This window comes from Saimiri boliviensis, chromosome 14 (assembly GCF_048565385.1).
Source record: "Saimiri boliviensis isolate mSaiBol1 chromosome 14, mSaiBol1.pri, whole genome shotgun sequence".
In the NCBI taxonomy this organism is placed as follows: domain Eukaryota; kingdom Metazoa; phylum Chordata; class Mammalia; order Primates; family Cebidae; genus Saimiri; species Saimiri boliviensis.
In genome coordinates this window covers 76955786-77092489 of record NC_133462.1, presented here as the reverse complement: position 1 = coordinate 77092489, position 136704 = coordinate 76955786, and the positions used below count along the sequence as shown (strand labels likewise).

Genomic DNA, 136704 nt, shown 5'->3' with positions numbered 1-136704 from the left:
TGGTAGTGTTATCAACAACACGTGTATAAATTAGGAAACATGCTCAGAAAGATGGAATGATTTGACCAAGGTTGCATGGCTAGTGAATGCCAGAGCCGGGATCAGAACCCAGGTGTAGGGTATGGCCTGACAGTGGTCCTGGGGCTCCACAGAGCACACAGGAGGCCTGACCCAGGAGAGGGACAAGAGGGTCACTCAAGAGAGGCTTTGCAGAGGACGTGGCACCAAGGTCAATTTAGAGGCTGAGTGAGAATTAGCCAGGAGGTTGGGGGTTGGAACAGAACACGAAAGTCACGGAGACACCTCCAGAGCATGCTTTGTCTGGAGTCACTCCAGGCAGTGGGAGCAGAGGACCCTTGTGGAGCTGGTGAAGTGGTCAGTGTTGGATCACCGTCCTGGGGAGCCAGAGTGAGGTGTGTGGACTTTCCTGCAGTGACAAGCAGGTGTCCTTGGGGCTGTCAAGCTGGAGCATGATGAGATCACATTTGGCATGTGATGGGGTCACTCTGGCTGCCTGTGGCTTAAAAGAAAGGAAGACAACACGGGGAGATTCATTAGGAGGAGGTCAGGTGAAGCAGAGGAGAGACGATGGGTCCTGAAGTGAGGTCAAGGCCATGAGCAGGACAGATGCCGATGAGGTCACTTGGATGCCCTTCCACTGTGGCTGTGACGGGGCAGCCCTGGGTGCCCGAGAATGACTGACTGGTACACTGGAAGCATGCGGATGGCCCTCCCTGAGCCGTGAGCATGGGAGGAGAGACGGGATTGGGGGGCAGCAGAGTGGGGAGTAATTTAGTTACAGATGAATGTGGGGTTCAGGAGCTCGGCCCGGGCAGGAGTGGAGACAGGCAGAGGCTTGCTGCGACGCAGGAGGCAGGCAAACGCTCCTGCTCCCACGCCCAGTGTGAAACGCAGAGCTCAGAAGTGGATGTGCCAGTGAGGCCCAGAGTTTTAGAATTAAAAGAAAAACATCAGATTAATAACAGAGATTTGTTTGAGTGATGGGACCATGAGTATTTTTCTTCTTTTTTTCTTTTCTTTTCTTTTTTTTTTTTTTTTTTTTTGGAGACAGAGTTTTGCTCTTGTTGCTCATGCTGGAGTGCAGTGGCACAAACTTGGCTCAATGCAACCTCCACCTTGTAGGTTTGAGCGATTATCCTTCCTCAGCCTCCCAAATAGCTGGGATTAAGGCCCCCACCACCACTCCCAGCTAATTTTTTCTATTTTTATTAGAGACGGAGTTTCATCATGTTGGTCAGGCTGGTCTTGAACTCCTGATCTCCCATGATCCACCTGCCTCAGCCTCCCAAAGGCTTTTTTTTTCTACAGTGCAGTTTTTTTCCTTACTCAGAAATTTCCCAAGAAGCATAACTGGCTTTCATAATCAGAAGTATGTACATGTGGAAGGATTTTGTTCTAGTTACTGCTCTGTGACTAAATCACCCGGAATCCTCCTGACAGAGGTGAGTTCCCCTTCCGTGGGCCCGAACCCTTCTCTTTCAGCCCTTATTCCACACTGTGAGTTGTCACCATGCTGGCATCCCCAGCAGCAGCCTGGGGCCTGTCACATAGCAGCAGCTTGAAAAATGTTCGTCGAATGAATGAAGAAATAGAACTTGGAGGGCCTACCGCAGTCCATGTACGGCAGTGAGCAGGTGAGACCCTCGGACCGCCCCATGCCCCTCCACCCAGGATCTGTGACAGTGCCCTTGTCAGGATAAGAATAGCATCTGGGCTTGGGCAGGGGCAGTGACTTGCTGTTTATAGAGCTCACAAATTCTTAGTAAAATCTGTTTATAAAAACATAAATCTAACTATTTGTAAATGCCTAAACTCATGAAATAAGGAGCAATAATGAATAACATAGCAAAACATACATCACTGAGCTTGTTAAAAAGCTATGCTACTTTTGTAAGAAACAATTTGGCAATAAGCATTCAATTTTTTTTTTTTTTTTTTTGAGACAGAGTTTTGCTCTTGTTACCCAGGCTGGAGTGCAGTGGCGCGATCTCGGCTCACTGAAACCTCCGCCTCTTGGGTTCAAGTGAGTCTCCTGCCTCAGCCTTCCGAGTAGCTGGGACTACAGGCACCCGCCACCACACCTGGCTAATTTTTTTTGTATTTTTAGTAGAGACGGGTTTCACCCTGTTGGTCAGGCTGGTCTCAAACCCCCGACTTCAGGTGGTCCGCCCACCTCAACCTCCCAAAGTGCTGGGATCACAGGCATGAGCCACTGCTCCCAGCCAGCCTCCCAGATTTATTAAGCACATACTCACTGGCCTAGCAAAACTATCTAGGTTTTTATTTACAGATACTCTGGCCCACATGTCAAATGACATTGGTACAAGAATGTTTCTTTCTGGGACAGTAAAAGATTGAAGATGACCTCCGTGTCATTGTGGGGGCTGGTGAAACAAACCCACGCTGTGCAGCTCTCTCACATGAATGAAGCAGCTGTCAGTGTTGAGAAGGAGCACACCCCAGGTTGTACCGTTAACTGGAAAAAGCTAGGCTGGTAACGTTTGTGATGGCATGGAATTCTTAGCAAAGACCCTGGCTTCTGGAAAGGAGACCCGTCGGTGGACTGGGGAGGAAGGAGGTGTAGCTCTTCCCACCACAGAGGGCCCTTCGGTTACTTTCAGTTTTGTACCAAACCTCTAGGTACTGACTGCATGAAAAAATTAATAGAGTAAGATAAATATTAGCGAGCCACAATTTATCACAGGTGATAGCCAAAGAAGGATACCAACGGTATGTTTTCCCCTTTCAAACCCAGTTCTGCTCAGAAGGAGTAACCTTTGGGAGGCCAAAGCAGACCAAGGTGGGAAGATAATTTGAAATCAGTAGTTCAAGACCAGCCAGGACAAATAGTGAGATCCCTATCTCTAAAGAAATTAAAAATATCTGAGCTCCGTGATGAGCCTGTAGTCCTGGCTACCTGGGAGGCTGAGGTGAGGGGATTGCTTGAACTGGGAGGTCGAGGCTGCAGTGAGCCATGATTGTGCCACTGCACCCCGGACGAGGCAACAGACTCTGTCTCAAAAAAAAAAAAAAAAAAAAAAAACAAGTAACCTCTCTCGTTCTCTGGCAGCAGCACAACTGTCTGTTGTTTTTGTTTGTTTGTTTGTTTCTGTCCAGGCTGGAGTGTACTGGTGTAATCACGGCTCACTGCAGCCTCAACCTCCCAGGCCCAGACTGTTCTCCAACCTCAGCCTCACAATAGCTGGTACTATAGGTGTGAGCCACCATGCCCGGCTATTTTTTAAAAATTATTTTCTGTTGCGATGGGGTGTCACTGTGTTGCCCAGGCTGGTGTCCAAGTCTGGGCTTCAAGTGATCCTCTCCCCTTAGCCTCTCAAAATGTTGGGATTACAGGTGTCCATTTTAGCTGAATTGTTAAATTTGTGAGCATGAAGTTGTGTCTAACATATATTTATCATCCTTTTTAGGGTTGCACTATTATTCTTTTTTATTATTATTATTATTATTTCTTTTTGTTTAAGTGACGGGGTCTCACTATGTTGCCCAGGCTGGAGTGCAGTGGCTATTCAGAGGCATGATCCCAGCACGGGAGTTTTGACGTGCTCCGTTTCCAACCTGGGCCGGTTCACCCCTCCTTAGGCAACCTGGTGGTCCCTCGCTCCCGGGAGGTCACCATATTGATGCCGAACTTAGTGTGGACACCCAATCGGCATAGCGCACTACAGCCCAGAACTCCTGGGCTCAAGCGATCCTCCCACCTCAGCCTCCCAAGTAGCTGGGACTACAGGCACGCACCGTGCCTGGCTGCACTGTTAGTCTTCTTGATAGTCACCATAATCAATTTTAGAACATTTCACTACCCTAAAAAGAAACCCCATGCCAATTAGCAGTTACTCCTCATTTCCTCACAATGCACCAGGCCTCGGCAACCACTAATCTGCTTTCTGCCTCTACAGATTTGCTTATTCTGGACATTTACTACAAATGGAATCATACAGCATGTGGTCTGTTGTGTCTGGCTTCTTCCTCTAGCAAAATGTGTTCTAAGTCATCCATATTGTAGGATGTATCAACATTTCATTTCTTGTAATTCCCAGGCAATATTCAATTGTATGCATATACCAGTTTCATCTATCCATTCATTAATTGTCAGATATTTGGGTTGTTTTTACTTTTTGGCTATTATGAATAATGCTGCTAGGAACATTTGTATACAAGTTTTTCTGTGAACACATATTTTTATTTCTCTTGGGTATTTATCTAATAGCAGACTTGCTGGATCACATGGTAATTCTGTGTTTAACCTATGGAGGAAATGCAAGACTGTTTTCCAAAGTGCCTGCCCCACTTCACATTCCCACCAGCAGTGTGTATAGTTCCAAGTTTTCCACATCCTGACCAACACATTGAATTATCTTGGTATCCTTGTCAAAAATCAATTGAACATAAATGTGAGGAATTATTTCTGGATCCTCAAATCTATCCCATAAGGATATACATTGGTCTATGTGTATATTCTTATGCTAGTACCAGTTGATTACTGTAGCTTTGCAGTAAGTTTTGAACGCAGGAAATGTAAGCCCTCCAATTTTGTTCTCCTTTCAAGATCATCTTGGCCATTCTGGGTCTTTTTGTTTCCATGTGAATTTTAGAAACAGTTTGTCAGTTTCTACAGTGAAGCCATCTGGGATTTTGATAGAGATTATATCAGATTTGTAAGTCAATTTGACATATATTGCCATTTTCTAGCAATAGTATGTCTTCCAATCCATGAACATGGGCTATCTTTTCATTATTTAGGTCTTCTTTACTTTCTTTCAATAATGTTGTATAGTTTTCAAAGGTAAGTTTTGCATGCCTTTTGTTATATTAGTCCTAACAGCTTCATTTAACGAATAATTGGGCCGGGCACGGTGGCTCAAGCCTGTAATCCCAGCACTTTGGGAGGCCAAGGTGGGTGGATCACGAGGTCAAGAGATCGAGACCACCCTGGTCAACATGGTGAAACCCCGTCTCTAATAAAAATACAAAAAATTAGCTGGGCATGGTGGCGCGTGCCTGTAATCCCAGCTACTCAGGAGGCTGAGGCAGGAGAATTGCCCGAACCCAGGAGGAGGAGGTTGCAGTGAGCCAAGATCACGCCATTGCACTCCAGCCTGGGTAACAAGAGAAACTCCGTCAAAAAAAAAAAATAATAATAATAATAATAATAATTAACACAATTTTATCATAAATTCTTCCTACAAATACAAAAGGAGGAAATATTTGCCTCCTGCAAGAAGGAACTGACCTCTGCAGCCCTTGGGCCCATAATGGTCTACTCTAGTCAGAGGGTCCACCCAGCACCCTCTGTGGAGTGACCCCTCATCCACACCATAGAACCCATGGCTCACTCTCACCTTTGCTCCTGTTCTTTCCTTCTGGAGTTTTCTCATAGCCCTGAGCAGGCTGGCGACTCCTCAGCCCCAGGTGGACCTGGGGCTACCCCATGCCCCCACTGCCCTGCCTGCCCTATTTCTTTATCCCAGCCACACAGCAGACATCAGTGGGGCCACTGGTGACTGGCACTCCAGTTGGCAGCAGTCAGGATGGCCCTGTTGTCTTTGGGTTCCCCCACCCTCAGATCAGGGGTTTGATTATTGTCTCTCTCCCAACCCCTTCTTGGCAGGCAACATCCAAGCTCTCCCCAACCTCCTCAACCCCAGTACTGGGATGTTTATCTCATGGGGGAGGGGAGAGGGGAAGAGATTTGGATGCAAAGAAAGCACAGAAAGGTCATTCAGGATCATTGACAAGGCTCCCAGGAGGCACAGGGACCTTCCCCAGCAAGGAGTGAAGTCACTCAGCGACACAGACATCTGTGACAGTGTGCCGTGGTTTCACCCGTCCTCTGAGCCTCTGAGTACCTATCTGATCCCCTCCTCCCCTACCCAGGCTGCCGCAGGCCTGAGCCCCAGCCCCGACTGAGGCGCAGGCCTTGGAAACTAACACCTAAGCAGACCCCACACTCTCAAATTACAAATGCTGTTCTCAGTGACGCCAGGGTTTGGTGGCACAAGTCCGAGTGAGCTGGGCCTGGGAACCGCGAGGCCCCACACCAGCAGCCGGGGAGCTGCAGCCCCCAGGCCCAGCAGGTGCAGGAAGCCTGAGGGGGAAGGGCGGGTGGCGGGGGCGGTGTTCCACGTGGAGGAGCGTCCCTCGCCCTGTTTAGGGGCTCCAAAAGAATTCCCGTAGAGCGGCTGGGCCCTCTCTCGCCTTCCAGGGCCAGCACTCAGCCCGCAGCCGCAGAACCCCTCACCCCTCCCTGCCCTCCGCACTCCTCTGTTTTCAGTCCCGCTCGCCTCTGATCAGTTCCCGGATACTGGCGTCTCGCTTCCCGGGGACCCAGTTCCTGTGCGTTCCCTTAGCTCGCCCCTGGGCCACGGCCTGGCTGCTCCAGGTGGTTCCTGGGGTGATCCAGGCTGAGAAGTGAGACCCAGAGGCCGGGGCTGCGGGACTCCAGGGCTGCCGACCCAGAGAGGGGGCTCCTTCCTTCAGGGTGCTCAGGAAGGATGGGCTCTGAGATCGGCAGTCTCCCCAAGAACCCTGTGGGGCTCATGAGGGAGGGACTGGCTCCTGGATTATGGGGTGGAGGGCAGAGACCAGCCTTCTCTCAGGCCGGTGGACGTGGTTCTCGGGCTGGGCCTGGAAGCCGGGAAGTTTTGGGTGGGGAAGTGTGAAGGGCTGTGTCCCACGTTGGGACAGCAGGTGCAGACTGTGGGGACATCGTCACACTTGAGGGCCAGGTGCACAAAGCAACAACACGGATTTCTTTGCAATACGTTCCATACGTCACCACCTCAGCTTTTTCAAAGGATTCTGGATGTGTCTGCAGATTTCCCAGAGCCCCACAGCAGAGGTGGATCCCCTGTGCCCTGACTGCCGGGGCTGCCCTCCTGGTTTGGAGCCTCAGAAGATGGGGAAGCTTCTGAGAGTTTGAAAAGTGCTTATTTCCTCTACTAATGGCATTCTTAGTTTGAGAAATTTCTTTGCTTTCTAGAGTTTTTTTTGTTTGTTTGTTTTAGCACAGCTATTTTTGATGAAAATATAAATACCCATCCCTCTGACTGCGAGACAGCTGTAGGCTCCTGCTCTTCGCACAGGCAGGCCTCCCCTCCCCCTCTGAGAACTCTCCCAGACCGAGTCCCTTTTGGGGGCCCTGAACTCTAGGTCCAGCAGGCACAGGAGGCACGAACCCAAGGGGCTATTCACAAGCCAGTCGCGTCCCAGTGAGGACGAGGCCTCCCCGGCCACTTGGGTCTCTGGGTTATCCCACAGACACTGGCAGGGGTGAAGTCCCAGGAGCAGCTGCCCAGCCATGCCTCGGAGAAACCGGGAAGCAGATGGGCACCAGAAGTACCGAGGCAGCCCTGGGCACAGGAGATGCTGTTGCCCCTAGCCATGAAAGCGCCACCACATTCAGGTGACCTGCCATGCTGTGTATTATCTTGCTTTGGGGATCCCCTCTCCTCCTGCTGCCTGCCGAGTGACCATCTCAGTAATCCCCGCTTCACATCATTGCGTGCGAGAGCCAGGGCTGCTGCATCACAGAATCACAGGCTGGGTGGCTTAAACAATAGCAGTTTATCCTGTCACAGCTCTGGAGGCCAAAGTCCGAGATCAAGCTGTAGGCAGAGTTGGTTCCTCTGAAGCCTCTCTCCTTGGCTTGTAGATGGCTGCTTCTCTCTCTGACTCCACATGGTTTTGTGTTTTTGTTTGTTTATTTTAAAGACAGAGTCTCACTCTGTCTGACACCCAGACTGGAGTGTAGTGGTGTGATCATGGCTCACTGCAGCCTCGAACTCCTGGGCTCAAGAGATCCTCCCACCTCAGCCTCCCAAGTAGCTGGGAACTTACAGGTGTGTGCCATCACGCCTGGCTAATTTTAAAAAAAAAATTTTAGAGATGGCGTCTTGCTATGTTGCCCAGGCTGGTCTCAAACTCCTGGCCTCAAGGGATCTTCCTGCCTCAGTCTTCCAACGTGCTAGAATTATAGGCGTGAGCCACTGCCCCTGGCCTGATCTTTTATCTGTGCACGGTGTATGTCTGTGTCCCAATATCCTTTTCTTTCTTTTTTTTCAGAGACAGCATCTTGTTATGTTGACCAGCCTGGACTCAAACTCCTGGACTCAAGTGATTCTCCTGCTTCAACCTCTTAAGTATCGTCTCCTCTTCCTGTAAGGACCAGTCATGCTGGATTAGGGCCATATCCTAATGAACTTATTTTATCTTAATTATCTCTTTAAAGAGCCAGTCTACGAATACAGCCACATTCTGAGGTCCTGGGAATTAAGACTTCAACATATGAATTTGGGGAGGGGGCAGAATTCAGCCCCCAGCAGCCACTGTGTAAGAAGATCGGTGTGGCCCAGCTGACGGCCACCCTCCCCTGGGCAGCGTTCCATCCCAGCACCTCAGGGGTTGCCTGCTGGCTGGGGGCTTTGGGTTGGGTCCTGGGGCCTGGGGAAGGGAGCCCCAGGCAGGAAACACACTCACCCTGCCTAACGAACAGCCCAGCCTGCTGCTTCCTGGGCGAAAGCTCACCCCTGCTTTTGGTTGACAGGCACTGTGGTGTCTGGATTGACACTTTCAGCTCCGTGTTTCTCTAGCAGGCAGTGAGGAAGTAAGAGGGCTGGGCTGGGGTGGCGCTTCTGTCCTAGGTCCCCAGCTATGCCTGCGTGGAGAGAATCCAGCTCCTCTTGCCCCTTCTCTGGTCCTTGATCATGGGCCTGAGGGAACAGCCAGGCATGGCTCAGCGAATGTGGGTGGTTTCCACTCTGGCCATCACCCTCTTACCCCGGCAGGTGCGTCTACTGCCCAGAGCAGGTAGTTAGGGCAGCAGGGGATGCTCCAGGTGAAAGGGACGCCTAATCCTATCCTCGAGTGGGGTCAACAAACCTCAACTACCAATTCTGGAAGCATCTTTGGTCAGGGATTCAAGGTGTCTTTCAAGAAGGGAGGGGAGGAAGAGTCCCTGTCCGAGGCCCCATGGGACGTAAGACACTGGCTGCCAAGGCTCAGGCGTGGCTTTGGAGTTGCAGCTCCACCACTACCCAGCTGCGAGTCTTTGGACAAGTTGCTTAACTTCTCTTAGCTTGTGTCTTCAGATATTAATGAAATAAATCTCAACCATCTTACCTATTCGTGAAGATAAAATAGCACAGGTGAACATTCCTGGCATATGATAGACAATAAAGGCAGGCTCAGTTGGAATCTCTTCTTGAAGGAGGAAAGTTTTGTAAACATATGCCACGACACAAATGGCAATGGGCATGATTATTATTGAGACAGCCATGTAGGAGGGTCTCTGCAGAAACTCCCATCAGCCTGCACAGTGACGTGGGGCCTCGGGAAGTTCAGGACGTTTGCATCAGGGAGGAGCCTGTCCCCCACCTTCCTGGGTGGAAGCTGAGATTCCAGCTGCGGTGGGAAGCACTCTAGCAGGGACTGTGGCCCAGCGAGACTTCCTGTTTCCCCTTTTCTTCCTTTTCACCCAATAAAACCCTCTCTCACTCACCATTCAAATTGTCTGTGAGCCTGAATTTTCCTAGCCATGGGACAAAGAACCTCATCGTTAGCTGAACTAAGCAAAAGTCCTGCAAAATTTTTGGCGCCCAAGAAATGGTAAGTGAAATGGGGTCTCAAAACCTCTCACTGTTGCTCCTGAGTATTTTAATCCTCAAACTTTTGAGGGTAGGCAAAACACGTCCCCAAACCTGGGGGATCCCTGGGGTAGACAGAAAGGTCCTTTTCTTCCTTTTTGGGGAAGGACACGCCAGCAGGGGCTCCTTGCTCCCCATCTCCCTCCACGCGGGAGCTGGGATGCATGGCCAAGGCTCCCGCGCAGCCAGCTGGCTTGTCCCCAGCCACGCACCCCCACAGCTGCCTGCCCCTTCCCCAGCCAAGGGGTTCAGCTTCAGCCCACAGTGAACTTTTCTCCCTGGTGGAGGATCCACTTGCATAAGAATAAGAATAAGGGCTTCTTCCCCGGGGATTTTTAACCGTGTTTTTCTTTCCTCTTCTTCCCCCCGTCAGCAGTTATGTTTAAGCAATTTTTTTTTCTTTCTTTCTTTCTAGAATACATTTTCCCATGCTAGGAATGATAAGAATCCCTGTTTATAGTCTCTGTAAAGCTTTAATTGTGAAAAAGGATCTGTAGGGCTAGTCTTGGGCTGTGGCCAAGCTGGTAGCTTTGCGCGACTGCGTGGCTCCAGCTGCAAGCCTCCATCCTGTTTTACATCTTGGGAGCGTGGCCAGTAACCCTTGGCCAGGCTTTATTTAGCAATGCTGCCTTAGGGGACCAGCCCTCTCAGGTTGGATACCTGCATGTTTTCCTAGCCCTGCCTCTTAAAGGACCCCATCCAGGAACTGAGTTTTCTTTTGCCTCTTTTTATATGTACCAGGTGTGATGTCAGTAAAAAGAGCTCTAATTAATTTGGCCTAAAGAAAGACAAGTGCTTGGATCAAATATTTTTTAAAGGGAATATAAAATCCGTGGTACCTTTCAGTTCATGTGACTTCAATCTTTGAGAAATAAGAACAGCCTTAAAGATTATAGGTAAAATGCAGGTCAGATGCAGAGTTTGCTAAGTGTTTTCAGGTTACAAATTGCTTTCGGGTTTTGAGAACTATTTGACTTGCCGGCTTCCCTACTGGGAAGGCTTGGGGACATCAAGAACTAAACAGGCCCACAACTCAGAAGGCAGACCTGGGCTGCAGTGAGCGCACTATGAAAGCAACTTACCAAGTTTTACCTTAAAGTTACAAACTGCTGGGAGTTATGATTATAACTTGTAATTGAAACTACAGAAAATAGATTTACATGCAAGGGGTGTAAGAGTAAAATGTGTTTTTATGTAAAAGGTTAGAAGAAGGCATGGAACTGTAAACTTTTGCCTAGGGTTGAAGGATGCTTTTGAGTTAGATACTGGAGGCTGAAGCTTCAAACAAGTGGTGGAAAAGTTGTGGAAATTAATCTTGCAGAAGAGGTTCTCTGTGAACATATTAACTAAATTTGAAAAGGTTATAAAAGGTTTTTACTTCTTCAAAATTTATGAGTCATCATTTTGAGAAAATAAAGTTTGTGGTAACCTGGAACGCTATTTCATAGCATCAGGTGCTTGAAACATATTTTAAAAATCAAAATTCGCAAAATCAAACTTAAGTTTCCAAATTGTCTTTCTTGACACCTGGCTTTTCAGATGTTTTAGAGGGCCCCTGAAACATCCAGAAAAAAGAGGTAAACGGGATTATTTGACATGTTTAGGTACACAGAATTGCCAAAATGATCTGCAGTCTTCTTTACGTTGTCCTTTTGTGAATACTAAAATAAGTTCCAAAATTGTATGGAATTTCTAAAATTCCAGTGTCTGAGTATATGCTATCAATCATAATCAAGTTTGGTATGTTAAGTTGTTGTAAACCATGGAGATTGTTAAAACGCAGCTTTGAAAGAAGAGACCCCTCCACCCCAGCAGGCTTTGTGTGAGCAACATGGCTATTTATTTACCTTGGTGCATGTGGGAAAAGGATGTTAGTGAAGGGCGGGGGGTTAAGAGTTGGTTTTATAGGTTTGGGGTGGACAATGGAAAGTTACAAAGTAAGATCAGTTACAGTGGTGGGGGTAGGGGCAAGGAGTATACGTTACCATAAGTTTAGTTACAATGGCATGTGGGATAAGAGTAGTTAAGATGGGGCTGGGCAGGGGGGCGCGGTGGCTCATGCTTGTAATCGCAGCACTTTGGGAGGCTGAGGCGGGTGGATCATGAGGTCAAGAGATGGAGACCAGCCTGGCCAACATGGTGAAACCTCGTCTCTACTAAAAATACAAAAATTAGCCGGGCATGTGGTGCGCGCCTGTAGTCCCAGCTACTCTGGAGGCTGAGGCAGGAGAATTGCTTGAATCCGGGAAGCAGAGGTTGCAGTGAGCCGAGATCGTGCCACTGCACTCCAGCCTGGCACCTGGCGACTGAGCGAGACTCTGTCTCAAAAAAAAAAAAAAAAAAAAAAAAAAAAAAAAAGAGTGGTTAAGATGGAAGGGTATGATGAGAAGTATTCACATTATTATAATAACAGTTAAGGGTAAGGTGAGCCATCTTAACCGGGGAAAGCTCAGGGATAATGGTGAACTGGGGTCAGGATGTGGGGACATGGTTGTGGGGTGATCAGTTGAGGTAGGCAGGACTCAGACTTTCTGGGTCTGGGCTTGCACATGGAGGCCTGACAGATAAACAAATTTTTTTTGTCACTTGTGTTTCTAACCTGGACATTTTTTATTCACAGACAATTGTTGTCTTGTTTTGATCCTTTTCAGGGGATAGTTTATAATAAACTACAGAACTTTAACAGATGCTCTCAAATACAAACTTCTGACAACTTTGAAGATTGTAGCATTAGAATAAAGGAAAACGTACAGGACTCATGAAGAACTGAAATGTTCACAAATATCAAACAGAAGAATTAACTAAATGGACTGAGCTCAGAGAGCTGAAGCAACATTTTAGACTTTTGGTCAGAATATTGCTGTTCCTTGTTTTGTTTTTCATAGTTAGGGACATGTATTTTGAATGATTTACAGCCTTTAATAATTGAGTAAGATTTACTCCCATGAACAAAAACTTGGAGCATGTTTGTTTCTCTCTGCCTGGTTCCTCTAGAAGTTGGAAACTATCTGCGAGTATTCTTATGGTAATACAGTTGTTTTCATCAGTGCATTAAGAATCATTTTTCTTTTCCAACAGAACACAATTGGACAAAGTAGTTGTTTAACCAAGGTTTTGACTGGAAGGGTATGCTTCCCTTTAAGGAGTCAATCTTGACTTGCAGAGCCAATAACAGCCCTGTGGGAGAAACCAGTCTCATACCCTTGCCTATGCAGTCCCTGTACAGGGTTCTTCACAGTGTACAGGTAATGAATGTCACCTTCTAACAGGTCCAGGAGCTCCAAGTTTATCTCGGGACCTTAAGATAAACTCACGGGCATTTGAGGATACAAACCCATGGTTGGGCTCAGGTTTAAAAGGACTTATCTGAAATTCCTTATGGAACAAACTTCCATCAAAGCCAATCCAAAAGGCTTACGTAGAAATAACTATTCTTGCTGCACTTTATGCAATTAATCAGGCCAAGTGTAAGACTAAAGTCTATTTGCAAACCATTCAGTCCTATGACGATTTTTTTTTTCTTCAACAAAAATGAGGACTGGAGAGAGAAATCATGTTTCAGCACTTACACATTTGTCATTAAATTCTAAACTCATTCGTTGTTTTTAAGTTTTCACCTGCATTTTAGACTAACCCTGCTTGCTCCTTGTGAACCTACCAGCAACCTCCAGCTGCAGTTCAGAAAGAACTAAAGGAATGGGTAATGTAGAAATCTGGATCAATATTCTGATTCTGAGTAATTATCCTGCACTTCCTGCCAGGTGATGCCCATCTATTGGAGGTTTCCTTTTTGGGAATGTAAGACCAAGAAAGCTCACCAAAACCAAGCACTGTGTACCCCAACCCTTGCAAGCATAACTGTGGCCACCAGTTATCTGGTTGTGTCACAAGGTATCCTTTTCTCTGCCTTGTTGGAGGAGGACTCAATTCCACAGCTTTGCCTCAGCATTCTTTAGAGGGGGCAATGAGACAGCTAGGTGGGAGGGGGCTCCCGCAGAAACTCCAACTGGCCTGCACAGTGAGGTGGAGCCTCGGGAAGATCAGGACATTTGCAGCAGGGAGGAGCCTGGCCCTCCCCTTCCTGGGCGGAAGCTGAGATTCCAGCTGCTGGAGGGGGACTCTGGCCAGCGAGACTTCCTGTTTCCCCCTGTTCTTCCTTTTCACCCAATAAAACCCTGTCTCACTCACCATTTAAATTGTCCGCGAGCCTGACTTTTCTTAGCCATGGGACAAAGAACCCCAACTTTAGCAGAAGTAACGCAAAGTCCTGCAGCATTATCACCCCAAGCTGTTCCTGAGGCGTTTCTTGGAAATGAAGACCCATCTTCTAGGTTCAGTGGCCCAACATGCAGCCGGCACCGATCTGCCCCCGGGTCCCCCACCTGGGACTTTCACTGCACCAGGTTTGGGCTCCACTCCTCCTCTGAGTAAAGCATTGGCAACCCCGTCCTAAAACCCAGGCACTGCCTTCCCACCTCCTCGAGCCCTTCGTCTCTGAACAGCTTCATGCGTCCCTTCCTCTGACTGGTCACCGGCAAGCACGAGCCTCTCCCAGGGCCTAGGGACTGGGGTGTAGGGAGTTGTGCGGAGCAGATGCCTTCATGCTAGTTGCAGCCCCTTCCTTCTGGGTTTGAGGAGAACTGTCTCAGTAGCGGACACTTATTCACCCTGCAGCAGAGAGGCAATGGCTAGCTGGCTCAACTCACATCACCCTTCTTGAGGTTAAGAGACTTGGTGCTGGGAGAAGAGAGGGGATGTTAGTACATTCGAGGGGTTTCTTCCCTTCACCTGCAAGGAGAGCTAACTTTATCTCCCATTGTGCCTTCCGATGAGCCCCTCTGAAGCTGAATGACTGCGGAAGAATCCTCCAGCCAGGAGCCTTGGGCTTAATCTGAGCACATTGAGTATTTGGACAATGCAGATGATCACAAAATGCTCCCTAGAGCATCTGGGGGACCCTGAGCGCCTTCACTGTACTGCCTTGGGCTTTAGGCACCGGACTTGGCAACGACTGAAGTCAACCTTAGGCACAGATGCCATTTCTGGGGCTTTGGAGGGGCCGTTGCAGTAGAGCTCGAAGTCTCACCAAAGGTTGTGCCTTGAAGCTGATTCACTCATTTAGACAACAGCAGCATTGAGGCCATCGAGACTGCAGCCTCTCCCCAGGTAAGTGGACCCCTAGGGTGCTGGGCTGGCCTGAAGAAATGGCAAGAGGCGGGGCCTTTCCCTGGGTGTGAGTGACAGGAATGATGCCTGGACATTCATCAGAGGACTTGCCCCCACCCACCATGGCACCCAGCACTGGATGCGACACTACAGATGCGGTTTCATTCCAGATCCCAGCCTGCGGCTGCCCAGGCATCTGACACCAGACAGCCTGTGTTGTCGGCCCCAGCATGCTGCGATGAATACTGAGCTGCCTGTTGAGTATCTCCCCAGGGATGAAGGAAAGCACGGAGCTTTCTTAATGCCCAGCACAACTCTTTCATTGAACGCTATTAGATTTCATCCTGTTAGATTGTCAGGAGCTTTTGGGATTCTGATTTATTCATCTAATACACTTATTTCTCCTTATTCACAAATTTGGTAAGTTCTCTAGGTCTTCATCCCATCATGAGGGAAGGTGTTGGCTGCATTGCAGATGCAATTCTCTCCAAGGTGCATCCCGTCCTTAGTTATAGCTGAACAGGTATAAACATTCCCCTACCCACTCTTACCCAGACTCTCATTTATTCAGAAGTCTTTGTCAAATATGTATGTTGCTCGCATTTCCCTCATCAGCTAGTCTAACAATTAAGAGAGGGAAATGAGCTGCATCTGTACACTTATTCTTGGTAAACCCAATCTGGGGCCTGATGCTTGATTTAGCAAGCGAATTCCTGGTTGCAAAGGGACCAGATTATCAAAGATGAGGCTGTGCCTTTCAGAAGAAGGGGAATTCAGAAAAAAGGTCTGAAAGAGGGCAAGACCTGCCTTGGAGGAGGGCAGCCTTGCAACAGAGAGCAAACCAATAGCAAAGGCTGCAGAGCTGGGGAGGAAGGTGTGTGGTCCCGGTCAGAGATCTGTCCGATTAGGAACACGGGAGGACACAGGGATTTGAGAAACTACCAGAAAGGCCACATGAATGTTTATTACAACATAGAAAAGAGGGAAAGGAAGAAAAAGGTTTCCAAAGCCATATTTCCAAGGATTAAAAAAAACACAAACTTGGAATGCCAAAGAGATGCCATGCTTTATATATTTATAATAGGAAGGTGTGTGTGTGTATAAATATGTACATGGAGATATGTACACGGGGTTTGGATTGTCATATATGGAGTTTTTTATTTCACGTACAGTAATGCTGCTTGAATGAAGGGTTTTTAAGCTGGCGGAAGGCTGGAGAAACTGGAACCCTGCTAGGCCACTAGAGGGCGCAGTGGAGACCCCTGAGCAGCTCCCAGGGAAGGTCCTCGGGGCTGGGTCCTGAGGCTGTCGGGGAAGGCTAAGCTGTGGATGGGCCTGGGCCTAGGCTGCAGGATTCTGGCCAGGGCAAGTCTGCAAGCGTCCCTAGGTCCCCGACATTAGATATTTTGTCCCTAGGTCCCCGACATTAGATATTTTGTCCCTAGGTCCTCGACATTAGACATTTTCTTCCAAGAAGGGTTCCAGTCATTGGAATAGCCTGGAAATACCCTCTTGGCTGGACTGCGGTGGGGTGGGCTCCCAGCAGGTCTGGGTAGAAGCGAGACAAGAAATACCCAGGAGCTAAGAGTCTTCTCTAAGAGCAGTGAGGCCGGGTGTGGTGGTTCTCGCCTGTAATCCCAGCACTTTGGAAGGCTGAGGGGGTGAGGTCGGGAGTTTGAGACCAGCCTGACCAATATGGAAAACCCTGTCTCTACTAAAAACACAAAATTAGCTGGGCGTGGTGGTGCATGCCTGCAATCCCAGCTACTCGAGGGGCTGAGGCGAGAGAATCGCTTGAACCCGGGAGGTGGAGATTGCAGTGAGCTGAGACCGCATCATTTCACTCCAGCCTAGGTGACAGAGTGAAACGCCATCTCAAAAACAAAAAAGAGCAGTGGAAACGCACAGCAATTAATTTAACAGAAAGAAGAGCGACCCAAACAAGCCAATCGCAGTGTCAAAACACTGCAAATCACAACACAATACTCGTTCGTATGTCAATTCAGTCGATACAGAACCAGTTGTTTTGTTTTTATATATGTATATACGTTGTTTTTCATAAAACTGGCACCACACCGAACAGCAGGGAACTTATCCAATGAAAAGGGCTGGCCACAGGTTCTCATGGGTGCTCAGGCCTTCCAGGGTGACAGTGCCCACGAGGAGCCTGCTACAGCCACCATCACCTTGTCCCTGCTTGAAACATCCAATCAAGTGCTAACCCAGAAAACGGTGAATGGGGACCTCCCTCCCCATTCTTTCCTCCCTGGTTCCTGTGCTGGCGCAGATGGGTGGGCACACTGCCCCCTCTCCTCTGGGCAGGCCCACCTTCCCCTTCCCACAGGACGCCAAGCTGGGGCCGTGGACAATGGGCACAGCTGGGTTTGGTGCCGAGCCCACGCACCCTGGGAGTGCATGGAAGAGATCCACAGGGCAGGGGCCCTGGAGACAGAGGAAACAAGTGCCTGTGGGCAGCGGTGGGGTGTGGTGAGGGCAAAAGGTGCTTGCAGCCAGCCAGCGCCCATCCCGGAAGAAGGGGTGTGGGCTCCTTTGGAGAGAAGTCCCAATCCTGAGGCTCCAGGCAGACCCAGGCCCGCTTCCCCAGCAGCCGAAGGGGCTGTGGGCTGTGAGTATGTGTCTCTGTCCACGTGGGGGGATGGACTGTGGCAGCCACACCTGCCTGGATGGTTGGTATTTTGGCAAATTCAGGCAGGGAGGGAGAGGGGTTAGGGGCCAAGGCTCCCCAGCTAAATGCAAATCCAGATGACTTGCACTGGAAACCCAGGACACACAAGGGCGGGCTACAGGGTACCTTTCTGCCCTCGGCAAGAGCATCAGGAAGGGAGAGGGGAATTGGGACCAGTGTTTCTGTTCTGCTAGAAAGAATCTTGGCTCCAGGATTGCCAGCCACAGCAAGGAGGTGAGGCCTGGGCAGGAGAGGGCAGCCCTTGCCCAGATGGTGCTGGCCCTGCAAGCCCTGGGCAGACGTGGGGAAGCGATGGCTGCCTAAGCCCGCCTTTGCTCCCAACCTAGAGATGCTTAAACTGAGGCGGAGGCAGTCAGAGAGATGCCGGCGATCATCACAGCACATGGGCCAGAACTCACTCCCAGGCCACAGGGGGACATTTGGGGTCCCTCTGGTTGGGATTCTTCCTATCTCTGCATGGCCTGTAATTTAGGGTGGGTGTACGACTGAGCCTGACCACTTCCGTGCCCCTGTGATCCTGTGAACATCCAGCTCTAAGAATCTCGCGGGAAGAAAACTGATGAAAAACACAGGCCCCTGAGCCTTGCACCCCCTGCTCAGGCTGAGCTTTTTTGTGATTATTTTAAAGATCCAAGCCGGTCAGAAGGACCACAGTCACCTCCCCTGACCAGGCTAGCACCTCATCCCCAAACCCAGTGTACTGAGCTCTATGGAGGGAGAAGGGCCAGCCTCATCCTTGAAGAGTGCACCCCACACCTGCCTCTGCTCACCCTGCAGCTTCACCTGCGGAGGCTGGGACGGCAGGAGTTTGGAGGTGAGAGCATCCGTTTCCAAGCACAGGACCGCTGGGCCCACTTTAGCTCTCCCTGCGTGCTGACTGTGTGAATGAATGCAAAACAGGGAGCTGTCCCCTGGTGAGGACTGCCCGAGGCCACTACCTAGCTGCTCAGTGAGCCCTCCAGAGAGGAAGCGCTGTCTTCTCAGCCTGGGGCCCAGCTTCTGTCCTGGGGGAGTTGGCCTTGAAGGCTTCAGGCTAGTCCCCAAGCTTGAGGGTGCCAGCCGCCTGCAAGGTCACGGTCTCCGAGGAGCTTAGGCGCAGCTGGGGCTCAGGGTGGAGTGGGGGACGGGTGCGCTCTAAAAGTGCTCTCCCACTTCCAGTCCCCCTGATAAAAGCCCTCCAACAAATCCAGAAGGAGGGAGGAATAACGGTTCTCTGCCTTCAGCCACTAACCGGAGAACTTCCATTTAAATGACACGCTCCCAAGCATGTATGCAATGCTCCAGGCTTTCTTTGCCTATATCACTTTCACCATAGGAAACAGCCAATGCAATTAAAGCCTAAAGTGGGCCTGAGAGCCTGGATGGGACCCTGAGGGGTCCAGCTCTCCACCCTCTGAGAGTGGCTGGGTCCTGGCAAAACTGAAAGGAATTCTCAGGCGTCTGGGCAGGGAAGGGGTTAGCTAAAGAACATGCTTCAGGGTGTTTGCCTTTGGGGTGTTTTGTGTTTTAATGAGCCACCTGATGCAGAAGGACCAGGGGCCTCTCAGCTTTCCGTGCCCCTCGAGAGCCTTGGGCCTTCGGAAGGCCTTTGCCCCGGCCCTGGGGCTCAGCCCTGCTTTGCGCTGCCTTACGCTTGGTGTTGGGGTCTGTGCCTGGCTTTTCTTTTTGAGAGTCGGGACCCTTTGCCCTCCAGAAGAAAAGTTAATCATGTGGTTTTTTTCCTTGCTGCAGTTCCTTTCTGCAGCGTCCTCCTTACTGCTCTCAGCATGGCTGGAGCCCTGGGCTGGGAGAGCAGGTGACTTGGTCCTGCGCATCAGGATGGGGAAGCGCCAATCCCAGCTCTCTCCTCATCCCAGCTCTCTCTCTTCTAATCCCAGCTCTCTCCTCATCCCAGCTCTCTCTCTTCTAATCCCAGCTCTCTCCTCATCCTAGCTCTCTCTCTGCCACCATCCCCTGACACCCTCAAGAAGGAGTACTCTTCTGGGCCTGCCTAAAGGAGGGAGCATGGGTGTAAGGGCCGCCCAGGCCGGTGGGAGCCCAGAGCCTTGTGGGGCAGGGTGGAGGCGTCCAGGGCCTTCCCAGGCGGCTTTCCCAGACACCCCCTGAGTGATAACAGGTCTCAGAAGGGGGCCGCCCCGACACATGGGAGGGAGAAACTTATTTTCCAGGCTTGGGCTGAGGGTGACTGCTGAGGGGTTGGAGAAGAGATGGCAATTGGTGTCATATGTTTAGTGACACAATCCAGACACAGGTGGGATTGTGTCACTAAACATGTGACATAATCACCCTCTTACTCCTGAGGGGTGAGGACCCCTCCCCAGGGCGTGCTCCAGGATGCCTGCAATTCCCCTTCTTCTGAAGGTGCTGTACTGAGTGTGTCGATGGCATAGGCTGTGGGGGTGAGCCAACCTGGCCACTTGCCCGTCCTGCCACTTAGGAGCAGAATGTTTAAGGGCACATGGCTTACTCTCTCTCTGACCTTCAGGTCTGACATCTGAAACTCACAAAGGTACCTCCCCTCCCAGGAGCTAAAAAGCCCTGGGGCTGGATGTGTGGGTCGGGGGCAGCTGAGGGTGGGGACCATGCTACCTGCCTCCTTCTTACCTTGGGAAGGCCATCGGCGCGGCAGATTGGGGAGCGCCCCAGCAGCAGAGCTTCTGCCCTGCAGCCCCGGTACTAGGCAGGCAGGCAGGCGGGGGCCACAGCCAGGAGCCATCAGACTCCTGCTGCTCCCATGGGGCCCTAGCCCTCCCCTCCTGAGGTCCTCAGTTCTAAAACTGACTCGGAGCTCAACATCCAAATCGACAGTCTCCACTGTCCACAGGACACGCCCCGGCCACCCACGGCTCACTCTGGCCCAAGGGAATGGCCACCCTGATCCCAGTGTCATAGTTGGGTCCTGAGAGCATCTCGTTGCCTCTGACTTTCTCCGCACACCTGGGATTCCTGCCCAAAATACACACAGCCAGGGCGCATCCTACTGAATTCCAACGGCGAACCTGCCCTGCAACCTCTGAGACAAGAGCCTTGTCTATACTACTGAGGCAAAGCCCAGCTTCGTCACCAAAGGGTTGGGTGTCAGCCAAGCACTTGCCAGCACGAGAACCCCGATTTTCAGCCAGCTGCTGTTTGAGAGGCTAACTCTGGCCCTGGTCTGAGGAGCCAGCTGGAATTACTTGGAGTAAATCAACCACCGTCCCTTATCCTACTGAAGAAGATCGTGCTGAGACCGAGGTCTAATTTAGAGGGGCGGGGGGGATATTTTGAACTGGTCCCACCCACATGGCAACCCTCACAGCCTCATTCAGGAGACAGGCAGGGGCCTCTTGCCTTCTCCCACACATCAGTTACCCGGAAAAGGGCCTCCTCCTGAGGCTGATGTGTTCCCAGGTTTCGAGACGCAGCCCTGGGGGGAGAGGAGGATCTGGGGGTGCAGTGGCCCTCCATGCAAACAAACACACAAACCCCTCTATTAAGCCATCCCACACAGGACTCAGGGTGACACCTGCCACTCAAGAAAGTCCCACCTGCGTCTGGATTGTGTCACTAAACATGCAGTATAAATTGCTATCTCTGCTCCACCCCCTCAGCAGCCACCCCCAGCCCAAGCCGGGAAACTAAAGCTTCTCCCTCCTATGTGTGGGGGCGGCCCCCCCGGGACCTGTCATCACTCAGGGGGAGTCGGGCAAACTGTGGGGGCTGCGTGGGGTCAAGGGCTGTGGGCTGGCGGGCATGGGAGGGGGCGGCTTCCTGCAGCTGAAGCTATTTTATCTGAGTAGAGGGGTGGCTCCGCTCTCATGCAGCTTCCTCGAGAGCAGCGAGCAGCCAGCCTGGAGGATGCCCGCTGCACACGGCAGAAGGTTCTAGCTTTTTAGAGAAAACCAAATCTGATCCCACACCTTGAAGACACAGACTTCCGGACAGGAAAGAGGAAGGCAAAAGGCCCGGATTGGGGTTGATAAGAAGAAAGGACAGGACGCGACAGACACTGTCAGGTGTTCAAACACGGCAACCCAGCCCCAGGCAGCGATGGAGGAGGGAGAGTCGCTAAGGGATCCATGCTAAGGGGGGGGCCGCAAGGCAGGACAGGCCGGGAGTCAAGTCGGGGCGGGGTGGGTGAGTAGCTGCAGGGGGTTCTGTTTCTCTAGGGATCTCGGGAGCTGTCCAGTCTGCAGGGTGCTCCAGCCCTGCTGCTCAGGCAGGACTGTGATTAGAAAGCCAGTGGATGGCGTAGGTGGGCTGGGACTCCCAGCACAGTGGCCACTACTTCCCCGCACTTTCATTCAGCAAAATCCCTTCTCCTGCCTCATGGCGTTCTGACAGAGTCTCTGATAGACAAACAAGCCCTTCAAAGATGGACATGCCCAGTGGCCCTACGTCAAGTGGAGTCAGAAGCTGGACTTCGGGCCAGCTCCACTTGTTCGTGTTTCCTGTGTTAGAATGAATATGGAATGAAACAGATGTGTAAATGTCCAACCTCTTAGTATAATTTTGGGTTCTCCTTTCTCTTAACTTCAAATTGATACTTGATCCACAGTAGCCTGAACTTCTGCTCGATTCTCCCCATCCCCCGGCCCCCATTAGGCATCTAGCCCGGTTTCAATCACTTCCAGAGGGAGGGGCTTCTTAAAGAGGCCCAGAGTCCCTCGGCAACTGAAGGAGTCCCTGTGTAATGCCGACAATGTCACCGTCTAATGCATTTGTCAGCAAGTAGGATTTTCAGATCCAGGTCCACAACCCCATGCCATTGTTTTTGCGATTCTGAAACCCCAAAAGCTCTCAAATGGTAAGTTTTCCCTAAGTTACTTAGCAGCAAAATTAGACTGAACTGAGCTGAGGCCATTTACAGTTTGTATAGATCCCAATTGATGGGACTAGTCACGTGTTTCTCTGCAGAAATCGTCACGTGCCTGAGGGTAGGCGGATGATCCACACTCTGCTGGAAGGTTAGGAAGTGTTACGGTAAATGGATCACATTGCCTTTCTCAAATCTAAAAGTTCTCAACGCGGAGACACATCTGGCCCCAATGACTTCAGAAAAAGGAGCGTGGGCCAGAAATGCGGTTAAGTATGGAGCTACTAGTCTGCCCACTCCCACTTCAGTCTAATAATTTTGTGTATACACGTCTGGCCATTCTGGCAGTTCCACTCCAGGGAAGGATCCACTCCTCTCCTTCCCAGGAAAACACGGGTCACAACACACCTAGCCCTTCGATTTCAGTGGCAAGGAGGGGGGGGGTGCGGTCAGGGAGGCAGGCCCAGGAGACGCCTGTGAGACTGGTCTTCTCCCTGAGGCCTTAGGCCAGCTGTGGGCATAGTGGGCCTTTCCACACTAGGGTGGAGCCTGGCCATCCTCACCCCCACCCTGGTACTGCCCTCAGGAGACCACGCAGTAAATACTTGAGGCGCTAGATTTTGAGGTGGGTGGGGTCCCAGAGGACAGGCCTACCACAGTCCTGAGCCCTTTGTGAGACAGGGCCCGGTGTGGCCCGGCCCAGCAGCTGTGACATGCCCTTGCAGTGGACAGTGGGCACGGCAAGGCGGGTTGGAGCCTGCTGGAGCATCCAGCTTCCCTGTGGGCGTTCTCATCTCCACCCCACTCTCTGGTGCTCTGGTGCCTGCGCCCACAGTGCTTTCTGGAGCAGGAAGGACTGGCAGCCCTCACAACCTGCTGAGAAAAGCAGATGCGTTTTCAAAATAAATAATATTTTTAAAAATACCCCCTTTCCACCCCCAGTCCAGAAAATGGCAGAAGAGAACATGTAATGGTCCGTGTGCCCAAAGCTGCTTGGCGCAGCCCTCACTGGGCCCCCTGGATCTCCCCAGCGGTTCCCGTGGGCTCACAGCTGCTGTGGAATGCCCTGCTCCTTGTAGCCTGCGGAGAAGAAGCAAAGAAGAGATGGTTAGACACCTGCTTTTTTCAGGATTTCTCCAGAATACGCACGGGAGATGTTGTTTATACTAAAGCGTAAATGACCGCTACCATCCGAGCACAACTTTTCCCAAGGGCTTTGGCTTTTTAATGGGAAACAAAAGAATGACTCAGGAAATGTGGAGTGCTGGGTTTATCGGGAATGTATGACAGGTGGGCATTTGGGGTGGGGGCTAAAAGGCTATGTGCTCCTGATCCCACACCTGGAAGCCACTCACAGGTTGGCTTGGTGTCATTTCCTAATGCAGAGCCTTGGGAGCAGGTGCCAGGCAGGCTTCCTGAGGGTTGGGCATCTGGTAGGGGTGGATAGAGAGGAGGAAGAAAGGAGGAAGATGGCATACAGAGGGGAGCAGCCATCCCTGCGTGTGTCCAGTCTGCTGGACGGTTGCGGCAGGAAAAGGCGCCTGAAGGCTGAACCTTTAAAATGTTGATCATCATGAGTCCTTTGGGAAAAAGTAAGGAATTGTCACTGCTTTATTTGGGTGTGAAAGGGTACTATGCGTATTTTTTTTTTTAAGAAGATAGCCTTTGGGTGACTGAGGCATGTGGATGACCATGTCAGACCATCCTGGCTAACACAGTGAAACCCTGTCTCTACTAAAAATCCAAAAAAAATTAATGCCTGTAGTCCCAGCTACTTGGGAGGCTGAGGCAGGAGAATCACTTGAACTTGGGAGGTGGAGGCTGCAGTGAGCCAAGATCATGCCACTGCACTTCAGCATGGGTGACAGAGTGAGACTCCATCTCAAAAAAAAAAAGATACCTACTGAAATATTCCCAGCTATTACATTAGTGAAATTTGCTGAGCACTTATTCGATTAGCCAGTGAACATAGTCTGAAGAGGAGCTTCGGTGGATTGAGCTGCTTTTTCTCTTCATTCAGCAGAGTATTTCTCAATTTTGGGTGCTAGTAAACCCATGGGGAGACGTAGGGAATGGCAGAGGAAGGAGGCTGGCCGTGAACGGACAGCGGCTGGAGCTGGCATGGACATTTAGGACCTCATTCTGCTAGGGCCTCTACTTTTGTCTGTGTTTAAGCATTTTCCAAACAAAAAGCTAAAGCTAAACATAAAAACCCTTTGACCAGTGGGGAGACTGGCTGGGGTGTTTGTGTGCGGGACTGGGGGACTCAGGGGAGGGCAGGGCCCCAAGCCGCAGCACGAGGCCCGCGCGTCCATCCGCAGACTCACCTTGGGAAACTGCAGCAGCGCGGAGTGGGGGCAGCAGGAGGAAGAGGAGAGAGAGAAGAGAAAACACAGCCTGAAAACAGAGCCACAGGGAGCGCTTGGAGCATGAAGCAAAGCGGATCGATGGTGAGGCCTGGGGGATGGGACAGGGGCCATGCCAGCGGCTTCTCAGATGCCAGTCCCCAGGCCGGGGGTGCTCAGTGCTCATGGTGACAGCCACTGTGGCCAGCGGACTGCCCACCTGGTGTGTGGGCGTGGCTGGGGACACAGCGAGGGGGTCTCTCTCTGCCAGGGAGTTCTGTCCACTGCCTCCCCAGCCCTCTATATCCTGGCCATGCCCACACTGCTGCCCATCATTCTTTACTCTTGTCTTCTTTTGAGGCAGAATCTCACTCTGTTGCCCGGGTTGAAGTACAGTGGTGTGATCATGTCTCACTGCAGCCTCAAAGTCCCGGCCTCAAGTGATCCTCCTGCCTCAGCGTCCCAACATGCTGAGATACAGGCTTGAGCCACAGCACCCAGATCCCCCGCTTTATTACATCCTCACCTCAGGCCTTCCTCAAGATAAATTCCAGATGAACCTGAGGAGCGGCAGCTCCTGGGACAGCTAGAGCTTTGACTGCAGCGATCTAAAGATGCTGATGTGCCCCATCCTGGCCCCAGCCTGACTCTATCCGAGCTATGTGCTCAGCTGTTTCTGTGGAGAGGAGCCACATATATAAAAATTCTTTGGGGAAGACCCAAGCCAGAGGGCAGCAAACAGGTTTCATCTTGCAGACCTCCTGGATCAATCAGCAGTGACTGCCTGAAGCCGTGTGCTGAGAACATGTGAGACTGTTCAGCAGAAAGTATCATGGTTGATTAGCAATGTCTGCCACGGGGATGGTGGTAGAAAGAGCCCACCATAGAGCTACCAAGTATTTATTGACCCATGACCAAGACAGGCTATTGTTGGTTGTTATTTGTCGTTATTCATATAAATCAGGCAACATGCTTGCAATTTCCTGATTGTAGCTCCCACTTTCATCCAGATTTCTCTGACTCCCCTCTTAGGAGGTTTTCAAGATGGTGTGTTTGCCGATGACACCGCACGCAATGCCATGTGAGGAACTCGAGTGTATTGTTACAACGGGAAAATCTCCGTTTTTACGGCAAAAGGCTGGAGTGACACCAGAAAGAACAGTCCCTTATCCAGCTGTCTTCTAAAGGAGTCACTCTGGGACACACATGTTCCGTGGTCGCTGGGAGTAATCCCACTACAGCACCATCTCATGAGTGGCAACTCTTCACCCTTTGGGGGTGGGTTTACTGGTGGGAAAAAAGTGCAAAGGCATCCCTTGCTGAGATGGGTGAATGAGCCTGGCAGTCAGGCCGTGGTAAGAGTGACGTGTGGCTGGTTTTTGTATGCAGCCCTCAGGTCTATCCCTCTATATGGTTTGATTGTATCCCCACCCCAATCTCATCTTGAACTGAAACTCCACAATTCCCCTGTATCATGGGAGGAACCTGGTAGGAGATAATTGAATTATGGGAATGGGTCTTTCCTGCACCGTTCTCATGATAGTGGATGCGTCTCATGAGATCTGATGGTTTTAACAATGGGAGTTTCCCTGCACAAACTCTCTTGCCTGCTGCCACGTACAGAAGCCGTGACTTGCTCCTCCTTGCCTTCCACCATGATGGTGAGGGCTCCCCAGCCAGGTGGACCTGTAAGTGCATTAAACCTCTTTTTTCCCCTAGTCTTGGGTATGTCTTTATTAGCAGTGTGAAAACACACCCCCTAAAAGCATTCTCAAAAGTTTGATGCAAAGATAGCATCCCTGGAAACAGCGTGCAGACCTCCAAGGGGCTGATGCTGACGCCCAGTGAAGGCTGCGTGGTGAAGGTGGGGGCTGCGTGGTGAAGGTGGGGGCTGCAGTTTCTTGCACTGGCTTATCCTGCAGCCCAGTTACCACCCCACACCGGCAGCGGCAGAGGAGTTTCTGGCCAAGTCAACAGCCGGGGGCAATGGAAAGTGAGGAGATGACTGGGTCCCATCTGCACTTCCTGGAGCCTCAATGCTGCGTCTAGAGCGTGATGAAGGGAGCTCTTTAAGTCATCTCTAAGGTTCCTATCTCTTGGCTCCTAGGTATTAAGGAGATCAAAGACAAGTGTACCAGAAAGCTCTGGAGATCAGATGAGGCATCAACACACATTACCGAGACCTACCCTGCGACTCAGTCGTGTTCCGCTTTAATGCAGAGGCTCCTTACTCAGGTCCGCAGGGCCTAGCCAAATGCTTGGTTTGAGAGAAGATGAGCCAGTAAGAGGGGCTTATCTGGCACAAACTGGGCAGCCTTCAACCTTCCCAGGGCAGAAGGACCTCCCAGGTTCCAGCTGGGAACAGGGTCAGGAGCATGCCTGTGGGCATGTGGGATCACAGGCCCTGGGGAAGCAGCAAATCTCCTCTGTGGGATTGTCGGACTACTTTTTAGGAGTCACCCAAGAGCTGGCAGCACCTCTATCCATCACGCTCTTCACCTCTCCAGACAAATGAAAGTTGCCCCAGGGAGAGAGATCCCTTGAAGGAGACCAAGGGCCTGCCTGCTGGGCTTACCTCACAATAGTCCTCTGATGGGGCAGCCCTTGCCCTGAGCACACCCCTCCTAGGAGGAAGGAGCAGCTTCCCTACCGCTTCCACGCTCATCCCTCCCTGGGGCAGCTTGCTGCTCAGCCACTGGCCCCGCTCTGGCTGTCCCTGGTTGCCAGTGTCTGCCTGGTTTGCTCTCATGCTGGGAGACCCTGGGCGTGCAGCTGACCCACTTCCTCCCCTGATCTCTGCTGCTGGAGGAGCCGCTTCTGGGCAGCCCGTCTGACCACACTCCAGTGGATCTCCCTTGGGCTCTGCTACCTGCATATTCTCTGGCCTGGTGGCCTTACTGGTCCCTGACCCTGGTCCTGGCATTTGTGTGTGCCCTGGGTCTTGGATATTCACAGGATCCTGAACTCAGGCTGAGTTGACTATAGATCACTCTACATCAATCTGGGGCCCTAGAACCCTGCATGTCCCCTCCTGCCTCTGCCACCCTTACCTGGTTCAGCTGACCTCTGGCACTGACGATCTGAGCTGTGAATGGTTTTGGGGGATATAGGACACAATGGGAGGCATGGGGTAGGGAGTGAGGGCAAAGTGCCTCAGAGGTGAGGCCAGTCACTGAGAAACTGTGGCCTCACAGGTAGATGGGTGTGCAAAAATGCAGAACACATGGGTGGTGGTGAGGGAGACGAGCACAGCTGCTTAAAATGGGTGGTGCCTGTTTTAAGATTCTGCTGGGTTATTTTAGAAAGGATAACTGAGTTGTCTTTGGTAAACTTGATTTCGTAACTCCTTTCACAAAGCTGTTCTGTGTCTGAATCAAGTTTGCATTGAACGATGGAACCCTACCTGCCATGCGCTCCTACCTCCCTGCAGGCGTTGGGCCGGGCCCGGTGGGGAAGGCCCCCTGTGCCAAGCAGCCCCGGCAGTCGTGAAGAGGGCACAGGCAAGCCCTCTCCAGAGCCCGTCCTTAGCGGGTGAGCAGGACCTTGGCCAGCCATGAGGGCCTCCCAAGTTCATCCTGTCCCTGCCCCCCCCACACACCACCAGGAGGCGCAGCATCGGCAGCTACTCACTGGCGAGGATGACCATGTCCATGCCCCAGAAGATGCTCATGACCCAGCCCACCATGACGATGGCCGTGAGCACTTGGATGAGGGCTGCCGCGATGTTCAGCCAGAAGACGCAGCACACGTGCCTGTCCGGGAGGTCGGTGCGGGCCCCGCACAGCACGGTGAAGGCCGAGACGAATGTCCCTGTGAGAGGGCAGAGGGGACAGCCTTCTGAGGGTGCTGGGAGACAAAGGGCTCTGAGTGCTCACCGCTGGCCTGGGGCCCAGCTGCCTACCCTCCGAGAGCCCAGAGAGGAGCCCATGGTGTCTGGCACCCTGTCCTCTGAGTGGCACCCCTGCCCAGACCCTTGCCACCTCTCATCTCCATACTGGAGAGGTCAGTGGGCCACTTGCAGGAGGTATGGCATGGGACTTCCAGGGGCCCCACACAGTCTTGGAACTTTTGGGAGAGACAAGGAAGTCACATAACAAGCAGTCCCTTCTGGGAAGGAGCAACAGGGAAGCCACCTGCAATGACAACAGGCAGCTGGAAAGGGTGACTTTATGTGGTAAAGATTCCAAGAGCCAAAGAGTGCCAAGGTGGGAGCTGGTGTGTCTGAGTTAACACAGAAGCAACCTCAGAGGTAAATTCAGGAGAGGTGAAGGGCCAGGAAATGACCGCCCAGCACACACGCTGTTAGCTAAGGGACAGGAGCCAAGACCCTGGGTGCCTGCACAGTCACAGACCAGGACAGGTGTTATAGAGCCTCTCCCTGACAGGGTTCCCCCAGGCACCCCAACCTGTAAGGGGAGGGACCAGAAGTCTAAGCTCTATTGAGCATCCACAGGGTGCCAAGCAATGTGGTGGGTGCGGTCACATTCTTCACCTTGTCTAAGACACGGCCCCTACAGGTGACATCACTACCTTTACCAAGTCAGGCCCCTTTCCTACATGGGCTCTGAGCCCTCCTGACAACAACCGTGCAGAGAATTAGCATTCTCCATATCCGTTGTAGTTTCTTAAGGCTTTGGAACAAGTTACCCAAACCTCGTGGTTTAAAGCAACACAAATTTATTCTTTTATAGTTCTGGAGGTGAGAAGAGTCTGCAATGGATCCTCAGGGATGAGTCCTTCCGGAGGCACCAGGAGAAAATCCACTTCCTTGCTTTTTCCAGCTTCTAGAGGCCACCTACATCCCTTGGCTCGTGGTGCGTTCCTCCATCATCACCAGCAGCAACGTAGCACCTTCTCCCTGACCTCTGCTTCTGTCTATATATTCTTACTGCCTCCCTTGGCAAGGACCCTTGTGGTGGCATTCAGAACCCACCTGGGTGATCCAGGCTGCTTTCTTTCCCCATCTCATTGAATTTAATCACATCTGCAAAGTGCATTTTACTACATCAAGTAGCATATTCGAAGGCTTGGGGATATGGATGTGGACATCTTTAGGAGCCACTGTTTGGCTTACCACACTCTTACACAGAGAGAGAGAGAGACTCAGTGTGATGGTTAATTTTAGGTGTCAACTTGGCTAGATAGAGGGGTTTCTAGATGGCTGAGCATATCTGTGAGACTGTTTCCAGAGGAGACGGGCATGTGAGCCAGTGGACTGAGAGAGGAAGACTTGCCTTCAATGCGGGTGCACGCCATCCAATCAGCTGGGGGCTAAGCTGGAATAAACAGGCAGCGGAAGGGGAATGTCCTGTCTGCCTCCTTTCCCCTTGCAGAGTGAGACGCTTTTTCTTCTCCTGTCTTTAGACATAACACTGCAGGTTCTTCAGCTTTTCAACTCTGGAACTTGCACCAGTGGCCTCTTGGGGGTCTCTCGGGACTGACTGGGGCCGCACCGTCGGCTTCCCTGGTTCTGAGGTTTCAGACGTGGACTGAAACAGCTACCAGCTTCTCTGGTTCTGCAACTCGCAGTCAGCCTATTGTGGGACTTCTCCACCTCTGTGATTACGTGAGCCAACTTCCCTCATAAATCCCCTTCCCAGGGCTGGGTGCAGTGGCTCATGCCTGTAACCCCAGCACTTTGGGACGCAGAGGCTGGCAGATCACCTGAGGTTAATGGTTCGAGACCAGCCTGGCCGACATGGTGAAACCCGGTCTCTACTAAAAAATACAACAATTAGCAGGATGTGGCGGTGGGCGCCTGTAATCCTAGCTTCTTGGGAGGCTGAGGCGGGAGAATCACTTGAACCCAGGAGGCGGAGGTTGCAGTGAGCCAAGATCGCTTCATTGCACTCCAACCTGGGCAACAAGAGTGAAACTCCATCTCAAAAAAAAACAAAAAACAAAAACAAACAAACAAAAAAACAACCCTTCTATATATCCTACTTGTTCTGTCTCTCTGGATAACCCTGAATAATACTCCCAGGAACTAAGCATTTTGTCCAAGGTCACAATTACAGGCGGGCATTGAACCCAGCAGTCTGATGCCAATGCCATGCCCCTCTGCGCTGCCTCCCAGGTGTAGATGGTTTGTTAAAAGCAGGCCCAGACCAGAAAGCAGGGCATTTGGGAAATTGGCCAAAAGACTGGTGACCATTCTCGAGTTCCTCATTCTCTCAGCTCCCGCTCTTTGAGGCTGCCTAGTTTTTTATTTTGCCTCCCCCTCTGAACCAAGTCCATGTACTGATTTCTGAAACCTACTGTGTCTCGCTTTCCTCCTGATCGTAACCACTGCCACCGACGTGAGGTCCCAGGCGCATCTCATTCTGGCCCTTCCCTGCCCAACTCACTGGCTCCTACGGTTTCCAGGTGTGGCCCTTGCTCTCGCTCGCATGCTGTGCTTCAGCGCCAAGGCTGAAGCCTGAGTCCACGTGCCGATTTCTGAAACTGACCCTGTCTAATTTTCCTCCTCATCATCATAACCGCTGCCACCGATATGAGGCCCCAGGCGCATCTCATTCACCTTCATCCCTCCAGCCCCTTGCACAGAGCCTGGTACACAGTAGGTGGCCTGTGGCATTCAAAGAAGTACACCCAACACCAAGTGTCTCTTCCGACCACCTGCCTCATCACCTGTGGCATTTGTTAAAAACGCAAGTGCCCGGGTCTCACCTGATCTACCGAATGTCTAACAGGAGACCCCACATCTGCATTTCTCAACAAGCTTCCCCTGCTGCCCTCCAAGGAATGATAATGCTCACGAAAGTGTGAAAACCAGGGATTCGAATCAGGCAACTCGATAATTACCCGCTCTGTGTTCCCGCCATAGCCCCAGAGGCCCTGTGGGAGACCCGAGAGGCCACGCTGCTCTACTCTCGCCAGGTGGACTGCCAGCCAGGGGCACAGAGTGTGGGCTGGAGCTTCCTTTCTGGGGGATGAGGTTGGGTGCAACTCTGGAGTCTCTGTAGAGACTCATCCAGGCACCTAACTGGACCCCTGCCCTCAAGAGCTCACAGTGTACTGGACAAACTCATCACCCCACCTGACAGAGGAGAAGGAGGCTGAGGGCTGGCCAGGTCTGTAGGGGTAAAAGTGATGGGGCTGGGACTGCACCTCCAGACTCTTCCTGCTGGAAGGAGAAGGGAGAGGATGGTGCAGGGGGTAGGGTGGTGACAAGGGGAAGGTGATGGGGATGAAGAGGGAGGACTGACTCGGGCCATTAGTAGACGGCTTTGAATACCTGGGTAAGAGTTTGTCCCCCACCTGCAGGAAATGGAGCTCCCACAAAGAGTTTTGAGCAGGAGAACGATGTAATGGAAGCAGGGATTTAAGAAAATTAATTTGTCGGCAGGGTGGATTTTTTTTTTTTTTTTTTTTTTTTTTTTAATGGAGTCTTGCTCTATCCCCCAGGCTGGAGTGCAGTGGCGCAATCTCAGCTCATTGCAACTTTCACCTCCCGGGTTCAAGCGATTCTCCTGCTTCAGCCTCCCAAGTAGCTGGGATTACAGGAATGTGCCAACAGCCCCGGCTAATTTTTGTATTTTTAGTAGAGACGGAGTTTCCCCATGTTGGCCAGGTTAATCTTGAACTCCTGACCTCAATTGATCCACCTGCCTCGGACGCCGAAGTGCTGGGATTATAGGCGTGAGCCACTGTGCCTGGCTGGCAGGTGGATTTAAGATGTCTGAGATGGGAAAGATGAACTGGGAGGAGAAGGCAGCAGCTGAGAAACGGGGGGGATGTGGGCTCAGGGCTTGGTGGTGGACACAGGAGGACGCAGGGGACTTAGGGACTATTAGGAAGTGTGTGCCACCATCCTCTGCTTCTGCCAGTGCATCCCACAGCAGAGCCCAGACTTAAAGCCAATCTGTCTAGTGTAGAAGACTGAGTTCTTTTCAGCCTAGGGTGCTACATCCTTACATTAAAAAATAAGGTAAGAGGCCAGGCATGGCAGCTCACTCCTGTAATCCCAACACTCCTGGAGGCTGAGGCTGGTGGATCACCTGAGGTTAGAAGTTCGAGACCAGCCTGGCCAACATAATGAAACCCTATCTCTACCAAAAATACAAAAATTAGCTGGGCATGGGGGCACATGCCTGTAGTCCCAGCTACTCAGGAGGCTGAGGCAGGAGAATCGCTTGAACCCGGGAGGCGGAGGTTGCAGTGAGCTGAGAACACTCCACTGCACTCCAGCCTGGGTGACAGAGCAAGAGACTCCATCTAATAATAATAATAATAATAATAAGGAAAGAACCTTCATCCTTAATGGTTTGCAAATATCCTTGAACCCACTCCTTCCCCTCTCCATGTCCTTTATGGAAGGCCCTAAATTAGACGGTGCTCTGATCTCAGGACTGCAGTGATCCCCTGATCCCCCAACTCAGTGGGAGCTGACTAAGACCCAGTGGCTCTCTCTGTGAGATTCTATGGCCTCACCTCACTCTTCCAGCCTAGGAAATGGGAACAGTGGTCCGTGTTCTTTCCTATTTTTCTTAGACTGAACCATATGAACCTGGCACTTCCGCAGGTCAAGAACAGCTGAATAATAAAAGCCTAATGTGTATATGAAAGTTTTGAGCATAAGGAAACTTTGTCCTTGAACTCAGAGATTCTTAAGGAGGTTGTCTAGTTCATCTTGTCGAAAGAGGAAATCTCACTGGAATTGCCAAAGTGATTAGAGGCCAGTGGGCTGAGTACCTGCCTGCTCCCTGTGGAGCTGGGGAGGCCTGGAGCTCAGTGCTCTGCAGATGAGCAGGGCTGTGCGACATGGATGATCCTTAGCAGAGGCTTTGGCGTCTATGTTAGGAAAAGCTGGGCTGGCCCACACTCTGTTTAATGGAGGAGATGACCTTCGCATGTGCATGGTGCGGGAGGGATTCTGGTCCCTGCTCCTCCTTTACTCAGGTTGACACACTCATAACTCTAAGACACGTAAAAATATAACATTATACACATCCTGACTTCTACCACATGCATGCACGTTGTCCAGTTGCGTTAACTCAGATTTCACTAGTTGGGAAATTATAGCAGGTCCCTTTTGTCGTATAAGGTAGCATATGCCATAAAAGGTGGAGATTAAGTGAATGGATTTATGATATAAAAACATTGTTTTAATCTCTTCAGCAGTAAATTAAAAAAATGATTTTCGCACATTTTCCCATGAAGAGGTGTTAATTGTTTTAAATGAGTCTTACCAGTTAAATAAAACGTTTTACCCAACAGCAATGTGTTGGTTCTAATTTATTCCATTGAGCGCCAGCCATATGCCAGTGTTGAGTCCTGGGAATGGGAACCCAGACAGGTGATGGGAAGTTGCCTCCCCCGCCGGAGAGCTCACACTCTGGCAGGGACACTGGGTCACACCAGGAACAGTGACAAATTCAATTCTGTTTGACCATCGCAGGAAAGACTTCACAGGATAGCAGCAATGGAGCAAGGAGCTGGGAAGCTGATGGGGACTCACGGAGGGAAGGGGAAGGGGAGGAACATCTGCAGACAGGCTGGCCTGGCGGTCCGGAGCTCAGCAGTGCACAGGCTGGACTCAGGACGCGTGTATAACGGAGTGATGAAAAACAAAGCTGGCTCAGACTTCTGTAAAATTGTCAGAAATTAAACAAGTGAGGCTGGAGTGGGCAGGGATCAGACCGGAGAGAGCCTGAGGGCCTGGCTCTGGAATCCACCTTCCTCTTCCAGGCAATGGACAGCCCTGGGAAGGGCTTGAACAGGGGACTATTGGATCCAGTTTGAATTTGAGAACAAACGCATGACCCCTAAGGAAGGATGAGTCGGAAGTGGTGAGGTGGAAGGCAGGGAGAGGAGGCCTGGTGAAATCCCCAGTGAGAAGGGAGGGGAGGGCAGTGGGAGAGACAGGGCCTGCAGAGCACAGGGAGGAAGCATCCTCAACTGAGTGGCCTGCTGGATGTTGGGGTACGGGAGGAACCGGAGCACAGGATGGGGTTGGGTTCTGGTTTTCTACACTGCAGGGTGAGGATGGAGCCATTGACCAGGGTGGGAAACCCAGAGCGGTTCGTGCCCAGCAATGGAAAAGAGCTGAGTCAGAGACAAGGACTCCAGAGGCATCAATTTCAAGCAGTGGTTGGAAGTGAGTGAGGTCACCCCAGGAGGGCACAAAATTCCAGGAAAGACCCCTGGGGACACCAAGATTTTAGGGATGAGCAAGGGAAAAGAAGACCACAAAGGGGACAGGGGAGGCCCAATCAGAGTGGCTGGGAGAGGGCGTCCCAGAAACAGGAGAGAAGTGTCTGCAGGAAGAGGTGCTGGGGCAGGTCGCCTGCTTCAGCAAGGTTCAGTGAGAGGGACACGTGCAATCACAGACTCGCTTAGGCCAAGAGTGGCTCCACAGGGAGTCGGGGGAATGTCAGGGCTCAGAGCAGGGGGTCAGGGGCTTGGAGAGAATGGAGGTGTGGATTCCAGGGCGTGGGTGAGGAGCACTCTTCCTTAAGTGGGAGAAACTTAAGCTTGTTTATCTGCTGCGGAGAAGCTGCCAGGAGGGGGCGGGGGACAGGGTGAAGACATGACCAGGTAGGCTACAAGTGGACGTCAAGGTTCTTGGTCAAATGCGAAGTGGATGGTCGGGGGAGGTGATCCAAAGCAAAGTTTTCCAAACAAGTTTGTGCGTCAAACGCCTCAAACTGAGGTTCATGAAAACGCAGATTCTAAGGCCCCACCTCTAGACTTCCACAGACACAGGGATGGGACTAGGGTTGCTTGTTTAAAAAAATAAGCCTTCCCCGAGCTGATACCAATCCTCACTCTGATGGATGGAGGAATTAGCCTCGAAGATATAGAAAGAGAAAATCACACAACCTGGTCAGAAACGAGTCCACGATTCTGGCCTTTCACTCTGTCCAGTGGCTTCCCCCACATGACTCAGGGACGGTCCTCTGCAGCAGGGACAGGGAGGCTGAGGCTGGCCCTGGGCATGCTGTTCCTGGAGGTCCCAGCCAACACTAACTGGCCCCAGTGAAAATGATGGTAATGGACTGTATTGTCAACCACCCAAATCAATGTGTTGTATGACACCTGGAACCTGGGTACAGACACGTGTTTTGCATGTGTCCTACCATGATCCTGGGAAGAAAGGCAGGCTGCAGAGACCTGGGGAAGTCCTCCCATGGAGAGTTGCAGCAAAAACACAAGCAGAGCCGAGCTTTATAAGCACAGCCCTCCCCACCCCCCACCAGCTGCCTTCGCCGGGGTCTCTGTGCTTGCAACTTCCCTAAGGAGCTCAGGGCTCAGGCCCGGAGACAAAGCAGTGGGAAGGGAAACGGTCCCTCCACTCCTATCCTAGAGGCCCCGAAGAGCTTCTCTGGGCTTGTCCTCGGGGGAGAGCTCCTGGAGCTTGGCTGCCAGGCATGAAAAGAGAAGCAGCCAGAAGTGGGCTGGTGCAGCCTCCCACCAGGAGACGGGCGGCTTTGCTCCCATGAGATAGAGCCTGGGAGCTGGAAATGTCCTACGATTTCTCACTGGGTTCAGCTTTTTGCATGACTCACATGGGAGCTTTGGGAGGCACTGCGTTCAGAGAGGGGATCTTAAAGCCTCTTGGAACTCGGTGGAGGGCAGAGCTGTCTTCTGAAGCAGCTGCTTCAGAGTAAAAAGTGCCCCCGGGACCTAGGCCAGCAAGTCGTCTGATCCCAGATGTCACCTGCAGCTGGCTCTGCAGTCATTAAGATGTGCTGCTTGCCAGTGGCTGTGACTTACAACTGGACACCCTCCCTCACTCCTCCAGGGAGCGTTGGCTGAGCATGGCCTTTTTCCAGGCCTTACCCTGAATGTGAGCTTTGAGGGTCAAGAAGGAAATGCACAGCTGATTTTGAAAGCCAAAGAAACAAGTTCTTCACACCCTAACAAAATAGGACCCATTGCCAAGGGCTGCTCAGTTCAGGGCCAGAATAAGCTAAATGGGAGATTCTGTTCAGGATCAAGATCAGAGACTGCTAAAAATATGCCTTCCTGGGCCCCACCACCCCAAGATTCTGATTCAGGAGGTCTAGTCATCGTCTTTGCCTCGTGCAATTAATTCAACCAAAAAGGAACGGAAAGGAAAGAGAACTGACTACGAGTTCACAAATACTTCTGGACAAAAGTCTCAGGAACATAGATCAGCGTAGCCTTGAACGTGAAGGTGACCCAACGGCCATGGCCTGAGTAAACCGGACGAGGCTGCAGAAAGCAAGGCCAGGGTCCCGGGGCACTCAGATGCTCTTTGTGCCAACTCTTCTGGGTTCTGTTTTCTCAAGAAATGGAGCAGAAGATTTGAGATATCATGTGCTCATGTGTGCTGAGGGAGAGTGTCATCCTTTCAGCTCAGTGACTCCAGAACAGAGCACAAGAAGGCCACACTAGGTGGGAGAGGAAGGTGTCAACCAAAGGGCACATCAGCACGGGTTCGAGGCTGCTCAGGTCTGTGGAGGGGCCGTGTCTTCCCCTGGAATTGCACCAAGTCAGTCACCTAGAAACTGTGTTGTAGACCCAGCACTGTCTGGAGCCTCATGTCCTGGCCAGCAGGGAACTTGCAAGGAGGACTCAGAACGTAAAGCTGAGCTAGAATAGTGCAGGGTAAACATGAGCAGTTCTAACATGCTCATCATCCTGACCATCCACACACTTTTTCCGAACGAATCTGCCAGTGTCGTTGATGCCTCTGTTCTGGAGCAGCAAAGCATCCATGAGTGGCTTTCAACATTAGAGAAAGCACAGATACCCTAGTGAGGTCACACCACCCACCGGAAAGCCGACCTTGCCAGCATTTGGTTGGGATCCCGTCATCTCCGTGCAGTCACGGGGGTGGAGGGTGCTTTCCTGCATCAGCAGCTCCCAGTGGCCAGTAACTCGCCTTTGATCAACTAGAGATGGGACAGTGAATTTATTATGACCTAAGGATTTCCATGTGTGGGTTTCATGGAAGAGAATGAGGAAGAGTGGACAGGTGATGTTCTGTCCCCAGCAGAGAGAAGGTGTATGGCATCTTGAACCACTTCTCCCTTAGCCTCAGCTGCTACCTGACGTCCAGAGCCCCTCTGTTCTCTCCCTGGTCAGAAAGTGCCAGCTTGGGACAAATCCTCTTCATTCCCCCCAGGGGCTCGGGTAAATGCTCAGGGGTGTTGGGCAAATTTGTTGGGATTGTGAGGATTGAGGGGTCAGGATTGTGAGAATTGAGGAGGTCGGGGAACGTGGTGGGGTGTGAGTCTTCAGGTAGACAAGGGGTGGGCAGATGAGACCCTGGTAAGTCACAGTCTCCAGATGTCTTGCAGCACCAGGTGGGCCGCAGCTGTTAGTGCATGCCTTTGATTTTCCAACTGGCATGAAGGAAAGAAGACAGGAGCCTTCCTGGCTGCCACACATCCATCTGGTGTCCTTCCTTTCGAGGACAGAAGGAAGATGAGACCAGCTCCCTCCTCCATCCCCCTCGGTGCCCCACCGTGACAGCAGTTCTCATCCTGCTGGGGGGAGGGTGGCTGGAGCTGATAATTCATTTTAGTGGTGCCGGGAATTGTATGAGCTTCTCTGTGCTTAGCAAACCTCCTCTGCCCTCAGCCTGCCCCCTCCTAGACCTCTGATGTGCTCCCAGCCTGGGCAGACTGTGGGGTGCTGGGGAGCTGTGCTGCAGGACTGGACACCTTAGGTCTCTTCCGGGGTCTTCCCAGGATGTTAAGCTGGAGCAGAAATTTTACCACATGGAATTTCTCAATTACCTAACGCTGAGCCTTGCCATGACAGATTCTAGGCTTCAGTGCCAGAGGCTGAGCTGAGGAGACATGGATAGGACAGGGAAGGGTGGTTGTGTAATGGCCAGGGCAGGGGAGCCTAGGACCATGCAGAGGCCCTTGAGGGCTTAGCCTCGTCCTTCCTATCTTCCAGCAGGTTGGTGTTAAAGGTGGCCAGTCTGGTGGAAAGAAGGGTGAGGGCAGCAGTGGTGACATTTGTTATGGGAGACAATACGGCTCCGATCTCCTGAGAATTTGCAACCTGACAAGATGACATTTCCATGGATGGGTAGACACGAAGATTAGAAACAGAGAGGGGTTCTGCCCAAGGCTGCAGCAGCCAGGGAGCCTCTCTGAGATCACAGGCAGTTAGAGCCTACAACATGATGAGACCCGAAGGCAGCTCACCTGTGGATGCTGCAGACTCTGAGAACAGGGATCCCCGAGCTGACCCCTTGCGATAATGGTGTCATTAAACCACAGGCCCTAGGCTAAGACATCCAGGCTCATGCCCGGACCTCATCTGATTGCCCAAATAACAAATAACACGGATGTAGTGCCCTCCGTGTGCCCAGCATGGAGCTTGTTAAAGCTCCTTACTAAACACAAGCCTGGGAGCAAGACTGCCCCGGGCATTCAGCAGCCCAGTGAGTGTGAGCTCAAGTGTGCCAGGCACCAGTGGGAGCTCATAGCCAGGCATAGGTGATCCCTGGGAGTGCTGGGGAGAGCTGCCCCAGGTGCCCTGAGCTGTGGCCACACACACTGGGCATACAGGAGAACAGTGCACCCTGAGCCCTCAGAAGCAAACGCCTCAGTGAGCCTCTGACATAACGGGTAGCGGCAGAGCATCTCCAAGCACAGGCCTGAGGACTGCATTCCACCGTGCAAGGTACCCCCCGCCCAATTCGTACGTGGAAGCCTTGGTTCCCAATGTGATGGTATTTGGATGTGGGGCCTTTGGGAGGTAACAGGTTTGGATAAAGTCACGGAGTTGGCATCTCCGTGATGCGGTTGATGCCCTTATAAAGGAATGAAGAAACCCAAGCGCTTTCTCTCTCTCCCTCTCTGTCATGTGAGAAAAGCAGAAAGAGGCCCTTCCCAGAACCCAGCCGCGCTGGCCCCTCGTCCCACGTTCCCTAGCTTCCAAAACTGTAATAAATAAGTATCTGCTGTTTAAGCCACCCTGTCTATGGTATTCTTGTTAAAGCAGCCTGAACTAAGACATGACACCCCCTTAAAATCATACCCAATTCATTCCATCCATTCAGTTTTCCATGTGTACAGCGAGCATTTATGAAGCACCTGCTGAGTGCTTCAGTGTCCTGGCCCTCAAGCATCCCACTGGGTGATGAGAGAGACAAATAACCCATGGAACACAACGTCGTGTGGCCAGTCCTCTGACTGGGGGCTGAGGCAGGGCAGGCAGAGTAATGCTGTGAGTACAAAGGTGGGCTCGGGCATCGGAATGGCAGCGTCCGAATCCTGGCCACATCACAGATAAGCTGTGTGACCCTGACGTGATGGCACATCTCTAGACCTCACCTCTAGATGATGGCACTTCTCATTTCCCCATCTATGAAATGCACGTAATGATTAGTGACCAAGGGGAGACGTGAGGATTAAATTAATGCATGTAAAGTACTTAGAACACAGCGTGAAACCAATAAGGCCTAGCTGGGGCATGAGGAGGGTCCCCACAGAATAGGAAGGATGGGGACTGCCCTCTGTGGAGGCGTGGCTGCAGCAGAATACTGGCAGAAAAGGAGTTATTAAATACGAAAAGGAAAACGAAACTGAAGACCTCAGTGAATCCTGCTCTCACATTGACTTGTGGCCATTGGCACTATTCTTCACTCCACCTTTTAAAAAAATTATTATAATTGTTAAGTTCACCATGTTGGCCTCCTGAAGGCTGAGGCTAGGCACTCATCCCTACGCCAGTGTGACGCGGTCGGTGAAAACTATGATTGAGATGACTACACAGCAAGATGGGCAGGAGCTTTGAGTGAGATTACACAAATAGAATGTATATTGTGAAGGGGGACTAGTTTAAAATATTCGTGTACGTGGACAAAGACTGGAGTGCATTAAAATGTTATGATTTTGCCATGGCAGAATTATAGGTGCCTTTTTCTCTTTTTTCAAAAACAAATTCTCATTTCAGTTAAAACAAAGTTTTAGGCAACCTGTTGAGAGCTAACTCTTCAAGGATGTCCACCAGACAGCTCCTCACTGGCTACAGAGAAGGCAATGGAGCAGTCGAGTAAACTAGGGGACAGATGCACACAGCCATCTAACACGGGACATTAAATGATGCCATGGGACTCTGTAGGGCTGTGACAAAAGCCCCTGAATTTCCAGGAACGCCCCTGGAATGCAGCTCCCAATCCTACGGTGCTATTCCCAGTTAACCAGGCAGAGTGGGGCTCTCAGCAGGCTTGGGCTCACCCGCTAGAGATGAGATGAGAGTTGGAAGCCAGGAAAGGACTCCAGTCCCAAGAGACCTTCCTGAGCCCCTGTGGACTCAGGCGCCACAACACAACAGCAGAAAAGGAAGTGGCTTGACTGAGCTGGCAGCCAGCCTCTAGGAGGACCAGGGAGGAAGGAGAGGAGGGGGAAGGAAGCATGTGTGGGGCTCATGCTCAGGTGCTCCCTGTCTGACTGGTGATCCCCACGGACCTGGCAGACACACCTGCTCCTTCCTGGAACTGTGCCCTGCCTGGTGGCCCATGTGTATGCCCTGGTGCTAGGGACAACTTTGCCTGGGGCATAAGAAATCAGCTCAAGATGGCTTTCTCCATGGGGAGGTGATGTTGCTGCTCATGCCATGGGGACACACCATACTTGCAGGGAGGGGTTGTCCCTCGTGTTCTTTAATTTGGAAATAACCAACTCAAACAACCTGACATTACAAAGGATTTATTGACACCTATAATCCCAGCATTTTGGGAGGCTGAGGTGGTCAGATCACCTGAGGTCAGGAGCTTGAGACCAGCCTGGCCAACATGATAAAACCCCATCTCTACTAAAAATAAAAAAAAAATTAGCTGGGTGTAGTGGTATACACCTGTAATCCCAGCTACTTGGGAGGTTGAGGCAGGAGAACCACTTGAACCTGGGAGGCAGAGGTTGCAGTGAGCTGAGATTGTGCCACTGCACTGTAGCCTGGGTGACGGAGCAAGACTCTGTCTAAAAAACCCACAAAAAACCAAAAAACAAAAACAAAGGGATTTATTGGTTCACAAGCAAGAAAACAAACAAGAAAAATACTAGAAGAGCACTGTGGGATCATGTTAGGAAGGTGGGCTCTAGGGCCAAACTGCTGAGTGTTATTTGTGACTTTACCATTTACTGGTTGAGTGAAAATTGGGCAAGTTATTCTACCTCTGGAAGTCTATCTCCTCATCAAACCTTTTCAGCCCAATTTCCTCATCTGTAAAATGTAGGTTATACTAGTATCCATATCCAGGGTTTTGTGTGAGGCTTCATAGAGATTTTGCATTTAAAATGCCTAGAACATAAAAAGTGTCTAATATGTGTTTGCTATTTTTATTATTAACAGGAATTCAAGGTTGGTTTAATTATTTGGCTCAACAATTCATCAGGGACCCAATGCCTTCCATCTCTCTGCTCTATCTTTCATGGTATGAGCTTCATCACAAGGCCAATTTCTCTCATGCTGACAAAATAATTTCAGCAGTTCCAGGTTTCACATTCATATACCATATACCATATTTTCAGAGGAAACAGAACATTTCTGTCTCAGAATTCCAAGTAGGAATCCTGAGATTTATTGAGATAGGACTATTTAGTTCACCAGCCCACTCTTGAATCAATGATTTGGCAAAGGAAATAGAGGCAGCTTTCCCTACAAAGCCCAGGTGGCATAAAGGAGACATGAACTCCTGAGTATAAGTCTGGAGTTTATTGGGAAGTAGGAAGAGGGTAAAATGATACTGGGTAAGTGATTAGTAATGTTCACTAATGGGAAAACTGAATTACTGAATCAACCAGAGAAATGATCAACTGAACCATCTTTTTCCAAATGGGGATGTGGTGGCTTTAAAACAGGGCATCCAAATTCTTTGACACTGTCATCAAGAGGTAGACCCATATACTTTCCTCTTAAAACTGAACTCTCTAAGAACTAACATCATACAACAGAAGTGGCACTGTGCCAGGCTCAGGCCTTAACAAACTGATGGCTTTCACTTCCTGCATCTTCAGCTGCATACTCTCGAACCCAGCCACCATGCTGTAAAAAAGTCCAAACTAGCTCACACGAGAAACTCCATGGAGAAACCTTGCATAGATGGTCCAGCCACCAGCTCCGGTGAGATTCCAGCCGACAGCCAGTTTCAGCTACCAGACATGCGAGTAAAGATGCCTCCAGATGATTCCAGTCCCCAACCAACAAGTCACCTGGTTTGGAGTCTTGCTAGCTGAGGCCCCACACATCATGGAGCACAGACAAGATTCCCTAATGTGTCCTCCTGTCTAAATTCCTACCCACAGAAATGATGAGCATAATACAGTGTGTTTTTTTACACCACTAAATTTTGAGATTGTTTTCTATACAACAATAGATAGTTAGAACAGGAGTGTCACTGGGCAACATGTCAATGGAGGGGGAAGAAGGGTAGAAGAAGTGGGCCAGGATGTTTGGTTCTTACAGCAATCATTTAGCATCCAGACCCCTAAAGGCCTCTACTGCTTGGCTCTTGGGCAGAAGGGCACTTGCTCCCATCCCCCCTCCCAGAGCCCTGCCCCACCATGCCAGGACAACTGACAAGAGTCAGAGAGTCTGTTAAAATAACACCGCACTGCAGCCCTGCTACAGGAAGTCCATAAGATGATCAAAAGACTGGACTGCCCGGCCTCGTCTGACACGACCTGGGGCCCACACAACTGGAGGCAGCAGGCCTGGGAAAAGAGAGGCTCAATGTCCTGTAGCTGGGTTGCTCTGACTTCTGTGCCTCCTCTGCACAGAACCCGATGCTCTCTTACCTCTTCTCCCAACCCCCCATTCCATCAGAAGATGAGAGGCTGAGCCAGAGACAAAGAGGAGGACTCTAGTGAACACTCAGCTGTGGGGAAAGAGAAAAAGGAAGAGGTCAGTGAGGAGGAGCTCCCTCAGGACCTTTCTAGGTGGACAGGAATAGACTAATAAGCCACTGGGGAGGAAAAACAGAATTACTTTATGCTGTCCTATAGGATAGACATGGGTGCTTGCTTGACTAGCAAAAGGTACCTTCCTGGCCTTCCAAATGGCAAAGGTATAACCATTATCATTATAATCAACCTGTAATGCACTCATTAGAGATTAGCATTTCACCACATTACCTCTCTTGATTTCTACAACAATCCCAAGTCTTTATTCTCATTTAATGACAAGAACAGGCCTAGAATGAATAGTACGTTAACCAACTGCAGCAGATTTCAGAAATGGCCCCAAGTTCTCCACTTCCTGTATCCATGGCCTTTGCAATGTGACTTTGCTGCTCCTCCCATTAAGAAATAGAATCTGCTTCCCCATCCTTTGAATCCAGCCTGGCCCTGGAACTTTCCTTGGCCAATGTAATGTGGGAGAAGTGGCATTGTGTCAGTCCTGAGCTGAGGCCGCATGCACAGAGCTCTGCACAGTCACTCCATGGACAGGCCTTGGCTAGCCTGTTGGACAATGATATACCACATGGGGATGGCCCCAGCCATCTAGCCATCCCAGCTAAGAATAGCCAAGCCCATCTTGACCAAAGAAATGCCCTCCTGAGCCCAGCCCACAGAACTGTGAACTCCATAAACAGTTGTTGTTTCAAGCCACTAAGTTTTGGGGAGGTTTGTTATGCAGCAAAAGCTAACTGAGACAACCCATGCCTGTTTTCACAAACCTGTTGGCTACCAAGAAAGAAGAGGGAGAGGCCTGAGATCTGCGGCCCCTCAGCTCCATCAGAGACCAAGAGGGGAGGAAGGTACTGGGGCTTCAGGAGACAGCCTACCCTGGGACTGTGGAAAACCTTTTCAGGATATGAGAGCCAAACAAAAGTGGCCTGCCTTCCTGTGCACGGGCTCTCAGACGAGACTGACTTTGGGGCGACTCTTCAGGATCCACATACTGAATTGTGTGTGTGTGCGTGTGCACGTGTGCGTGTGTGTGCGTGTGTGTGCATGCACGTGTGTGTGCATGCATGTGTGCATGCGCGTGTGCGTGTGTGTGTGTGCATGTGCGTGTGTGTGTATGTGTGTGATGGAGTTTCTCTCTTGTTGCCCAGGGTGGAGTACAAGGGTGCAATCTTGGTTCACTGCAACCTCTGCCTCCCGGGTTCAAACAATTCTCCTGCCTCAGCCTCCCGAGTAGCTGGGATTACAGGCGTCCACCACCATGCCCAGCTAATTTTCTGTGCTGTTTAGTAAGACAGGGTTTCACCATGTTGGCCAGGCCGGTCTCAAACTCCTAACCTCAGGTCATCCGCCCACCTCGGCCTCCCAAAGTGCTGGAATTACAGGCGTGAGCCACCACACCTGGCATATACTGATGTCTTAACAGAGCAATGAACCAAATGGATTTGAGAAACCTACTTTTTAACAGGAAACTGATTTCAGGAAAGAACCAAGGATTAAAACAAGTCGTCCCAATGGTGAAGGATGGTGTTGATCTTTCCTGGGGTGGGGGCCGGCACGGCAACGGGAGTGTCCGCCTCCACATCAGTGGAGCTGTGGGCAGGACCCCTGGGACCAGCGCTTTCAGGAGAAGACTGGGAACAAGGCTACAGGGTGACTAAGTGAGGGGGAGCTGGGGGAGGGGATGCATACTCTGTGATACCTGACTGGCAGATATGTGAACAAGGGGCGGGGTAGAGGCTGCAGTTAAGAAACAGAAGAAAGGAAGATTTTCGTCAAATCGCAGAGAAACTGCAGCAGCTGTGGAGAGGACTGCCAACGCTCCAGAGGGACAGGTGCGGGTAGTCCCTAGAATGGGTCTGCCTGAAGGATGAGAGCATCTCAGTGACACAAGCTGGCTAGGCCAGGCCTGGCTCGGGAAGAAACCCACTAAGAAAGTGGTGGGTCCCTCAGCACCCGTTCCTCCCAGATGTGCCCATCTTCCCATCCACTGCCTCTTTTCAGCTCATTTTGCTGGGTTCCAGTTCTTGTCCCCACCCACTACCTGGCTGGCTGTCCTCCCCCACCACCAGCTCCGTGTGCACTCCTGCCCACTGAGCACGCCCGCTCAGCTCCACATGCAGCCCCCACTGCGCCTAGAGCTCCCCAAGCACCTTAGGGGGCCCCCTTTTTATTATCTGCACTTATATCTGCTCTCACCACAGTGCAATGCCTTTGGGGGTCCTGGCCTTGTCTGATTCATCTTTGAAGCCCCTACAGCACCTAGAAGGATAATGGGCACATAGAAGGTACCCATGGAGTACAGCTATCTAATGAACCTGAACAGTAAGTCTTAATAGATATTGATAAACAAATGCATCTCCTAGTTTTTGATCATGCACTGGTCACTACCTGGTGAAGAATAAGTATCAAAAAGCTGTCAACATGACATGGTCTGGGGAATGCTGACAGAATACCCAATGGGTCACCTTGGTCAGAAAAGCCAAACATCTGGTCCCCAACATGACCTTTCACAAGACATTGTGTTGCTAAATGTGACATTATTTTCACCCCTAACCAAGGTACAGAGAAGAAGCATGCATTTTTCCAATAATACAAAGAAATCATCACAAAGAATGAAAATAAATGTGAATGCACATCTTAGGTGCTTCTCTCATGAAGTACACGAATAGATATATGACTGTACCGTATATAGCTCTTTGCAACCAGAGAAAGGCTCTTTTTGGGAAGAAAAGAAAATCGAGATTTACTGAGCACCTAAGAAATACCAGGCATAGAATGAGTAGGGTGGCACATAAAATACAGGACAACCAGTTGAATTTCAATTCAGATAGACAAGGAAATAATTTTTTAGTGTAAGTATGTCCCAAATAGTGTGTGAGACATACTTATACTAAAACGAGCAAGCAAACAACAACAACAAGAAAACAAACCAAAAAAGCCTTGCTTATTTGAAAGTCAAGTTCAAATTTCATTCAATATTTGCATTTGTTTATCTGAAATACAAATTTAACTGTTTATTTGCAGACAACCAGGCAACCTTAAGAGGCACTTCCTATGTGTTCACCTCTGAGCACCCTCCAAGCTTCTACTAGACAGCCATTACTAGGACCAGATAAGACTGCTGGCTTCATAAGAAGAGGAAGACAGAGCTAAGCTCATACACTCCCACCCTCTCATGTGACGCCCTCTGCCATGAACGATGCAGCAAGAAGGTCCTCGCCAGATGCTGGCACCATACTCTCGGACTTTTCAGCCTCCAGAACTGTGAGCTAAACAAACTTCTTTCTTTTATGAATTATCCAGTCAGTGGTATTCCAAAAGCAGCAGAAAATGGACTAAGACACCAACAAGCCAACTGTCTGTCCGTCCGTCCAATATTCATTGCCCACTGAGTAGGAAGATTGCTAGCTGTCCCCCAAATCCCTTCTCTTTGACTCTTGGGCACTTAGCCATTCATCTAAAGTCTTCATGTCCAAGCCTCCTCCACAACCTGGAGAGGGCACAAGACTAAGTTTGGGACAATGGGCTATGAGCAAAAGTGATACATGTGTGAGACTTCTGGGTCATTCCCAAATTAAATCCAGCCGCTTTTTCCCAGACTTTGCTCTTTTCCCTTCCTACAGGCTGGAAAGAAGACACAGCAGTAACCCAACTTCAACCTTGAGAACTAGAGCCACATAGCTGCGTCCTGGGCCTTGGCAGAAGACTATCCACCAAGAGGATTCCAACGAATGACCTCTTAGAAGAGAGCTTCGCTGCCAGCTTGGCACAGCCTGATAGCTTGACCTGAAAGAAAGGGCTTCGAATGGTTTAAGCCACTGTGTTTCTGGTCTCTTTGTTATAGCAGCTGAGCCTCTAACTACAGACCAACCAGACACCATACTTGGTGCTGGGGGCACAATGGTGACCCAGACATAGAACCCTTAGATTAGTGGTGGATTCAGACACACAGCTGGGTATTTCTGGTCAATGTGATAAAGGCTGTGAGGGGGCAGCATGGGGAGCAGTGGGGCAAGAGCAACCCTTGACCCAGGTGCGTAAGAGGACAGGAGGGCTTCTGAGACGAAGGAGAGGCCTCAGGGTGAGTGTGGAGTCTAGGAAGGGGGAAGAATGTCCCAAGTAGAAAAGACGGGGTATATGCCAGGGAGAGTGGGGCACACTCAAGGCATGACTTGTTCCCCTCTGCCCTCCCCCTCATCAATCATGAAATGTTGAAGCCCTCAGGCTCAGCCCTAGACCTCTCCTCTCCCCAGCACACAGCTCCTCCTAAGATCCTGTCCCCTCCACCCACCGCACCTGATTGAAGACTTCATTCTGCAGGACAGACGTGGCCTCTGAGCTCCAGACCACTGACAATGGCTTACTTGACACCTCTTCTGGGATACTTCAAAACCCTCTCAAAAATGAGTACAAGAACAAATTCCTGACCTGTCCCGCACTGAGCCTGGCCCTCCCTATCTCAGAGATCTTCACCCCACCCATCGCCTGCACCAGCCAGAACCCAGGATTCACCCGGGCTCCTCCTCCCCCACAGCCCGTCTGAGACCAAATCTGCCATTTTTACTTCTAAATGTCTCTTACATCCACCCACTTTGTCTCCGCTAATGCTGCCTCGTAGTTCAAGTTCCCATCAGCTCTTGCCTGGACTGCCGCCTCCTGACAGGCCTCCCACAGCTGTGCTGCCTACAACAGCTGCAGGGAGGTTTTCAACATGCAGATATGATTATCCTTCAGCGGCTCCCATTGCTCATAGAGTAAAAACAAGGAGCAGGGCAGGGTGGCTCACACCTGTAACCCCAACACTTTGGGAGGCAGAGGCCGGAGGCTCGCTTGAGGCCCAGGCAACACAGGCAGATTCCGTATAAAAAAATTTTTTTAAATCAGCTGGGCGCAGTGGCATGTGCCTGTAGTTCCAGCTACTAGGGAGGATGGATGGGAGGATGGCTTGAGCCCAGGAGTCTGAGGCCGCAGTGAACTATGATGTCACCACTGTATACCAGCCTGGGCGGCAAAGACCTTGTCTCAAAAACAAACAAACAAACAAACAAAAATATATATAAGGTCTTCCCAAGTTGGTCTCCCTGATCTGCCCCGCCCCAGCCTTGCCTTTCGCTGCACTGTCTCCCGCCAGTGAGGCTTCCTTGGGAGGCCCCCACGGCCCCTCGCTCTCCTAGCTCCGAATGCCTCTCCTTCACAGACCTCCGCATCTCCCACTTGCGGGTGGGCCTATCTGATGCAATGTCTGTCTCCTCTAAGAGACAGGAAGTACCACATGGAGGGGGACCAAGCACATTTGCTGATGCCACTGTATTCCCAGCACGCAGCCCAGCGCCTGGCATAGAACTGAATGAAGGCTGCACTCACGTGTTGGGAGCTGGCATTCCTTATCGTGATGGCCTGGCATCCCCATCCGCCATCCCTCCCCCATCACTAAGCTCATGCCTTCCATGGCTTCTTTCCACCATGCTGCCAAGATAAGATACTTTCTTTCTACCATTTGCCAAAGGGACAGTGTGAGATTAGGACACCACGCTTCTCTCAAAGAATCAGTGCTCATAGCAGGCTTCACAGCTGCAGAGCCTACGAAAAGGCATTGGTATGGGCCAGGCGAGAACCCACCATCCGTAAAGGGAAAGTGCGTTACAAACCTGATCAAACTTAGGGATGCCCAGAAGATTCCTCACACAGAGGTATGCGCCCCACTGCAACAGGAGTTCCAGCTGCGGTTCTCACTTCTTGCCATTATGAACGTTTCGTTCCCCAAGATTCTCCTTCAAAAGGCAGGTGTATCTTCGTTAAGTCCCTAATACTTCAGTGTGACTTTTTGAAATTTCATCGCTTGAGAGAGAAATCAGCAAGAGAAAACCCTGTGGTATGAGGGGCAGCTGAGTAAGACTCAGGAATGGAAGGGGAGAGGCCTTCCGAAGCCCGGCTGCATTCCCTGTCTCTGCCCAGGGAAGCGGCTGCCGTAGGGGTGGCTGTGGGCTTTAAGCTTGGCCTTCACTGAGTCAGACTCAAACCAGCCACAGCTGCCTTTTTAAAAAGGGATTGAGGCTGGATGCCGTGGCTCAGTGGCTCAAGCCCAGCACTTTGGGAGTCCGAGGTGGGAGGATTGCTTGATCCCAGGAGTTCGAGACCATCCTGGGCAACATGAGACCTTGTCTCTACAAGTTATTCAAAAATTAGCCAGGCATGGTGGTGCGTGCCTGTGGTCCCAGTTACTCTGGGGGAGGAGGATCACTTGAGCCCAGACTATCGAGGCTGCAAGGGACCTGTGATTGAGTCACTGCACTCCAGCCTGGGTGACAAAGCAAGGCCCTTTCTCAAAAAAAAAAAAAAAAAAAACCCGAGGGGTGGGGAGGTGGGTGTGAGGGACTAAATGCAGGGCGATCACTTGAGGCCAAGAGTTTGAGACCAGCCTGGGCAACATAGTGAGATCTTAGCTCAGTTTTTTAAAAAAATCTTTAACATTAAAAGTAAAGAAAAAAATTAAAAGAGACTACCTGACTATGATGATGTGTCAGGACATTTTGAGAAGGCATGTGGAAGCAAGATGGTGACATGTTGGGAAGGTGGCAAGCAGCAATGTCTTTTTGATGGCATCATCCTCCAGCAACAAGCTCCAGCGCCCTGGGCCCACGGGAGGGTGGTCTATCTCACTGCAATGAAAAGTAAGGCTGCGTGTGGGGGGAGGCTGAGAGGCAGACCTCCCCCAAAGGAAAGGGTAGGCCAGGTCCTGCCTCCTCCCGGGGTTAAGGGGGAACAGGGCAGTGACTCCGGGTCTTTGCACTCGCTCTTCCCCGCCCTGCCGTCTCCTCTGTGCAGCCTCTGTCTCCTTTACCCCATAGAGCAACCATCCCCCACAGAGCCACCAGGAGAAGACTGCAGGGCAGCCCCGAGTGGGAATCTGACGAAAGCCTCCTAACCCTTACTCCCATGGCGACAATGGCCCTGGGGCTCGAGGGGCTCTCAGTTTCCCCTCCGGCAGCTAAGGGCACCGTGGGTAAGACTTTCAACCTTCATCATCAGTCCCTGGCGTGCGTGTGTGCGTGAAGTGTGTGTGTGTGTGCGTGTGTGTGTGTGACACTGTTTTGTGTGAAGAGCTGGCAAGGTGAGGGAGAGACCAGCCAGCCTCCCACAGCCCTGTGGACTCCCCGAGGCTTCACTCCCGGCCTTCTCCATGGCCTCCAGCTGTACTCGATTTCTGGGTAAAGCTTCGCTTTTTTTTTTTTTTTTAACTGGATTTGCTTTGCGTTTTGCTTTCCTGTTTACTAGAATCACGTCACACAGACACAATGGGGACAATTCCTGGAGGGAGAGCAGTCCCAAGAAGGGACCCTCTTCCCTGCATGGGCTGTGAGCCCTTCAAGGCAATACAGCTGAGAAGCTAAGACCAACACCAATGCTGAAGCCAGCCTGCTTGGGTTTGAGCCTCAGCTCTGCCACTTCCTACCTGTGTGACGCTGGACCAGTCACTTAAGCTCTCTGTGCCTTGCTTTCCTCACCTGAAAATGAGCAGTAATGCCTCTCTCTGTATGTGGCTGTGAGCATTAGAGCAGGTAATAGGTGCTTAGAACAGGAGGCAGCACCAGTGGTCACCAGGAGAGCGTGTGCGGAGCTCTTACTGCTGTAGAAAACAGGGTTGCATCTAGTCCCCTTTATATTCGAGGCACCAATGCAATGCCTGGCACATGGCAAGCCTTTCATAAGGATTTATTAAATAAATAGATCTCCAGAGAGGCAGCAGCCAAGGCCTGAAGAGCTGTGTGTCCGCGGAACTAGACAAGCTGTGTTTGTGGGTTTCTGCTGCCCTGTACTCTGGTGGTTGCCAGGGCTGGGGGAGGGGGGAGTGGGCAGCTCGTGTTTAATGGGCACAGAGCTTCCGTTGGGAAGAGGAAACTGTTCTGCAGATGGATGCTGGTGGCAGCTGCACAACTCTGTGAATGTACTTACTGCTGTAGGAACATACGCTTCAAAATGGCAGAAATGGTAAATGTTACATTATGCACATTCTACCACAATAAAAATAACGCCCTTTGGATGTCCGCCAACTCACTACTGCAGCAACCTTGGCAAGAGATGGGTCTTTACCTGGGACGTGTACACGCCATACAGCAGCCACTCAGGAGTCTTGATCATGTAATCTCTCTACCAATGAATTTCATTTCATCACGGCTTTTGGAGAATGGGGAGAATTTCTTTTTCTTTTCTGATGTGAATCAGGGCTATTGGCCTTGCAGGAGACTTTTGGCTGGGAACCCTAGAATACCTGGCTATCTGGGGCCCCTAATACCAGATCTGTCCCCCTAGTCCCTTGCCCAACAGCCGCCCCAGCCAGCAGTTCCAGGACACTGTGTCACTCCCTCTAATGAGCTGCTCTTGTAACCTGGAGTAACAACAGACCGTCAGTCCACCTGCCAGGGAGCAGCCGGAAGCGGAGTCATGCTCTGTCCTATTACTGAGCCAAGGAGAGAATCACAGGGTCAGACAGAGCCACGTCTGAGGCTGATGGATTTTCCAAGCAGAACTCATTAGGTGCAGGGAGCCTTAACGGAGGCTTTGCCACCCAGGGCAGTACGTTCTCTTTCCAGCAGTCTAAACAAGCAGGAAAAGGACAGGGGTGGCAGCTCCTGAGGCAGGGAGGGCAGGACTTAGCCCTTGGCCTGATGCCAACGCAGGCTCTGGGGAGAAAGTCACCAGCAGACATTTCCTATTAGGGCAAGAAGGCTCTGAGGATGTGAAAGGCCGAGTATCCGTCGGAGTGCCGTTGCCTTGGATATTTTGGTGGTCCAGTCTATCCACTGCAGGCTTCCACACCCCTAACAGGAGCTGAAAGATGGGTGCCCACATATGACATGGGGTTGCTTATGTTCGTCCTCCCAGAAACAGCACTTTAGGAAATCGTGTCCTGTTGAACACCAAGAAGTGCCCTCCTGTTTTCCCTGGCCCCATCTTCTCCCCAGCCCTGCCCAGAGAGTCCCCGCTGCCACTTAGCCACCCTCCACTCTGTTCTCCACAACCCAGAGCCCAGCCAGGCCTTGTACTCCAGTCCAGGGACCTGGGCGGCCACCATCGCCTGCCTCCTGCCTCGCCCACCCTGGGTGCCCGCTGGTAGAGATTGCAGAGCAGCCTGCTAGAGGGTCAGTCCAGGCCAATCCGTCTTTCTGGGAACCTTCAGCCTCCAGCAGGGGCTGACTCTCAGCTCTTCTGTTGAGAATTCACTTTTCTGCATTCCCACCATACTATCTATCTGTTCAATAGGGCGGCGTGACAACACTCCCCTTTATCAAGGGCTTCTGCTGTGCCAGCCTGTCTGGATAGACCTGGTTTGGTCCTCACAGATCCCTGTGAAGTGCCGAGCAGTGGTCAAACGACTGCTCCTGGTGCCTGGCTGCCTGAGCCCACCGGCTCTGCCCCTTCCGAACTTGGGCAGGTCCAGCAAGCTCTCTGTGCCCAAAGCTCTCCTCGCACTACAGGAACACCTCTGCACAGGCCTGCTGTGAGCAGCCAGCGAGTCCACACATGCAGAGCTCCAGATGGAGCCAGCAGCCCCGCCAGTGGGGAGCCCAGGCCTGTGACCCAGCATTGCTCAGAACTGACTGTGGACCACACCTGCGGTTTGCTGGTTCCCCAAGAGTTGGGGTGGGCCTTTCCCGGAAGGCTTGTGAGTCCCACAGTCCTGGGGCCCAGCTGACCTCGAGACGCACCCTCTGGGCTTCAGGAGTCCTGTCACTTCTCTTGCAAAGCTCTCTCTACTCTGAGAGTGGGAACGGTAACGTCCCCCACTTGGGTGCCCTTTGGTGCCCACGTTTACGTGAGGTCACCACATTTCTCACAGGCCTGGTCACCTGTTATTTTGGCCAATTTCACATCAGTTCCTCTTCTTCTGGAAACCATTCCCATAGCTTCCTTGGGGTCCTCCTCTTTCCCATGCTCAACCCATGAAGTTTGGGTGGGACTGACCCTGGCCCTCAATTCCTAAGACAGGCACATGATGCCAGCCCAGCAGATCCAAGCATCCCGTTGCCCAGGTCACAGTGCTTACGCAGGGAAGGGCACATGACTCAAGCCGGACCAGCGAGATTCAATTCCAGGAGCTTAACAGGACAATTAAGGAGAAACAGCCCTCTTTTTGAAGGAAATCCTGTCATTTTCAACTACATGCATAAAACTGGAAAACATTAAGCTAAGTGAAATAAGCCTGATACAGAATAAAAACTGCATGATCTCACTTATACGTGGAATCTAAAAAAGTCGAAAACACAGAAACAGAGTAGAGCAGTGGATACCAGGGTCAGGGAGATGGTGAAATCAGCGGGCAGAGGTCAAAGGGTACAAAGTTGCAGTTACACAGCATGAACAAACCTAGATATCTAATATATGGCATCTGGACTACAGTTAAAGGTATATTGCAGGCTTGGGGCCGTCAGGAGTTTGAGACCAGCCTGACCAACGTGATGAAACCCTGTCTCTACTAAAAATACAAAATATTACCGGCGCATGGTGGGGCATGGATGTAATTCCAGCTACTTGGGAGGCTGAGGCAGGAGAATTGCTTGAACCTAGGAGGTGGAGGTTGCAGTGAGTCGAGATCACACCACTGTACTCCAGCCTGGTTACAGAGAAAGACTCCGTCTCAAAAAAAAAAAGTATATTGTACACTGGAAATGTACTAAGAGAGTATATTTCAGGTGCTCTTACCACACACATACACAAAAAGGTAACTAGGTGAGGAGATGGATATGTTCATTTGCTTGACTATAGTAGTCATTTTACTGCTATATCAAAACATCATGTTGTATACCTTCAGTATAAACAATTTTTATTCTAAAAGTTAAAAATATATAGAACCCCCTGTTTTTGCTGGAATTGCTAGTTTAAAAAGACATTGTCACTGTGGATCACTATGAGTCACCATGTAAAAATACTTAAAAATCAAACAATGTAGAGGAATGGGAGTCAGGCCAAGAGCTGGAAAGAAAAACGGAGGCTTGAGGAAATCTTTGAGCACCTGGATCCAGCAAGGCCTGAAATCCACTGTCCCCTGGACTTGACTGTTCTGTGAACCAATAAATCCCATCTTCTGTTTGAACCAGCTTGAGTTGGTTTTCTAACACTTTTAACTGAAAGAGTCGTGACTAACCCGCCACCATCTGTTACAAAATCTCTATGTGCATTAACTCACTCACAGCAACAAGGCTGTGAAATAGGTATTACTAACATCAAGTTCATCAAACCTGAAGCACAACATGCTTAATCGACCTGGCCAAGGTCAGAAAGGGCCAGTCAGGAATGGCAGGACTGATGCACCACTTTGGAAAACCTGCTGTATGTGGTAACCAACCTATGCAGCGATCCAGGTGCTCAGATAACACTACTACCGGTGCTGGACTAAGTCCAGAAAGTTGGATTAAAGCCAAACCCCAAACCTGCAACAGGCCCAGGACTAAGACACGATCTTCGTCCTGCTGCTTCCCATGTGACCTTTATCTGGGGATCGAGGTCAGGAGGCCTAGGTTCTAGCTCTGGCTCTGCCACCATGTGACCTGGGAGAGTCCCTCTTGCCTCTGAGCCTCCGTGACCATGTCTGTAAAATGTGAAGCTTGGACTGTGTGTTCCTCAAGGACCCTTCCAGCTCTAACTTTTCAGGAGCCTGGTCCTGTGAAACAGAAGGAAGCCATTCCGGCAGAAAGAGTACCCAGGAAATTCACTAGGAGAGTAAATTTCAAGCTGGGCCAATGAGATTCCATTCCAGGCCCAATTCAATTCCAGCCCCTTTCCTGCTCAATACCAGGGCAGGACCAGTTGAGGGGCATCCAGGCATTTCCCCAGAGGTGGGAGCACTTTCTCTGAGGCAGAGCAGCCAGGTGTCTGAGTCCCAGGAATGCTGCCCAGAGGCCAACTCAGAAACTCAGAAGGAGGCTTCCCAGGCCTGCCTAATCCACCAGGAGGCCCTGCCCTCTGGGGTGCGTAGACAAAGCGTGCTCGCCCCCAGCAGGTCTGCTCATGGTTAAACGCCACCAGCTCCACTTCCTACCTTCCGTCTCCCCGAGGCATCTAGCTGCACAGGACTGCGAGCCCGTCCCACCTCAGGTTTCCTGATTTCCACTGAAGCCCAGCTTCATTACAGTACCACCACAGACCCAGGATTCGGCCAAATGCCTACTTTCAACAATGCATACTTGTTGAAAGTTGTTAAACGAACATAGTAGGTATTAGAAAAATAGACTGAAAAAAGTCCTGAGAGTCAAGGTCGCTCATCTTTCCAAGATCAAGTTACATTTCAATAACCTTGACCCAGGACACCAGTGCGGTGAATGCCCCTTTGTAGAGGAAGGTGATGGCACCCGTTTCTTTGATGACAAGGGTGACAGGTTCTCACAGCAGTCTATATCATCATCATGCCCTTGAATTCTTATTTACTGACAGCGCTCGCTCAACAGTGTCTTGCTGCCTCTCTGCTCTGACCGGCCATCCACACCGGTGTGGCAGCTCTGACAACACGGGATTTTTAGTAACTTTGCTTAGGAGGCCTCCAGACACTCAGAAGCGTAAAATAAGAGAGTAAAGAAGGGAGAAGAGCCTAAGAGATAACCCTGGGGTCCACAAACACCCTGGGGCATCCATGAACTGTAACTGAAAAAAACAATTTGCATTAATTTTCACTAGCCTTAAACTAAATTTTAGCATTCCCTCTCATTATGAATGCAGACAATAACCACGGTCATATTAACACAATCTGGTCTTCATTACCAATGAGAAAGCACAGATACTCCTGCTCCAGTCAAGAAGTTGATTTCTCAAACTATCGTTGGCACGTACCACTGTTATGAAGTTACGGTACTTCTTAGACCCTCTTCTGGATCTTCTTATTTAATACATCAATACAGAAGCACAGCATTTCTATATACAATTTTTTCTATAGTTTTTGTTTTGTTTTGTTTTTGAGACAGAGTCTTATTCACTCTGTCTCCTAGGCTGCAGTGCAGTGGTGTGATCTCAGCTCACCACAACCTCTGCCTCCCAGGTTGAAGCAATTCTCCTGCCTCAGCTTCCCGAGTAGCTAGGATTACAGGTGTCCACCACCATGCCCAGAAAATCTCTGTATTTTTAGTAGAGATAGGATTTCACTATACTGACCAAGCTGGTCTCAAACTCCTGGCCTCAAGTGATCCTCCCGCCTCAGCCTCTAACAGCGCTGGGATTACAGGTGTGAGCCACGGTGCCCAGCCTACAAATTTGCCTTTAAATATTTTAATAAATATTTTTCAACATCATTGGGACTTTTAAAGTCTATGTATTAAATGCATTAAAAATGCATTTAAGGCCAGCTGTGGTGGCTCACACCTGTAATCCCAGCACTTTGGGAGGCTGGGGCATGCAGATTGCCTGAGGTCAGGAGTTTGAGACCAGTCTGGCCAACATAGTGAAACACCGTCACTACTGAAATACAAAAAAATTAGCCAGGCATGGTGGCATGCACCTGTAATCCCAGTTACTCAGGAGGCTGAGGCAGGGGAATTGTTTGAACCAGAGGTGGAGTTTGCAGTGAGCTGAGATAGCACCACTGCACTCCAGCCTGAGTAACAGAGTGAGACTCCATTTCAAAAATAAAATAAAATCATGCCTTAAAACAAAGCAAAACATTATTCTGAGAGTCTAGTTGAAAAAAAACAAGGTTAAGAATCTCTGTATTTAGAACTCCCAGGTTCGGCCCTCACCCCTTCACATACGAAGGATAAATGATCATTTGTTTGGATGCTGGCGCTCCAGGTGCTGAGGAAGGGGGGACCCCAAGGAGGGAAGAGCTCTCGGTGTGATGCTCGTTGAAGGGAAAGGCTGCTCTGGCCAGAAGGAAGCCAGGTGGAGGGAGGCGGCTTGGCCTCCACAGGATAGAAGCTTCTGGTGTTCTCTAGTCTAAAACAACGGCGACTGCATCTGTTCAGCGTTCTGAGTTTCTCCACCTGTTGAAGGAACTGTGCTTAGATTCTTCCCTCCTACTTTGTAGATTTCTATTGTATTTTACAGGGTGGTTTCAGGCATCCCAGGCTGCTCTGACACTGCCAATGTGCTTAGGATGATCCCTGTTGCTAAGAAACAAAGCCCAGATGTATCTTTAAACACACAGCCCCATAAAAGCACATGCCTCCTGACTCAACTCCATGACGTCTTTTCTTGGGCTGCTGGGTTACACTAACAGCTGCTTTCCAAGGCCGCATTTTGAATCGCAAGGAAATCTCACTGACCGTTCTGCTTACCAGAGGAGCCACCAGAGCTCCAGGTGACAGCCCTGAGCAGAAAGGAGGGCATCCCTCCAGCCAAGCTGCCTGCAAACATCGAGCAGGGCGCTTGTGAAGGAGGGCCTCCCGGGAGGGGCAGGGCTCGGGCTGGGGGCAGCCCTGAGGACAGGAGGAACCCTGATGTGTGGCAGATATTCCAGGAGACAAGTGAGCTGTGGCCCTGTTTTGGAGGCTCCTTTTTAGTATTTCTAAGGACCACTGACCTCTCCATTCCCTGCGGAGCAGCTCCAGATTAAAAATGCTTCAAACCAAATCCAACCCCAACTTCTCTCCCTGCAAGGCTCTAACCGCTTCAGTATTTCTACCAGACAGTGCGGATCCTGCCATCCCCTCTCAGTCCTGAAGGCAGAAGAGGGCCACGCAGGCGGGCTGCGGCTGAGAGGAGCCACTCCCGGTTCTTCTTCTTGCCCCCCAATTCGAGGCTTTGGGGGTACATTACACTGAAGTTCCCCAGGAGTGTTTCTTAAATGGGGTGCTTTTCAAACAATGCAAGTTATCTGGCCCCACCCCACTTCTGCTAATATCAAGTCAGAATCTCTGAGGGTAGGAGCTGGGGTTTTCCATTTTGGCTTCCCAGGGGATCTGAGGCCTGAGACCTGCAGTGTGGGACCACACATCAGCCATGTCCCAGACAGGCTATTTGGCTCTGAAACTACTGAGCACCTGCTACAAGCCAGGTATTGAACCAGCCTCGGAGGTGCGGAGCTTAGTGAAAACTCGCCTTGTGCTCAGTAGGCCCACGGTCTGGTGGTCCTGCTGGGTCGCAAAGCACGGGACCTCTCACAGATGGAATGGGAGGGCTGGCTTCAGCCCAGGACAAATTCTAAGGATAATAATAATAAAGACAATATGTAAGCTTCACTATGTGCAAAGTACTATTCTAAGACTTTATATAAAATAACATTTAATCTTCAATAGAGATGGGTACAATTATTATCCCATTTTACAGATGAAGAAACTGAGGCACAGAGAGGTTAAGTCATCTGCCTAAGGTCATACAGCCATCATGTGATAGCGTGGGATCCAGGAGGTATTCTCTTAGCAAAAATAAATAAATAAATACAATAAAAATAAACTAAAAAAAAGTGATATGCAGAAAAGGGACACCAAAACTTGGGGAAGCATGCATGTGCACACACACAGCATGCCAGCATTCTGGGACCTGACTGCCCATCCTCAAATGCCCTTTTTGCCGGGGACCCCACAAGAACCTCTGCCTCCCACCCCACCTCCTCTGGGCAGTGTGGCGGCGGTTCTGCTTCTGCTTATCCTTGCTTCCAGAGAATAAGAGAGGCCACCCTCGTTACTGAGCAACGTCCAAGCGGCGAAGCTCCTCACTGCATTTCATGCCTTGAGACTCCTTTCAGAGCCAAAGTCAAGGGACAAGGGACATGCCCGCTCCTCCCCACAGCTGGGACAGTGGCCGCCACAGGGGGCAGCAGGCAGCCAGGCACCAGTCCCGGCCGTTCTTTACTCAATGGGCTCCTTTCCTCTCCTCCTGGCAGCCCACCAGCCTCAGCCAAGCTGCCTGCTACGGATGCTTTAAAGTTTTTTTTTTTGTTTGTTTTTTGTTTTTAATTAAATGTGTGCTGAGGGAAGAGGCTGGAGCTGCGCTGCAGGCAGCGTTCTGGTTCCAATTCCCACTCTGGATGGGGCGATGAACCACATTCCTGAAGCTGTCCTGACAAATTCCTCTGAGCTATTTCAGGGAAAAGAAAAAACGCCTGGGAAGCCCTTGGAGCCGCGCTGATAGGCCCTGAGCAAGCCGCCCCGCCTACGGTTGACTGCAGCCCCGAACCCGCAGCGGGACTCACAGCCCTCAGCACCCTCGGAATGAGGCCCGCCCCAGCCTCGCTACTCTAAATCAAATCGTTTTCGTTTTCCATAAACGCACTTGACAAATTACAAGTCAGCTGCAGCTGCCGGCCGTCGCCGCAGTCTGCAGACTGGACTGTTCCCTGGCCTTTCCCACTGGTGTGAAGCGTGAGATTGTGCATAGCGGGGCTTGTAGAGTTTTCCTGACGTGTGCAAACTCCTGGATGTGCACTTGTCTTAGGCACGCGTGGGATTCGGTGTACAGGCTCCCGGGCACGCACATGACCTCTCCCCGGCTCTCAGGTTTGGCTTCCAAGAAATGGAGATCAGTGCTCGCCACACAGGCAGTCTCGTACCTCCTCCTCAGGGTGTCCCTGCTCGAATTTCAGACAATACATAAATAATAATGTCAACACAATGGCTTTCTAGTAATTCATAATTCTTTGTGATTCATAATTCTGTATGATTCAAGCTCCTTGGCTGTGTTCAGGTGCTCAATTAGGCAGCGCCTGGCGCCACGTGCCCGACCTGTTCACTAGAGACCCCTGGGCAGAGCCCTCTCACACAGACATGCCTGCACTTTTAATTGCTCTTCCTCGTCATTCCTTCTCCAACGCGGGTTTGGCTATCAGAAAATTCTCTGTCTTACTTGTTCAACTTCTCCCTCGATCTCTTTGTACAGCTCATTCTCTGGGAAATAAACTGTACTGGCAAGCCCCTATTTGTGAGCCATCACAAACGTCTGGCGTCACTGATAAAAATGACGCTGTTTGGGGCCATCGGGACCATCTACCTCTTCTCATTAAATCTGCTTTCCCTCAACCACTGGCATTTAGAATGAATATAAAACTATTTCTTATTCAATGTTTTCTTATTTTGTTTAATAGCTAATATTGTTGTGTTTTTACTTTCTGTTATTTTCCACTGCAAATGTTCAGCATTTCAGCAGGGTGCAGTTAATGGGATTTTTGAACCAATCTGGTTCCAGAAAAGAGCCCTCAAGCCCCTCACCACCCCTTGGATAGCTCCAGGATGGACAGTCCTCAAAGGCTTTTTGAAAGCAAGGTTTGGGAAGAGATTCAGGACAGTCTGGCCTGGACAGGACCATTGATACTGGCTTCATCCTAGGAACAGGCTGGTCTCCTTCTCCTCGACCAGATCTACTTCCAAGAAGCCCCTTGTGTCAGTGTCAACTGTGTTGTTTATAGAGCCAGGTCTCTGTCATAACATGGATTCTTGGAATCTTATTTGCAGCATTTGCGGGAAGCAGCAATGGTGTTGCTGCCAAACTCACCACCTACCTTCCCCCCAACACTGCATATCAACCTCAGCCTTCAATGTGCAAAAATCCCCACAAAAATCATGTTTATGGAAATTATATTGCCATGGCAACTGTAAAGGTCTCACAAGTATTTTTAAAATAGCAAATTAACAAAACCCACTTATAAAAATCTAAAATCTGTTCCTTTATAGGAATTAGTGAACATGCAGAGTCCAGCAAACACAAGATGTGTTTCGTGACATGGTGGCAAAACATCAGCTAAAAGGGCTCTTGATCCTGGATTTTTGGGACAGAGGGTTGAATTAGTGAAAGCAACGTTTGATTTTTTTTCTATTAAGAAAAAAATCACTTGGGATTTATTCTGGAAAAATGACACCAAGACCTTCTGGTACAAGAAAAAAAAAATGTGGGTAAGAGACCTGAATTGCTGAAATACTAATTTATTACTATTTTCTCATCACTGATGTTATTACCTTCCCCACTTTGCAAGACGATTCCATTTTTAACTCATAGGTTTTTAGCAGTTGCATAAGCTTCTGCTGCTGTGATTTAGCCCAGCTGAATCTCTATTACAAAACCTACTTCTCAGAAGTCTGCACATAAATCACACAGAAGTACCTTACTAGAACCTTTATGCCTTTTACCAATGTAATTGGCATGGCTACCGAAAGAGATTATTTTAAGTAGATGATGCATTAATTTTTGGTGTCTTTTGTAAAGACTTAAAACATAATAGGCATGTTTTGATGACTTCTCATAACAAGGAATCATTGGGGGCTTTAACAATTCAAACAGTGGAGGCTCTTTCTGTGAGTGGAGGAAAACAAATCAAACCATGCAAAGGATGATTCCATTCCGAAGCAGGTGTCTTTCTCCAAGGGAAGGGGAACAAAAGAAAGGGTGATAGGGAACAAAAACGCAACCATGGGTCCTAGGGAGAGGGGCCTACACTGGACTGAGTAGTGATTTGTTTTCAATATCTTCTGTTTATTACAGGAAGAGTAAGGAGGAATCGCTGGTAAGACCAGGCACAAACAATAGGCTGGGCAGATGTTGCACCTTTCGAAATAAAGGCTCCAGATGAAAGAGGGAAATGACATTCCGGGAAGGCTGTGGTGCTTCCAGCCAGCTGGGTTTCCTGGGAGGAGAGCAGGCAGAACCTGGATTCTGCTGCTGGGGAATCCTCTGGGCAGGAGGTGCAGCCCAGAGATCTCTGAGCCAAGCGTGGGTGGGGAGGGGGAAAGATGGGGGTATGCAGAATTACCCAAGCAGGAGCCAGCAGGGAGTCACGCCTAGCACCTTCTCAAGCCTCCACCCCTCCCCACACTGAGGCATCTCCTAGCACCAGAGCCATTTGCAAGCTGGACACCCACACTTTACAGACAGCAGGAGGCTCTGGCTCCATGTACCAGCTGCTCCAGAGCTTCTAGGAGGAAGACTGTGTTAGAAACCAACATCGTTAGGAAAACCAGGTGGAGGTGGGTGGGGACGGGGAGTGAGGGTAGGGGAGCAGTAGCAGTGCCAAGGCTGGGGGTTCAGGACCCCACAATCCAGTCAGGGGTGCTAAAAGCAAATATCTGAGTGTCCCAGTAGGAAGCAAAGGCTCTCACCCCCAGGGTCTTCATGAAGGGACTATAGACAGGTCTGGGCAGGATGGGAAGCTGAAATGCTGGTGCCCAGCAGCAGTAGGGGGCGATCCCACCCTTGGGCCTGGGGAACAGGGAGAGGGAAGGTATTGTTGAGTGGAGAGGCTGGGGTAGTGGAAGGGGCTGTGGAATGGAAATCGTGGTCACAGACAGGAAGTTGGAGGGAACAGGAAACCAGTACCCCAAACTCTCCCTCTCTTCCTCCGCTCCTACCTGGTGATGCAGGCCATAGACGTCGGCCTCCTCGGGTCCAAAGCAGGATAGGGAAGAGCAGAGAAAGGATGGGGGAGGGCAGGGGAGTGGGAGCTACCGGCCCACCTGTCAAGCCTCCTCCCCTGCTCACCTCTGCAAGGGCAAGACTTTTTATTCATTCAGAACCTGAAAACATGAGATGCAGCAGGCTGAGCGCTGAGGTTCCCCATCAACAACACGAGCTGGAATCAGGAGCAGGGATTCCAGATCTCAGCCCAGCAGAAGCCACTCTCTCCTGGAGGAAGGGGCCCATTTCCCAGCTCCTTATCACTCAGCAAGTAGGGCTGGGATTCTGTTGGGTGCTGGGTGCCCTGCAGTTGGCTCCCCACTAGAGGAAGTCACACAGAAAAGGTACAGTCAAAGAGATAAGACTGACCCACAGGCTAAGTTGGAAAACTCAAAATCAGAGTGGCAGGCAGACCAGATAATCCAAGGCTAGTGGACGCCTGGTTCTAATGCATATTCTACCCATCACCCAACCACCAACCCCAGGCAGTGCTGACTCTTCAGACGCACGTTAAGAATCACACTCATTTCCCCCCATGAGTGGTGGCAGTGCCAGTTCCATGATGCTGGGCAGGAAACCCCATGAAGACAGAAAACAATGGAATAGAAACAGGCCTGGGAGACACAGCCACTCACCCACTCCCTTCCCTGAGTCCTCCTTCAAGAAGTGCTGTGCTTGACCTCCAAGCACTTCCTGAGTGCCTACATCTTGAAACAGGGTAGACCCATCTCCTAAGTCCTCGGGGAAACTCACACAGAGAGAACTAGGGCATCCTGGGGCGTGAATTGTACGGGGCTCAGAAGGGAAAGTAGAAGGAAAAACCGCACAGTGGTCCCAGCCAAGAGTGGGCCAAGTAATTGGGTATCTCACCAGACTCAAGACTTTCCTGAGTTTTCTTTCCCTTTAGGCCAAATCAATTCCCAAGCACCGAGACCCTTGTTCTCAGGAAGTATCAGACTCAGAGTCCAGCCCTGGGCAGTCAGACCCAAGACCACCCGAGCCTTTTGGCCAAGCCTGACCTGTGAGCGAGGATGCATCAGAGCTCCCCACCCTTTCTGCCTTGAGCCTCAGAACCCCAGCTATTTGGGCCTAAGATGGTAATGTTTACTTTTTTCCCTTCTGAGTCAGGCCACAGGGCAATTCCTGGAAGGATTCCACTTGCACATTCAACCCACATGACCTCTCAGAGCAGCCAAGGCAAAGGGGCAGTTCTCCCATGCCCTCTTGGGCCATTCCCTGCTTGTTGATTTGAGGTGGTTTCTTTGAGGTCCATAGACAACTCCTGGACTCCACACTGAGAAGGCAAAAAGAGGAATAAGGAAGAAAATGAAGACTTCTCCAAAATAGCTCTGCGGTATTGGGATCTACTCCAGCTCTGGCTGAAGCATTCAGATTCCTGATCAGCCCCAAAGGAAGCCTGCAAAGGCAGCCTGTTTAGATCCATGGGCCACTGAAGGGAATCGGGTTGTGCACAGTGACCCCAGCCTCCTGGGAAACTCACTTTAACTGAGCTGTGAATCAAGCCTCTGCTGATGGCGCAGAGGAACACCTCACACTCCCAAACGGCTGCAATAAACTTTTGTGTGCCCTTAGGATTTTAATGGTAAGGGTCTCTGGAAAAATCTCCTTTGGGGGCCTTGCAAATCAATGCCACCTTGTGCCCTGACTTTTTTCCTGTGGTCCCCAAATAGCCCCCCACTTACTTATGGCTGGTAGACCTTAAGGAAGTGATGAGAGGGTACGTCACTGACTTAGAATGGTTTGGATTTCAGTGCAATTACTGTGTCTGAACTGAATGAGTGTGTTTGGCTTTTTGCCAAATATTTTAACTTTTTCTTTTAAAATAGTTTCAAACTGGCAGGAAAGTTGCAAGAATAATACAAAGAACTCTGGGCTAGCCTTTACCCAGATTCCCAGCTTTTAACGTTTCACTCCATTGGTCTGGCCATTCTCCCTCTGTCTCCACATTCTTCTTTCTTTCTTTCTGAACTGTTTGTGAATAAGCTGACAACATCATGGCTCTTTATTTTTTACTAGTCCAGTGTATTTCCAAAGAACAAAGATATTCTCTTACATATTCGTAGCATAGTTAAAGTTAGGAAGCTTAATATTAATACAATATTTCATCTAATCCACAATCTGTCTTCTAATTTGTGTCAATTGTCTCAATAATGTCCTATTATGATTCTTTTTTTCTTCCAGTTCAGGATACAATCCAAGATTATGTTTTGTATGTAGCTGTCGTTTCGGACCCCCTTAATATTGTATTACAATGATTCTTTTGAAAAATGCAGGCTAGTAGCTGACAGACACCTCTCAATTTGGGTTTGTCTGATGTTTCTCCATTCGCAGATCCAGTTTGTGAATACCTGGCTAGAAGACTACAAAAGTGATACTGTGTTCCTCTCAGGATCTCCTCAGGAGGTGCGTGATATCTGTCCCTTGATGATGTTAATTTTTAACAGCTTTATTGAGATACAATTTTATTTTCTTATTTTCTTTTTTTGAGACAGAGTCTTGCTCTGTCGCGAAGGCTGGAGGGCGTACAGTGGTGCAATCCTGGTTCACTGCAACCTCTTCCCCCTGGGTTCAAGCAATTCTCCTGCCTCAGCCTCCCAAGTAGCTGGGAATACATACATGCACCACCATGGTTAATTTTTGTATTTTTAATAGAGACGGGGTTTCATCATGTTGGCCAGGCTGGTCTCCAACTCCTGACCTCATGAGGCCACACACCTCGGCCTCCCAAAGTGCTGGGATTACAGGAGTGAGCCACCGCACCAGGCCAGAGATACAATTTTCATATCATAAAATTTACCTACTTAATAATTCAGCAACTTTTAGTGTATTCTGAACCATTGATTCACCATTGTGGTGATGTGGAACCATCACCACAATCAATTTTAGAACATTTAGAACATTTTCATCACCCCCAAAAGAAACCTTGTACTTATTAGCAGTCACTCCCCATTTCCCCCCAACCTCGTCCCCCACCCCACATACTGTCTGTTTCTATGTGGAAATTTCAAATCCGTCGTATCACAAATGCGTGGCCTTTTGTGACTGGAGTCTTTCCCTAGCCACAGCGTTTTCAGGGTTCAGATGATGCTAATTGCGTTCACACAGTCGAGATGCTGTCTGTTTTCTCCACGCTGTGATGTTCTCCCGTGTAAGTTAGAAGCATTCCGAGGGGAGACACTTCACAATCGTGCAAAGAGATATCCTGTTCCTCATCCAGCAATCCCCCTAGGTTTAGATTCAATGGTTATTGACCAAACCAATCTTTACTAACAAGGCTTACTAAGACTGATCCCTTCCACTACTCCTGCGACACTCGTCAGTGGATAGCTACACAACTTGAAAGTTCACGGGGTAATTAGAGATGGTGGCCCCGCTCTTCTCAGTAACATCATAACTGCTCCAACAAGTCCCCACAGACCAGGCCATCTGTCCCAGCAACATCTCTCCTCTGCTCCAGTTCCTCCCTGAGCGGTCGGGGACCAAGGACTCCTCGGAGACACACATGCTGGATAACACATCTGCCCTCATCCTGCATGAAGCCCCGAGAACTCTGAGCTAGGAAGGCCAAGAAGCGACAGGAAAGCCTGTGTCCCTGGGAGGGGTCCACTAGGTTAAAACAACAAGGACCTGCTCTTGGTTCCACCTTTCCAGCCAGTAGTTAATATGCAAACACATGTTCACTTCAGCAAGCACTTACTAGAAAGGCGCTAGTGGCGATGGGAACTAGAAGGGAAGTAAGCATAGTCCCTATTCTCAGGAGAGGATTTCACAGAAAAAGATTAAGACAACAACCAAAGAAACAGAATCTCAAGGAGAGCAAGAGGAATGTTCTAAGTGACCTGACCAGTCTGAGGCAGGAAGAACCCACCTCACTGGCATGGTCAGGAAAGGTTTTTGGAGGAGGGCATTTGAAATGGGTTTTGAAGTCTGGGTAGGAGTTAGACAGTGATGAGGGAGGAAGGTGTACCAGGCAGAGGGTACAGCAGAAGCAATGATGCTCCGAAATAAAGGATTACATAAAGTGAGGGAAAGAATGGGTAAAACTCACTAGACCCTTGTGGGTCCAATGCGGAATGTAAACGGGGTTCCATGGACAATGGGGGCTCCTGAAGAATTTCAGGGGAGGAGAATGCAATGATCAGAGCTGAATTAGAAATGTGCTTAATCTGCTGACAGAGAAAATTGAAATGGGAGCATTACACCACAGCCACTCTGAGACGTGACCCAGGGAACCCGTTTCCATCTGATGTGCTGTCAGTGCTCCCTTCTGCAGCTTGGCCTAAGAGTGACACTTCGGAGACCAATGCACACCTCCAACCAGGGCCAGGACCCATCTGTCCCAGAGAGAGGGGCTTACTCCATCACAAACACGCCCCACATTTCCGCCTGTGCCACTGGCTCTGTGCTGTTCCACTTTCATTGAGGATGTTTTCTGCTTCGTGACATGCTTCTTTGTCAAACAAAACAGAAAATAAAAGATGACAACCTCCCAAACAATGTGCTATAGCCTCGAGGCTGCTTGCATCTTGCCAACCCGCAACGCTAATGTGAGCTTTGTCTTCTGAGTCACGGATTCCTGCACTGGCAGAACTCAGAGACAGCAACAGCAAAAAGGTTCCGAACAATCGCCCTCCTCAAAACCACCTGGATTCAGGTGTTCTTGTTGCATTAAGCTTCCAAGCTTCTGGAAGAAAAGTGGTCAAGTACTGAGGTTGGTAGACAAGGCTGAGGAAGGAACAAAAGACTATAGAGTTCCTAAAAGCCATCGAATCATAACACTTGGTGTGTTTCTTTGTTTTGCTTTTTTTTTTTTTTGGTTTTTTTTTTTTTTTGGTTTGGTTTGGTTTGGTTTGGTTTGGTTTGGTTTGGTTTTGTTTTGTTTTGAGAAAGAGTCTCACTCTGTCTCCCAGGCTGGAGTGCAGTGGTGTGATCTCAGCTCACTGCAACCTCTACCTCCTGGGTTCAGGTGATTCTCCTGCCTCAGCCTCCTGAGTAGCTGGGATTACAGGTGCCCACCATTAGGTCCAGCTAATTGTTTTGTATTTTTAGTAGAGATGGGGTTTCACCACGTGGGCCAGGCTGGTTTTGAACTCATGACCTCAAGTGATCCACCTGCCTCGGCCTCCCAAAGTGCTTGGATTACAGGTGTGAGCCATCACAACTGGCCTGAATCGTATACTTTGAAAGAGTGACTTGTGTAGTTTAGAAATATATCTCGATAACACCGTTCTGGAGGGACAAGCATGGAGCAGTGTGGAGAAGGGTCCTGGTGGCAGGTGTTGACGTGGTCACTGGCAGGTCATGCGGCTGTGCAGTGGCCCTCTGCCGTCTTCCCCTAGTCTTCATAACAGTGGTGTGTTCAGTTAACTGGCCAAACATGAATTAACCTTCTAGGACAAGCCAGGCACTGTGACGGGCTGGGAGGCGCCGAAGCTGGGGTAACTGATGGTGAGATTGTGGGTCAGAGCCTTGGACCTGGTAGGAGGCCACCTTTCTTCCCCGGTCTATAAACTGAAGGGGTTGTAGCTGCCCTAAGGTTCCTTGGCCCTAGGAAAACGGAACCATTTTCATTGCTGAAGTTTCAGGACAGGTTCTTCTCCACAAACAGCAAATCGCTCTTGGCCTCAGTGTCTGAATTCTCAGGCAACAAAGACCAGAGCTGGACTGAATGCTGCACTCAGCAGGGTGCTCTGGTCATGGCCCCTACACACACCAGGTTCAAGGGCAGCCCTGGTCTCATCTCATTTCATCTTGTGACGAAAAGTGACTTCATCAATGTAATTTACGGTCTGTCGTAAAATAAATGTATGATGAATCCCTGTGTCCTGCCTTTCAATTAGAAAAAATATGGTCTCCTTCCCATTGCCTCTGCTTTCCCCTAGGAATGTCACTTCTAGCATGTGCTCGGCCTGGCCAATGAGACCCAGCACCCAGTGCCCACTGGGAAGTTCCCATGCTGAAGACACACCTGCCACCCCGCCCCTTATGGGGCTTCAAGTGTGCTATGAACCACCACGTGTTTGCCTCAGGGATATACAGACAGAGATTTTCAAACCCAGACCTAGCAACTAAACTATGCTCTAATTTTTATAGTAAAATAACTATAGGTAAAGCCTGTGGGATATTTGTGCACACAAGCATACAGGTGCATGTGTGCGTGCACACACACTCAGTCACCACTTTGATGTCCCCCACAGCCTTTTCTCAAACTGTAAAGTTAGCCCCAGAGACACATCTCTCACACAGGCCCAGGGTTTGGGGAGTACCATGGAGAAAGCTTCTGCTTGGTGTGTTGAACTAAGCCCTGGAGAATATGCGCTCTTCCCCTTCAACCCAGCACGTCAGGTAGGGGAGGTTTGGTTGGGTGCCCAGTGGGAATTCCTAGGTCTCAGCTCTGTGTGCTGCATAGAACTGAGATGCTGAAAAAATGTGGAAGTGCTTGTTGGTCACCCACTCCATCCCCAGGCGCCACTCTGAGAAATAGCCCGAGAATGATTCTGGGAACAAAGGGGATTTTGCTAATGATTTTTTGTGTGTTGATTTTATATTCTACCACTTAATTGTATTCATGTTCTAATGTGTTCTAACAGTTTTTTGGTGGAATCTGTAAGGTTTTCTATATATAGGATCATGTCATCAGCAATGACAATTTCACTTCTTCCTCTCCTATTTGGATGCCTTTTCTTTTCTTTTCTTTTCTTTTTTTTTTGAGACGGAGTTTCGCTCTTGTTACCCAGGCTGGAGTGCAATGGCGTGATCTCAGCTCACCGCAACCTCCGCCTCCTGGGTTCAGGCAATTCTCCTGCCTCAGCCTCCTGAGTAGCTGGGATTACAGGCACACGCCACGATGCCCAGCTAATTTTTTGTGTTTTTAGTAGAGACGGGGTTTCACCATGTTGACCAGGTTGGTCTCAATCTCTCGACCTTGTGATCCACCCGCCTTGGCCTCCCAAAGTGCTGGGATTACAGGCTTGAGCCACCACGCCCGGCTGCCTTTTCTTTTCTTTTCTTACCCGATTGCCCTGGCAAGAACTTCCATTATGTTGAATAGAAGTGGCAAAAGTGGGTATCCTTGTCTTGTTCCAGGCCTTAGAGGAAAGGCTTTCAACTTTTCCTGCTGAGTATAATGTTAGCTGAGGGCTTCTCATATGTGGTCTTTATTGTATTGAGGTATGACCTTTCTATACCTAATTTGATGAGACTTTTTATCATAAAAGAGTGTTGAATTTTGTCAAATGCTTTTTCTGCATCTAATGAGATGACCACATGGTTTTTGCCCTTCATTCTGTTAATGTGATGTGTCACATTTGATTTGCACATGTGGAACCTTTCTTGCATCCTAGGGATAAATCTGAATCATGATGGATGATATTTTTAATGCATTGTAGAATTTGGCTCACCAGTATTTTGTTAAGGATTTTTGCATGTATGTTCATCAGGGATATGGGCCTATGATTTTCTCTTCTTGGGCATGTCAGGATGGCTTTTATTAAAAAGATGAAAAATAAGAAGTTTTGGTGAGGATGTGAAGAAAAGGGAAACCCTTGTACACTATTGGTGAGAATGCAAATTATAGAATCTTTATGGAAAATAGTATAAAAGTGCCTCAAAAAGCTAAAAATAGAGTGACCATATGACCCACAATCCTACTTCTGAGTATTTACCCAAAAAATCTGAAATGTGTTTGTCTAAGAAATGTCTGCATCCCATGTTTACTGTAGCACTATTCAAAATTGTTAAGTCATGCAATCAACCTAAGTGTCTAGCAGATGAATGGTTACAGAAAAGGGGGGTATACATGCCCAATAGAGTAAACTCAGCCTTAAAAAAGGAAGGTTTATCATTTGCAACAATATGAATGGAATTGGAAAACATTATGCTAAGTGAAATAAGTCAGCCACAGAAAGGCAAATACTGCATATTCTCACTTACATGTGGAATCGAAAAGAATCGAACTCATAGAAGCAGAGAGTAGAATGGTAGCCAGGGACTGAGGCGAGCGAAGGAAATGGAGAGATGATGGTCAAAGGTACAAAATCTCAGGAGAAGTAGAACCTTTTTCCTTTCGTAAGTTCTATTGCATGGTGTGGTAAATATAGCTAATAATAGAGTATCATACGTTCGAAAGTTGCTAAGGGAGTAAGTTTCAAATATTCTCACCACAAAAAGTGTTCAGTATTTGAGATGACGGATACATTAACTAGCTAGACATAATTATTTTACATTGTATTGATAAATTATAGCATCACTTTTTACCCCACAAATTTATATAATTAGAAATTGCCAATTTACACTTTAAAAGCGCAAAGGGGGTTTTGCTCATATTAATTGATAACAATAACCTTTTCTGACCATGGAGTGCTTTACAGTTAACATAATGACTTTGTGAGATGCCCGAGCAGAGATCATTACTTTCATTTTACAAGTGAGAAAACTGAGACTCAGAGAGGCTAAGCCACCTGCTCAAGATTCCAAGCTACTAAGGAGCCAGAATTAGGTTTGAAGCCTCCTGGCTTCTCGTTCACCTCCCTTTTCATGCTCCGTGGCATCACAAACCTAATGTTGAACTCAAAATGGCACTTAATTTAGACCGTCCAGGTCATTCTGTTCAGCCTGTTGCTCATCTCCCAGATGGCCAAGTTTGCCGGGAAAGCATTGCCTCGCCACTACCGTCTGGATGAGATGGGCGGCAGTGGCCCATTCTTTCCTCCATTAAAGCACACACTACTGTCTGCATTCCTTAGCGTCTGCCTTCCCATTAGACTGTCAGCTCCTTGAGGGGAGGGACTGCATCTTCTTTGACTTTGTGCCTCAGCTCTGAGCATAGACCTGGCACACAGTGGGAGCATGTTAAGAGTAAAATGTTGCTGAAGGCACTCAGAGGCCCTCCTCTGCTTGGCAAGCTGTCTACACCACACACTTCCTCTGTATCATCTGTTAACTGACCGCTTCCTCTCCCGTGGCAGCCAGGTCCCTTGCCATTTCCCAGAAGGAATGTGGATGCTGTTAACACAGCCACTTGAAATGACCCTTGAAATGGGACAGGTCCAAATTGAGATGCGCTCTAAGTGTGAAATACACACTAGATTTGAAACCTTAGTATGCAAAAAGGAAAATATATCTTATAAATAATGTATATATTGATTATAGGTTGATAATATTTTGAATATACTGGGTTAAATGCAACATATTATTAAGGTTAGCTTTATCTATTGCTTTTTACTTTTTATAATGCACTAGAAAAATTTTTAATTCTATATGTGACTCCTATTTCTGTCGGAAATTTCTGGCTTAAGTCCTCACAGGTCATAATAAGGACTCGAGCCTTTACTCTGAGTGACATGGGAGCCATTAGAAGGTTCTGAGCTCCAAAGTGACACAATGTGACTCACTTGTGTTTAGAAAGTACCACTCTGGTTTCCATGTTGTGGACGGACTGTAAGGGACGGGAGCGTAACAAGCACACCATGTAGGAAGCTGCTGCGGTAACACCGGAGAAGGCGGAGGCTTGGACCAGAGAGTGGTAAGAGGTGGTCAGATACCGATCAGGCTTGGAAAGCAGACCAAGAGGAATTCCTGACAGATTGGGAACAGGGTGTTAAAAAAAAAAAAAAAAAAAAGGAGTCAAGGTTGTCTCAGGTTTTGGCCAGGGCCACTGGGAGGCCGCCATTTGCTGAGATGGGGAAAGAGGAGGAAGAAGTAGGTTTGAGGAAGAAGACCAGGAGTTTGGTTTTGGATACATTATGTCTACGATGCCTTTTGGTTTCCAAGTGGAGACACTGAGAAGACAGTTGGATATATGACTCTGGAGTTCGGGGCAGAGGCCTGAGCTGGTGATCTGCTGAAAGCAGAGACTGGGCAAGATCACCAAGGGAGTGAATACAGGCAGAAAGAGAAGATCAAGGTCAAGAAGACCAAGTGCACTGGGGAGCGCTACGGTTTAGAGGCTGCCACAGGAGCAAAGGAAACAGAAGGGGCCTTGAGGGAAAAAGAAAACTAGGAGGGAGTGGTGCTTTAGAAGCCAAGGAAGGAAAACATTTCAGGAGGAGGGAGTGAGCCGCTGCGGCTGCACTGCTGATAGGTCCAGGAAGAGGAAAACGCTGGATTTAGCGACCCGGAGGTGACCGGTGACCCTGACAAGTGCAGTGTGATTGAGTGAGTGACGGAGGCAAAAACGTGATTCAAGTGAGTTCACAGGAAAATGAGAGAGGCGGAATTGGAGACAACAAATACAGACAGCTCTTCAGGGAATTTTGCTGTAAAAGAGAGCAAAGGAACGGGCGCAGGTCAGAGGGGATATTTGATCAGGAGAGGCTATTCAAAGATGAAGACAATTTCAGCATGGATGCGTGCTGCTGAGAATGAGCCAGTAGAGAGAAAAATTGATGATGCCAGAAAGACTGGGAATTCTGACGTTTTCCCAGTCTCCAAAGAGTACGCTTATGTGGCCTTTTCATGTTTTATCAACTTTAGCCATCACCTATTTTCTGCTGTAATACATACGAGCCAGCTTGCTTATATCACTCCTCATTGCACGGGTACTCCTGTTCCCACATCATTCCAGCAGATCACTATCATCTCATTGTCCCAACATGTCACTATTTCAGTTCATCTATTGGTCACCTTTTATTTTTTGGTCTCTTAACTACAGACAATATCTCTTGACTCCCCATTTTCTGTTTTTTTTTGTTTGTTTGTTTTATTTTGTTTGTTTGTTTTTTTGTTTTGTTTTTTTGAGACCGAGTTTCGCTCTTGTTACCCAGGCTGGAGTGCAATGGCGTGATCTCGGCTCACCGCAACCTCCGCCTCCTGGGTTCAAGCAATTCTCCTGCCTCCGCCTCCCTAGTAGCTGGGACTACAGGCGTGCGCCACCATGCCCAGCTAATTTTTGTATTCTTAGTAGAGACGGGGTTTCACCATGTTGACCAGGATGGTCTCGATCTCTTGACCTCGTGATCCACCCGCCTCGGCCTCCCAAAGTGCTGGGATTACAGGCGTGAGCCACCGCCCCCGGCCGACTCCCCATTTTCTATGATGAGGGTATACATGCCTCTACCCTACCATCTGCTTGTTAGTCAACTTTGCATATGTCATGCTGGGACAATAACAAGACCAAAAATCACAAAATCTCAGCAACTCAGGCTTATTTCTTGTTCATATGCCATGCCATGGGCGGCTTCTGATGTGCTGTTTATTCTGAGAACTAGTTGAAGGGCATCTGCCATCTGAGACCTGCCATTTTCATGAGAGAGGAAAAAGAACAATGGCAGAACCTCACGCTGCCTCTTAACGTGTCTGTTCGGCTTGGCATATGTCACTTCCACTCACATTCAATTGGCCGAAGTGAGTCACGTGACCAAACCGGATATCAGTGGGCAGGGGAGGAAGATTCTCCTACAAGGGCAGGCAGACAAGCCATATGGCATCAGGTGGGGGTGTGAAATCCTCTTTCAGAGAGAACAGTGAATAATTGGGAACAATAATTCAATCTATCACAGTTCCTCTTCTCTCTTCTTCTACTCTCCAACTTCTTTTATGTTGTCAAGCCAGAAACCCTTCACATACTCCTTTAGAGCTACTCTTAAGTAGTCTTCAGTGCTTTGTTGTTGATTTTAGAAACTGAAAGCCACTAAGCAGCACTTACATTATTATGACTAAATAAATATTCTTTACTGCAGAGCCAAAGAGCCCTTATCATGCACCACCGTTCCAACGACAGACCCTGCGTGCTTAGAGCCTTTCTTACATTCCACCACATGTTCAAAATCAGGCCACATTTTTGGACTGCTTCATATTTAGGCTATCTCTTTTATAAGAAATGTTTTGTTTTTCCAGAAGTTTCCGATTATGTTTCTTTTTTCTTGTTGATAGAAGAAACATTTGCCTTCTACATCATATCCCTCATATCCTCCAAATTCCTTCCCACTTCATTTATTGTTTAGACTCTTTTTTTCTTTTGAAGCCTGATGACCTTCTGACCTGATTGGGCAAGCTGCTTCATTTTTGGATCTTCATGTTTTTGCATGGCTCTTTGTCTTTACTGCAATTACTAATTGCCTTCTGTTTTGTTTGCATGGTTTTTGGCTTGCTTTCTGCTTTTCATTACAACCTTTTTTTTTTTTTTTTTTTGGCAGTGTCCTAATAATACTGTCTACTCTGTAGCATGTCCTTCTCCCATGTCACCTTCAGAGACCTCTTTCCTTCCACTCTAATGAAAAGTGATTACTCTCTTGTCCTGCTGAACATTTCATTTGCTTTTCATGGCTACTCTGTAGAGGATCCATTGTCTCCTGAATCTCAAATCTCCTTTCTTGGTTTACTCCCTTACTTTGTTGAAAAACATCTTCAGCAACTTCCTTCAAAAGATTTAGTGGGATGTAAACTTCCTTGGTCCTTGCATCGTCAGACTTACTTCGCTTTTATATTGAATAAAGGCACTCGACCAGATGATCTCTAATGCTTATTCAAGGAGTATAATTCTAGTCTATACGTATTCATGGATAGCATACTCTTCCAAAAAGACATTTAAGATAGTTGCTGCTCCCAAGGAATTTAAGATCTACTTAGATAGACAAAGAATAAAGTCTCAAAACAGCAACAAAAAATCTATAAGAAGCCAGGAGATAGGACATGATTTATCATCTGTTCGAGTCTTGGGTCTCGAGTAAAGAGAGAGAAGAAGTGAGCCAGCCTGTGGTGCTCTTACTGGGGAAGCAAGACTTTAGCAGCATCAAAGAGTAGGCAGTGTGTTAGGGATAGATTGTCCCTATCTGATGTCCTGAGTCCGAAGGAGTGGCTAAACGTCAATGGAGGCCTTCCTCCGTTCAACTTTACCTGTCACTGAGATATCAACATTTTCATTTCACCAAATCAAGATAGATATAATTTTTAAATAAAAAAGTGTAATAATACCCCCTGAACACTAGACAAACTCTCTGGCCATTTGAGGGCATAACAATGAACTTTCATTACATGTATGAATAATTGTGTATATGCTTCTAAATGCCCTACTTGCTGGAACACAAAGGTACCAAGGGTGGTCTTCATTAGTAGAGTTTCACTGAATGGGACTAGAGGCGACTCTCTTTACCAATGTCCATTTGTAAAAATTGTTTTTCATTGCTTCAGTGAGGAGTCAGAGAGATCATAAGTCACTTCTCCTTTCCAGCCACTCCCCAGGAGAGGGCACATCCCGCTCATGATATGAGTGTTATCCTGAGAGCACTGTTGCGTGGGTGGAGAAGGCACTGGGGAATTTTAAGGATGTGGCTTCTCCACCGCAGGTCCTGAAAACTGGATGGAACTGAGGCACCTACATCAGAGAGGAAAAAATAAAAAACAGCCTTCATCCAGAACTGACTGCCCTCTCATCCAATCTGCAGTCAAGAAGACGACTTGCAGGGAAGGAAGTTTCCAGAAAAAAAAGAGATCTTTGGGCCAGTGGTCTGAGCAGTTTCCAGAGTGGGAGTATAGTGTGGATGGCAAGTGCTTAGGTCACGTGATAGATTTTCTCAGCAAGGTCTAACCTAACACTACTCCCTCTGGGAGGCTTTCTCTGACCACCCCTCTTCCCTCACCCCCAGGAAGAATCAACTTCTGCTACAACACTCTGTTCCTGCTGCCATCTGAGCACTTATAAAATTCAGACAAAGTTGGCGTCAGTTTTCCTCAAGAATCTATAACATCCTGACTGATTTATTCATCATCACAACCCCAGTCAGTGCCTGGCATGTGGTAGGTGCCTGTGTTGGTCAAATGAATGAGTGAATTGAAAGAAGCTGCATTTTATCAAAGGGCAGAACCAATCATGAATATTCAGTTGTCCCAGGAGCTTCAGATAAGCCATGAGGCCTTGGAGAAGTGGATCTGGGCCAAGTGGGGGATTTCCAAGAGCCAGGGCCATTTAATCCACTCTTAGAGAAGCGGGCAATAAAACCACCTGCAAGGTTTGCCTGAGCTGTTTCATTGCCTGGAACTCCACTGCAGGTGGAGAGGGGAGCAGAGAGCCTTTGCTCCTGAGTGGTCCAGAGGGCAGTGCTGCCCCGGCTGCAGCAACCCCCACCCAGAGATGAGAGCAGTGCTTAGCTCTGCAGAAGAGCAAGACGGACCCACCATCCTCGGAGAGCTTCCAATGCACCAGACACTGGGCTTTACGTAATCATGTTTCCTCCTCTCAGCAACACCACGAGATAGGTGTGCCTGACTTACAGATGAGAGCCACTACCGAGGATCAAGAATCCCTCATTCTGTGTGGAGAGGAGCAGGAGCCTGTTCACTCAGTAAACTGTACAATAGCAATCAAAGCAAAATGGAAAAAAAAGAAGCCAGGATTATGTCATTGAAAATTCAGAAATCTGTGCACCTAGAGCTCACCTGTTATATTACTTTTGCAGTTTGCGTATCTTCCCTTTATTTTCTCCTGGTTTCTTATAATGATTTCTTTGGTTGGTTGGTTTACAAAAATCCCATAGGGTTCTGATCTCACAAAGGGAAAAGGGAAATGGATCCCTAGGGCAAGGAGCCAGGGGTCAGCAGAACGGACGCTGTGCAGCTGACGCTGTCAGTGCAGGAGGGCCAAGGCTGGGAAAGGCACCTAGTGAGGGGAGACCCAGGAGAGCACACACAGGTGCACCGGTGGGCAGCTGCCCTCTCCTGGGGCTGGTCTCCCACCAGGTGGTTTCCTCGTGCAGCAGTAACTTGGTGCAGCCCCTCTCACCTGGCACCAATGCATTTGTTTCCTCAAAAGACCATAGGGTGGCATTTACTTCACAAAAAAAAAAAAAAAAAAAAAAAAAGGTGAAGCAAGATGCATGCCTGCCGACTCAGGAGGATCTTCACAGCCGCCAGAGGGAGGGGCAGGCAATCCTTTTACTCCAGCAGGTGGGAATCTCTGATAAAACTAAATTAACATCAGCTTGCCTCCTAGCAGTGTCTAAATGTGCAACGAGAGCTGATCTGATGACACCAACCAGGGGCACAGGCTGCTGGAGGCATCACAGAAGAAAGAAGCCCAACTAAAGACCACCTAACTTACTGCTCAGATAGGCTGCGGGCTGCAGCAGCCCCTTGGGATAGAAAGACAAGCAAGCTCGAAGAGGAAAGTGAACGGGTCCTGCGCGAGTGGCCGTGGCCTTGGCTATCACCGCAGCAGAGGCCTCTGCTAAGCAGGCTAAGAGCAAGGAGACCGTGAGAAAGGCCAAAGTCAAACTGAAAACCCCTTCCAGCTGGCCTCTGCTCTTGGGAACTTGGAGCCATACGTTGGCAACGAGCTCGCCGACAGGAGCAGGCTTTCTCCCGGAGAGGGCAAGGAGGCGCCTGCCTCTTCGGCCGAGCACGGAAGAGGGGGGCACCTCCCAGCACGCAGGAGCAGCCGTTGCCAAGCTGGAGGAGGGGAGGGCGTGCAGGCAGAGACCTGGGGGTGGAGTTAGGGGAGGGAGGGTCAGGAAAACTTCTCATTCCCTACCTCCACTCACCCTCCCGCACCATCTCTGTAAGGGGCCTCTGCTTTAAAATGTGGGACATCGATCCCACCAGAACCCCCGCCGGCTGCCAGAGTCCGGCACAGAATTACATTGGCGCACTCTACTTCTCAGGAACGGAAGGGATCTGAGGGGGCTATGGGTTCATCTCTGGCCAGATGCAGTCCAAACCCACATGCATCCAAACTAATGAAATCATCCCCCATCGCCCTGGCGCCCTGCGGGGTGCTGGAGGAAGTGCAGGCACCCCTGAAGGAGGCGGAGGAGACTCTGGCTAGAGTTCTTGTTCCCACACGGTCCACACCCGGCGAACCAGAAGGGGCTGCAGGTGTCTCTAGCCCAGCTTGTCCCCTCTTTCCCCGGCCCAGCTGACTTCGACGCCCGGGAGTTTGATCCCCGCTTCCGAGGTCCTAAAGCTCCTTCTGCCCCGACCCATTCCTCTCGGACAAATGGGCTCACGGACGGATGCGCGCAACAGAAAGGAGCAGATATCTGGGCACCCGGACGGGAGCCCTACTCCAGAGCCGGGAGGGCTATCCCCGCCGCCGCCCCGGGATCTAACATTGGCCGCAAAGTTTCTGGCTCTTTGGGGCCCCGCCACTACGCCTGCGGGTCGGAGCCCCCAACGCAGCCCCTCCCCTCCGGGGTGCCCACTCCACGCGCTTCTGCCACCTGCCAGGGGACGCCTGGAGCGGCCGGGCGCGCGTGGTCGCAGCACTCGGAGCGCGCGGCACCGCCAGGAGGTCTCCAGCCGCGCCCGTCCCTCCCCCCACGCCCTCCCTCCGCGGGACCGGGGTCACGGGGGTCCCGGGGCTCGCGGCCGCAGCGTCTTACCCAGTCCTGGCACGAAAGTGTTGAGGAAGAGGCAGATGACGGCCACGGGGAAGGGCATGTAGGGGATGGCGGCGCGCAGGGGGCCCTTCTTTTCGCGGACCTGCACCACCACCCCGCTGGACGAGGACGCCCCCCGGGGGTCCGCCGCCGCCACCGCTGCGGCCGCCGCCGCGGTCTCGGCGTCTTTGTGCGAGGTTTCCATAGCGGGGCGCGCTCTCCGGCTGCCGGGCAGTGCGGCAGGGGCTGGCGCCCAGCGCACAGGAGCAGGCGACGGCCGGCTGCAGGCTCCGGGCTCCCGGCTCCGCGCCGAGCTCAAGCGGCCGCCGTGCTCCGTGCGCCGCGCTGCTCGCGGAGACTCCCGCCCTCCGGCGTCCCCACACGCCCGGCGGAGGGGCGGGGAGGGCGGCGCGACAGCGGGTGACAGCACTCCGACGCCCCTCCTCGCCGGGCCCCTTCCCCGCCCCCTCCCCCCCCCAGCCGAAACCAGCACTCACAAGGAATGGAAAATCAGGGCGAGGGAAGGCAGTAGCAGAGGGCAGCAAAGGGAGCTGGTTGCCCAGGTGCTGGAAGGGGTGGACACACCTCGCCCTCCCAGACAGGTGAACTGGGAACCTCGACCACGAAGCCCTGCAACTGGGCGTGTGTGCTCGGCTGATACCGTCGGGAAAGCCTCGAGGCTGAGTCCCCTAATCTAGAGCATGCTTCTGGCCGGGGAGATGGGGACAGGGGACCGCGCGGCGCCTGACACCTAGTCGGCCTTCAGTGTATTGTGATTTTAAATGATTTTGTTTAGGGCGAGCGCATTGGCTCTCGCCTGTACTCCCAGCACTTTGGGAGGCCAAGGTGGGAGAATTGCTTGTGCCCACGAATTCGAAACTAGCCTGGGCAATGTTGCGAGACCCCCATCTCTGTTTTGTAAAATAATATTAATAATAAATGAGTGAATTTGTTTCGAGTGTCAGAGAAAAAGCAATCTTGGGATCGGATCGATAATAGGGGAAACAGATTTTCAAATACCATGCCAGGTCTCCAAAAGACTGGTTAAAAATGGGACACTTCCCCACACACACGCACGGGCGCGCACCAAAAGCAGAAAGAAAGGCGTCTGTTGCCGGCATGTTGGGAAGCATTCACCATCCCCTGAACTATGCTGGGGGAAACCTGGGCTTTTTGTGAGGTCGGCGTGGTGGCCAAAGAGCCAGTGAGGGGCCGGTCGCGCTGGCTCATGCCTGTAATCCCAGCACTTTGGGAGGCCAAGGCGGTCGGATCACCTGAGGTCGGGAGTTCGAAACCAACCTGACCAACATGGAGAACCCCCCCGCCCCCGTCTCTACTAATAATACAAAAATTAGCTGGGCCTGGTGGCGGATGCCTGTAATCCCAACTACTCGGGAGACTGAGGCAGAGAATCACTTTAACTCGAGAGACGGAGGTTGTGGTGAGCAGAGATCCCACCATAACACTCCAGCCTGGGCAACAAGACTGAAACTCTGTCTCGAAAAAAAAAAAAAAAAGCCCGTGAGGACACAGCGCCGTCTGGCGTTAATAATGGGACAGTTGGTAGAAGCAACAGCCGGCAGCTTGAGGGCCTGTATTGAATTCGATTTACTGAAGAAGGCTGTCTTTGTCTTCGCACCTGGAAAAAGTAAATGGATGAAAGTTACCGCCTCTAACGTTAGGGAAGGGTTCAAGGCTTCGGAAGTATCCAGACAGTCAGCAAATCGTCTGAATAATTGAAAGGGTGCAATATCCTTTCTTCAGGAATAATAGCGATTGACTCCATTATTATGAACAATTCAGGGTCTCAGAAGGAGGCTAAAGGAACATGGGTTATTGTATAAGTCTCTGAATAAAGTAATTTTAAAAGCAAATGGACAGGGGTCAGTGATGATACTGGTGGATACACACATGCATGTGTACACATACACACACAAGCCACTAGCTTAGGTTTGGCAGTCAGAAGAACAAGACTAGAAGTTTTAGTCTTTGTTTAGCCACTAATTACCCATATGGCTTAGAAGAACTTGCTTATTATCCTTTTCTGGCGTGGAGTTACTGTGTATGTTAAAATCAAAGCAAGACTCCATTTAATTCACACTTATTGAAGGCCTACTGAGACTCAGATAGCTAGTGTGGGGGAGGCTTCAGGAGGTGTCCCAAAGAAGGCAATACTCAAGAAGACTTGAGCAATGACTACAGTTAATTATTTGCAGATTTGTGTTATTTTCAACAGTTATTTATCCAAGCACTCTCTGCTAGGCATCATTCTAAACAATTTACGCATTTTAACTCTTAATCCTTACTGTAACTCTACAAAGCAAGTATTCTTTATTACCCTATTTTACAGATGGGGAAATTGAAGCACAGAGAAGTTAAACAACCTGCACAAAGTCCCCCACTAATAAGTGTAGAGCAGGCATCTGAATGGAGGCAATCTGGCTCCAGAATCAATTCCGCATAACAATTATTTTATTCAGAGACCTAGAAAATAACCCACATTCTTAGAATATTCTTTTGCAGAGGACTCGAACTGTCTTAGGGCCACTCAATCATTATTCCTGGAGAAAAAGGATTTCAAGCAAGTTAGTGAATTTGCACCCCCTAGTTTTCCAGATGATTTGCTGAATATCTTGGATGTCAGGAAGACATCTGGGCAAAGCAACAAAATGTGTAAAGGCATGGGAGCCCAAGGAAGTAGGGACGATTCCAGGAATTGCAATGTGTCTAGCACTAGGTCTTGTGTGACAGAGACAGGAGCTGGATCTGGTGAGGTGGACAGGCATCTCATACTGAATGGCAAAGGAATTTGGACTTCATCTGGGTGGTGGCAATGCAGAATCACTGAAACATTTTAAGCAAGGGTGTGGCATAAGTGTTCCAGTTACTATCACTATGCCACAAATTTCCCCCAAGTTTAGCAGCTTAACACAGCTCTTTTTCTTTTCTTTTTTTTTTAATTAAAAAAAAATTTTTTTTTGGCCGGGCACGGTGGCTCAAGCCTGTAATCCCAGCACTTTGGGAGGCCGAGGCAGGTGGATCACGAGGTCGAGAGATCGAGACCATCCTGGTCAACATGGTGAAACCCCGTCTCTACTAAAAATACAAAAAATTAGCTGGGCATGGTGGCACATGCCTGTAATCCCAGCTGCTCAGGAGGCTGAGGCAGGAGAATTGCCTGAACCCAGGATCGGAGGTTGCAGTGAGCCGAGACCGCGCCATTGCACTCCAGCCTGGGTAACAAAAGCGAAACTCCGTCTCAAAAAAAAAAAAAATTTTTAAGATGGGGTTTCACCATGTTGGTCAGGCTGGTCTTGAACTCCTGACCTCAGATGATCCACCCACCTTGGCCTCCAAAGTGCTTGGATTACAGGCGTGAGCCACCGCGCCTGGCCCACAACTCTTTTTCTGATCACGAATTTCGTGGTCAGGAGCTTGGACAGAGCACACTTAGGTAACTCTTCTTTGCTCCTTGTAACTGCAGCCTCAGCTGGGGAGACTCAAATGGCTGACAGCTGGATGAGCTGGGGCTAGAGGATCCACTTTAAGAAGATTCTCAGGAATCTGGACTGAAATTGTCAGGAATCTCAGCCTGCCTGGACTGGAGTAACTTGAAAACCAGGTAACTAGGATGGGTCAGTGGCGCCTATCCTGCCTACCTAGGATGGGTCAGCAGATGGCCTCCCCACGTGACTTGGACTTCTCACAATATGACAGCTGGCTTCTGAAAGGGAACTTCCGGAGAGGAGGCCTCCAGAGAATGAACATTGCAGGACCAGTGGAAGCTGCATGGACTTTTCTACCCTCACTTTGGAAGTCACACAGTGTCTCTTCTGCAGGGCTCTACTGGTTAATGCGGTCACAAGCCTGCCCAGATTTCATGGTGGACACCCTGCCGCTCAATGCAGGGGAGTCAAAGACTTTGGGACTTGGCTTTAAAATCACCATTATGATGAGATGTATTTGTTGGGAAGACCATTCAGTTCACAGTGTGGAAGATGGGCTGGAAAAGATAGAATAAGGTCACATGCTGATGGGGGAGGATGACTCTTCCTGACTAACAAAAACTGAGAATGGGGGAGGAACAGTTCCCAACTGAAAACCGGGTATTAGTAGCAGGCAACAAGGAAATGAGTTTGAAGGGTCTGAACACATCCAAGAGGTAGTGGGTACTCATTAATTAAATGGCCAGCATAGATAATTGTCTTGATAAAAGTTGGATATTGAGTCAAACTGAGGCTCAAGAAAGCAACTAGGGCTGCAGATTTGGGAGCCATCAGTATATAAATGGTAGTTAGAGCCCTATATGCAGATATGGAATTTAAAAAGTCATAGAGGTTGGGCACAGTGGCTCATGCTTGTAATCCTAACACTGGGAGGCTGAGGCAGGAGAATCACTAGAGCCCAGGAATTCAAGGCCAGCCTGGGCAACATGGCAAAACTCCATCTCTACAAAAATTACAAAACTCCATCTCTACAAAAATTACAATAACTATGTGGTAGTGCATGCTTCTAGTCCCAGCTACTCAGGAGGCTGAGATGGGAGGATCACCTGAGCCTGGGGAGGTCAAGGCTGCAGTGAATCGTGTCTTGCTACTGCACTTTAGCCTGGTGGCAGCGTTGAGACTCTATCTCAAAAAAAAAAAAAAAAAAAAAAAAGGAGAGAGAAAAAAGAAAAGAAAAAAAAAATCATAGAATTTCTGTAATTAAGCAGAAAGGAAGAAGGAGGGAAATGAGGTTTGCATGGAGAAACACTAACAGTGTTTCATGGAAGCCAAAAGAGGAAGATTTCAAGGAGGATACAGTCATACAGTCAGCAGTGTCCAATCCACTGAAGGGTAAAGTGAAACCCCAAAAGCGCCCTTAGATTTGGCAGTTAGGAGATCCAATTCTCTGGAATCCCACCTACAATGTCTCACACTCTATGTATCCATTTTCAAGGAATGTGTCCATTTCCTGGAAGTTATGGAATTTGTTGGCATAAAATTTTTTCTATTTTCCTCTTATCTTTTTAATGTCTGTCAAATCTGTGATGATGTGTCTTCTTTCATTTCTGATATTGTTCATTCATACGTTCCTTTTTTCCTCACCCCTCTTTCAAGAGGACACAGCATCGACTTGACATTGTGACTGCAGCTGATGTTTGTAGGAGAGTTTAAGTTCTAAGCTATTCCAGGTAGGAAGAGGTTTCCAAATAAGAGTTAAAACCTTAAATGATCATCTAAAAATATCAGACACTAACGCAACAGAGGAAACAGATCAAACTGTTGATTACATCAGCCAAATAATACATTTGGGCCAGACACTGGGTCATGAAGATAAAAATATATTTTTTGGCTTTGTTCTGTCATCAGATGAATAAAGGACATCAAGTTTTGGACTTCTTTTTAATTAAAATAAAAATTTGCTGAAGTCAGCTTCCAAACTCATGAGGAATTCATATTCCAACCAGGTGGCTCCTTTTTGGCAAAGACTGGTATCCTAGCATCAGCAGTGGAAGGACAAACTTTGTTTGAAGCTCTGAGTCTGAAAATCTTTTTTAACCTTTCTGAGCTTCAGTCTTCAAAATCGTAAATAGTACCTAGCTCCGTTGTGTATAAGAGGATTCCTCAATAAGTAAATGGCAACTGAATCAGAAGCTTTTTTATGCCAATGATGGAACACAACTCAAATTTAGTTTATGGGAAAAAATTATGGATGTAACGGCTTTTTGATGTATTAACTTGGCAAGGCTCAACTCTAGCCCACAGAATTCCCTTTCTAGTTAGTTTCCATTTATGTTGGGCCAATGGGAATACTCTTGCTCAAGAATAGGAAGACAGAAAGGAGGCAGCCATTTTGCAGTATTCACACACCTTCCCTGAGGTATCTAACCAAATACAAATCTGTTTGTTTTGTATTCATCTGAGTGTTTCAGTGAAGGAATTCTGCAGATGTGATTTAAAGTTCCTAATCAGGTTAGGTGTGGTGGCTCATGCTGTAATCCTAGCACTTTGGGAGGCTGAGTCAGGTGGATTGCTTGAATTCATGAGTTTGAGACCAGCCCGGGCAACACAGCAAAACACTGTCTCTTCAAAAAATTAGTCAGGTGTTGTGGTGTGTGCCTGTAGTCCCAGCTACTCAGGAGTTTGAGGTGAGAGTGTGGTTTCAGCCCAGGAGGCATAGGTTGCCGTGAGCTGAGATCATGCCACAGCACTCCAGCCTGGGCAAAAGAGCCAGACCTTGTCTCAAAAAAATGAATAAATAAAACAGAGCCCCCACCAGTTGACTTTAAGTTAATCAGTGGAACCTTGGCAACATGGCAAGACCTCATCTCTACAAAAAAAAAAAAAAAAATTAATTAGCTGGGTGTGGTAGCACATGCCGGTACTCTCAGCTATTCAGGAGGCTGAGGCAGGAGGATCACTTGAGTTCAGGAAATGGAGGCTGCAATGAGCCGTGACTATAGCACTGCACTCCAGCCTGGGCAACAGAGCAGGACCCTGTCTCAAAAGGAAAAAAGCAAAGTTAATTAATGGGAGATTATCATGGGTGGGCCTGATTTAAGCTACTTAAAAATGAGCCTCCTCTGAGGGAGATCCTACAAGTAGCTGCTGGGTCAACAGTTGCCCACTAGAACTTTCTTCCTGACTGCAGCTGAAGGACATCATCAAGCTTCAGCTCTTGCCATGGGCTTCTAGCCTGCTTTTACCTTCTCTTGTGGCTGCCTGCAGTGGAGGAAAAGTTAAATATTAAATTTGAACTCAATTGAACATGGACACAAACAATGGTCACCAAGTCCCGGAGCAGGTTGCATGAGCCCCTTGAGGCATTCATCCAACGCTGTTTCTGAGAAACCTGTTCCTGTACCTGAGTTACTGAAAAGAAACAGACAATCACAAAAACAAGTTGACCTTTTTGTATTCCTTGAGCCCAATTGTGAAGGGCTGTCATAACCGGGCCTCAAGCCAAATAACTCGTTACAAAAAGAGCTAGGGTCCCAGACTGTGCCGAAGCGCCATGAGACCTCCTCCTCTGTGCACAGACGGGCGGCCAACCCTGAGCCAAGACCGTTGCTTCCGGGTCTGGTGATGCTTCCTCCATAGTCTGCTGAGTGTAAATATATATATTTTCCCTTCTCCCCTTTCCACGGCAATATGCTTTTATATCATTTGCTTATTATATCTGTTTTGCCATATACATGGGACAAAGTTTGCTTACCCTTAAAAGGTATTGTTGTGTCTGTCTTTCCTTTTCCCCTCTTGCATTTTCTGCACAGAACACCTGCCCTAGAGACTTCAGACTTGCCTAGCCAGCCCCCACACTTGTGCAAGCCAATTCCTTATAATACATTTCTCTCTCTCTCTGTCTCTCTCTCTCTCCCTCTCTCTCTCTCTTTCTCTCTCTCTCTCTCTCTCTCTCTTCCTCTTTCCTTCTCCCTCTCCCATCTAGATGATTCTACTGGTTTTGCTTCTCTGGTGGAACCCTAGCTGATACAATGGACTTATGTGGCTGGGAAGTCCATAGAAGGGCTCCTAGACCACGCGCTGCTGAAACATGGGCCAAATTCTGAACCACAAATATTTGAAGCTCATTACTGTGGAGGATGGGGAGAATGGATGGTGAGGGCCTATAGAGTTTCTTCTATGGCAGTTATTTATCGTATGTGAATTCATCTCTGCCAGTAATCCCTTTTCTGTCTCTTTCTCTTTGCTGTCTCCTATTTCCTCCCTCTTCCTTTCACCCCACGGACCCCTGCACACACCTCTCCCCAACCCCAGGTATCAGGCACCATGCCCAGTTCTTTCACACGTGCAATCTCGTTTTCTCTTCACAAGCACCCTAGGAAGTAGATATTAATTATGACCATTTTACAGATAAAGACACTGAGGCTCAGAAAAGTGAAAGAAGGAGCCCTGCCTAGTTCCCAAAAAATTGCTGGAGAGATTGGTCTGCTTTCTTCCCCCATTCACGCAGCCCTCATGCTTCTCCTCTGCTTGTCTCAGGCCCGTCTCTTCTTCTCCCTGGATTCTCTCCCCTGCCTCTCCCTCCTCACCTCCTAACTCCCTTCCCTTTCTCCTTGCCTTTTGGCTTTCATTCTTCTTTTCCATCTCCCAGTGCAGCAGTCCAGCCTTACACGCTAGTCCCACTCAGCTCCGAAAAAAATCTATTAAGTTGTAATCAATCTATAAATCTCTCCTGATTAAACCTGGTGAGGATTAGGTTTGGTCTTCCTGTAACTACAGCTGAGGATCGGAACAATAAACCAAATTGACTTCAGGAAAAAAAAAAAAATGGGGTGACCTCAAAACACCCTATCTGTTCTCTCCCATGGTTCATGTGGTCAGGCCGTGACCATGGATGTCTGGCTCCCTGCAGTCCCCTCCCCAGCCCCAAGACTGTGAGGACCAGAACAGACTCTAATCTTGGGCTAGAGAACGGGGTTTCCAAGGTGGACGAGGAACCTCCAGAGCTCTGATCTTCCCACACATGAAAATCCCCTGTCCTCTGGGTCCTGGGTAATGATACTCCTTCCTTCAGTTTCATGAGGCTTCTCTCCTTCCCCTTGGGTACAGAAGTGGGGGAGGACAGGACTTTCTGAGAGGTGTCAGTCCCTCTTGTCTGGAGACTGCCTTTGATTTGGGCTATTTCTGACAGAAACAGAAGGGGACCGCAGGCAGCAGTGAACATGACAGAGAGGACCAGAGATGGTGAGGGAGGCGTTTGCTAAGAAGGACAGAGGATGACGGTGCCCTGGAAACTGAAAATCAATCTCCCTCTGCTTCTCCTTCTCCAGAGACCAAGTGGAGTTGGGGCCAGCATCCCTGGTTGAGGCAGGGCCGCTGACTCTTCCTCCCGCCCTCCTGAGAATCCTTACCATCAGGCCTGGGCTTCTGTAGCTTCCTTCCCCACCCCAATTCCACTTCCCTGCAACATACACCCACACCCAGGGCTGAGCACAGAGGCCGGCACATCCTGGGAGTTCGATCAATGTGAATTGAATTCACCCACTCATTCAGGCACCAATCAATCCCTGTCTCGCCACGTGCAATTTTTTTCTTTTTGAGACGGAGTTTCGCTTTTGTTACCCAGGCTGGAGTGCAATGGCGGGATCTCGGCTCACCGCAACCTCCGCCTCCTGGGTTCAGGCAATTCTCCTGCCTCAGCCTCCTGAGTAGCTGGGATTACAGGCACGCGCCACCATGTCCAGCTAATTTTTTGTATTTTTAGTAGAGACGGGGTTTCACCATGTTGGCCAGGATGGTCTCGATCTCTTGACCTCATGATCCACCCACCTCAGCCTCCCAAAGTGCTGGGATTACAGGCTTGAGCCACCGCGCCCGGCCGCAATTTTTATTATTCAGCTGTCCCAGACATCCCCCAATTTACTGATGTCTTTTTGAAAGCAGTGGGAGTCCCAGAACTGATGACTCCCTAGAAGATGGAGAAGCGGGGAAGAATCCAAAGAGAAACTGGAAAGGAGAGAGAGAAAAAAGGAGAGACATGAACTAGGGGGAGAGAAGGAGAGAGAGACCGAGACAGAGAGGCGGAGAGACAGAGAGACAGAGAGGCAGAGAGAGCATGCCCTTTCCCTTGAAGGTCATCTTTACCAGGCCACCAAGGTGGGTCCTGTGCCATTATACTCCCTACTCTGCAGTTTAAGCAAGTCATGAACTAACGCAAAACAAAACAATAGTAACAACAAAGCCCAATCAATCACGTCCTCGGGTCAGCAAAGTGGGTCCAAAGCGAAGACCCAGTGTCTTCTTAGTGGTGTGTTTCCAAGTCCTTCCATGGTACATCCTCTGGCTGTAAAAGCAGGAGGCCCAGCCCTGGGCCCCTGACCCAGCCGGCCTGGCTCCAGCTCCCCAGCCCATCTGTTCCTGCCTCACAGGGCAGCACGCCGGGCCCAGGCTGCTTGCGCACCCATTAGTTGCGTGGTCTCATGTTTCCTGTGATGACACATGGGGACATGAAGCTCTGTTACACTGGCAGACACCACAGACTGGTCTCTGTTGGCATTTGGGTCCTGGGCGTAGGTTGGTTTGTTTCTCACTTACGGCAGTACCTCTGAGGCTTCCCGGGAGGCTCTGGTGCCGTGTGGTAAAGGGCGCCCCGAAGGCCCTCAGCCTGTGCCCCATGGCAAACTCTTTTTGCCCCAACCTCAGCCCCTCCCTTTATACTCTCCCAGGCCAGTCAGGGGCTGACTCAAAGAGCCCCAGCCATGGCTGTGCCAGGGAGGTGTGCAGGGCACACGCATACCCAGCACTGAGGACAGGGAGTTTTCAGATCAGGAGAGGTGGTATCGCGCAGGCTGGGACTCTGACATGCCAGGGAGGGGACTAACCTACTGCTGCCACTCAGCAACTCTGTGACCTTGAACAAGAGGCTTAGACTCTCAGAGACTCAGCTTCCACATTTCAAGACTAGGACCTTCTTCATAAAGTTGATATGAGGACTACATAGAGTGCTTAACACGATGCTCAAACATGGTAAATGCTGGATAAATGGGACATTACCATGATCATTATTATGAACACTTTATAGAGGACCCTGGGACAATTCCCTTGGTACCGGGCCCCTGCAAAACACAAATGCACAAAGTGTAGGTGGTTTATCAGATTGGCCATCTTCTGGGGTGGTGGGAGGAGGCAGGCATAACCCCAAAATCCTACAAAAGATGGCACTTTAGGGTGGCAGAGTAAGTGGTGATCTAAGCAGAGCGATTAAGAGCTGCCTTCCCGGCATGCAACAGTGAGGACCCACAGCATAATGACGTTTCAGCCAACATTAGACCATGCCGAGCAGTGCAGCGGTCCCTTAAGATTAAAATACCATATTTTTACTGTACCTTTTACTGTACCAAAGATAGTAGGGGAGGCGTTTGCTAAGGACAGAGAGAAAAATGTTTAAGTACAAAAATACTTGCCATTGTGTTACAATTCAGTACAGTAACACGCTATACAGGTTCCTATACAGGTTCATAGCCCAGGAGAAATACACTATATATCATCTAGTCTTGGCGTGCAGTAGACGTACACAATGAAGTTTGCACAAGGACAAAATCATCTAATGACACATTCCTCAGAACAGAATCCCTGTCATTAAGCGACACTTGACTATAAACTATTTTTATGACTCACTAGTCATGGGTCCCTAACATGTCTCCCCTGGCCACTTCTTGAGTCCCCTCTGGGGACTTACTTGTTTGATCCAATTATTTCTATCTTGTCTGACAGCTGGGAGAAAATTTGTGTTAGGATAAGATAGAAAATTGAGTCTTCAATCGCCTGCTGGTATGAGCAGGTCTGAACTGGAAGAGCTGTGCATGGTGGGTAGGATCTCTCCGAATACTCCCTACAATGGGTGGCTCACTATCTCACAAAGCAGGTGTCTCACTGTTAGGCAGCTCCTATTAAAACCCAAATCTGTCACCTTATAGCCCTTACCCACTGACTCTGCCTCTGGAGCTCAAAGAGTAAGTCATGAAGTCGTGGAACTTATACTGAAAGGAATGCAGCACACTCAGGCTCATCTTCCCCTCTCCTGTTCCATTCTCCTTAGAGGACAGTTGGGTGTGTAGATTATTATATTGGTGGCCAAGGCAACATGTCACCCAGTATTTGTGGCCCATGTATTCTCCTCTCGCATTGACTCTTGGATTATTCTCGTGACTTGCTTTGGCCAATGGGATTTTAGCAGGCCTCAAGCCTAAGAGGCGGTTGCAAATTTGGGCTTGCCCCCGTAGAAAGTTCTTCCTTAGAAAGTTCCTCCTTGGAAGCCCAAGTTAGGCTACTGAATGGTGCAAGGCCACGTGGAGAGAGGCCCTGGAGAAGGGGAGTCCAGTTTTTCCTAAAGGTTTTATGTTTAATGTTTATGGGTACATAGTGTGTGTGTGTGTCTATGGGGTACATGAGATGCTTTGATACAGGCATGCAATGTGTAATAATCACATCACGGAAAATGGGGTATGAGAGGAGGCCGTTTGGATGTTCCAATCACAAGCAAGCTCCCAGCTGAAGGCAACCACAGGAGTGACCTAAACAATACACAAGGAACAGAAGAACTGCCCTGCCAAGCTCAGCAAAACAACAGGATCATGAGAAATAATAGATTGTTATTTTAAGCAACTAAATTTTGGAGTGGGTTGATATACAGTGATAGAGAATTGAAAACTACTGATAGAGTTTTTCTAGAACAGTGTTTCTGGAATAATACAGCCAAGATTTTTCATCTCAGATCAGCCATTTACAAAGAGTATAGACAAGCTGGCTAAGCCAAGAGATAGCAAACATCTTTATTGGGGATACTGGGGGCTCGGCCACTTAGAAGGAGTCGGTCAGAAGGAGACAGTCAGAGATGGGAAGGAGGTAGGAGCCTTTGGCTTGAGCAAGTCAGAGAGCCCTGTCTGAACGACAAATTATACAGAACAGCTTGGCTTTCCTCACAAAATAAAGTTATGCTTCAGTTCAAATTCCTTGCCACTTATAAATTACTTTTTATTTTATTGCCCTACAAACCATGTCCAGATAGGTTTGGATACTGTTTTTTATATGCCATTCTCCAAAGCTGTGAGGGTACAAATCATGGGCCACCCCAAGTGGTTTGGGGAAGAGACATTTTTTATCTCAAAAATGTTTTTTCTTGCTATGTTTTCACTTCTGCGTCATTACTACAAATATGTACCCTCATACTACAAATATGAGGGTACATATTTGTAGTAATGACGCAGAAGTGAAAACATAGCAAGATCAATTGGAGGTTAATAGCAATCTGATTAGGGAGAAATAGTGTTAAATGCTCCTGGATGAGGCTGCCCCAGCCTTCTCTCAGCATTCACTCCATAAGGCTTTATTGAGCACCTATAGTCTCTGCTTTCCAGGCACTCACTCTTCAAGGGAGGAGACAGACAGCTGGACCAGCAGGTGCAATACGGTGCGACAATGAGAAAGTCTGGGGCAAGGGAAGCATCTACAAGAGGACCGTCTCCTAAAAGAAGCTCTATCTAGGCTGAAAAGAATAGGATCAATAGAGCAAGTTGAACAAAAAGAAGGGATATTCATTGATTGCAGAGATTACTAGCTCCTACCCAATATCCGTCTATCTCTTTTTCCTGGTGATTAGAACCTCATTTTATTCTGCTAGGCAATATTTCTAGCTAAAGGACTACATTTCCCAGACTCCCTTGTAGCTAGCAACAAATAATGGAATGTAAATACAAGTGGATAGGGTTTCTTGGAAGGAGTTCTGACCCAACTAGGAGATACAGCCAAGTTACTCCATCTTTCTGCGTGACATGGACTTGATGGCTGGAGTGCCAGCAGCCATAAAGCAAACTTGAGATTGGAAACCAACTACTAAGTATGGGAGAGCATAAAGTTAAATCTTTTTAACTCTTGCCTGGGTCCTAATAACTGTGAAGCTGCTATATCAGCCCTGGAGAGCCATCCTTCTGGCTTCTTTTACACGCCAGTAAATAAATGTCACATTTAAATGACTTATTTGTTTCGTTGTTGCAATATGCAGCTGAACCTAATCCTAATTGATACACTTACCTGTGCCAAGGCCCAGAGGTGAGAGAGCACGTGACATATTCTTCAATCTGCAAATGGTTCCAAGTGGATGGAGCTCAATAAAGTGTGTGACAGAGGAGGGGGTGTGTGAAAGAGGGGTGGGGCTAGCAAGGGAAGCAGAGGTGAGCCTACAGTTCTTGAGCAATGGGGCACGGAGGGAAATCATAATTGCTAGCATTTATGAAGGGCTTTAAACAACAGACTCTTCTCTTCCTATCCTCCACATCTGGAGAAAGGGCAGCCTTCTGTTCCCCAGAGACCTAGGACTAGGGAACAAAATGTCCTAAGTTAAAGGGCATGTCTCAAAATTGGAGACATGGCCACAGACAACTGTCCTTGGATATGAGAACTGCCTCATGACTTCTCTTAAACGAAATTAAACCTTCTGGGTCCCACTTTCCAATGAAGTCTCACAGTCAGCTTCCCTCTCCCAAGAGCCGAACTTGTAGAAAACCAGGAAGGGTCTCCAGCCTTCCATCACAATTGTTTCTAAGTTGCCTATTGCGAAGGCTGGGGTGGTCCATGGGCAGCTTTGTTGCTGCCCAGATAACCCTGAGAATAGCGATCCCCTTGAGGGCTTTCTTTTGGGTTTGTTTTTGTTTGTTTGTTTGTTTGATAGAAAAATTCTTTAATCAAAACAAGTTTACACGTTGAAACTTAGGGCTTAACTAGAATAAATCTAAGTTAAAACTGTCTAAGGACCCAGCTCCACAGCTCTCTGAGTGGCCTCCTCCTGCATCGTGGGCCACCCCAGCAGAGGTCTGGCAGCTCCCAGATTCCACAAGGAAACATGGCTTGTTCTCTGCCGCCCTCAGAAACCCCCAAACCCAACCCTTCACCTTTGCTGGGGAAGCTCCTCTTTACCCTCTTTTGGGTGGGAGTCCTGTCATTTTCCCCAGATGAAAGGAATCCAGCTCGATCCTCCTGGATAAGCCTGAAACACAGAAGAGATGTGTCTCCTCCATCCACATACCTTCTCCCTGCCCTGGGGAAAGGGATAAAGTAGAAACTTAAAAAAACTCATCATCCAACCATCCAACCATCAGTGGCAGAAGAGCCCTGAAAATCATACAGCTTGGAGTAGCTCATCACAGAAGATAGGGAGGAAGCAGTCAAAGACAAATTTGATTTCATAGAGCCATAAAATGGTCCCGGGAGCCAGAGTGAAGAGGTTCCCACTGGCCAGAGATGTGACAATATGAGTACCAGTAAGGACAGTAGCAGCAGTGGACTGAAATAGGTCAAATATATGTAAATCCATGATTCTATAATGATACTTTTTTAAAGGAAACTAGCTGGATATCAATTGAGGCTATCAATTCATACTAATGAATGAATTCATTATTTTGATAACTGACATAATTAAAAGTAAAAGATCAAGCAAGAGATAAAGACAAATAGAAACTACTGTGCCTCATATAAATATATCCCAAGATGTTAAAAAAAAAATTAGAAGAGCGTAGCCTGTAATGACTGCAGCAGGAAAAGCTGTGCTTTTTGATGGTGCACAGGGGAACGAGAAGTCCTCGCTCTGAACCCTGGTGGTCCGCAGGAGGGTCTCCGTGGGCTGAGTCGGCAGGGTTTCCTAGGAAGTGTTTCTCCAGAGAAAATGCCCGGGTGAAAAGCACAAGCAGAAAAGAATGGGATGAGCTTGGAATGGAATAACAGCAAGAATATTCCAGAAAGCAGTTGAATCCCAGAAGGCAGGAGGCATGGCTGAGCTGGGTTGCGCTCAGGGGGCTCATGGAGAACAGACCCACAGAACTCTGCTTCATAATGTGGGGGGAAGCATGCTACTAGCAGCCTGGTCTTATGTATACCTGCCCGACGCAGAAAGGACGAGGGTGCCCTCCTTCTACTTGTGGGTGGACTTGAGCCTGGCCTCAGGAGGCACAGCTGCCCCTACCCAGGCCTTGGCCACAGTCACCATGGAAACTGCACTGGCAAGGACCGGATGACATCAGATTTTGCCTTTCATCTCCCAACATAGGATTTTAGAATGCAGAGAGCAGTTACTGGTCTTCTCTTATTTTAATGCCAGCTGAGCAGCATAGAGGTCCCTGGAGGCCCTTTGAGCTCCTCTGGGCTCACAGGAACAAGTGTGTGGGTCATCTGCCCGATCCAGCCTCTGCTGCAAGCCTTTGCTTTGACCCCTTGATCTATTCTTATTCATTCAGCCGAAGGAGGTTGCAGGTGCTGGGTCAGGCAACAGGGACAGGAAGATGAGTAGGAGGCGGATCCTGACCCAAAGAAGGATGCAGTCGAGTGAGTTGGGGAAACAAATGCACAAATAAATCATTATAAACCCATGTGGCAAGTGCATGGGACACCCAACCCACAGCAATTTGCTCAGTAAAGTAGGTGACAGAGTGGGCAACAGTGGGGTGAGGGGCCTGAAGAAAGTGGTGAAGGCGTGGATGGTCATTAAGGGGAATCAGTCAGAGGACCAGGTCAAATGGCTGCTGGGTGGCACCAAATGCCCCACTGAGGCTGGGCCCCAGGCCAATCTACAGGCCATGTGATTTTTCTCCAGCAGGGCTCAGCTATGAAGGCATATTGTGGAGGCTGCAGTCAGAAGGTGAAGCATTGGAAGTGAAGATTTCAGAAGAGGAGACACTCTGGGAATAAAGGCAGGGTCCAGCACATGCCCTGGCATGGGCAGCAGACCAGGAGCTGAGGCAGGAGTCACAGGAATTACAGAGGCACAGGGATTCCCCCTGTTATAGGACAGGTGGTGCCCGCAGACACGGCTGTTGCAGGACTGAGGAGGTTACGGCAGGAGTGGAAAGGAGAAGGTAAGCCACATTCCAGCTCTCTGAGGAATGGATTCCCTTCTCTCAGCCCAAGTCCCCTCGTGATGCAGCAGAGATGATAATACCCAGGGCACACTGTGTCCCCTTCCCTCCTCCCACGCTGTCGCTGGCTTACCTCTCAAGATCACTCCAGAGAGAGTCAAGCATTGCATGGAACGCACGTACACCTGGCTCAGGAGCCTCGCCAGCTCAGAGATAAATTTGGACTTTGAGCCATGATTGAATGCTGGTTCCAGTAAGAATTCAGGGTGTGTTATTGCATCAAGTAAAATAATGAGTGCTCTTAAAGCAAATCACGAGGCAGAAAGGCACACTGCGAAGGGGGTGAGTTGAAAGGCTTTGCCCTTCCCCTCCTCTCCTTGGGTGAACATAGCCAAGTGCTCTCTCCTTGTGCACAGCTGGCAGCCTTTTTAGATGCTGAGCAGGCGTCTAGTCAAACCATTTCCTGCCAGGACAAATGACAAGCACCCCAAAAGGAGAACTTAGAGGGGTTCCAAGTCTCCTCTTTATAGACAGACATGTTGAGAAGGACTCAACATGACTCCCAACCTCTCCCCAACCACATGACTGCAGCTGAAAGAGCAGCCTCAGTCCAGCCCTCCCTCTCTACCTCAGCCCCTCCCCAGGCAGGCAGAGTCCCGGGAGGCTGAAGGCAGGACCAGCTGTGTCCTCCTGTCCTCCTTAGCAGCGGAGAGGCAAGACTGGTGGGATCTGCTTCAGCTTTGGCACCAGGAGACCTGGATTTAAATCTCAGCCCTGCCGCTTCCTGCTGTGTGACCTTGGGCAGCTCACTCAGCCCATCGGAGCCTCAATTTCCTTTTCAGTAAGGCAGGCAATGTGGCATTGTGGTTGAGGCCAAGCACCAGAGTTACACTTTCCACTTCTGGAGCCCAAATTCTGGTTTTGCCGCTTTCTAGCCGACAGCCAGCTCCTCCCCAGTTCCGAAGCCCAGCCTTGCAGGCATTCACCACAACCGCACGGCTGAACGACCGTGGCTGCCGGCAGCCTGCTCTCCCCACAGCCACTCTCAGCCCATCCTGGACCAGCTGGTCACTAGGTGCCTGGGTGCAGTGTCTGGCTTCCCCCCGCCACCACCTCCCTTTTCCAACGTTCAGTGGAACTGCGTGTGGGCTGCATGGCCTTCCTTTTCTGTCTTCAGCCACTTACAGGTTCTGCCTCAATTCTCATCTTCGTTTGGATCTCATCAAGCTCTCCTAAATTCCTCCTCCTGATTCTGATTTTTCTTTCTTTGGTACCATTTAACCACATGCTTTCATGCGATAGCGCAATTTGTATTCATGGCCCTCTCCTCACTGGGCTAATTTAACAGCTCTGGAAACACGGGAGTGTAGTTTGCTCTTCATCGCCTCCCCCAGAATGCCTTCTACAAAGTGAGTTATCTGTAAGGCAACCACTGTGATATGAGATCTTTTTCTCTAGCATGTATAATCATCTCAACTGCTTTACTGAAATATAATTTACATAGCATCCGATGGTTTTTAATAAATTTACAGAGTTGTGCAACCATCACCATGATCCAGTTTTAGAACATTTCCATCACCCCAAAAAGATCCCTTGTGCCCATTTGCAGTCGCTCCCCATTCCAAGTCCCAGTCCCAGGCAATTTTTAATCATTTTTACTAAAAAAACCATAAGCCCTTATTTCCCCCTAAATGTTTTGCTCTTAGAAGTAAAGCTGCGTGAACACTCATATAGGGAGATCGTAACACCTATCTATGCTCATTTCTCCCAAACTCGCTAAAGATTTGGGGAAGGACCAAGTGTCCGACCTGAGCCCCACATTCCGCAGGTGACGTGTGCATTGATGAGTGCCACCCCTAAGACCACATAGCCCATAGCAGGGCAGGAACTGGAGCCCACCGGCTTCCCACCCCCAGTAATGGTCACTTCAGCCACTCTGACCCCTCTACTCAGAGACAAATTTGTTAACCAAGAGTAATTAATTTAGTTTCTTTTTTCTAGCCACTACTTCTCCCTTCTCACACCCCTTCCTCAGTGGAAGTGCTAACTGGAATTGAGTGGCTCAGAGACGAATGGCAAAGAAGGGAGTGGAAAAGAAAGCTATGAAACTGCACATCAGGCTGGGCATGGTGGCTCATGCCTGGAATCCCAGCACTACGGGAGGCTAAGGCAGGAGGATCACTTAAGCCTAGGAGTTTGAGACTGGTTTGGGTATCATAGCAAGACCCCCATCTCAACAAAAACTAAAATTAAAAATTAACCAGTGTGGTGGTGTACCTCTGTAGTCCCAGCTACGCAGGAGGCTGAGGTGAGAGAATTTGTCGGGCCCAGGAGTTCAAGGCTGCAGTGAGCTATGATCACACCACTGTATTTCAGCCTCGGTGATAATAATGAGACCTTGTCTCAAAAAAAAAGGTAGGTGGGGCTCATATGTCATTCCCCCAACTTCTCATGCAAGGAAGGAGCAGTTTCCTTGGCTTCTCTGACTCCACAGGGAAGTTGGGGGGGATCTCCTAGGGTCCAGGAACTCACTGATTGAAGCTCTTCCTGTCTTTCTTCTCTGGGTCCAGCAACCCTTTTCCTCCAATGCATCCTCCAGTGCCATGAACACATTCTTCTGGATATACTTATTTGGGAATAGGAGACTTCGGAGCCAGAAAGCTCAGGGGTGGGACGGGAATAGGGAATTCTAACACCACTATTCACTAGCTGTGTGACCTTGTACCTTCCTAACCTCTCTGGGCCTTGGTGCACTCATCTGTAAAGTGGAACCAGAGTTGCCTACCTCAGAAAACTGTTGTGATAATTCAATAAAATGGTGTAGGCAAGACATCAGGTTCAAAATATGTGATCAATAAATGGTAGGGTTTTAATTAACACCCTTCTTAAATTGTGGTCCCAATAACGACTCCCTGAATACGCATGTAGGAGGCATCCCTCTCCCGCACATGGCGCTACAGAACTCTTTCCTTCTGTCGTGACCTGGAGTGTTGGACCACCTCGCATGGTTTCCTATCCCTTTTGGGAAACTGTTGCCCTACTCCATAGAAGCAGTTAGTCATGCATTTTTAAAAAGAAACTCCGGTGGCAATGCAAGGAATAGATTGTAAACATGGAAGCTAGGAGCCAGGAAGCCGAGTGAGAGATCATGAGACATTCTGGCAAACCATGAGAAGGGCCCCAATGGGAGGGGCAATGGGGAGAAGCTGCAGAGACCAGACCTGAGAGATGCCGAGGAAGCACAATCAGTGGAGCATGGTGAGTGATGGACGTGGGAAGGGCACGAGTTACTCAACCTCTCTCTCAAGGAATGATACCTGCCTCACGACACTGCTGGGAGGCTGGGCCATTCACTGAAATATTAACTAAGTGCATGCAGCGTACCAGGCTCTGATCCTGATACCGGGAACACAGCCTAGAACAAGACAGGAGCCCTGTCCTCTTGCTGCTTATAGTCAAGATAGGGTCATGTCTTTGAAGAGACTGACTGGTGGTAGGCACTTAATAAAGGGTAGCTGTTGTTATTGCCACTAATAATATATTTAAATATATACAGCGGGTCTCTGCTCTGTCTCAGCCACCTAATATCTCTTCTCTTTCCCCATGGTGTGACATCGTGAGAATACAGTAAACGTCTCCGTCTATGCTTTCACTATAGACACCCAAGTGATTACTGGAGACTCTGCCAGCAAGGTTCTTCCTTTACCCACCGCAGTACCAGAGTAAACTAGAACCATGCTTGAACATATGGGTGCTCTCTCTCTAGGGACTTTGGATCTTGAGCAAGTGACCACACGGGCAGAAGCAACAGAATTAATTCATTCAAGCATGAAGAGCCTGGCCCGGACTACTTCTGCCACAAGATTCTCCCTTCCAGCTTGGCTATCTGTAAGTTTGGGAAGTCAGCCTACCAAGCGACTATTGACATCTCCCTCCAGGAGGATTTCAGTCATTGTTACTGTTTGGTACAGTGTTTTGGGATGTAACAGACGTGGTAAATGAACTGAAATGACATCAGAAAAAAAATATACAGTTTCACTTAACTTTTTTCCAGCTTCCATTTCTACTTTCTGTCCTTTCATTGGAACTCAAGTACACAGAACTGGACTGTGTCATCCTTGGTTTATGACACACCCTCACTATTGGTCTATACATGGGCTTGTTTTTTACTTAGTTATTTTAAATAATATAAGCACCTGTGAACACACCAGATCCAAACAAAAGCCAGGATCCTGACAGTAACCTTGACATATGGTCCCACCCCATCACATCCTCTTGACTCCACCTACCAAGATAATCATTCTCAGTCCTCTGTCCATCAGCCCCGTGCCTTCCTTTTAAAATAAGTTCTATTGCATCTATGTGTGCTTCTAAAAGATATGTTTTCATAAGATTTTAGTTACTTTAAACATTTTTAAAAGGATATGAGGCTGGGCATGGTGGTTCATGCCTGTAATCCCAGCACTTTGGGAGGTCAAGGTGGGCAGAGGGCTTGAGCCCAGGAGTTTGAGACCAGCCTTAGTAACATGGCAAAACCCCATCTCCACAAAAAATACAAAAAAAAAAAAACATTGCCATGTATGGTGGCATGTGCCTGTAGTCCCAGTACTCAGAAGAGTGAGATAAAAGGACCACCTGAGCCCAGGGAAGTTGAGGCTGCAGTGAGCCATGATCATGCCATTGCACTCCAGCCTGGGCAACAGGTGAGACCCCCTTTCAAAAAAAATGATATGATATGATATTGTATGTAGGTTTTTCAGACTTACATTTTTCCACCAAATATTATATTGCTAAAATTATTCATACTGTTCTTTAGGGTTGAGTTCATTCATTTTTTTATTGCTGGATAATATTTTGCTGTGTAAATAGACCACAATTATCCATTCACTTTTCCATTAATGGACATTGAGTTATTTTTAGGTTTTGCTATTGTGAAAAATGCTGCTAGAAGTGTTTTTATTCAAATCTCCTGTTTTATGTGCATGAGAATTTCTCTTGAAAATACACCTAATGGTGGAATTGCTGGGTCATCGAGTATGTGAAGGTCCACTTTTAGGAGAGAAGGCAGGCTCTTTTCCGATGTGTTTCACAAACATACATTCCTATCAGTATAAGAGGTTTGATGACTCTACAATCTAGTCAAAGCTTCACGTTGTCAGACTTTTAATTGCCAGTTTAACAGAACTAAACACAAATTTTCCGATGACCCTGATAGGTACAATGTCAGTGATAAAACGTTCCTTCCCTCCAGGATGTCAGTTCCCTGGCACTTCTCCATTCTCAATACCACTGCCTGGATCTGATCAAGTTTCTTGACCTAAATAACAGCTAAATATATATATATATACAGAATATGGAAGAACAAGTTAAATGACATCACAAGAAAGCATTTATCTTAATCCAGAATGTAGAGTATTCTACTGGACAAATCACTTAGGTTCTCTAACAAACTGTAGGCATGGAAAAGGAGAGAGCAGGCTGCTGCAGACTGCAGGAATGGAGGCGTCTTAAAAGGGTTAGTTAAATGGCCGTGTAGACTTTGACACCTGATTTGGACAGACTGACTGATAAAAGATAATGATGTAAAGACAATTAAATTAGTTTATGCTAGGTGTGATTATGTCTTGGTGGTTTTTATATATGTATGTTCATTATTAATTCAAAATGACTGAAAGTATTTGTGCATTTATAACTGAAATGTGAGATATTTAAAGTTTGCTTTCAGATGCTCCAGTAAACGAATGAGCAACAAAAATGAGTAGAATAGAGAAAACAAGATGGGCTAAAAGTTAGTAATTGTTGAAATTGGGTAACAGACAGATACATGAAGTTTCCTTACTATTCTTTCTCTCTTTTTCTGTATATGTTTGATATTTTTTCATCACAAAAAGTTAAAAAAGAAAAGTGAAAAAAGGCAATGTGTGTACAGGTGGCAGCTATTCGTGTCATGGTTATCATTACATCATCATCAGACCCTGGCTGAGGGCTCAGGATGAGGCAGGTGGCATCCTATTCTCCAAAAGCCAGGCCACGTGCCAGCCAAGATGGCTAGCCTAATGCCAAGCAATGCTTGGACATCCTTGGGGAAGAGAACTCGTCTTCCACTGGCCAAGGATCTCAGTCCTGAGGGGAGAGGGGAGCTGAGATCATACCGCTGCACTCCTGCTTGGATGACAGAGCAAGAAAAAAAAAAGATTTCATCACTAAATCAGGTTGCAAGGGGAGCCCTGGGCTCAGGAACTGCAGGAGCAGGCTCCAGACTCTAGATCCAGGTTGAAGGGGTCCCTGCTGCACTGGCACCCAGAGGCTGGGCTGTACTCTGGACATCCCTGAACCCAGGACAGGACCAACTAATTCCGGAGGGCAGGGCATGGCAGGAGCCTCTGAGGGGGACAAAGCAATACACGGGGAAAGGGTTAAAGCACTGAAGACCACCACTTACGTGAACTTTCTTATTCGCAATGTTTTACTCAATGTTTTAAATGGCTTCCTATAACATTGAATATGTAGTAGAATAAATTTGTTATATATGGGTCTTAAAGTTCCATTAGTAATCTGTGTTCCTTTAACAATCTGTTTGCATAGCTTCTTGCAATATGATATGTTCCCAGCTTTTTAAAAGTAGAGATGCCTCCAGCCAGGAAAAGAGGCGCGTGGCTCAGCACCCCACATCTTCTGAGCAGCCAGGCTGGTGGTCTAAGTGCTGGGGTCCTGAATGTATAGGATAAGAAGCTGTTCGGACGTGCCTCACATGCTGACAATATCATAAGAGATGAAATAATTTGGGGACTTAAATTGCCCAGCTGCAAGATGACAGACAGTGTAGGCCACTCTAAATTAAGTGGTTCCCTTTGCCTGTTCAAACTCTGGGGCCACTGTGAACCGTAAAGGTGGCGACAGGGAGTGCTCACGCCAGCCCCCTCCGGTTCTTGGCTTGGAGCACCTGCCGTGTCATGGTGGATGGAGAAATGACCCTGTTCCTTCCAGCGCAAGGAAACTACCTAAACCTAACCCTTTTTTTCAAACTTCCAAGAGATCTCTTTTTTTAATGCCGAAATACTGTAATACAGACAAGTCATTTTTCATCAGGAAAGGCATGCTCTTGGTTGACTAATCCGTCCATTGTGTGACTCCCACCGTGGTTGAGGACTGACTTGAACACAGTTCTCTCCCAAAGAGACTGCCAGTGTGCCCAAGGCAGCTTTCTCTTCCGCAGCGTTGAGCCGAACAGCCAGCAGAGAAAACTCTTGATGTTTGCTGACAATCATGGTATTTCAAAAGCGGTGATAAGGGCCAACAATTTGCTCTGTGGTTCAAGCTGGAGTGGTTATTAAGGAACGAATGTTTAGCCCGTCACGCGTCCTTCTATCCTCCTCCAGGCTCCCCGTCTCCTTTCTCACCCCTTCCTTTCCCTCTGTCTGTATCTATGTGTGCTGGTGGGGGTCAGGAGAGGGAGGGTGTCCACCTCATACACCCTTTTTTTCACTGCCCTTACCTTCTCTTCTTTCCTATTCCCACTTTTATCTCCTTAAAGTAGAGTAAAAGATACCCCTGCCCTGCCCTGCCCTGCCCTGCTCTGCTCAAGAGAATCTTCCTGGTCTGGGGTTTGCTGGGGCAGAATGCATGGGTCACCCATCACCTCACACTGTCTTCCTATGACGCGGAGAGTCCCTTGCCCCTGTCCTTCTTCCCTGAACAGACCCTGGGATACTGGCCTCCTGAGAGCATGTGCCTGGGGCTGATATAAAGAAAAGGAGGGCTAAGTGAGCTGGCCGACGTCCAGCTTTCCTCCGGGGTCGGGGCAGCCTGTGGCTCGGCTATGGTTCTCTGCCTGCGATATGAAGGGCTGGCTGCCACGCTCTGCTGTGAGCCTTAGGACTGGGTGCATGCCTTATACACTGCTCCATCCTGGAAGTGCTCAGGCAGTAGGTGTGGGTGCCCGGGACCTGCCTGTGGCATGACACCCACACTCACTGAACCACATCCTGCTTTCCTCTCCTGCCTCTCTGTTCTTCCCCCAACCCCAACCCAAACCCCTGCTGCCTTTTGACAACAAGGTCCTTTTCTTGGGAACAGAGGGATGGAGGGGGCACCGTGACAGCATCACACACCTCAGAAACCCCTGCACAGCCCACCGAGGAGACGTCTTAGGGAAAAACCTTGGCATCTCCATTCACGGAGGCACCCTCCTGAGCTTTCCAAAGCTGTAGATCAGAGCCAACATGCTCTTGACAGAGTTCTCCGGGCACCACGATTAGGCCATGGTGAGGAGTGGGAGAGAGCCAGAGACACAGCTGGCGCTGCTGGGATTTGGGACAGTCCTCAATGACAGGCCAAAGAAATCAGCAAACCTCCAAAGGCCCTTTAATTTCCACATTGAGCTGTTTTACTGCCTATTCCTGGTTTCCTGGGCAGTTAGCAGATAAATGGGTGGCAGCCTCCAGAGCTGGAGCTAATCCTGCTCTCTATCTGGGTGAGCTTCTGCCCAGCATTAATTGGGGGCTAATTAATGTCTCTAAGGAGAGGCTTTCAGGCTTCCATGTGGATTGAAGGATCACTCCAGCAGGCAGCTACAATGCCAGAGTCGGCCTGGCCCGGGCCTGTGATGAAGTCAGTAGGCCCTTCATGACGCCAGCAGTTTCCACCAGAGCCAGGCCTGGCTCAATGAGCAGAGAAAGTCAAACCACGCACCCGCCTCGCAAGTGCCCGGCCCTGGCCTCAGGAGCGCCCCTGCAACGTCCATGCATGCGGGGCCCACAGACTCACCCCGCAGGGTCAGGCTCCCCCTTGTGCTAGGCTGAGGCTGGCATTTCCTGGCAGAGGAGCTCTCAGGGAAGTCATAGAACCTCGGAGTTTCCATCAGAGGCGGCCTAGGGCACAGTCCCGTGTCTGACCACCTGCATCACACCTGTATTCCCCTGCGTGGAAAATACAGGAAGGGCTTTAGAGAGAAGACAGAGGCAGCAATAGAGGAAGGCAAACGAGAGATGGGAGGGAACCATGGTGGCGCCTCTGCTTTCTGGTCAGATGGCAATGCCACATCATGCCTCCACAGGAGCTCCAGGGCCTGGCCTTTCCCCTCGCCTTCTACCTCCTTGAGCAAGGCCGGAGCTACCCTTCCCTCTCACTCCCCGGCCAGAGAAAATGCTGTCAGGAGACCCGAGTTCCTGCCTCCACTCTGGGGGAGTGGCCCCGGGTGAGTCACATCCCTGCTCTGGGCTTGGTCCCACCTCTGTTAAATGGTGGAGGGATCCCTGGTTGCTCCCACATACTGACACCTCCGTGCTGGCTTGAAGGACTGGCATGGAGTAAGGTAATGAATTCCTTCACAGGGCAGAGGGCTTGGCCGGAACATCCAGCAGTCCCCTGCCCCGCCCCTGTGGGTACCGTCAAGGATGACTGTCCACCAGGTCCCACCCACACTCTTTAGCCTACACGCAGGTCCCCAAGCCCGCATCTCGCCAGCCACACCCTTGCCTGGTCCTCCAAATGCCCTGCTGGTCTAGTTCACTCTGCCCCAGCTGCCCCATCCAAACCTACCCCCTGCTCCTTTCCTTACCCTTTACGTTGCACTGGTTTCTTCAAGGGGCACATTTCACTGCAGATAGCACCAAACCTGGGCATCTGATTGTTGTCTGCCTCTCTCCCCCTGACAGCAGGAACAGGGTCTGCCTTGATCACCGTGGCACACAGTAAGTGCTCAATAAATACTATTGAACAAGTGAATGCATTCGTGTGCTACCACCCTGTTTTTGCTCCCACAGCTTCCCTGCCTGCCCTCCCTTCTTCCCTTCAATCCATGCTCTTCACCCCTTCAGATCCCACCTCCCTTGCCTCTGGAAGCTTCCCTAAGCGGCCACCTCCCTGCTGGGAATCCTCTTGCTCTAACACCTGCAGTCCCAGGGGTTCAGCTGGCCTCCTGCTCATCATGGTGGGGGCAGAGTGCCGGGGACACAGGCGTGCTCAGAATGTCAGCCCCAGGGCCAAAGGTTGGGACACACAAAGAAAACCAAATGCCACACACGTAATTGGCATGAAGGGAAAAAATCTGCTCTTTCTCAAAGCCTCCAGCCCACAGAACTCCATTTGTCCCTTCCGGGTACCACAGATGCTTAGTGACAGCCAAGATCTGTCTTGCAGAAGCAGGAACCAGAGAGTATTTCTGGCCCAATTAAGCATAAGCACTTGACAAGTAGGAAATGCAGCCTCACCTCTTCGCGTTTCTAATGTGAGAAACATACAGGCTCTGTGCATCTGCGCTGTCTCGCTCACCTTCCTGCAGGTGTGTCACACCAGGGGCACGGTGAATCCGCAGGTAACAGGGAACAGTACTGGGTGCGATGAGAGGTGTCCCTAAAGTGATGTGGCCCACTATCGTGTTGACTTGTGGCGTCAGTCTCGGCAATATATATGAGTATTGTTTTGCAAATGATCAATATTAGAAAATCAATCAATCATCTCCATTTCAGAAGCATGAGGACTCTTCTCCTCACCGTTCCTATTTATAGCATTGGGTTTATAAGTGCAAACAATGCTGGCAGTAATAAGGCTTCTATTCTTTCTTCTTCCAGGCTTGGCAGATTGTGTGCTGTCAATTTCAGCAGGGAGACCAGATTTGAGACATGATCTCTGGTTCAACACGAGATAGATCGTTGGATGGAAACTCAGATTAGCTATTAGATAGTCTATTAAGCTACATGCACTTGAAGAACTCCTAAATAAAGCATATCTACTCTCGAATAGGGGGCCCATTGGGAACAAGCCCTGTTCAGGGCAGTAAATGTCTGACTCACCTTGAGAAAGAAACTGCAAGCAAGCAGCTTGAGCCCAGGGCCCAGAAAGCAGGCCCTCCCATCTTCCCTGTCTTGGCTGGATCCTGCCCTGCCCTGGTCACTGGGAGGCCTGTCCTTGTCCTGTGGGCATCCAGGTCCTGGCTCAGGGAGCCCTGCTGTCCCTCCCCACCCTGTGAGCTGCCTCTGCCCCAAAGACCCCTCCCTGTGGCAACAGTCCCTTGCCTTCATGTAGGTACAGGCCTGGTATGGCACAGGCCCTCCTTTCTCTTGATCTCTCTATGGAAATATAGGAAATGGGTCATTTTAGTTAGGAGTGTCTGCATGTGAGACAGGCGAGGTGCTGGTGGATGAGAGGGGAGAGGGGTGGAAGTCTGCAAATACCTTGTTCATTTATTTAAGCTCCACATAGTACTTCATGTATAGCTGATGGTATTCATTTCTGAGTCTGTGTCTAGCACAATGTATGTCATAGGTAAGTTCCAGGAGGAGCTGGGTCTGAATATGAGTATGGTCAAGTAGGTGAGGGAAAAAAAACAGCTTGGACCGTAAGAGTCAAACTACTTACGATATTATTAGTTACCATTAATTAAGGGATTCCTCTATGTCAGGTATTTTACAGACTTTGAACAGCTGAACCCTCAGAGGTCCCCAGTGAAAGAAGCATTATCAGTGCCACATTTCAGATGGAGAAACTAAGGCTCACAGGGGTTCGGCAACATTCCCAAGGTCACACAGCTTGTGGCACAGCCAGTTGTCAAACTCAGAATAGTCTGGCCTCAGCACCTGAGTTCTTGACCATCACATACGTCTCTTCCTTCCCTTCCTCTTCTCTTAGAAAGAACAAATGGGTGGGGTTCCCTCTCTTGCCTTTGGAGCCCCTCTCCCTCTGCCTCTGTATGAGGAAGCTTCTATCTTCTGCCTTCTCCCCTCTTTCTTGCCTATTAAACTCTCCACTCCTTAAAACCACTCCGCGTGTGTCCCTGTGGTTTTTTTCAGTTCGATGTGAGACAAGAGCCCTGCTGTTCCTCTGCTCATCGGAGCTGTATCATTTTGGTGCATTTGCCGTGAAAGGAAATTCAGTCATCAGACTGGTGAGCATGGAGCGGATTTCAACTTTTAATCTGTCCTTTAATCTTGAGGCTCTCTTGCAGCTACCCTGTCACCAAACTTTCTTTCTCTTTATATCCGCGGTCTCTACCCTTTCTCTGAGTGTCTAATGTGCAGGAATCTTTACAGTTCAGGGAAACAGGTTCATTAGAAAAGATGGCAAATGGCAACAGGCAGTAACTCAACAGCTTTCTCTATGGTTTCTCTGGCAAGCACATGGTATTTCTAAGCCACCTAGTAGAAATCAGGCTCTAGGCCTCTTCTGAGAATGGGAAGTTTCTGCTTTTAACAGTTAGGAGTAAAATGTTGTTGGCAGCCAATTTAGTCCCCATATTGTCCCATTCGATTCCTACATTCTTTTTTTTTTTTTTTTTTGAGACAGAGTCTTGCTCTGTCACCCAGGCTGGAGTCCAATGGCGCAATCTCAGCTCATTGCAACCTCAGCTTCCCAGGTTCAAGCAATTCTCTTGCCTCAGCCTCCTGAGTAGCTGAGACTACAGGCACGTGCCACCACGCCCAGCTAATGTTTTGTATTTTTAGTAGAGATGGGGATTCACAGTGTCAGGATGGTCTCGACCTCCTGACCTCATGATTCACCCACCTTGGCCTCCCAAAGTGCTGGGATTCCAGGCATGAGCCACCGCGCCCTGCAATTTCTGTATTATTTTAAGGCATCTATTTTGTCTCCAATTAAGATAGTACTTAATTAGCAAGGAAGTTTTAAGTTTGGAAGTTAACCAGAACTGTTTTAGAGTAAGTGCTTTAGCACGTGCCATAATAGCAGGCAATCTAGCACATTGCCTCCGTTAAAGGAGCCTTGCCAAAGACGACACGGTCTCTCCAGAGATTCGTTTTTCCGGGAGCCAGGCAAATCACACGGGTTCTAGGAAGTCAAAGGGAAATCACACAAGGCGGGTAAACTAAGGCTGTGTGGGTCCCGTGGTTAGCCCCATCACTTAGTTCATCCTGTCTCATGGCTTGGAGGACCACACCTACAACCATGGGTAGGGGGGAAAATTTAAGAAACTTCTGGAATCCAGAAACCAGGAGGTAAGACATTCAGAGGATGCTCCTTGTCTTCTCCTCCACTCTGGGTCATACGGAAAGGAAGGAGACTAACAGGATGCTTTTATTCTTGCTTCTTTTTCTAAATGGGCAATAAATGATCTTCAGCTTGCAGCCCTCTAGAGTGAGCTCTGAAAAACGGAAACTTCCTTAACCTCAGAACTGTAAAGAAAGCAACTCATCTTCTTTTGCACAAGAGCATGGCATTCCTACTAAACTTCTGCAAGCATTGGAACGTCACGCCAGCTCTTTTAGCAATCATATTGGGCAGGCCCAGAGAAAATAGTTGCCCAAAATTTTAAAAAGTAACTTTCAGAGGGATCATCTGAGGGTCCTGCTTAGTTGAGGCTCTTCAAGTTCCCTTCTCATTGCAGGACCTTAGGCAAGCAAAGAGAAACTCAGGCCAATTTTCCAATGACTCTGATAGGTACATAGAAGCTTTCCAGAATTTAACTCGGGTATTTGATGTCACACAGAGGGATGTTATGTTGCTGCTAAGTCAAATCCTCACTGCAGCTAAAACAGGCAGCTCTGCAAGCAGAAGAGAATTTTGGTGATAAGCAATATGTCTCCTATAGTAAGCCAAAAGGAAAAAGAAAAATAAAGAGAGAAGATATTGGCGAGACCAGCTCCCAATATATCAATGTGGGTTTAAGATCTCTCAAAGTGACAGAGTGGTCAGTGAAAAAGAAAGAAAGAGAGACAAGGAAAAAGTTTTCCTTAAAGCTGGGCCCGGGGAGACATCACCTAATGCTGCTCCGTGGAAGTCTGACATTCCCTTGAAAACCTCAGTGTTTTATTATGCTCTTTCAGTAGGGGAGGGGGAGCGAGGTTACACAAAGTTTCAGTGATAATTATACAAAAGAAAAAAAATACGCCTGCAAAAACTGAGGCACAAAAATCACAACGTGGTATTATAAAAGCAGAACAATGTAAAGATAACTTTCTGTGTGTCCGCATAGAAATCATACACCTTAGCAAAAACAGGTTAAACATAAACTTATGATTATCAGCAAGAGTACACTGGGCTCACAGCTGCGGGGAACAGGATCTGACACAGGACAACCAGCCTGACCACAAAAACTGCAAGGGGGGCGCCCCTGCAGGCCTGGGGGAGCAGTGGAAGAAGAAAGACTTTTACATCCTTAACCACAGAGACAGACGCCCCTCATGCGTCCGTTTATAGGCTCTCCATAAGGGTCACATTCCCTTTTCAGGGAATCAACATGCCTTTCCTGGGAAAGCGATCTAGGTAACAGGCCTCTCCATTAGACGTCTGTTTATAGGCTCTCTGCAACTAGAAGCCCGTTACGTGCTGTCTTCTCTCTCTGGCAGTCAAGCTATGTGGTTAGTCCCTTTCACAGAGTTCCTGTTGTTATCAGAAAAGCTCAGCACAGCCAGAGTTACAAGTTTTATCTCAGCAGAGCCAAAGTCACAAGTCACATCTCAGCATTTCACAGTATTCTTCATTTTCTCAAATATAATCGATACAGTAAGTAACAAGCACCACAAAGCAAATAACTCATTTCAGGGAAACCAAATTCTAAGAGAATTTGCAGGTTAAAAATCAACAACAATTTCTTCTTGTTATTGCAGCTAGCTCAGGTTTTGCCAATTCTTCCAGAAGCCTGGGGTTGCTCAGTCACCACAGAGGGGTCCAGAGTATTGCCAGCAAGAAGGCAAAGAAATTAGGGCAACACCATTTCTAATAGGAAGAGAGGCAATCCCTTTTAAGAACCCTAACTGGAATTCCCTTCTATGGTGTTTTTCCTTCTTTCATGCTTTAAATGGCTTCTATCTCTTTTATAATGTTTTTCCAACCTAGGAAAAGTTCATTTTCCAAACCTTAAAATGTTTGGCTTAGAGTTGAGCTAGGGAGAAGGGAACCCAGAAGTCTGATATGCTGGCAAAACGGTAAACATTTCTTACGAGTTGGGCTTTTGGCTTCTCTCTCCCTGTGCAAACTAGTAAAAGAAATAGTAAGGATCATTATTTATATTCTCCTTAAATTTATAATTAATGAAAAAGGTTTGTGAGGTTGGTCTTAAGCCATAAGCAATCTGGTGTGCTTTGCATGTCTTTCTGCATGATTCTGTCAAAGAAAGAGTATCTGATCTCTGCAGGCCCAGAACCCCATAAGCCTGCTGTTCAAGCCAGCCCAATGAAATGTCAGTAGCGCGCTTGGCTTCAGGCCTCCATCTGGTTTCATGTCCTTGGGAACAAGACCTGTAACCACATGGTTATCGTTTTAGTCTCTGCCATTTTACAATCGTGGCTGTCTTCTTGGAGCTAAGTCAGTTCCTGGGTGAAGGCCACAAAATCACATAAGCCAGTCTGTCAATCTGGATGGTTCCAGCTAACCCATCAGGGCAGAGTTTACAAAATATCTTAAGCACTGATCTTGAGAGCAGTTTAGGGAGGGTCAGGATCTTGTAGCCTCAGCTGCCTGGTTCCTGGGCCATGGTTTCTAATTCTGTGGCTAGTGTCTTGGTCTGGTCCCCAGGCAAGAGGGAAGTATATCTTGGGAAGCAGCTGTTGTCTGCTTTGTTTTAGACTGTAGCCTGTAAACCCAGCTCCTCCCAAAGTTGGTTCAGCCTCTGCCCAGGGATGGGCAGGACAGCTTGGGAGCTGGAAACAAAATGGAGTTGTTTGGGTCAAATCTCTTTCACTGTCTCAGTCACAGTTTTGCAGTAACAGTTTCAAAAACTGCCTGCCACTCCTTTAAAAATATCCTGTACACTTGCCGTTAAGTCCTAACCTGATTAAGGCTTGTCGGTTTCACCTGTAAGGTTAGTTTCTGTAAAGTTCAAAAGCCGAAAATCTTAACTGCTTGGCATGGCTAAAGTCAAGTAATAGGGATTTAAAAGGATTTTCTTAAAAAGCAGTCAGCTTAATTAAAAGTGAATATTCAAGCTATAGATATATTTAAGAGGCCTTTATGTTTTTCTCTTATTGCATCTTGTCTTTCTGGAAAAAGTCAGCTCTTTTCTTCTCAGTCGACTGAATTATTCTTCTCCATTTTTTTTTTTTGTTTTTTTTTTTTGGTCTTACCACTCTTAATGCATGCATGAGAGGCCTTCAGATAGCTTCTGGTGGCATGGGACTCCTTGGGAAAGACAGAGGAGGCTCCACAGACCCTGCCTTGGGGAAAAAAAACCCTCTGTTTTCCTCATGAAACCCCAGGAATTAAAAGCAGATAGATCCCCCTCAAAATCAAAGGCTCTGTTCGGTTTTGCATTGTGTTATCTGACAGTTTTGAGTTTTGGGGGTAGCAGAAATTATTTCACATTATGAAAGTGCTTTTGTGTCTAATAACCAGGTAGAAAATACACGTAAGCAATGGCTAATAGTATTTATAAATCGGAGAAGCACCCTCTTGGCCACCTGGAAGATAAGGAAACATCCCCAAAACCCAGCGGGAGATGAGACTCCCATCAGGAATGGGCTGATTACAAAATAAGCCAATTGGCCTTGGGTTGCCTTGCAATGAAACGCGTGGTAGAAGCACTACACGTTTTCTCCCATAGTATCTATATGGTCTTTTCATAAATTGAGCATTGAAATAAAAGCATGCAACAAGGTCTTAAGACACTAATCTGCCCTTTAGTAAAAGGGTTACACAAGGTTTGTAAAGATCATGGTTAAATTGGTTAGGATTAGATAGAATGATCTATAAGGTTTCATTTAAACTAATTTCGGTTAACATTAACAAACTAATGAATTTGGCTTTTAACAGAATTTTCATATCATAGTAAAGGCTAATGAAAGGTTTTTGTCTTCTAAGTCATCGTTTTGGCAAGATAACGTAGGGCAATCTGGAAATTGTCCTTCTTGATGCCTGGATTTTGGATGGTTCGGAGGGCCTCTGAAACATTCAGAAAAGAGTTCAACAGGATTATTTGATATGTTTAGTCACATTAGATTGCCAAGATTATTTCCAATATTCTTTAAGTTATATTTTGGTGAATAGTACTAGTACATGTTCCAAAATTGTATGAGATTTCTAAAATTCTAATGTCTAAGTATATACTATCAATCATAGTAAGGGGAAAGTTATTGTAGACCATGGAAATAGACTTTTGTGTCAGTCATGTTTTTAACTGTAACTATCCTGGAATTTGCCTTTGGCAGACAATTGTTTATAATAAGCTATATTAAGGACTTTAACAGGTGCCCTCAAATGCAAGTTTTTAATAGCTTTGAAGATTGTAACATTGGAATAGTGAGAGAATGTACAGGACTCATAAAGAACTAACATATTTACAAATATCAACCAAAACAAGAGTTACTGACTGGACTGCAGTCAGAAAGTTAAAGAAAACTTTTTGACTTTTGATTAGAATATTGCTGATTCTTGTTTTGTTTTTCAGAGTCAAGGAAACTTATTTTAAACTATTTACTTCCTTTAATAATTGAGTAAGGTATACTCCTGTGAACAAAATTCGGAGTATGTTTATTTTTTCTGCCGAGTTCCTCTAGAATTTGGAAACTATCTGTGAGCACTCTGAACTTATGGTAATATAGTTGCTTGCATCAGTGCAATAAGAATCCATTTTTCTGAAGGTGGCAGGCTATCTGGTCCTTGGCTGAGGCGGGCACCATGGTTGGTGGCAAGGCGGCTGCCACGGTTGAGGAGCTGGTCTCAGGAATGCAGCAAGTGGCCGACTTTTCAGAGCAGTTCCACTTCCACTCAGAGGTGAGAGTCAATGGAAGGCCTGCATGGAATTCATCCTATGCCACCTGCCTGACTACTGCGACCCACCCAACAGCGGTGGCCGCCCGGACAAACTGCTGTCCATGTCTGGGCTGTCTCCATGGTCTGAGCCAGCCACTTCTTCCTGGGCTGCAGTTACAATAAAGACCTTTTAGACAAGGTGATGAAAATGGCTGATGGGCTTCAAGTGGAAGACCTGCAACAATTTACTGGCAGAAGTGAATTAATGGAAAAGCATCAAAGCTAAGCCAGAGGATTTATCACATTTTCATCATCAGCTCCAGGATTGGGAAGGAGGCTGGGATGAATGTGACATAGACCACAGCGGCTCTCTTAAGACTCCTAGTACTACCAGCATAAGGAGGCAGGTGGAATGAGACAGACTGTCTAGATTGGCTTTTTTAACATTCTCATTTTTGCAGTAGTTATCACTGTAAAAATATGGATGTCTATTTATGTATTTATAATCATGCACTCTAAAGATGTATTCATCAACATTGTAAAAGCCCTCTTTTCTATTTTCAGGGTATTTTTTCTTGTTAACAAGGTCGCACTCTGGCACTCAGGTGGGGGTACAAAGGTGCAGTTTTGGCTTATTGCAGCCTCATACTCCTGGGCTCATATTTTCAGTTTTTAAATGTCAGAATTTTTGTTTAAAATACCTTTTTGGGCTGGTGCAGTGGCTCATGCCTGTAATAATCCCAGCACTTTGGGAGGCCGAGGTGGGTGGATCACCTGAGGTCGGGAGTTTGAGAACAGCTTGGCCAGCAGAATGAAACCCCGTCTCTACTAAAAATACAGAAAAGATTAGCTGGGCATGGTAGGGGCATCTGTGATCCCAGTTGCTCGGGAGGCTGGGGCAGGAGAATTGTTTGAACCTGAGAGGCGGAAGTTGCAGTGAGCCAAGATCGCACCATTGTGCTCCATCCTGGACAAGAAAAGTGAAACACCGTCTCAAAAAAAATAAAAATTTAAATTAAAAAAATCCATTTTTCTTTGTCAACAAGATGCAGTTGGAAAAACTGGCTCTTTTACCAAGTCTTTGATTGAAAAGGTGTTTTTCCCTCTAAGGAATCAAGCTCGACATGCAGAGCCAATAAAAGCCCCTTGGGGAGAACTGGCCTCATACCTTGCCTACTCAGTCCCACACAGGGTTCCTAACCTGTGGTCAGTAAAGAATGTCACTTTCTAACAGGTCTGGAAGCTCCCAGTTTATCTTGGGACATCAAAAGGAGATGATCACCCAACTCACAGAAGCAATCAAATTCCAAATGGTGCTGCAAACTGAACACACATGGACACACCCTTCTCCCGAGGACCCTTAGCTCAACCCCAGGAGAAGCCCTAGCTGCTGTTCCCCATCCAACACCACTTTTCAGCAGGAAGTAGCCAGAAAGAGTCGTCACCCCAAATCCCCTAAAGCAGTTAGTGTGATATCGCCAGAGGAAGAAATGTGGTAGACATTTATTGAGAAATTACTTTAGGCAGGTAGAGAGGGAAAGGGATCTTTGGGAAGTTTTCATTTTTTAAAGCATCTCCGGAAAGTTTCTTGTAAAGCCTTGGCTGTTAGAACCAGGCGGGCAACCTTTGATATGCAAATATAGTCGATTAGAAACTGGGTCCACCCAATATGCCGATTCGCTAGGCCTTCCTGCTCTTGTCTCACAAGTTCCTGGCAACGTGGCGGTCCTCACATATCCCATGTGTGTACAGCATCACGGTGCTCTATATTTGCATGTTAAAAGGCTAGGGTGGGACAGTCAGATTTTTCTTTCTTTCTTTCTCTTTGTTTGAGACACAATCTTGCTCTTGTCACCCAGGCTGGAGTACAATGGCACAATCTGGGTTTACTGCAACCTCTGCCTCCAGGATTCAAGCAATTCTCCTGCTTCAGCCTCCCGAGTACCTGGGATTACAGGTGTGTGCCACCATGCCGGGGTAATTTTTTTGTATTTGTAGTAGAGACGAGGTTTCGCCGTGTTGGCCAGGCCGGTCTCAAACTCCTGACCTCGGGTGATCTGCCTGCCTCGGCCTCCCAAAGTGCTGGCATTACAGGCAGGAGCCACCATGCCCGATTTTTCACAGGCTATGTGAATGACATGCCTAGTCAAACCAATCCCCTGAACCCTATGCAAATAAGACATCGCCTCCTCCAGCCTGGCTGGTTTCTGCCCCACACTGGGTTCCCTCTCTTGGCTTTGGAGCCCCCTGCTCTGTGTAAGGGGGAGCTTTTATCTTCTGCCTTCTCCCATCTTTCTTGACTATTAAACCCTCCACTCCTTAAAACCACATCAAAAATAAATAAAGAGGCCAGGCGTGGTGGCTCAAGCCTGTAATCCCAGCACTTTGGGAGGCCGAGGCAGGTGGATCACGAGGTCGAGAGATCGAGACCATCCTGGTCAACATGGTGAAACCCCGTCTCTACTAAAAATACAAAAAACTAGCTGGGCATGGTGGCGCGTGCCTGTAATCCCAGCTACTCAGGAGGCTGAGGCAGGACAATTGCCTGAACCCAGGAGGCGGAGGTTGCGGTGAGCCAAGATCGTGCCTTTGCACTCCAGCCTGGGTAACAAGAGCGAAACTCCGTCTCAAAAAAAAAAAAGAAAAAAAAAAAGAAAGAAAGAAAGAAAGAAATTTTTAAAATGCAAATGGACAGGGACAGGGACAGGAATCTGAAGTCAGCGACCTGACAAGCCCCTGGGGAAGCCTCAAGAGGATGTGGTTCCAATGAGAAAACAGCTCTAGAAATGAGACCTGTTTTTCTACTTAACAAAAGCTCAGCAGAACCAATGAGGACTGCTGATCAGCTGGTGTGCACCCGTACAGCTGACCTGTGGATAAAATAAAGTATAGTCCCACAAGTTAGCAAGTAGCTGCTACCGTGACATCTCCCCTCCTGGGCCCCATCAACCTGACCACTCAGGACCCTCCAGTGGAATCCAGGAGCTTCCCCAGTCCCACACTCAAGGGTTAGCACCTGGCCCTGCAAGAGGCTCTAGGACCCTGCTCCAGGGAGAGGGCCCAAAGTTTGATCCATTCCCAGTCACACCTGTTTTTCACTGTTTTGAAATTCCCTTTGGGTCCAGCCCTCTCTTGGAAACTTATGGTCTGAAACAGCTCCTGGGACGCTGGATGAGGCAGACCTCCTTAACCAGACCCCAGAAGAAAGTTGCATCTGTAGGCTGTGGGGTCAGTCTCTACAGGCACAGAAGGAGTGGTCCCCAAAGCAGGGAGTTCACTGGGGCAGCCTTCTCTCTTTCAGTGACTCCTGTAACCAGGCCAGGCATCACCACTCAGGCCTACAGCAAGTTATAGGACCCTGGTGAGCCAGACTGGCTGGAAGAATGGTCTAGAGGAGAGTTCTACAGTGGCTGGAAGGGATCCAAAGTCAAAAGTCAGAAGTCAAAGCTATCTGTGGCATGGAGCAAGGCCACAGAGAGGGAAATGAGCCTCAAAGGCAGAAGCTAGAAGAGTAAGAACAATTTGGCTTTTGGGAGGTGGGTCAGAGCCTATGATCCCAAACCAAAGATGTGAATAGCATAAGCCTGGTATACAGTCAGCAGCCTAAGACACAGGTGGGTGGAGGCCTAAGGAGCCGGCACATCCTGAAAAGCTACAAGGAGGGAAAGTAGCTGTGTCTAAGGAAAAGGACACATCTTTGCTATCAGCAAGGACAGCATGGGTCTCTCCTCCCGCCCCCAAAGCCCCTAGCTTAAACAAAATCTATCTCCCATCCCCACATTCTGTGTCAAAATGTGATCGGATTTTCAGTAGCAGACCCCATAAAAGGGACAAAGCCCTGTAGACTCCACTCTGCTCAGCTCCACCCTCCCAGGCCTGCTGTTTGCTTCCCAGCCTCATATTGCATTAGTGTGTGGTTCAATGGATTTTTTATTACGGCTGGAATTAAATAACTCAAAGATGGATCCAGTGGGCTGAGGGAAAACAGAAATTTAATGAAAGGAAGTAACAGAGCCGATCTGGTTCCAGAATTGCAGGATGTACTGAAGCTCCCAGCAGGGCCTGGTGATGACGTCCTTCTCATGTTTTCTCTTTGAGCTTTCCTCCCCCCAAGGCTTGTGCCCACGAGGGCGCTTCAGGTGACTCACCCCTCAGTGTGGCAGCCGGCAGGTAGCAGAGGCAGTGGACTGAGTCACAGCCAAGTCTCCGAGCCACCACAAAACTCAGGGAAGATCAAACCCAGAATTTCCGTCCCTGTCATCGAAGCATTGCTGAAGGGGATCGCCCTTTTTTTCCCTTTGTTTTGTTTTTTTTTTTCCCTCTTGTTCTAAGGTTCTATGGGCAAGCAGCTAACCCTCCTAAAAAAGACTCTAAATTAGGGCCTGGGATCCCACAGTGCTGAGTGTAGCCAAGACTTGTGTGGCAACAGGAAGGGGTCTATGAGGAGAGAGAGTTAGAGTGCAATGGTGCAGTCTCGGCTCACTGCAATCTCTGCCTCCCAGAGTCAAGTGATTACAGGCAACTGCCACCACATCCGGCTCATTTTGTATTTTTTCAGTAGAGATGAGGTTTCTCCATTTGATCAGGCTGGTCTCGAACTCCCTACCTCAGGTGATCTGCCCGCCCTGGCCTCCCAAAGTGCTGGGATTGCAGGTGTGAGCCACCGCACCCGGCCTTAATTTTTGTATTTTTAGTAGAGACACAGTTTCACCACGTCGGCCAGGCTGATCTCCAACTCTTGGCCTCAAGTGATCTGCCCACCTCAGCCTCCCAAAATGCTGGGATTACAGGCGTGAGCCACTGCACCTGGCTCATAGAAATAAATTTAACCAAAGAGGTGAGAGGTTTCTACAAGGAAAATGATGAAACACTCACGAAAGAAATTGAAAAGGACACCAAAAATGGAAAGCTATTCCATAATCATGAAGTCTAAGAATTAATATTGTTAAAAGGTCAATACTACCCAAAGTGATCTACAGATTCGATGCAGTCCCAATCAAAATACCAATGCTATTCTTCCTAGAAATGTAAAAAACCAATTCCAAAATAAGTATGGAAACACAAATACCCCTAATAGTCTAAGCAAGCCTGTGCAAAAAGAATAAAGCTGGCAGCATCATATTGCCTGACTTCAAAATATACTACAAAGATATAGTAACAAGAACAACATAATCCTGGCATAAAAACAGACACATAGACCAATGGAAAAGAATAGAGAAAATGTTAGTAAATCTGTGCATTTACAGCCAACTTGTTTTTGACAAAAGCATCAAGAATATACATTAAGGAAATACGTAATTGTTTTTAATTTTAATAAGAGGTGCTGGAAAAACTGGATATCCATATGCAGAATAATAAAACTAAACCCCTATCTCTCACCGTATACAAAAATCAAATCAAAATTGGTTAAAGATATAAATGAAGACCTGAAACTATAAAACTACTAAAAGAAAATTTTGGGGAAACACTTCAGGACATTGGTCTGGGCAAAGATATTTTGGGTAAGACTTCAAAAAGCACAGACAAGGAAAGCAAAAATAGACAAATGAGATTACATCAGACTAAAAAGCTTCCTCACAGCAAAGGAAATAATCAACAAAATGAAGAGACAAACTACAGAATGGGAGAAAATATTTGCGAACTATCCATCCAATAGGAGAGTAGTACCCAGAAAACAGAAGGAACTCAGACAACCTAACAGCAAAAAACCTCACAAATAATTAGATTTTTTAATGGGCAAAAGATCTGAATAGACAGTTCTTGAAACACACAAATGAACCACAGATACAGGAAAGAATGCACAACATCACTAATGATCAGAGAAATGTAAATCAAAACCACAAAGAGATATCATCTCACCCCAGTTAAAATGGCTTTTATCAAAAAGACAAAAACAACAGATGCTGGCAGAGATGTGGAGAAAGGGCAAGTCTTACACACTGTTGGTAGGAATTTTAAATTGGTACAGTCACTGTGGAAAACAGTGTGGAGCTTCCTAAAAAAACTGGAAATAGAACTACCATATGATCCAGCAATCCTACTGCTGGGTATAAATCCAAAAGAAAGGGCATTAACGTAGATGTCTGCACCCTCATGTTTTCTGCAGCACTATTCAGAATACCCAGGATATGGAATCGACCTAAGTGTCCATCAACAGATGAATGGATGGACTATGTGGTATCTACATACAATGGCATATTTCTCAGCCATTTCAGAGTGAAATCCTGTCATTGGCACAACATGAATGGAACTGGAGGTCGTTATGTTAAATAAAATAAGCCAGCTACAAAAGACAGATACCGCATGTTCTCACTTGTATGTGGGAGCTAAAAACATGGATCTCGGCCAGGTGCAGTGGCTCACACCTGTAATCCCAGCACTCTGGGAGGCCGAGGTGGGAGAACCACCCAAGGTCAGGAGTTCGAGATCAGCCTGGCCACATGGTAAAACCCTGCCTCTACCAAAAATACAAAAATTAGCTGGGTGTGGTGGCACACACCTGTAATCCCAGCTACTGGGGAGGCTGAGGCAGGAGAATGGCTTGAACCCGGGAGGCAGAGGTTGCAGTGAGCCGAGATCGTGCCATGGCACTCTAGCCTGGGTGACAGAGCAAGACTCTGTTTCAAAAACCAAAACAAAACAAACAAAAAAAGTGGACTTCATGGAGAGAGAGTAGACTGGTGGTTACCAGAGGCTGGGAAGGGAAGGAAGAAGGTGGGGTTGAAGAGAGGTTATTAAAGGGTATGAAAGTACAGTTAGATCAAATGAATAAGATCTAGTGTTTAATAGTACAGGAGGGTGACTATGGTTAATCATAATTTATTATAGACTTCAAAATGGCTAGAAGAAAAGAACTCAAATGTTCCTATCAAAGAAAAGTTAAAATTTTCAGGCAATGGCTATCCCAGTTACTCTGATCTGCTCATCACACGTTGTATGCGTGTCTCAAAATAGCCCAGGTGCCCCCACAATATGTACGACTTTATGTATCAATAACAAATTATTTTAACTGTTTTTAATTTAAAAAATGATTTGGGAACCAAGGTCTCCGTATCAAAGGGTCACAGTCACAGGCCAAAGAATGAAGGATGGGTCAAGGCATCCATCATGCATTTATTGTAGGACCTTCTCCTCAGTTCAGCTAAAAACGAGGTCCTGGTCACACGGCCATGAAAGATTAAGCTCAGACACTTTGAAGGGTGAGAAAAATGGAATTTATTGAGAAAAAAAGCGAATGGGGACTCTCAACAGAGCAAAAGTCCCGCTAGTCTAGGCTTCCTGCCTCACAGACTGAATCCCAGCTTCCACCCCAGGACAGGAGAGACCAGGCTCCTCCCTCTACAAACAGTGGACCTGCCCCGGGCTCTACCCCAGGGTGCCCTTCTCCCAGGACGCAGGGCACTTGGAGGTTCTCCAGCGACCTCTTTCTAGCTGGCTGCCTCCCGTTCACTCATTTATTCAGCAGATTGCCACCAAGCACACACCCTGCGCCAGGCACAGCTCAGGCACCAGCTAAGGGACACCAGCAAGGAGCACGGAGCTCAGTTCCGAGCTGTCCGGCTTCCTCACTGGCTTCCTGCCCAGAGCCAAGGCAGGTTTCAGGGCACCAGCAGACTGGCCACTGAGAGGCAGCCATAGGTACACCGGGGATCAGGCAGCGGCTGATGGAATCTGAGTGCCTCTTGCTTCTGGCAGCCCCCTCCTGCATCCTCACAGCACACACTGGCTTTCCCAAGTTAAAACTAACTCATTTTTCTGCTTCCTACCCACCCCTACCCCACTTGAACACATTCACTTAGCCTACAAAGTAGAGAGAGGATCTCTGAAAGAGACAAATTTGAAATGTAAAGGACAACAATGGGACCTCTGTAATGAGGGATGTTGGCTTAGTGAGAAGAATTGAAGGGTTTGAACATTAGGATTTGCGTGGCCGACTGTGCCAGAAAACCCGGAGGCTTCAGCAAGATAGGATTGTATCTGTCTCTCATGCAAACAGGCAGCCTGGAGCAGTACGGCCATTGCGCCATCACCAGGGGCCCAGACCCCTGCCCTCTTGTTGCTCTGCCCTCCTTGACACATGGCTTCCATGGCTCCTTGAGCACCAGCCATCACTTCCACATGCCAGGCAGCTAAAAGAACAAGGGGGCAGAAAAAGACAGTTTCCTTTAAGGATACTTCCTAGAATTTGCACAAACCACTGCAGCTTACACCCCATCAGCCAAAACTCAGTTACAACACAGCTAGCAAGGCTGGGAAATGCCATCATCCTGAATGTTCCTGGACCTGGCTGAAAATCGGAGTTCTATTACCAAAGAATTCGGAAAGGGAGAAAGGGTAGGGGTGACAAGCAGAACTGGGCTAGGACATGCTCTCCTTTGAGAACTCTTTTCCCCATGATTCACTTTGCTCTTTCCCCTCTTGGGCCTCATTTTTCCCTCATTGAGGCTCCATAGAGGATAAACTCTGGGCTGCCTCCCTGCTTCCCTGGAAGGCTGAGCAAGGCTGGCAGAGCTGAGAGCAGGAGGTCTGGGGGCAGTGCAGGCTATGGCCGCAGCCTAGGCTTTCATGCAAGGACACCTGGGCCCATCAGGACTCTCCCCGCTAATCGCCATCCCTGTGTGATTTGAGCAAGTCACTCAATCTCTGGGAGCCATAGCTCCTCATCGTAAAAAGGGGATAAAAATTCCTGCCTGGCCAGGCAAGGTGGCTCACACCTGTAGTCCCAACAATTTGCAGAACCAAGGTGGGAGGATCACTTGAGGCCAGGAGTTCAAGTTCAGCCTGGGCAACATAGTGAGATCCCATCTCTACAAAAACAAACAAACAAAACAAACTCCTATTTCACAGGGTTGCTATGAGAATTAAGTGAACTCAGTAAGTGGTAGCTATTTTGAAAGTATGCCTTTGCCTGGGCTGGCTTTGGTGCTCTACGTATCTATATCTATATCTGTGTCGACATGTATAACTACATCTACATCCACATTTCTGTATCTATATCTATGTCTACGTCTATAGCTGTCTCTGTATCTATACCTACATCTACATTCATGTATCTATTTATATTTCTACATCCATACCGTCACCTCCCTATATAGCTTTTCTCTCTAGCTGAATCTCCATCACAGCCTTAGCAGACATGGTTTCAGGCAACAGCTGGAGATGGATCTGAGTTTGGGGCTTTGGACACATTAACTGGACTGGCAGGACCAGCCTTCACTGCACGATGTAGACACTTCATCACAGCTCGCAGATGCCCAAGACCCAATTAACTTGGCAGACGTAGGAGAGCTCAGGACAGGTTTGCAAATTAAATCCTGTTACTGGCTCCAGAGAACTGAGGCCGCTTCCCACACCCTCAGGCAGACACAGCGCTCGTGCTTAGCTGTGTCTGACACACCAGGGTTCCAGGGTGAGCTGTGTCATTAGGGAAGTGGACCCCTTCCCCAGCTGATCCCAGGCCTTGTGCAATGCCAATAGCAGCTTTGGGTCTTTCCACAGGAGATCCTGAAACCAAGGCTTGGACCCCTCTCATGTCTTGAAGGAATGTCAATCACTTCTGGGGAAGCTGCAAAGTAGATCCAGAAGAGATCGGGTTTGGCTTCAGGCAGATACAGTTTGAATCCTGACTCTGCTGCTCTCTAGCTGTGTGATCCTGATCAGCCTGCTCAACCTCTCTGAGCCCTGGTTCCTCGTGTGTATAACAGGGACGGCAAGACCACCTCAGAGACCTGATGTGAGACTCCATGAGCTCATGCCTGTAAAGTGCCGGCTCCACACTCCCTGAGCTCAACTCGTCAAGACCATCGGCATCACCACCGAACAGGTCAGGTTCCCAGCACAGGGTGCTGCGTCTCCCTCCTGCCCACCCTGCCGGAGTTAGTGAGATGTCCAAGTCGGTTCTTTCCCCAGCCTCCGCCTCGCGAGGTGCAGGTGTGCACGAGTTCAGGTGCTGGTGGAGGAGGAGGCTCCCTTGCAATCACCTGCCTCTGTGTCCTTGGGTCCACCTGACATCACCTCCAGGATGGCGCTCTGACCCGTGCTTGGGAATCAACCCTGTCCCAAGCCCTTCCCTGGGGGCCTGGCTGCCCAGCTTGCTGTCATTCCAGCTCAGATGCCAAAGCCCTTGCCTGTACCTTTGTCCTTCTTCACTCCTGCATCTCAGTCCTCAGAACTGTCCCCTGTATTACCACAGTCTGCCCAAGTGTCTCTGCCTAAGTATCCCTGCCTCGAGCCATGCCCTGGAAACGGGCATCCTCCCTTTTCCCAGACTCAGACCCCAATCCTTGAGCTGAATCCCCCCACTGGAGGAGGCTGGACTTCCTTGAGGCCAACTGCCTGTCAGCCCAGCCCGCCGGCCCTGCCTGCTGCCATGTGTGCCTGACCCAGTGTTCAGTGCCTGCTGTCTGTGTGTTTGAGGGCCACCAGCACTGCCTCCCCAGACTCTGCTGTCAAAGGTTGCCAGGATCTTTCATGCCACCTGCTCTGGGGTCTGCTTCTGTTGTCTGGTTCCTCCAGGCCAGACCAAGTCCAGACAAAAACACTCATGAGCAGCCTCGTCATCACTCTGGAAGTGCCTCTGACAGGCAAACGCTGCTGGCTTCTGCTGATCACTGTCACAATGTCCCCAGGGGCATTGTGGGAGAAGAGGTGGCATTTTATTTCTTACAGGTTCTAACTTTTTGATATGAGACTCCAAAGACACACCACCAGGAGTGCCAGGAGGGTTCCAGGATTGGGACTGCAGCTGTCATAACCCCTGAGAGCACATCCTCACTCAGAGCTATCAGGAGATGGGGGAGAAGCCTGGAGCAATAAGAAACGCAGATTCCTACTAAAATATAACTACCTGTGTTTATCCTTTCTCCCAGAACCACACTAAAATGAAAGCAAATGCATTTTTGACAGCATAAATCCAAAGACTAGGAGAATGTAAGAGGAGACAAGTATAGATAAGAGATTTCAGCAAAGTCTGGAAGACAGAAAGCAGATGGAGGAGGAACATTAGCCGTGGAAGATGTGAGCTGAAAAGTGCCCGAAAAGGGGGATCCAGATGAGCAGGAAACTGATTTGCCAGCAGAAAGCCCTGGAGGCTTGGAACTCAGAGGCAACAGGTACAGGGGAAGTTAAGGTCAAGTGTGGAGAGGAGAAGAGGGGCTCAAGCGCAAGTCTCTATGCTGAGCTAGACCCCCCCAGTTCCCTCCTTTGCCCCACACAGCTGGGCAGCTTGTATCTCTCTCTGTTCTGCCCCAGGCAAGAGCCGAGGCTTGCTCTGCAGTGAAGCAGATGAGAGAGCTCCCGACTTCAGGACACCTGGCAAAGTGAGGCGGGGTGGTTAGGTTCAGGACTGCAGTCTAAACATTTCACAGTGGATTCCAAAGTCCCATGTTTTGCTCCTGCTGCTTGCAACCTGTCCCAAGGCAAGAGATTAAAGGGTTCTTCTCTTGAGTAGGTGAATGCCCCAGAGAACAAGATGTCTACCTCCTAACATTTGGCAATTTCCAGTGTCAAAGCCCCATGAGTTCTCATGCTCTGCCCAAGCATTCAGAGCCGCCGAGCAGCTTTGAGGGCCTCTCTGAATTGTGAACAGTCAAGGATCAACAGATATTTGAGGAAGGACTCCAACATGAAAGAGAGATCTTAACAAAGGCAAGAGTGGGCTGAGTATCAAAGGATGTCAGAAACAGTGCAAGGACCAGAAGAAAATTTCAAAAGGAACTCTAGTGAGAACTCTTCAGAGAAATAAGAGAAGACTTTGCCCTTTACAGAAAAGGAAATAATCAGAACTAGAAGGAACTCTTGGACATTTAAAAGACCATAATAGTTGAAATAAACATTCAGTAAAAGGAAGTCTGCCAGAAAAGAGAACTAAAAGACAAGGAGGAAAAAGAAAACAAATGAAAGGGATATTAGTTAGGATTCTCCAGATGTAGACCCAAGAGGATGTAGAGAGGGAGACAGGAGAGGGGATTTGTTAGAGGGATTGGCTCATGCAGTTTCAGAGGCTGAGAAATCCCACCCAGGCCCTCCGCAAGCTGGAGACCCCAGGATGCTGGTATCTTGGCTCAGTCTAAGTCCAAAGCTCAGACCCAGGGAGACTGATGGTGCAACTCTCAGTCTGAAGCCAAAGGCCTGAGAATCAGGGTGAGGTGCAGAAGTGGGGGTGCTGGTTTAAGTCCTGGAGTCCAAAGGCCAGGAAGCCTGGAGGTGTTATCCAAGGGGAGGAGAGGAAGAGTGCATCCCAGCTCCAGCAGACAGCTCCACACACCCACCTTCTGTCTGGTTTTCTTCTCTCTGGACCCATAGCAGACCGGGTGATGCCTGCCCACATTAAGGGCAGATCCCACTTCATCCACTCAGACTCCCAAGCCCATCTCTGGAGACACCCTCACAGGCACACCCAAAAATAGTATCTTACCAGATTTCTAGGTATACCGTAATCCAGTCAAGTTGACACCTAAAATTAGCCATCACAGGAGGAAATAATTTTTTTTAAATATAGAAAATATTCCCAGAACAGAAATGAATTTCCAAATTGGAAATGGGGCCCATCACTACAGATTTTAAAAAGACCTCCACCAATTTTGAAATGTCAGAACACCAAGGATAAAGAGAAAATCCAAAAAGCTTCTGGGGAGCTGAAATAGGGCACAAGAAGAAAACCAGGAATCAGAATGGCATTGGCTTCTCCAGAAGCCAGGAGTCTAGGGAACAACGCCTTCAACATGCTAAAGGGAGGGAATGTTATTTTCAACCTGAGATTCTACATTCAGCCACTATCAGTAAGTGCAAGGGTAGACTAAAGACGTTTTTCAGATGTGCAGGGACTCACAACAAATCAACCGACCTCCCATGCACTCTGTCTTAAGAAACTGCTGGAGACTGTACACCACTAAAACTAGGCTACAAACCAAGAAAGAAGAGATGGAGCTCAGGAAACAGGAGGTAGGATTCGACAGAGCATTGAATTCAAGTCCTCGGACCACAGCTGTGCTCAGGTCTCAAATGCAAGCTACTCAGTTTGGGGCAGGAGGAAGATCACGGCCGGAATGTGGGATCAGCGCATAAAGTGATAGGTTCTGCCATTCAGAAATAAGATCATCAGGCATTTGCCCGAGCTACAGGAGCAACTGGGAAAAAGATAAGGCCTTTTAGATAAGGCCATTCTTAATCCTAGGACAAAGGAAAAAAGGGCATATAATCACTGCACACATTACTTGCTCTGTCATAAACAATCTGTGAACTGTTGTAATAGTTAAACGCTTACTATGGATTTAATTAAGATATTAAAGTCACTATCCTAGGAGGGTAAGAAGAGGTGAAACCAGGCCAAAGAGTTAAGGAAACCGATGACCAGCAGAAATTCTTGCAGGATGGCAGGTAAGAAAAAGAAACAACTTGCTGAGATGCTGAAACTCCCTCAGCTTGTGAGATTAAAAAACTGGCTGAAATTGATGGGCACTAATATGGCCAACTGGAGATTGCACAGAATGAGCTTGCTGATGTCACAGCCTGAATATTCACCATGTTTCGTAGTAACGCTCCCCGCATTCGCACATGCAATCCATGAAATAGCAGGAAGAGATCACCGCACCCCCGAGGCCCTCCGCTTTCCTTCCATTAGCAGGAATTGCTGGAATGGAGGAAAGGAGCTCACTTACCTAAAGCATGCAAGCCTTTCTAGACCTCCCCTTTCCTTCCTTCAAATCGCTGCTAGTCCCAGAACCCACCCCACAAACCTTTTTGAATAAAATCATGGCACTAAAGCCAGCATAGGGAGACAGATTTGATCTAGACTCCTGTCTCCTTGTTAGTCAGCTTGCTATACAAAGCTTTTCTTTTCTCTAAAACCTGGTGTCATGGCACTGGCTTCTAGCACACTGGGCAGCTAGCCTCTTTTGCTCAGTAGCAGAGGGAGTGGGATGGGAAGAGAACACAGCCTTCTCTGCTGTAACAGGACATGGGTAGATAATTTCTGAGCTTGATAAATCAAGAAAAACAATATAAACGCATTATTTAGAAATACAGAGGTAAATACCAGAAGAAACAGCTCCAAGCGGGTATCTGTTTTCAATTACTGCATAACAAATCACCAGAAACTTAGCAGCTTACAGCACATGGTTAGCATCTCACAGTTTCTGCAGGTCAAGAGTCTGGGCACAGCTCAAGTGAGGTCCTCCGCAGGTCCTCGCCAGCTGAAATCAAGGCATCAGCCTGGCTGCTTTCTGATCTGGAGCTTGACCGAGGAAGAATCCTATTCCAAGCTCAGCAGACTGTTTGCAGAATTTTTAAAAATATTAAATAATAATGGCAAAAAAAACCCCCACAATTACTTTAGCACCAACCTAATATTTTTTAGAGATGGTATCTCACAGTGATGCAGCAGCTGGATTCAAACTCCTGGGCTGAAGCAATCCTTCGGCCTCAACCTCCCCAGTAGCTGGGACTACAGGTATGTGACACCATGCCCAGCTGAAAATGCATTTTGTAGTAGTTGCATGACTGAGGGTCCCTGCCTTTTCCTGGTGATGGGCTGGAGGCCTTCCTCAGGCCTCTAGGCCACCCCAAGTCCCCGAAGGCCACCCCCAGTTCCTTGCTTCTTCAACACGGCTACTGACTTTACCATGCCTCCCTCCGCCCTCCACCCCAGAGAGCCTCCAGTCTGTTTCTGCTAAGATGGAGTAGTGCAAAATAGAACCTAATCAGGGAAGTACTTACTCTTCCATCACTTTTACCATATAAACCCTGCCCTCAATCCAGTGAACACCAGGATAGGGGGACCTTTGGGACCACCCTAAAGTCTATTGGCCACAATGAGGTTATTAACTTTTTATTTTTTATAATCAAGTAATCCACAATACATAGAAGAGTATAATGAGTCCCCCTCGTCTTGTTTCCTAGGCAGTTCTCTTGCCTGGGAAGCAATGGACATGATAGGTTTCTTTCATAACCTAACAAAATGATATAATGTATATAATACACACGCCCATAGACATGAGTCACTCTGCACTCTCTCAGCCCGTGCTCCAGTGTGACATTGCCGCCTGGGCCTCCCGTGAGCGCTCTGTACAAATGGCAACACACATATCTTTCTCCCCGTTTCTCCCATGACTGGTAGCTCACTTTGCAAACTCGTCTGCATCTTGCTTTTTGCAGGTAATGTATTTTGAGATCATTTTCCATCGGTACCCGGATTCTTTATTGTTCTGCTGCTGCTGCATCGCATTCATTGACATTTTTGTGGACATCTAGATCTTTTCAACCCTCCCAGGTGAGAGAACTGGCTAGGAAACAAGACTAGGAGGGACTTACTATACTCTTCTATGTATTTTAGATTACTTAATTATAAAAAATAAAAAGTTAATAACCTCATTGTGGCCAATAGACTTTAGGGTGATCCCAAAGGTCCCCCATCTGGTGTTTACGCTCCTTGAGTGAGGGCAGGATTTATACGGTAAAAGTGATGGAATAGTACTTCCCTGATTATGTTATATTTTTACAAACAATGCTGCAATAAACACCTTCGAGGGGAGCCATAACAGTGTCGTCTCTGGGGAGTGGGACAGGAAAGTGCAAGCATCTACTGTTTTCATTTTAAGCCTTTCAGAAACCTATGATTTTAAAAAAATGTGCACATCATAGTTTGATAGATATAAAAAAGGGCCTTGTGATCTCTGTAGGGGTGACTCTGGCTACCTGAGAACGCTCTTGTCCTCACCACCATCAGAACAGGCTTTCAAGTCCCTTTGAGCTGCAGCCCCTACTTCCATTCTAGGCTTCATTCTTTCCTTTGCTCAACATTTAGCCAGCATCTACTACGTGCCAGGCGCTTGAAGATTGGAGCTTCTGAAAAAAAAAAAAACCCTTCTCTTTTCAGGCAAAATAGTTCACCAGTCCTTCATGTATGAGTTCAAACAGCAGCACAGTTCTCCCAGACACTCAGCAGAGAAATGCGCTGCTGGTCCCCTCAAAGAACAGGAAGCTCAGCAGCAGCGGCACCCTCCAAGTTTGGGGATTTGGGAATTTATGTGCTGTTCGAGTCCTACTTGCCAGTGGATCTGAGGGGCAGCCCTACAGCTGTGCACTCCCCTGATCACAGCCACCCACCCCTTCTGGAGCGTCATCAAGGCTGGGCGAAGTGGCTCAGGCCTGTAATCCCAGCACTTTGGGAGGCAGAGGCAGGTGGGTCACTTGAGCCCAGGAGTTCCAGGCTGCAGTGAGCCATGTTCATGCCACTGCCCTCCAGCCTGGGCAACAGAGCAAAACTCTGTACCAAAAACATAATAATAAAATTAAAAAGAAAAAACAAATTGCACCTCATCAGTCACTTCTGAGACACTGCCAAGCCCTCTCAAGGACCTCGTTTGCCAAACCGTAAGACCCTCCTCCATGAACGGTCAAGGCTAGGGGACCCCTCTGCATCTCCCTCCCTTGCTCTCACTCATCCTTCTGTCCCTTTCTCTCCTAGCTTCCATTTTATTCTTACTTACAATCTGTTTTCTTTCTCTCCTTCTCACCCAGTGATTAGCTGGGCTTCAGCCATGTCCCTGTATGCCCAACAGCGGGGACACCCCTGAGCCTCCTTCCCATTTACCTTTGTCCCAGGTGGTCAGCAGAGTTGTAGCGTTTGCAGCAGTGAGGTAGGCACATACCTACCTAACTTAACTCGGGGGGAAATTAGGACTCAGAGCCTAGTTATCTGCCTCAGTTTCTCCACAGCAACCTGTCATCGTGAACATGATCACCACCAGAGTGACACTTTCTGAGCATCTCCTGGACATTAAACCATTGAGTCCTCACAGCACCCCTTGGAGACAGTGTTGCTATTATCCTTATCATATAAATAAATGAGGAAAGTAGCCCCCAGGAGGCGGAGGAAATCTGCCCGCAGCCACACAGCCAGCGTGTGGCAGAGCTGGTCTTTCAAGGGGGTTGGGCCGTCTCTGGATGGAGACTCTTCACCTTGGCATTTCAGCGCTGGTTCTCTAAACATGTGGCAAACATAGTTTCTGTTTTCTTTCCCGTGAGCCACACTGACATGCCTCCAATCATCTCATCTGCCTGGTGCAGTTTTCCTACGAGTTAAAAATCCACGTACTCCTGCTACCAGCTGGCCGGTATTTCTTCAGCTTGGCTGCAGGACTTGAGACATTTCGTCAAATGCCTTGCGAAAATCAAGGCTACATCTCCGCATGAGGTTTCATCAAGGATTTGCCCCCCAGGGTCCCTAAGTAATAAACCAACTTGAGCCCAGCAAGCTCACTCCCGAGTCCTGCGTAAGCTGTCACATTTGGTGGACGGGTGTGGCCCCAATCAAGGAGCCCCTCTGCCCTCCTGAAAGCCAGGTCAAAAGGCTGATGGTGTTTGGAAGTGACAAGGGGCAGTGGTAGCAGGCAGGAGGTAAAGTATGATGGCAGCTGCCAAGTGGCAGGAGTGAGAAGATGAACATGGATCTGAAAAGTAGCTGGCACAGTGGTAAGAAGATCTGCTCTTTCAGCCCTGGGCAGCAGCCTGGAGGCAGCCTGGGGCCTAGAGTTCCTCCCTCCGGGGCGCCTCCCTCCAGGGCTTCCCTCCTCCCCCGGAGCAGGGGTTAACACCTGGAGCCTCCGACAGGCTTGGGCTGAGACCAAAATAGGGAAAGTCGGCCCTAGGAGGCCATGATAAGTGAACTGCCTGGGAAGCTGCCTGGCACATTGTCAGAGCTAGTGTTAGCTCTGGTCATCCTTATCATTCTTACTATTAGTGGAGCAGCTGTTACTCAGTCCCAGACAACTACTGTCATTCCGCTAGCTGGGCACAGTTATGTCAGATCTTCCAATCATCAAAAGAAGCTGAGAATCTGATTGTTATTAGTAGACACCCAATTTTCCCATATTCGTAACTGTGATGATTAATTTTAGGTGTTAAGTTGGCTGGATTGAGGGATGCCTGGATGGCTGGTGAAGTGCTCTTTCTGGGTGTGTCTACAAGGGTGTTTCTGGAGCAGACTCGCGTGTGAGTGCGCAGATTGAGAGGGAAGATCCTCCCTCACTGTAGGTGGGCATTACCCAATCGGCCGGGGATCTGGAAGAAACAAAAAGGCAGACAAAGTGTGAATGTCCTCTCTTCCAGAGTGGCGAGCCCTTCTCCTCCTGCCTTTGGACATCAGAACTCCTGGTCCTTGGCCTTTGACCTCTGGGACTTTTCCCAGCAGCTTCCCGAGGGCTCTCAGGCCTTCAGCCTTGGGCTGAGAGTGACAACATTGGCTTCCTTGGTTCTGGGGCCTTCCGACTCGGATTGAGCCACACTCCCAACTTCTCTGGTTCTCCAGCTTGTAGATGGCCTATGGTGTGTGGGACTCAGCCTCCAACACTGCAGGAGTCAGTTCCCCTAGCAAGTCCTCCCATACATCCATCTACCTCTCCCAGTGCTTCTGTTTCTCTGGAGAACCCTGGTGAATGCAGCAGCTAAAGCCATTAGAACAAAAACAAACACATGTGTGGACCACACGCAGTCTGTCCGCATCAGCCTGTGGGCTTCTCACCAGTCTGCACCGTCTGCCTGCAGGGATTAGGAACTTGGCCATGGCAGAGTCTTCCAGGCCTCCTTGTGTCCCACCCTCTTCTGAACACACACAGGCTCAGGAAGCACCCCAGGGACATTGTGTCCCAAGCTGAGTCCTTGAGCCTGACAATGGGCTGGCTGCCCTTCCAGCCTGGCAAGGAGAGTGGTAAGCACAAGCTAGGCAGCCAGGAGAAAGGAGCTCCACGCAAATGTCTGCCAGGGAGAAGCCAGTGTCCAAGCACAGCGCCTGGCACTGGGCAGCTCTGCCTCTACACAGGGGAGGAGCAGGAGGAGCTGGCCATGAATATTAGTCTCCTGGCTTCCTTGGGGCTCTGTCTCCCCTGAGCAAAAATGGGCTTGGCTAGCTGCAGTGGCTTGCACCTATAATCCCAACACTTTGAGAGGCTGAGGCAAGAGGATTACTTGAGCTCAGGAGTTCAAGATCAGCCTGGGCAAAACAGGGAGACCCCCATCTGTACTAAAAATTAAAAAAAAAAAAAAAAAAAAAAAAAAAACAGCCAGGCATGATGGCTGAGGGGGGAGGATCGTGTGATTTCGGATCATTATTTAGATGAAGGATGCAGTGAGCTATGATAGTGGCACTGCACGCCAGCCTGGGCAACAGAGTGGGGGGTGCGGCCCTTGAATTGGATCAGGTCCTTCCACTTCATACCTTCTCTGATGAGAACCAATGATCCTCCACTTGAGGTTCAGCCCAGACTTAGAAACATGGTCAAAGTGGGTCACTGTTATCTAGCAGATATGTTAGGGAACAAATGGCAGAAGAGAAGCACGGCTCTAAAGGGGCCCAGGGAACTTCCAGAGCCATTGTCTGTGGGTCCACAGCCCCCAAGTTAAAGGGATGAAAGTGTCCCCCCACCCCCCCTAACCAGCCTCTTGCCCATGAACTGATGAATGAGCTCCCAAGAGGTACAGGCATTCTGCTCATGGCTCCTCCTGCCTGTAGTTCTCAGTGAAAGGGGGTCATATCCCAGAAGCCCATAGAACTTTCCCTGGGGCTCTTTCTGTCCAAATCTCTTTCCTGCTAGGAACCTGGAGGTGTTCTGCGGATGTTTCCATGTCAGCGCCTCCTCTCAGCAGAAGTTCCATGGTTTTTGAGAATGGAGATGCTCTAGGTATGGAGGGTGGAGAAGGTGGTGGTGGGGAAGGGCAGCTCAGCAAGATCATCACCTCATTATTATTTAGTTGATTTTAAACGTTTTGTTGAAGTATAATTTGCATATAATTAGCCACACATATATAAGGTCTTCAATTTTATAGGTTTTGGCACATGTATGGTACGCACTGTGAAACCATCAATACAATAGAGATAGTAAGCGTAGCTGTCACCCCCAAGAACTCCTCAAGGACCCTTTGTAATCCTCCCCAGGCCTGTGTCCCCATTCTCAGGCAACTACTGATCTGCCTTCTATCACTAGAGCTGTTTGCGTTTTCTAGCGTTTCCTATGAATGCAACCAGGGAGCTCGTATTCTTTTTTGGTCTGGCTTCTTTCATTCATCATAATTATTTTGAGATTCATTGACATCGCTGCATGTATCAGCAATTCAGTCCTTATTATTGAGTGGTATCCCATTATATAAACATAATTTTGTATTTATTTATTTATTTTTGAGACGGAGTTTCGCTCTTGTTACCCAGGCTGGAGTGCAATGGCGCCATCTCGGCTCACCGCAACCTCCACCTCCTGGGTTCAGGCGATTCTCCTGCCTCAGCCTCCTGAGTAGCTGGGATTACAGGCATGTGCCACCATGCCCAGCTAATTTTTTGTATTTTTAGTAGAGATGGGGTTTCACCATGTTGACCAGGATGGTCTCGATCTCTTGACCTCATGATCCACCCGCCTCGGCCTCCCAAAGTGCTGGGATTACAGGCTTGAGCCACCGTGCCCGGCTAAACACAATTATTTTTATTAAGTACTACCTACGCGCCAGGCACTATACCAGTTAGTTTACGTATATTGTCTCTTTTCATCTGATCTGCAGAGAACTGTGATTTCCACTTTGTAGTTGAGGCAAGCAAGACTCAGAGAAGTTCTTTCCAAAGGTCACACAGCCGAGGGGTGGAAGAGCTAGGACTTGAACTTAAATCTGGCTGCAAAGTCAGCCCCACCAAGTGATGCTGCAGTGCGCAGCTTTCCCTGAGAGGCCCTGGCCATTCCAGGTGTTTTGGGTTCGTCAGCACCAAGACACCTTTGACCCTCCCTTCCAGTTCCACCCAACAAGCCCTGCAGCACAGTGGGAAAGGGTCCGGACCTTGGACCTTCTGTGGGACTCCCAGTACACTGGTCACGAAAGAGAAGAGGTTAAAGGAAAAAGGCAGGAACTCCAAGGCACGAGCCCTTCCTACCCCACAGCTCCCCATCCACAGCCCACAGAGGATCTTTTAATGATCTCCAATTTGTTTTTATCTAAAGTGGAACATGTGCCCTGGGCCTATCAATAGAACCAGGCAGAAGGTGACCGCCGCGGCAGATTGCAGGGGGTGGTGGAGCAGCTCTCGATCGTGCTTTGGGTGGTTGTGAGAGACTCTGCTGCTGTCGACACCCCACTTCCCCTTCCCTCCTCCCAACCCCTCAGCCCACTTGAACTGAGTTGCTTCATTCAGAATCTGGCTCTTCCATGTTCCCAGAGATCCTGCAAAGGCCTCTCTCTGGGAGTGAGGCTATCGGGTGAATGAGCACAGGGAGCTTGTCCCTTCAGGTCTTAGAATCACTGTCTCTGGGAGGCGACCTCTCCAGCCCCTCCAAGAGCCCTGCAGAAAGGTGGCGGCCAGCCGTGTGGTCGGTGACATTACATTCCGCCTGCCAGTCTACTCTGGACCTGGGCAGCACAAGGGCATGTTCACACTCCCCCTCTCCTGTTCTTCTGGGCAGATTTCCTCTTCCAAAAACAAAAACCTCTTGATCCTGCCTTTCCTCCACACAACTGTTCTCTATTCAGTTCCTCTTCCTTATGGTCAAACTTAATGTGACTCCTTCCAAAGCCTTCCCTGACCCCTTGAACTAAGTTAAACCCCCAACAACTCTCTCTTGCAAGTCCCCTTTGGAACTGCGTCCTTCTCATAATTCCCTGCAGGAGCAGCACTGCCCTTACCAGGCCACCAGCGCCAAGGGGCAGGGACTCGCCCACCCATCCTATTCACTGCCATTTCCTTCACCCGGTAGATGCTCTCTGAATATTTGTCAAATTGATTTCTTGGAATAAAGTCCAAAAGCTTGTGAAATTAAACTATGTATTGTTTAGAGGTACATATATTTAGTAAAACCATAAAGAAAACCAAAGGAACTGTGTTTCCAAAATCGAGAGGGCAGTCACGCCCATTAGGATGACTAGTGTTTTAAAGAACACTCAGAGAAAGTAAAAGTGTTGTTGAGAATGTGGAGGAATTACAGGTAGTGCAGCCATGGTGGAAAACTGAACGGCAGTTCCTTAAAATAGTCAACGTAGAATTACATGTGCTCCAACAATTCCGCTTCTGGATGTATACACACAAAGAAGTGAAGCCTGGCATGATGGTGTACACCTGTAGTCACAGGACTTCTGGAAGCTGAGGTGAGAGGGTCACTTGAGACAAGGAGTTTGAGACCAGCCTGGTCAACATGGCAAGACCCTGTCTCTATAAAAAATAATAATTTTTAGAAATCGAAAGTAGGAACTCAAACAGTTATTTGAACACCAATGTCATAGCAGTCAAAAGGTGGAAGCAACCCAGATGTCCATCACCATATGAATGCATAAACAAAATGTGGTCTATACATGCAATGGACTATTATTCAGCCTTAAAAAGGGAGACGATTCTGTCACACACTGTGACATGGATAAACTGTGGTGAAGACAGTGAAGTAAGGCAGACACAGAAGGACAAGGACAGGCGTCATATGATTCCACTTACTGGAGGTTTCTAGAATAGTCAAATTCATAGAAACCATATTACTTTGCTTGTGTTGCTGTAAAAAAAACATACCTGAAGCTGGGTAATTTATAAAGAAAAGAGGTTTATTTGGCTCACAGTTCTGCAGGCTGTACAAGCAGTATGATGCTGGCATCTGCTTCTGGTGAGACCTCAGGGACCTTAACAGTCACAGTGGAAGGCAGAAGATGAGCCCATGTATCACACAGTGAGAGCCAGCAACAGAGACGGAGCAAGACAGAGTGCAAGGAAGTGCCACCCTCTTTAAACAACCGGATCTTGGGTGAACTCGTAGGACAGCACCAAGCTATTCATGCGGGATCTGCCCCCGTGACCAGAACACTCCCCACCAGGCCCCACCTCCAACATTGGAGGTCACATTTCAAAATGAGATTTGGAGAGAACAAAACATCCAAACCATATGAGAGAAAGAAAGTAGCATGGTGGTTGCCAGCTGGAGGAAGGGGACGTTATTATTTAAAGGGTGCAGTTTTGGTTTGGGAAGCTAAAGAAGTTCTGGAAATGGGTGAGGGCGATGCTTGTACAACAGAATGAATGGACTTAATGCAACTGAGCTGTACCACTAAAAATGGCTAAAACGGTGACTTGTATGTTTTGTATATTTATGCCACATTTAAGGAAACAAAATCAAGGGTGGTGACCACTACTGGGGAGGGATAGAACTGGGAAGGACACACGAAGGGCTGCCACTGTGCTGCTGCACAGTCTGTTGCTGTCCCAGGTGCTTGTTCTTTCGAATTTGTTTAGTTCACTGCCTATATCCAGCCCCACCTTCTCCTCCCTGACCACTCATATATGCTATGCACCTTATTTCATCGATTCTAAGTCACACATTTTTAAATTTAACCTCGCTGAACCAGGGATGCATCTCAACATCAGTGTGATAAGAAAAAAGTAGCCTTAGTTTATTTGGTAGAGCGTTATCTCTTTTTGTGGTACAGAAAATAATGATGCTTCTCACACTCAGTCAAGGGTGGCTTAGAGCAGCCTAAATACAGGGTATATATTTATATATACAAAGTACTTCATAATTAATTTTTAAATAAAACC

General features: G+C 48.8%; 1 protein-coding gene and 1 pseudogene across 1 annotated transcript; one reads left to right on the top strand and one right to left on the bottom strand.

Annotated features, from left to right (window-relative positions):
* Positions 1–15778: 15778 nt before the first annotated feature.
* STUM (stum, mechanosensory transduction mediator homolog) lies at positions 15779–79544 on the bottom strand. Its single transcript, XM_039464331.2, has 3 exons — positions 79178–79544; positions 28327–28506; positions 15779–23431 (listed from the first exon to the last, which is right to left on the bottom strand). Exons 1-3 carry the CDS (start codon positions 79377–79379, stop codon positions 23397–23399), a joined length of 417 nt encoding a protein of 138 aa, XP_039320265.1. The 5' UTR covers positions 79380–79544; the 3' UTR covers positions 15779–23396.
* A 33543-nt stretch (positions 79545–113087) lies between these two features.
* On the top strand, positions 113088–113448 carry LOC101052680 (CDKN2AIP N-terminal-like protein pseudogene; annotated as a pseudogene).
* The last annotated feature ends 23256 nt before the right edge of the window (positions 113449–136704 follow it).

Excerpts from the sequence above, each read along its gene's own strand:
- STUM (XM_039464331.2), bottom strand. The coding sequence starts at position 79,379 with ATGGAAACCTCGCACAAAGACGCCGAGACCGCGGCGGCGGCCGCAGCG. Across the intron at positions 28,507-79,177 it reads CACTTTCGTGCCAGGACTGG|GGACATTCGTCTCGGCCTTC; the intron begins GTAAGACGCTGC and ends GCCCTCTCACAG. Across the intron at positions 23,432-28,326 it reads GGACATGGTCATCCTCGCCA|GCTACAAGGAGCAGGGCATT; the intron begins GTGAGTAGCTGC and ends TCTTCTCCGCAG.